This window comes from Bos grunniens, chromosome 11, assembly GCF_055505025.1.
Source record: "Bos grunniens cultivar Pamir isolate PY7600 chromosome 11, Bosgru_T2T1.0, whole genome shotgun sequence".
Lineage (NCBI taxonomy): Eukaryota > Metazoa > Chordata > Mammalia > Artiodactyla > Bovidae > Bos > Bos grunniens.
In genome coordinates this window covers 9,536,666-9,648,553 of record NC_141175.1, presented here as the reverse complement: position 1 = coordinate 9,648,553, position 111,888 = coordinate 9,536,666, and the positions used below count along the sequence as shown (strand labels likewise).

Genomic DNA, 111,888 nt, shown 5'->3' with positions numbered 1-111,888 from the left:
CAGACACGACTGAGCAATGACTGATGATTTTTCCAGTAGTCATGAATGGATGTGAGAGTTTGATCATTAAGAAAGCTGAGCGCCAAAGAACTGATGCTTTCAAAGTGTGATGTTGGAGAAGACTCTTGAGAGTCCCTTGGGCAGCAAGGAGACCAAACCAGTTAGTCCTAAAGGAAATCAATCCTGAGTATTCATTAGGACTGATGCTGAAGCTGAAGACCTAATACTGTGGCTGGCTACCTGATGTGAAGAGCGGACTCACTGGAAAAGACCCTGATGCTGGGACAGATTTGAGGGCAGGAGAAGGGGGGCAACAGGATGAGATGGCTCGATGGCATCACCGACTCAATGGACTTGACCTTGAGCCAACTCCGGGAGATAGTGAAGAACAGGGAAGCCTGGCGTCCTGCAGTCCATGGGATCCCAAAGAGTCAGGCAGGACTGAGCGACTAAACGGAGACCTGAAGCACTCTGCTACCTCCCAGTGGCCACAGGTGGGTTTGCAAGACTAAGGCAGGAAACCCTCTGCTACCCCCCAGTGGCTATTAGGGGTTTAGCACCTACTTAGCCTCTGGCATGGGCAGAACACATCAGCTAGAAGAGTCCACTAGCCCAGAAATGCAGGCAGCCTCTGGAAGCTGGAAAAAGCAATGAAAGAGACTCTCTGCCTAGAGTTTCCAGAAGGAACATAGCCCGGAAAATAACTTGATTTTATCCCAGGGAGATCCATCTCAGCCTTCTGATCTCCAAAGTTGTAAGCCTAAAAATCACACAAGCCTAAGGTTCAGTTCAGTTTACTTGCTCAGTAGTGTCTGGCTCTTTGCGACCCCATGGACTGGTCACATGGATCACAGCCTTGTCTAACTCAAAGAAACTATGAGCCATTGCGTGTAGGGCCATCCAAGATGGACGGGTCATGGAGGAGAGTTCTAACAAAACGGTCCACTGGAGAAGGGAACGGCAAACCACTTCAGTATTCTTAAGAATGACATCAACACTAGGAAAAGCCAAAAAGATATGACACTGAAAGCCTGAGGTAGAGAAGGGCTTATCTCAAAGAGATATGTGGGTGTCAGTTGTCTCATGGAGTGAATCCCAGTAAGTTCATAGAAGACCCCACAAAGTTAGTATTGGGAAAGACACTACCACCGGTGATTAAGAGGGACAGAGACAAAACGGAAAGAGGTTCAGGACCCCCAAACTCATTTCTGCTGCCCAAGTAATACATTCTTATCTCCTTAACGTCAAAAAAATGTCTCTAAAACTAAATTGACCATTACAAAATTGCTTGATTAGTGAAGATCAACAGGCTTGTGGGAAATTTTCATCAATACTCTGAGGAAGCCCACTTTGAAATATCCCCTTTGGCAGCACAGAAGCCTCCAAGGGCCTATTCAGGAAACTCCTCCCTCCATAATTCTGGTCGAACTCTATTAAGTGTGCTCCTGCCCCTGAAATTACTGAAAGACGTTCCCTCCTGCTGATGGATACTTTGAGTGTTCCAAGCCAACCTGTGACTGCCCTGTTCACACTGAGGGGGCCCTCACTTCCTTTAATCCCCCGCCCCCAAACTCTACGTAGGGCTCACGAAGAAGTGAAGGTGGCTGGGGTTGGGCCCTGAGCTGAAGGACTAGCGAGAGGACCTCGCTGAGCCGCAGTCCTGGGCACTTCAAATCATTGAGGAGAAACCAGGCGCTCAGCGACGAAGCGAATCAGCGCCTGCGCTAAAAACACCGCTCCCGGAGCCTTAGCGGCCAAGTTGCTGCTTCCTTATCCAAGAAGACCGAATCATTCGATTCGGTGGCTGGACCTCTGCATGGCACGTACAACAAAGCGTGACGGGAAACACATTCTGGGAGCAGGAACAGCCGGAAGCCTAGCTAGGAAATACGGTCCACGAAGGTGTGTGGGTCACAGCCTTGTACCTAGAGCGAGAAAAAGCCATCGGTTTGCAACAGGGCGCAGCGATTTCTGGGAGTTGGAGTCCCGTGCGCAAGGAGGTATGTGCGCATGTCCGGAAGTGACGCTTTTAAGGCGCGTCCCTCTTTGGCCCAGAGGCGGGTCTGCGACCGCATTTTCTGAGCTCCAAGCAGTAGCCGTGGCCTGGAGCCTTTTCACGTAGAGGGCAGCGGGCTTTTTCAAGCGGAGTTCCGCTAGAGCCCGAGTCGGCGGTTGCGTCACGGGCTCCCCAGCCGAGGCCTGGCTGTGGCTGTGGAGACAATGAAAGACCCGCCGGACAGGACGGACCCGGCTCAGCCCCGCAGTCTCAGATCCGGCCGTTGAGGGGAGAGGCCTGAGAGAAGAGCCCAAAGCGGGGCTGGGCCCGCAGTGAAGCGACGCCGACCCTCAGAGAACTGCTGGGAGGTGGTGGCGCGAGTTGGGACCCAGATGCTGGAGGAAGGAGGTGAGAAGGAGTGTTGGAGCGGTTCGTGGCTTCCAGCCTGCGCGCCAATACTGCTGTGTGACCCGGTTCCGAACTCAGCTGTTATCCTTTCCACAAGTAATTGGGGACGGTCCTTTTTTGAATAATTATGGGGTCAAAAAAATTTGAAGAGCTCAGTCCTGAATCCTCTCTTTGAGTATTCTGTTCCTGACTCTGATTTGTGGACGTACCTATGGCATTAAAAAGTAGAAGTGGGCCCTGGAAAGGAAAATGGGGGACGTGCTCAGGGCCTCCTCTATTGCTTCTGATCTTCCAGCCCTCTTGAAGCAACCAGGGATACTCAGAATGGGAGCCTGTTGTCTTCCCGTCATACTGAGGGTGGGTTCAACCCAGTTGGATTGTGAAATCTTGGCGAATCCTGGGAATTTAGAATCAGAAGGATAGGATTCCTGTTTAAGCTGGGGGGTACCAGCCAGGTCTCTTGACCTGTGTTTCTTCATTGAGGGAAAGGTAAAATGACGTTAACTACCTCGTTCACCTCTAAGAACTGTAAGCATCAAATCAAATGATGCTTTTGAAAGCACCTTGAGTGCTTTACAGAACAAATGTGTATGTAATAGTAACCACGGAGCACTGCCGTCCTCCGCTAGACCGAGAATTGGTCTGTCACTCACCGAGTGCAGTTTCGCATCCAGCATTTCATGTTGTCTTCCCTCAGAGACCCGGGAACACAAGCAGGATGGTTATCGTCCTCCCATGGTACCAGAGGTGAAAATAAGTACAATGGATAGGTACAGCTCAGTAAAGTGAAGTCTGTACTAAGACCAGTGTTCAGACTTGTTTACTTTTTTTAGAGTGGTTTCTGAGGACTACACTAAGACTCTTTTTTTTTTTTTAATTGAGATTATAATTTTCATGCTATAATATTCAATTTGAAAGTATACAGTTCAGTGGCTTTTATTATGCGTACAAAGTTCGGCAACCATCGCCACTATTTAATGCCAGAACATTTTCATCATCTCAAAAAGAAACTGGCACTACTCCACAGTCTCCTTTCCCCCTAGTCCCTGGCCAACTAGTCATCGTTCCGTCCCTATGAGTTTGTCTGTTCTGGACATTTCATGGAAGTAGAATCATACAGTACATGTGTCTGGGTTCTTTCATGTAGTATGTTTCAAGATTCATCATGTTGTAACATGAAGAAATGTACTTCCTTTTTATGGCCAAAAATATTCCATCACATGGATTATACCATGTTTTTGTTATCTGTGCCTCAGGTGATGGACATCTGAGTGGTTTCCAGTTTGTGCTATTATGAATAATGTTATAAACATGCATGCAAACCTTTTCTTTTGGACAGTTTTCATTTTGCTAGTGTTTATATAGGAAGCGACAGTTAGAACTGGACATGGAACACAGACTGGTTCCAAGTAGGAAAAGGAGTACATCAAGGCTGTATATTGTCACCCTGCTTATTTAACTTATATGCAGAGTACATCATGAGAAACGCTGGGCTGGGAGAAGCATAAGCTGGAATCAAGATTGCTGGGAGAAATCTCAATAACCTCAGATATGCAGATGACACCACCCTTATGGCAGAAAGTGAAGAGGAACTAAAAAGCCTCTTGATGAAAGTGAGAGAGGAGAGTGAAAAAGTTGGCTTAAAGCTCAACATTCAGAAAACGAAGATCATGGCATCTGGTCCCATCACTGCATGGGAAATAGATGGGAAACAGTGGAAACAGTGTCAGACTTTATTTTGGGGGGCTCCAAATCACTGCAGATGGTGATTGCAGCCATGAAATTAAAAGACGCCTACTCCTTGGAAGGAAAGTTATGACCAACCTAGATAGCATATTCAAAAGCAGAGACATTACTTTGCCAACAAAGGTCCATCTAGTCAAGGCTATGGTTTTTCCAGTGGTCATGTATGGATGTGAGAGTTGGACTCTGAAGAAAGCTGAGTGCCGAACAATTGATGCTTTTGAACTGTGGTGTTGGAGAAGACTCTTGAGAGTCCCTTGGACTGCAAGGAGATCCAACCTAAAGGAGATCAGTCCTGGGCGTTCTTAGGAGGGACTGATGCTAAAGCTGAAACTCCAATACTTTGACCACCTCATGCGAAGAACTGACTCATTGGAAAAGACTCTGATGCTGGGAGGGATTGGGGGCAGGAGGAGAAACAGATGACAGAGGATGAGATGGCTGGATGGCATCACCAACTCAATGGACATGTGTTTGGGTGAACTCCGGGAGTTGGTGATCGACAGGGATGCCTGCAATTCATGGAGTCGCAAAGAGTCGGACACAACTGAGCAACTGAAGTGAACTGAACTGCGGGTTTATGCCTAAAGGAGGAATTACTGTGTAGCTATGGTAACTCTGTTTAACTTTCTGAGGAACTAAAAAGCCTGTTGATGAAAGTGAAAGTGGAGAGTGAAAAAGTTGGCTTAAAGCTCAACATTCAGAAAACTAAGATCATTTCCAGTGGCAGTGTATGCGAATTTCAGTTTCTGTACGTCCTCACCAGGCTTTCCTGGCGGCTCAGTGGTAAAGAATCCCCTGCCAATGCCAGAGACACGGATTTGAGCCTTAGTTCAGAAGATCCCCTGGAGAAGAAAATAGCAACCCACTGCTGGGAAATCCCACAGACAGAGGAGCCTGGCAGGCTACAGTCTCAGAGTTAGACACAACTTAGTGACTGAGCACATAGGCATTCACACATCCTCATCAGTACTTTATTTTAATACGTCTTTTTTATTTTAGCCATCTTAGTGGATGTGAAGTGGTATCTTACAGTGGTTTGATATGTATTTCTCCAGTGACTAAAGATGTTGAGCATCTTTTCATATACTTACTAGCTTTTTGTATCTTATTTAAATATCTACTCAAATCCATTGCTCATTTTTAAGTTGGGTTATTTGTCCTTCTTTGTTGAGTTTTTAATATAGAGAATTCTGTATGTATTTTGGATATTAGACCCTTAGAAGTTGTATGATTTGCAGGTCTTTTCACTTTGATAGTGTCCTTTAAAGCACAAAGTTTTTGATTTTTATGAACTCCCACTCAGTTTTTTTCCCTTGTACTTTTGATATCATGCCTAATAAACCTATTGCCTAATCAGAGGTTATGAAGATTTATATTTTCTTTTAAAAGTTTTAGCTTTTACATTTAAGTCTGATCCATTTGGGATTCATTTTTATGGATGGTGTGAGGTAGGAGTCCAGCTTCATTCTTTTGCTTGTAGATATCCAGGTGTCCCCCCTCTATTTTGTTGAAGAGAAATTTAATTTCTTCACTCTTGTTGAAAATAAGTTGTCCATAAATGTATGGATTTATTTCTGGACTCTCAGTTCTTCTTCACTGATCTGTCTATCCATTACCAGTACCACCCTACTTTAATTACTGTTGCTTTGTGGAAAGTTTTGATATCGTGAATATGAGTCTTCCACCTTTTCTTCTTTTTCCAGATTGATTGTTCTATGTCCCATGCATTTCCATATGAATTTTAGGAGCACCTCCTAAATTTTTATTGAACAAAACAGCTGGGATTTTGATAGGACTGCCTTGACTCCAAATTAATTTAGTGAATTTTGCAATCTCAGGATTATTGTTTTTCAGTCCATGAACATGGAATGGCTTTTCATTTATTTAGATCTTCTGTAGTTTCTTTTAAAAATATTTTATTTTATTTTATTTTATTTTTTTTAAGTTTTTGCTTTCCATTGTCTTCCCAGGTGCCCAGATCCACAGCTGCTTGAACAGAGTTGACATTCAATCAATAGATATTTTGTGTTGAATTCCTTCATCCATTCAATACTTAATTTTTTTTTCAATACTTAATTTTTGACCAGCTTCCAGGCACTGAATTAAGCACCAAAGATAAAAATTTGCCTTGCCTCCAAGAACTCAAGTTCAGTGAGGAAAAAAGATCAAACCCTTGAGTGATTTCAATATAATGTGATATGTACCATGAAAAGTCATACACAGGCTTCAACTTCAGCCTGGGTGGGAGTGGAGAGTGAGAAAAGGCAGATAAAGGCAGTTGAGAAAGGGTTCCAAGAAGAGGTACCTACTGTGTTGAGTCCTAAGAGCCAACAAGGTGGCAGTTTCCCAGTGAGTGATGAGGAAGACAGGCAACAGCATGTACACTGGCCCCAGGGCCATGACCTTTAATTGCAAAAGACCTCTAACTTTAGGAGTTCAGTGAGTCTCCAGACTGTGTAAGAACGTGGAAGGAGCTGGGACATGAAGAGATTTGGAATGCCAAGGAACCACTGATGGTCTTTATACTTGGAAGCACAACTGCACCTCTAAAGCTATTGTTGAAAGATTGTTGTTGAATCACGCGAAGACACCGGGATTCTTGGCCCCCGGAGGAGAAGAATTCAATCCGGGGCCAGAGACGAGGCTTGATCGCTCAGAGCTTTTGTGTAATCAAAGTTTTATTAAAGTATAAAGGAGATAGAGAAAGCTTCTGACATAGGCATCAGAAGGGGGCAGAAAGAGTACCCTTAAAAATATTGTATAGTTTTCACAACTGACAGAGGATTAATTTCCAAAATATACAAGCAGCTAATATAACTCAATACCAGAAAAACAAACAACCCAATCAAAAAGTGGGAAAAAGACCTAAACAGAGATTTCTCCAAAGAAGACATACAAATGGCTAACAAACACATGAAAAGATGCTCAACATCGCTCATTATTAGAGAAATGAAAATCAAACCTACAACGAGATATCACCTCACACCGGTCAGAATGGCTATCACCAAAGTCTACAAATAATAAATGCTGGAAATTGTGGGGGGGAAAGGGAACCCTCTTGCACTGTTTGTGGGAATGTAAATTGATACAGCCACTATGGAAGACGGTATGGAGATTCCTTAAAAAATTAGGAATAAAACCACCATATGACCCAGCAATCCCACTCCTAGGTGTACACCCTGAGGGAAAAAAAATGGAAAAAAAACACATATATCCCATTGTTCATTGCCACACGGTTTACAGTAGCTAGAACATGGAAGCAACCTAGATGTCCATCGACAGATGAATGGATAAAGAAGTTGTGTTACTTATACACAGTGGAATATTACTCAGCTATAATAAGGAATGCATTTGAGTTGGTTCTAATGAGATGGATGAACCTCGAACCTATTATACAGAATGAAGTACGTCAGAAAGAGAAAGATAAACATTGTATTCTAAATGCATATTTACGGAATCTAGAAAAATTATACTGAAGAATATATTTACAGAGCAACAGTGGAGAAAGACATAGAGAATAGACCTATGGCATGGGGAGAGGGGGAGATATATGGAGAGAGAGTAACATAAAACTTACATGACCATCTTTAAAATAGCTATTTTTAAAAATACTTTGCTGTGTGGCTTAGGAAACTCATATAGGGGCTGTGTATCAACCTAGAGGGGTGGGATGGGAGGGAGACGAAGGGAAGTTCAAAAGGGAGGGGATATATGTATGCTTATGGCTGATTCTTTTGCGGTTTGACAGAAAACAACAAAATTCTGTAAAGCGGTTATCCTTCAATAAATAATTTTAAAAAATTATTTAAAGAATCAGACAAAAGATTTAAAAAAAAATTTGGTAGTTTTCAGTGTAATGTCTTGCACTTATATTCAGTTTATTCCTAGGTGTTTTGTTCTTTTAATGCTCTTTTAAGTTTCATTTCTAGATTGTTTATTGCTAGTTATAGAAATATAGTTGGAGAACTATTTATTCAATTCTTTGCCCATTTTTAATTGAGTCGTCTGTTTATTGTTTGTTCACATTGTATCCTGCAAGCTTGCTGAACTTGTTTAGCTCCGCTAGTTTTTCCTGTTGATTCTTAGGATTTTCTGTGTACAAAATCATGCTATTCACAAATAGAGTTTAAGTTTTCCTTTACAATCTGGATGCCTTTGATTTGTTTGTTTGTTTGCTTGATTTTGCCTAAGTGCTCTGGCTAGAAATTCCAGTGTAACACTGACTAGAACTGACAAGAGGTGACATCTTTGTCTTGTTCCTGATCTTAGAGGAAAAGCATCAGTCTTTAGCTCTGGGCTTTTTGGAAATGGCTCTTATCAAGTTGAAGTCCCCTTCTGTTCCTGGTTTATTGGAGGTGTTTTATAGCAAAAGGTATCAGATTCTCTTAAATAGCCTCTTGGCGTTTACTGAGGTGATCGTATGGGATCCCCTCCTCCCACCTTTGTATTAATATAGTATATTATAGATTGCTTTTCCTGTGCTGAAGCAACCTTGCATTCCTGGGGTGAATCCCACCTGGTCACTACCTCTTCTTTTGATTAAGCAAATGTCTTTAATTTGCAGAGCCACTTTCTCCAAAGAACTTAATTGATAATAGTTGTAAGCTGTATATTTACACTCCAGGCATTGTGTCAGCTGCTCTGTCTGCGTTTGCATCTTCACAGGAACTTTACAAGGGATCACATAGCGAAGTTGCTGGGAAGTGGTGGATCTGGAATGCTTGCGAGTCTTTACGCTTTAATGCCTCTCTGTGTCTGAGTGGATTGATGGAACTTCTGAGCTGGAAAAGGAAATGCGAAAATTTATACCCCATTGCAGTTCTGCAAATTCAGCCCCACTGAGCCCTGGGACCTATAATATCATCTGAACACGCTCTTCAGAGTGAGAATGTGAGGCTTTCTAGTTTGGTGAGCTGTGAACTTTTTTGCCTCATTGGTTTCTTTCTCTTCCTCCAGAACCACCTTCTCCAGACCCTGCCCTTCTTCAAGAGGAAGACACAGAGGAGGAAGGAATGGCAGCTGGTCTCCTCACAGCAGGGCCCCAAGTAAGTTGGAAATTTACTCCAAGAAGCAATCTTTAAAAAAAAAACAAAACTAAGGGCGCTTTTGGTTTTTGATTACAAAAGGCACTCATGTTCTTTGTAGAAACCCTGGAAAATGTAGACAACATACTACCCACCCCCCAAGTCACCCTCACTCCTACAAAGAAATAACACTTAACATTTTGATTTGTGTCCTTTTAGATACTTTTGTTGTTGTTGTTTTCCCAGAGACGATTTGTCCTGCTTATTAATATTTCCCCCATTTCGTTAAGAGTATTTTACAGAATTATTTCCAATAAACTCCATTTCATAGTCCTTCTGTGAAGGTAAGAACTATCTTCTCCCTTTCTTTTTCTTGACTAGGAATTGGTCTGTCTGCATTTTTAGAAAGTCTGCTCTTGGATTTCCTCATCAATTCCAATCTTTATTAAAAAAAAATTTTAGTAGTTTTATTTTTTTGCTTCTGCTTTCCTTAGATTTATTTTAAAAGTAATATTTTTAACTCTTGAGTTGAATCCATAATTTATTTTCTTCCTTTTTTGTTCAGATATATTGAATGTTTTTGGCTGTAATCTTAATTTTTTTAGATGTGCCAAAATTGTGGCTTTGGTTTCTTGTCTGCACATGTGGCTGGTCTGTGCCCCATGGAGGATAAAGTTTGTGTCCCTTCTCCACACAAAACATGCAGGTATAGTGTAATTGCAGGATGTAGGACTTTACAACTCTATAAGCTCAACCTTATTAACTTACTCATTTATTCCATACCTTTATTTTTTGGTTTATTTTGTATTAACTCTGTCAGCAACTGAGCTATTTAACATCTCTCACGGCTGTCATATTTTAAATTTCTCCTTGTATTTCCTACAGTTTTTCCCTTATGAATTATGTATTTGTTATTTGGTTCATAAGCCTTATATCTTCATAGTGGATTTTACTCTCTTGATTTCTATAAAAAGACCCCCCCATGTTTTTAAATATTTCATTATTTTTAAAAATGACCCTCCGTCCCATTTAAAGCATTTCTCAGTGTGAAGATGTATTGGAAGGACAGGTAAAATTAGAAATCAGGAGATTAGTTAAGATTTGGGAAATGCTACTGGCTTAAAACAAGGCAGTGGTAGGGGGGTGGACAGAAATGTGTGAATTCTCATGCTATTGGGGAGGAAGAATGAACATGCAGTTGACTTGTGGGGAACTGCAGGGAACGGGGAGATAACATCCAGGTGTCTGACATGGCCAGCAAGGTACGTGAAGGTACCATTTCCTAAGCTGATAATAGATAAAGATGTCCTTGCCTCCATGCCTGTGCTCACGCTGCCTCCCCTGCCTTAGATGGCCTTTTCTTTCTCCATCTGAGGAACCTGCTCCTTCAAGTCCAACTTGGTGGTCGCCTTCTCTCTCTGTGCTCTTCCCTGAGTGTCCTACCCCTGCCCTCCAACTAGGACTCCTCTTCCATTACCCTAGTAACTAGAATATCCTCTCTTTCACACATTGTTACAGGTGGTTGCAAACATGCCTGGCTCTCCTGCTTACTGTAAGATGTCTGAGTTCATGGGAATATTTATTAAATGTTCCACAAACATTCATCATTCACGTTCTTTGCTGATTTGCAGCTGATTCCTTGCCACATAAAGTCACACATTCTAATTTTGTTTTCTCTATGTTGGTACTTTTAATTCCCGAGCACCTGTTAGTTTCTGCCCAATTACTGCTCATAATATACATATACTTCTTTCTATTTCTATATAAAGTCTACAAGAATAATACACATTGAAGACAGAGAGACTGTTATTTATTTTCAGGCATCAGTGTCCAGTATAGCATTAAGCATATAGGAAGTGATCAGTGGCGCTTTTCTGGAACTACCCCAAGTCCTTTCAGAGACCTTTAATAGGTTCACTAACCACCACACCCAGAGCCGCCAGCCTCCCTCCCTCCTCACATTCTAAGGGCTCTGGGCAAGAAGGACACTGTGCTTGTTCTTTCAGGGATCCACACCTTTCAGCAATGTGACTGTAGATTTTACCCAGGGGGGATGGAGGCAGTTGGCCCCTGCTCCGAGGGACAGGTTCGAGGAAGGGATGCCAGAAAATTCCAGAAACCTGGTCCTACTGGGTAAGGAAACCATTCAAAATTCAGAATTTGTTCAGTTCTGAAAATCTGTGGTACTTCCCAGTCTTGAGTGAGCCTGGGTGGCTCTGATGCACCAGAGGGACAGTGTTTTTTCCTCCCCGTTCACTAATGAAAGGTCTCTGCATTCTGGGTTGCGAAAGAGGCAGTTTCATTTTGTTCCCCCTCGAGGCTGTACCTCCACATTTTCTTCCTTCCCAGGAGGGGTCCTCCATAGTCAGTAAGTTCCCACTTTCCTAAGTAACTTGTTTTATGGGCTTGCTTAGCTCTCTGACTTGACCCCTCCTTGAGGCTATTTCTTTATCTCTTTTCTGAAATGCTGTACCAAGACCAGCACCATCATGTGTCTTATTTACTGCTGTGTCCCCTAGTGCCCAGCACCAAGTCAGTGCTTAGTATATTTATTGAGTGAATGAAATGAATGGCCTGTTTCATCTCCCCCAGTTCTGGGTAGCTCTTTATACTTAGGGCAGATCTCTAAAGTCCACTTCTTTTCCCCTTTAAATAGGACTTCCAGTGTCCCAACCTGGTATGAACTCCCAGTTGGAACAAAGGGAAGGTTCATGGATGCTCGAGAGAGACGGCCTAAGGAACGCCTGTCCAGGTGAGTGAGCAAGGCAGAGTCTCAGGAGCAAAAGCCCCTTTGAAAAAATTTGAAAATTTTAACAACGGGGGAGGTAAGTATTGCTATCTCACTTTTGTAGATGAGGAAAATAAAGCTGAGAGAGGCTGACTCACTGCTTCAGAGCCTCCCAGCTAGAAAGTGGCCAGGCTGGGTTTGAAGCAACACCAATCAGACTCCAAGGCCTGTGTTCCATACCATCGCCTCAGTCTCCCCAAGCTGGGAGGTATTTGGAAGCACAGGTATTGCTGGCCCCCAGGAAATGAGAGTCATCTTCGCTGGCCCAGCACATTCCCTGCTTCAGATTCACCTCACTGAGGATCTCAGGTGCCCACCTTTACCCATCCTTCAGCTGTGACACCTGCTGCTGCTCCCCTGTCTGACTGACTCTTTATTGAATTCTGCACCCCATCTTCACAGCCATGCTGGAATTTTCTAAAGAGCTGACACTAAGAAACTCAGGAAAAACAAAAGCACAGGAAACCATGGTTTCTATGTATGTTTATGTCTTACTGCTCATCTAAGGCTGCTCACTCCACCCTCACCTTCATATTTCAGCCCTTGCAGGTGAATGACCTCCGGCAGGGCAGCTACTTTTGATATTTTGAAACTTAAAGCATCAGAGGTACAAATGAACTTAACAGCTTTAAGGTGACAAAATTTAAAATTTTTCTAAAAATTCAGCCTAATGCTTTTATATCTGATTATGGTTGCTGTAAGTCAATGAAAACAAAACAAAGCCTCTGGCTTATTTTCCACAGGGTTTATCTGCACTCTCTTCTTCCCATTTTAGCCTCTCTCTAAGCAGCCTGTCACATGTCACCTCAGTCCTTGTAACTGCAGGCACCATTCACACTTGCTGAAATACTTCCCTTCACAGGGAGCCTGACTCCCCTGCTGCTTCCTTCCCCCTCGCCACACGCCTTCCCAGCTCACCATCCTTTTTAGGCAGGACCTTTTCTCCTGAGTCCTGAGACCCTGTATAGAACTTCAGAGATGGAATGCAGGGTTTTACGGCAGTAACTGCATTTTCCTGGGAAAGGGCTTCTTCAGTCTCAGAGGGGTTCTGAAGAAGATTCAGATCACCAAGTTACGAGAAACAAAAGTTGGGGAAAGGTGTTACCATGAAAAATCTGTGCCTTAAGGTATTAGAGTAGAGTACTAGTGTGGAAGCAACTTTGGATATGGACCCATGAAAGATACTCCAGGAGCTGGCTTGCTGCATATCAAGTACATGGATTCAGAGTAAATCACTAAATTGTGGTCATCTGTTTCTATATCTCAAAAATGTGGATAACAAAACCTGTCTTACTTGACACACTAATACATATGAAAAAGCTGTTGACAGTGTAGGACTGTATTAATTCTGTGATAAGTGAAGTGATCGGAGGAGTTTTAAATCCGGCTGTTAGAGTAACTAAAACACTGCCCCTGGGGGTGTTCCACCTCTGCTCTGAGGCCCCACAGAGCACCTGGGCATCGCCGAGCCTCATAGGCGGGTTCAGGGTTCCCTGTTATTCCATCCCAGCCTTCCACAGTAACAGACAGACCCAGGGCTTGGATGTGCCTTTGCCTCACTCCTTGGTCCATGCCTGTGGTTGTTTTATTAATAGCAATTGGAGGTGCAACAGAGGAGAAGATTGAGTCCCTGCCTATATACTAGCGAGGAACATAAATAAAATGAGTAAACAAAGTAACTGGTAGAATGTTGAATAGTGGTGAGTACTGTAAGAATGGGAATACTAGTGAAGGCTATTCTAGATTAGATGAATAGGAAAGACCACTTTGAGGAGGTGACATTGGAGCTGAGATCTGAAGGAAGAGAATGAGCCAGCTGTTTGAGTTTCTGGATAAGGAACATCCTGGGCCACACTGTGTGTTGAAGCTTTGAGTGGAAATGAGTTTTAACTTGTGTTAGGATCAGCAGACCCTAGGACTCAGTAAACAAAAGAGAGTGCTGGGCAGAGCAGCAGATCATATAAGACTCAGAGGCCATGGAAAACGTTCAGGTTTTATCCAAGGAGGAAGATAGGAAGCCACTGAAGGTGTTGAGCACAAAAAGGATAATGTTGGATTTGTGTTTGAGAAGATAACCTGTGGAGACTAGGCTTTCAGGGTTAAAGACCAGAAGCAGGGAGATCAGTTAGGATATAACAATAAGAGGATGGTGGTGGGTCAGGACAAAGATTCAGGGCATACTTGGTGTTACAGCCAACAGGACTCACTAGGGATTGGATATGAGAGACAAGGCATTAACGGTGACTCTGGTCTGAGCAGTTGGGTGAATGGAAAGGCTGACTAAGTCGCTGACTAAGTCACTGACTAGAAAGGGAAAATCACCACTTCTATCTTTGGGTATATTTGGTTTGATATATTATTAGACTGTCTTATACAGGAGCCAGCACTCAGGGAAGAGGTGAGCTGAGGCAAGACAGTTCATGAACATCACATGGTCTTTTTTATTTGGTCCCTGTGGCCGGGCATGCCATATCTTAGTTCCCCAACCAGGGATCGAACCTGTGCCCCCTGCAATGGAAACACAGAGTTCTAACCTGTTAGTCCTAACCTAACCTTAATTGCTCCTTTCTCCTACTGTTTCTTTTATTACCACTTTTCTTCTTTCCATCTTTCACTCAGATAAGACAGTCAGTTTTTGAGAGCTGTCAGAGTCATCTAAGGCCTAATACCAAGTGACATAGAGATACCCTCAACCCGAAACAGGGACTTCTGTGCTCTTGGTAGACTGGGCTTCAAATGCACATGCAACTTACAGGGAAAACTGCTTAATGGGAAACATATTTACAAGACAGAGGTTCAAGATAATAACAAGCAGTCATAGAATACTTGCTGTTTCTCAGGTGTGTTCTGGGTCATTTGTGTTTTAGCTTATTTAGTTCTCATAATTCTGTAAGAGAGCTACATTCACAGATAATAAATCCAGGGTATAGTAATTTGCCCAAAGTCGTATCAATAGTAGGAGGTAGGGCCAAGATTTGAACCCAGGCAGCCTGGGTCGAGGTTCTCTATAGAAATTCAAATACAGGGCACCTGAAACTAACCTGTTTTCTTAAATAAGGTAGAAACAGGAAGAACCATTTCAGGAAAATTGACCCTTGAGAAAAGAAGCTCCATTGCCCTCCCTAAAACTCCACTCCCCTTAGCTATAAGCTCCTATGGAGACAGACAGAGATGTCTGGGACCAGAGGGTTCAATTAGTTTTAACGCTTGCCAAATATTATACGTTAACTCACACTTTAAAGTTTTCTCTTAAAATGAATGTGGTCCCAAAGAACCCAAAGACAACACAGCTTACCTTCACATTATATAGTTTGCCAGGGTTTTTTCAATAAATACCTTTCTACAAAAGGAATTGCAGTGCATGGATTACACACATGACTTAACTGCTAAATAGTGGCTCTTGATTGGCTATACTATAGTCATTCCTTGTTATTAAACATTTAGGTATTTGCTTTTCATTTGACAAATAATGCAGTGTTGAGAACAAATGATGTCAGTGCAGCTCTGTGTGATTTCTCATTCGTTCCTCAGGATAGGTTCTTACAAGTGGATTGCTGTCCAGAAAGCTCGTCCCTGTTTATGCAGCCACACAGTATGTGACATCCCACCTGCTACACCCTTACCAGCACTCTAGGATTAACCATTTTTTTTGAAATCTTGCTGATTTGATAAGGTGAAAACATTCATCCTGCTGGCATCAGTCATAAGCTTTTTAAAGTGAATTATCAAAACCTGGTAAAGTAGGTTGCCCAAAACCATACTGAGAATTGTGAGAGTAAGAAGATAGCTCAGGACAACCCCAGGACTTGGCAAAAGCACAGGAGAGGTGTGCGTCTGGGGCAGGCTCAGGATCCACTGCTGTTGTTTAGGAAAGGGAGCAGAGGGTGCTCATGTCTCTGAAAAGTTTTCTGGTCACACAGTTTAGAACAGAAGCATCCTGGGGCTTCCCTGCTGACTTACATGGTAGAGAATCTGCCTGGAAAACAGGCAGCCCAAGTTCAATCCCTGGGTCGGGAAGATGCCTTGGAGAATGAATGGCAACCCACTCCAGTATTCTTGGCTGGAGAATCCCATGGACAGAGGAGCCTGGCGGGCTACAGTCCATGGGGTCACAAAGAGTCGGACTGAGCAACTAACACTTACATACACATCCTGGGTGAAGGGAGTGAAGCATGGAACCAGTCCGCAAACAGGCTTAGCCCAGCTCCTTCAGCCTTCATATTGCAGTATCTTCTACTGCCAAAAGAATTTTTAAAATTACTTTTCTAAATTTTCTTCAGATTGGAAGATTATATCTGAATCACCACCTGAGCAAGACATTTCTGAAGAATCATTCCAAGATCCAAGTGTAGAGATGCCTTCTGGGGTATCAGAGCACAGAAACAGTGAACTGGGGAAGAGCCTCAATATGAGACCAGTCCTTTCTCCACAACAGAGAGTTCCTACAGAAGTGAGATCCCATAAATGTGACACACACGCAGAGAGCTTTGGGAATAATGCAGGTACAGTTAAACCTCACAGAGTGAAGCCGTACACGTGTAACGAATGTGGCAAGGCCTTCAGTTATTGTTCTTCCCTTTCTCAGCATCAGAAGAGCCATACTGGGGAGAAGCCGTATGAGTGCAATGAATGCGGGAAGGCCTTCAGCCAGAGTTCATCTCTTATTCAGCACCAGAGGATTCACACCGGAGAGAAACCTTATAAATGCAGTGAATGTGGGAGAGCCTTCAGCCAGAACGCAAACCTCACAAAACACCAGCGAACTCATACTGGAGAAAAGCCCTACAAATGTACCGAGTGTGAGAAAGCCTTCAGTGACTGTTCAGCCCTTGTTCAGCACCAAAGAATCCACACTGGAGAGAAGCCTTATGAGTGTAGCGACTGTGGGAAGGCATTCCGCCACAGTGCAAATCTTACCAACCACCAGCGGACTCACACAGGGGAGAAGCCCTACCAGTGCAGAGAATGTGGGAAGGCCTTCAGCTACTGTGCGGCGTTTATTCAGCACCAGAGAATCCATACGGGGGAGAAACCCTACAAATGTAACGCTTGTGGGAAGGCCTTCAGCCAGAGTGCAAACCTCACAAACCACCAGAGGACTCACACTGGAGAGAAACCCTACAAGTGTAGTGAGTGCGGGAAAGCATTCAGCCAAAGTACAAACCTTATAATCCACCAAAAGACTCACACTGGAGAGAAACCTTATAAATGTAATGACTGCGGGAAATTCTTCAGTGAGAGCTCCGCCCTTATTCGGCATCATATAATTCACACAGGAGAAAAGCCCTACGAGTGCAATGAGTGTGGGAAGGCATTTAACCAGAGCTCATCCCTTAGTCAGCATCAGCGAATTCACACTGGTGTGAAACCCTATGAATGTAGAGAGTGTGGGAAGGCCTTCAGGTGTAGTTCAGCTTTCATTAGACATCAGAGACTCCATGCTGGAGAGTAACTGGGAACATAACGGAAGTGGATGGGGACCTGACCGGTAATTCGAAGGCATCTGGGGACATCTGATGTAGAGGCTTAGCCCAGAGCCACATGCAAAAGCACCTTGTAATAGTCACTGTTTTATACCTTGCATGTGGTGCTCCTTTATCAACACTTGGTAAGCACAGACTGCCCAGCTCCAATTACACTGTTTCAAGATTTACCTTTAACTTAGAAACCTTGGTTTATACAGCATGAGTGAAGGACTTGGTTTGTACTTAAAAGGCCAGGTATCTTGCAATGGTCTGTCGTAGTCATCTCTGCTTGAATGAACCAAGAACAGTGGCTGGGAATAAGTACTCCCTGTAACAGGGCCACTAAGGTATCAGTGGGGGAGTGGAGTCATGTGAGGATGAGGATCCCAGGGCCAATTGTTGCTAGAATGGGGATGGAAGACTCCCTGATGCACACAGCCTGCACTTCCTGAGCTGTTCAAGGGAACTGACAAGTGTTTAGTTACTACTGTCAAAGCCAGGTTGAGGGTGCACCTTCAGCAAGGTGCCTACCTTTAAATGGAGTCCCTGTGGGAGGGACAGCTTCCCTGGTGGCTCAGCTGGTAAAGAAGCTCCCTACAATGCAGGTTCCATCCCTGGGTTGGGAAGATTCCCCTGAAGGAACGGCTACCCAGGACACAAAATAAAAGTTATCTTCTTCCACCTGGAGATAAACCTAAGGCTATTAACTGTAATATATATTGTAATATGTATAGTTAACAATAGTCATTTACTGACTTTCACTTTAGAGGGATGGCTAACAAGACGGGCCATCTGATGGCAGCCATGCTGTCCTGGGTCATTTTTCTTTTTCCCGCCTTCCTGACAGCCCAGTTATCTTGGATCAAGCTCTTGAGCCTGTTGGCCCGCTTCCTTCTCCTTTGTGCCAGCAGTGTAGATCCTAGCTGCTATAAATGGCTTCCCTGGTGTTCTTGATAGGGATGCTTGATTCCTTAGTGGTCTACTAAGATGGTTATCACCCAAGGCCTCCAGCTTTGATTCCTTGGTAACTTTGCCCCATGTCTTGGAACCTTTCCTCACTTCAGAGATCTCAGTCCTTTCCAGTAAAGGAAGTTTTCCACAACTGCTTGGAAACCTAAGCTTCCCTGGTGGCTCAGACAGTTAAGTATCTGCCTGCAATGCGGGAGACCCAGCTTCAAACCCTGGGTCAGGAAGATCCCCTGGGGAAGGAAATGGCAACCCACTCCAGTATTCTTATATGGGGAAATCCTATGGACAGAGGAGCCTGGCAGGCCACATATAGTACATGGGGCTGCAAAGAATCTGAGTGCACACACAAAACACAAAAATGGGAGAGGAAAGCGAACAGAAATGAAGATCGTAGGGCTGCCATTCCTAACCCCTTTTAGTTAAGTACCCAGAAAGAAGCCCCTTCCAGGTTGCTATTTCAAACTTTTGTCTCAGAACTTAGTGTTTGATGTTCATTTGTTGCATATCAAATCAAGTGAGGAGCTCTAGATAGAAAATCAAAGAGAACTAAGGGAAAGACAAAGGAGAGGCTTGAGAAAAAAGTCTGTTACTAGTTTAAAGTAAACCCTGAGGGTTTAAACCAGGAACTGCTAACTACATTAGTAGACTTAAACCTCACTTTTACATCAACTTGAGACCAATCAAGGACCATAAACATCAGGTTCTTTGGTTGTCCCATCAGTAATTCTGAGCCCCAGCTGTGTGCTGGGATGAACAGCAAAGCCTTGGGCCTGCAACCCACCAACTAAGTAAACTGGTTTGGGAAGAGCTCCTTCTACACATATTTTCTGTTATGTTCAACTCCCAAGTTTTCTTTCTGCCCAACAGTATTTTCTTGAGGACAGAATTCTGTTGTCAACAGGCTGCTGCTTCATCTGTCATGTTGGCCCCAGTGACCACAAAGGCTAGGCTCCCCCCCAAGGAAGAAGCTACATCAGAAAGTCCACTGGTTGTCAAATGATCCTTTATTTTCCTTTTTCCTTTGCAGTTCTTAACTCTGTGGGGAAAAAAAAGAAACCTCTCAATAACAGGACAAAAAACTTTATCCCCACTATTGAGCATTTCTAGAACTTTCTACAGTATCTCAAAGGATACATTAGCTCCACCCCTAGTCTTCACCTTAATTTTAACCATATCAGTGCAGAAGTAACTTACAGCGGGGCACTCCACTGCGCCACTGTTGATATCATCAATGATGTCATGAGGGTGGCGGCCATCAACATTGCAGCCCACAGACTGGGCGGTCCCCAGGATCTCTTTAATGGTTCCTGTCATTAAGAAAAGGTGGAATCAGAGGGGAAATCAGTCCCTCGCTATTCTCAGATACCAGAGGGGATAAAGGTGAGGAGAGGAACAAGGAATAACTATTTTATGGATTACAGGAATAATTATTACTGCTCCCCTAATCCAAAACTCAGCACTCAGTATTATTTAAAAACTCCAAGTGCAAAACTGGCCACAGATCCCATGATACTCAGACTCAAACCAAAAGACACTCCAATTCTAGGTCTTACAGAGTAAAAAAATCCCCTTCTAATTGGGAAAAAGCCACCAAACGAATACATCTCAAGTTACAACTAAAGTGGCCCCAAACTGTTCTGCTCTTACCAGAAAGTTCTCTAGCTAGAGACCGATGCCGCATCTGCCGGGCAATGTTGACGATCTCATCAAAAGTAATGTTTCCACTGTGCTTAACTGCAGAAAAGAAAAAAGACCAAAAGCTTTGTTACCACCTGAGGCCAGGGCAGACCACAGTCCATCTTCCCTCATCCATTTCTAGCCTGTTCCCATGCTTTCGGCACAGAGTCATCCACATGAAGAACAACCCTGTTTCCTAAGCTGGGGTTATTTTTAGCTCACCACTGGATTGCACCAGCCAACAGAAAACTGGTCAGGTGCAGTGGCGGGTGGCTAGACACAAAATCAAGTTTTGCTAACCTTACATGGAAGGGACTGTTTTGAAGAGAAAAAAGTGACTGAGGTTGGTTAAAGCTGTCCATATGTCATCCAGCTAGGAAGCTGCCCTTCCCCAATTATTGGTTATCTGTTTCTTCACCCTGTTTGACAGTTCCCTCCTGTAAATTCTGAGGGGATCTGTTCCATGCCAGTAACTGGGGAGAGCCACAGGGCACTTGGTGGCAGTGCCTGGCTCTGTAACAGCTTAACATCGAACACCTGTGCCATCCCTGTTTCCTTAAAGGGAGCAAGCACAGCTGTCTATTACATTGGACACACCACCACCCACAAATTACCGGGGGGAAAAACCACTCACTGTTTTTCTGCTTCTTTCTGTCCCTTGGTGGTTCCTTGAGGGCTTTGATGATCAGGGCAGAAGCAGAAGGTACCACCTCAATCTGCAGAAGAGATTCTCCATGTGAATAAGCCCTATGCCACCCTCTAACAAGAAAGAACCAGTAATACAAGCACTTTCGCTCTCAGGAACCATGGGCCAGACACTTTACCAAATGTACATTCAAGCTAATTTTCACAACCAGAAACACAGCCTACCCTACCCCAGAAAATGCTGATTTGCTCAGTGTCTCAAAAGTGAGAAGAGTTAATATTTAAACCATGCTCTTAAAACAGCCCTCCCCACAAATAAAACTGCTTTTAGCACCTGCCTCCCAGGTATCCCCACCTTTGCCTTCCCTCAAACCAAGTACCTGGGCTTGTCTGTTCTGAATGGTCAGTTTCACTGTAATCCTCAGACCCTTCCAATCACCAGTTGCCTTGGCGATGTCATCACCGACCTTTTTTGGAGACTATAGAAATAAAAGGTATATAATCACACTGTGCCCTAACCAAAACTGATCTGAAAAATCTACCCAGTCCCTCTCACTTGGCGGCACACGAGAAGGCTTTCTGAAACACGTTTAACTGTGCCTACCTAATCAAGGTATCACCATAATTAAACTGGAAAAATGAGGTTTAGTTTATCCAAGGCTGCAACCTTGAGGTTTAAGGCCACAATGGGGCCAGGTCCCTTACCTACCCTTTCCTAAAGATCTATGTGGTATCTTTTACATTGGATCACCAAGGGATCTTTAAAGATACCATGTTCCTGGTGTCTTACCAATCCTAGTCAACCTATGAGGATGCGGTCTGGGCATCTGCACTTTATAATTCCCTGAAGAGGAGAATTATATAAAGGAGGTTAAGCAATGAAAAATTGAAGCTTTTGAACTGTGGTGTTGGAGAAGACTCTTGAGAGTCCCTTGGGATTGCAAGGAGATCCAACCAGCCCATCCTAGGACTGATGCTGAAGCTGAAACCCCAATCCTCTGGCCACCTGATGCAAAGAACTGACTCATTTGAAAAGACCCTGATTCTGGGAATGACTGAAGGCAGGAGGAGAAGGGGATGACAGAGGATGAGATGGGTGGATGGCATCACCGACTCAATGGACATGTTTGAGTAAGCTCCGGGAGTTGGTGATGGACAGAGAGGCCTGGTGTACTGCAGTCCATGGGGTCGCAAAGTCGGACATGACTGAGCAACTGACTAGAGATGTGTCCAGTGAGCGCTAGCTGAGCTAAGGGACAAGGCGGCCACTGCTTAAGCAAAACCATGATGGGATAACTTTTCTGACAGAAGACCACTGCCCAAGAAATAAAGACCTAATTATATTCAAGAAAAAAGGAGACGAATTAAGTCCAACCCTACGTGTTAGTCACTCAGTCATGTCCGACTCTCTGCAACCCCATAGACTGTAGTTCACCTGGGATTTTCCAGGCAAGAATACTGGAGTGGGTTGCCATTTCCTTCTCCAGGACAGTAGGTAAAGCCAAGAGTATGAATCAGTAGATTGAAAGCAGAATTAATACTAGCAACTGTAAAGCGGCTGCACACAATGCAGGAGACCGGGGTTCAATCCCTGGGTCGGGAAGATCCTCTGGAGAAAGAAATGGCAACCCACTCCAGTATTCTTGCCTGGAAAGTTCCACGAACAGAGAAGCCTGGTAGGCTACAGTCCATGGGGTCACAGAGAGTTGGACACAACTGAGCGACTTCACTTCACTGTAACGTTCACAAAGGTCTTCATTTCATACCCCATTCAATCCTCCAGCAGCCATATGCCTATTTCCCTAAGAAACAGACCAACTTATCACTCTTGACTTCAAAAACCTCCTCTATCCCATCCCTCATGTACCCTCAGAGCAGCAACTAAGACACACTGGAAAACTACAGGTTCAAAGTATCAGATTCCACCTTTATATACAACCTTTCTGCGGCAGCTGGTGCCAGTTCAGTGGCTTGGAGGCCTAGTAAAGGATGGCAATCTGTCCCTGTCAACGGCACCTCAGAGGCAACCCTAACCCTAACCCCCGAAGATGACTTACCAGACCCAGAGGGCCGATCTTGGGGGCCAGGGCAGACGTGGCACCGACTTCCCCACCGGTGCACCTCAGGTACACTGGAAGAAAGAATGAATTAGTGCCTCCGCAGAAGGGGCTCCCAAATCACAGCTCTCCCTCCGCAGTCCTCTTGGCGGAAAAATGCCAAGAGCCTCAGCGGGAAGCAAGGCACGACACCCCTCCCGCCAAGGCGAGAACCGCTCCAAGCACCACGTGGGACGGCGGCCTTGGGTTCGGCCACCACTGCCGAAGCCCACACCGCATCGGTTTGGGGGCAGCCCCGCCGCCGGCCAACCCAGTTTAGGGAGAAGCGCCCGGAGACAAACCTTACCCTAAGGCGTGCGGGCTGCGAAGCCGCCACAGATCGTCCGGTCCTCCCTCCCCATCTATACGTGGGGAAGCCGAGGCCCAGAAAGAACAAGAGACTCGACCACGACCGCACAGCGCCCTGAACGCAGCACCAGAGGGCAGGCCCCTAGGAGGCAGCGGCCTTGAGGCCCGACGTGGGAAAGGCCATAGCGGCGGGGGCCGCGGGCCGGACGGAATACGGGGAGGGATGCCGCATCCCGAAGCCCCGGCCACATCTAAAGCACGCACCGACTTTTATCTCGTTGGGGTCGAACTTAGGCGGCATGGTGGAGGCGGCTGGTGTCGGATGAACCCGGATTCGGGACGACCGAAGAAAGTTGCACCTCTGCCTCCCCCGAGCCGAAAGCCGAAAGACCGGAAGGTGGGACTTTTGCGCCGGATATAGACCCAAAAGCGCGACTGTCGCGAGAACTGCCGTCTCCGCCCAACCTTCCACCGACGCCCTTGCTGCCATATTGCTTGTGGGCAGGCACCTGAGCGGCTGGAGAACCCGGCACTGCGGTGAGCTGTGGCTAGGGGGTCTGAAGAGGGGTTCGGGGCAGTTGTCCCTGAGAAGGCAGACAACAGAGGACTGCTCCCGAGATCCTAGGTCCCGCTGTTCCCCATTCTCCCTTATCCTGAGGGTCACCCCATAGTCCCAGTCACCCAAACCCAGAGCCCCGCCCCTCTCCTAAGGGTCCGCATCGCATTCCGAGACCTCTCGGCCACAGCGATCTCGGACCACCTTCTAATTCCTTCGTGATGTATGCATTTTAGCTATTAGAACAATTTTGTTAAGAGTCTAAATACGGTCCAACTCTTAACTCTTTTAAGATTCTGCGGTCTTCGGTCTCAGACTTCGTCATCCTGGTCTGCATGACTTTCTGAGATTCTGAATTTCGATCCCCAGTTCCTTCGTTTGGAGGAGACCAGACTCTGCTCAGCAGGGGATGTGCAGTGCCCGGTGGCCTGCCACCCCACGTCCATGACCAAGCCCTGCGAGTGATCGGCCTGCCTTCAGGTCCACCCGAGGGAACAACCATCAGGGACCTATTTATCTGCACAGCAAGGTTGGGCACTGCCCACTCCAGGCTGGGGAGGACGGGTGTGGCTCTTCCCATGTAGGCTGGACGTCAGGGAGGGGATGGATGAGAAATGGACATCAGGGAGCAGATAGGGAAGAGCTGGTCTTCTAGGAGGGATGGAAGAGAGGTGGCCATTGGGGAGGAAGTGAAGGAAGGTTAGTCATTGGAGAGCAGAAGGATAAGAGCTGGTCGTTAAGGAGAGATGGGGGAGGGCTGGTTTTAAATTATTCCCCATCCCTGCAGACAGGTGGGGCGACAAGAGGGGCCTGAGCCAGCCCTGCAGGCTAGGCCAGATCCCCAGACAGCCCACGCCTCTGTTGGCAGAGACCTGTGATCTCTGCCACTCCCCTGAGGAGGAGGTATATGTCGTCTTCAACTGCATCTCCACCCGGGTCCCTTTCTGCCTGGCTCTTTCTACTGTCCTAGGCCCTGAATAAATGTTTGTTAGATGTGTGGTGGTATGTGATTACCACTGTGCCAGGTACTGTGTTATGGGCTTTACAAATATGGAAATCACTGGCTCCAAATAGAACCAGGTGTTGGGAACATTATATTACTCACACTTTACAGATGAGGAAACTGAGGCTCAGAGAGGTAAACCAAGCAGACATGGCTGGTGGGTGGCCGGGCTGGGATTCAAAAACAGTTAAACAAACAAAATCATCCCAGAGTCCATGCTGTTAGCCATAAGCTTCTGTGTATGAGTGCATCCTGACCCACTGATGTTCCATATCAAGTGCTGACATTTTCTGATACCGGGCAGGCAGTGAGCTCAGGACCGTGTGTACTCAGTGTGTGCTAAGTTACTGAAGCACCAAGGAGTTGGGCAAACTCCATGGGATCAGGACTTGAAAGAGCAGAGGTTCCAGACTGGTTTGGACTACAGTCCAGCTGTATAACCAGATAGCTGAACTTGATGAGCATCACTTTTGTTACTATAAAGAGGGCTTTGGTGAGAATCAAATGGGATCATAATAACTGGGAGAGTGGCAAATTACCTGAGAATTGCTTTTGAATTTTTATGTATTGATAATTCAGAAACCTCTTTGGTTACAATGTAGTTGAGTTCCCCAGGATCAAGGACAGAGCTGGCTAAAGCCATGCAGCATCTGGTGGTTTGCTGATGCCACTCTGATAGTGTTTCAGGGGTTAGAAGTGATTCATTAGCCAAGGCTCTCAGAGTCCTCAAAGAGCCTCCTTGAAGAGGACCTGAGGAAATGTCTCCAGATCAACCCCTTTGTCTAACCTGGAGGAGAGATGGGGGCCCTGAACGGGAATGGGTATGTCAGGGGCTCACAGTGGGTCAGGGGCAAATGTGGGCTCAAAGCCAGGTCACCTGGCTTGCTGTTGTGCTTTTCTACATCCTGCTGCTGCTTGTTTAGTCAACAAAGAACAAATGGTATTGAGCACCTACTGTGCCAGGCTCGGGGCACGGATGGTCAAGATGGACATGGCCCTGCCCTCAAGGAGCATATAATCCGGCAGATGAGCTCTGTGCTCTTGTTACTGTGCTCTGTCCAGGGTGTTGGGGGGCGGTGACAGATGCCCCAGGCCCTCACCCCTTTCCTCCGCCCTAGTGTGGTGAAGATCGCTCTAGAAAAAAGGAAGGATGCCACTCTTCTTCCGGAAGCGGAAACCCAGCGATGAGGCTCGGAAACGCCTGGAGTACCAGATGTGTCTGGTGAGGGAAATGGGTTTCCTCCCAGTCTATGCCCATCTCCACCTCCGCCCCAGGCAGCAGGGCTCCATGCTGCACTTCCCCTCTGCAGACTGACCACACTTGGTGTGACTTGTTCACACTCTTCCCTGCTGAACCTCAAGCCCAGTTAAATCCAGGATCGTTGGTGCACCTTCAGAATGGACTAGCTGAACCAGGAGGGTGTCTGCGATTCTTTGAAGCCATTAATCCTATGTTTCTTTGCCTGATTTGTGCACCCTGGAAGGATGTTTTGCTCGAACCCTTTTCTTTTTCTTTCTTCTTCTTTTTTAAACTATTTATTTATTTGCCTGCACTGCGTCTCAGCTGCGGCACACTGGCTCTTTTAGTTGTGGCATGTGGGGTTTGGTTCCCTGACCAGGGATTGAACCCCGGCCCCCTGAATTGGGAGTGCAGAGTCTTAACCACTGGACTACCAGTAAAGTCCTGGAAACTGCCCCCCACCGGCTTTTTTTTTAATTCTTTTTATCCCTAGGCAAAAGAAGCTGGAGCAGATGACATTCTTGACATCTCTAAATGTGAACTCTCCGAGGTAAAGTGGGGTGGTTGGTGTTCTGCTTGTGAAGTTTGATCTGCTCTCTTTCTGGCTCTGCTGTCCCTGGGAAACGATAGATGTGGAGTGAGACTTTTAAGAGGCAGAAGCTCTAGTCAAGAGATGTTTCCTTAGCTTTTGTTCTTGTGAAAGAAAACTGAGATGATCTTTTGGCCTCAGCATGGTCTTCAAGAGTCACAGAGTCCAGAAAATGCACCCACAGATTCCTGAGGCCTTGGGAGAGCCTGGGATTCTCTGTAGGACATCAGAAATCTGTCTTTTGCCCCTCGGAGTTCATGATGGGGATGGGGTGGGTAGTTAGGAAAGTCACCCGACAGCTGATTGGAGGGGGTGACCACCCGGTGCGGCTTCCTCCCAGCCTTCCCAGGGCTTAGACTTACTTACTTCCTGTCCCTTCTTCCTGCCACTCAACAGGTTAAACACTGGCAGGAGGGGAGGCACTGATTCTTCTTTATCTTATTTTAGATTCCATTTGGGGCTTTTGCAACATGTAAAGTTCTGCAGAAGAAGGTGAGACGGATCTACGTTTTCAGAAAATTATTCATGGCATGTTTGCTTGTTTGAAATCAGGCGGGGATCCTGGCGTAGACATCCCTCTTCTCTTTGAATGGTACACTTTCCACCTGCAGCAGGTGTCCTCACAGGGGAGCAGGCCCTGGCATCAGGCAGCTCTGGCTGGGCCCCTCCTGAATTGGGCAACTTCCTTACACTCTTACATCTCAGTTTCTCCATCTGTGAAAGGAAGACATCCGTCGTTCTCCACTCGCAGAGCTATTATGAGAATTAAATGAGTGACAGGGAGGTAGAGATAAAGATGTAAATGGCCTGAGTAGAGTGCCTGCCACATAGTGGACACTGAATAACCACATTGTTATTAATAGTAAAAATCACACTCATTTCATTTTGGTCAATTAGGGAAGGTTAAGAGTGGAATGAATGATTTTTCAGAAAGGCATTGCAGCCTTGAATGCAGGTAGGTAACAGTATTCTAAATGAAGCGTCTAAGAGCAGGTAGGTAAAATGTGTTCTATGCCAACAGGAGTGGCTTGACATTGGAAGTATCCATGCAGGTGTCAACGCCTAACAAAAATAGTAGCATGTGACTCTGATTGAGCGTCTGACCATGTCCCAGCCCTGGGCTGAGTGCTTACTGTCTGTTAGCTTGTTAGCAGCCCTCAGAGGCAGGAGTTTATCATTCTCTGTTTTCCACAAGGGGCTTCCCTGGTAGCTCAGTGCTAGAGAATCCACCTGCTGGTGCAGAGTTCGATCCCTGGGTCAAGAAGGTCCCCTGGAGAAGGAAATGGCAACCCACTCCAATATTTTTTCCTGGAGAATCCTGTGGACAGAAGAGCCTAGTGGGCTACAATCCATGGGGTCACAAAGAGTCAGACACGACTGAGAGACTAGACAACATCAACAACATTTTCCACAAGATGCTGCTGAAGCTGAGGGACGTTAAGGTCGGGACAGCTGCAAGGGGATCCCTTCTCAGGATGGAAGGAAGAATTAGACCTCTGAGGTCCCTTTCAGTCTTGAGATTCCAGAGTTTAAGGTCATCTGGTTTTCCCGTGTTTGGAAACGTCGCTTGTGATGTCCACAGGAGAGAGCACTGGGCCAGGCTGACTGCTGGTGTCCAGTGTGTGCCAGCTGCCCCGCCTCCAGCCCCCCTCCCTGCAGCTCTCCTTCAGCCTAACATGCCGAAACTCTTTCCCACGCAGGTGTTGATCGTCCACACAAATGTGCTCACCTCCCTGCTCCCTAAATCCTGCAGCCTCCTGAGTCTCGCCACCATCAAGGTACCGGGGCCCTGCTCCCAGGGGGCAGCCAGCACGCCCCTCCAGTCACGTCTCGGCTGTCAGAGTTTATGCCAGATGTGCCTCACGTCATCGGGACTCTGGGCATGATCAGCATGGTCTGGGCTTGTGTGCGGTGAGGTTGCAGAGAGAACCAGCTGCAAGCCCTGCCCTCAGGGAGCTTACCCGCTAGGTGGAAAGGCAAACCATAAACTCATAGCAAGCGAACTGGCAGAGAACAGGGAGACCGATGGGCCCAGACAAGAAGCAAGAGGAGGCACGCCAGGCACCGTGTGGCCAGTGCGTGGAGGCGCGGTGAGCTGAGTGACTCCCTCCCAACAGCTTCCCCAGGACAGAGGCTGGGATGTGGTCACAGTGGACGGGAGGCAGGACCCCCGGGCTGTTCCCCATAAACTTGAGCTGTGACCGAGGCTATGCACGTGGCAGTGTAGAGACTGGCAATGGAGGCATCAAAGTGATTTTTATTGCTAATGCTGGTGTGTAGGCACTAGGGGTAGTTCTTACTTCTCTTTATTGTTCTGGTCCAACATGCTTTATTTTTATAAGCAGAAGAAAGATAACATTAAAAAGCTTTCATATTCATGTATATTTATATTTCATATATATATATTATATATATATATCCTACTCCATTTTGCTCATTTTCATTGTTAAAATATTAGCAAATACAGTTAAGCATAAGGAAAAACATAATTTCACACTCTATCAATATTTTGATATTGATTGAGATTGATTTTGATTGAGAACTGCTATCAACATTTTATTGCATATTTGGTAGTCTTTTACTATGCAAATATATATCTAGACTATGAGGAATTTTCAACATGAATATGTACGCATACTGGATAAATAAGAATTAAATGGTATAATACTTAAAAAAAAAAAAAGATGGAGTGGTCCTTTAGTTGGGAAGGAAGGGGTTGGTACTCTTGGTTTGAACACCAGAGGCACGGAGGCACCCCTACCACACCCTGTCTCCCTGGAGCCTGAAATCACGGGGGCTTTCTCAGTCAGGGACTTCAGGTGTTCCACTTGTTTCCCTTCTGCAGGTTCTGGATCTTCATGATAACCAGCTGACAGCCCTTCCCGATGACATAGGGCAGCTGACGGCCCTGCAGGTACGGCTGCAGGAGACACAACCCACCTCTGACCCCCTAAGTAAGAAACTGCAGCCGCACAGACCCAGAATGTTCTGGTCATGCTCCAGCCAGGGCTTAGGTGCCCCTGGCTTCTCCACCTTTACTACTGAGATGCCCAGGGGTGGCGTCAGCCTTGCAGTCTGGGCTGTGGGCATCTCTCCACCGAATTTTTGGCATGTGCGTTGGGATTGCATCATTAGCTTCCACAACTTTACAGAAAAAGAGCACCCAGCGAGTCCACCATTTCCAAGTGATGAATTCAGCTCTCTGGCTCAGTGTCTCACTTCCGCTTCTTGTCAGTGGCAGCCCCTGCATTTATCGAGCGCCCGCTGCATGCCAGCACCAAGCTAAGCATTTCACTTGCATCGTCAACCAATTGCTCACAGCCCCTCTTTGAACACATGTCAGCATCATCCCCAGTTCACCGAGAAGGACAGACTGTCCATTTTTACACATGAATTTTTGTATAATTGGTGCATTCACAGTTCTGTAACTTTTGGATACCTGATAAGAATAACTTACAGCCATCCTTTGGTTCATCGAATGTTCATCTGCCACGTTATTTTTAACGTGCGTGCCTTCCCATCGTATCGGTTTATTTTTAATGGTTACTTTATGTGTCATCCTGGCGGCCTCGCTCACCTCACGGTGCCACCCATCAGCCCAGGATTCAATCCCCGCTCCACCAGCTGCTGGCCCCTCAGCCTCAGGCAGGTCCCACTGCCTGTATGCAGCTCAGCTTCCTTCTGTTCACTCCAGGATAACAAGGCTTCATTACGTGCCCCCTCACCTGGATCCCCTTATTATCAGGTGTTTGTGGTCAGTATAAATGGTACAGCCTCAGCAAGAACCGGGTTCAAAGTCTAGCATTGCCTTTTGGACACAGGACCTCACCACTCCGAGCCTCAGCTTTCTCATCTCTCAGATGGGATCGTGACAACTGGTGTCTTCCTCACAGGGCTGTCAGGAGATAAAGATGTGGGTGTGGTGCCCGGATGATGGCTGGCCAGAAGAGGGGGAGGCATTATTGTCTGTGTGTGTGCCTTCTCATGGCATTCTCCCTCTCTCTTAGGTCTTGAACATGGAAAGGAATCAACTGACCTATCTCCCACGTTCCATTGGGAACCTGATCCAGCTCCAGACCCTCAATGTGAAAGGTAGGGGGCCAGGAAGCCCTGTCCACGTGACCCTCGGTCTGCTCTGAGCTGACCCGGCTAGAGTCCCCAGGGTGCTTGTCCTGGGACCCATTGAGCACAAGAGCAGCCAGCCCCCACGTGTCACTCAAACTGTTGGACCTCCTTTGTGGTCGGTGTATCTCCATGGTAACCAGAGACAGGGCGTCTGGAGGGTTCCTGCAGCTCCTCCCTGTCGGGGCCTTACAGGGAGGAGAGCAGACGGCATTGACAGCGAGGCCCCCAAGACTATCATTCGTGTTTAGAGCCATGGGCGATGGGTGATGGGAGTGTGGACTGACTGGGTGAGAGCTATTCTGAGTATCCCTTACCACCCAGTGAGGAGCGCTTCCACCCTCGGGGGTGCCACAAGTGTGTGAGAGAGGAAGGAGGTCTTATCCCCAATTTACAGATGAGGAAAACGAGGCTCAGAGAGCCATGACTTGCTCAAGACCAGCCAGTGCGGTAGTGACTGAGCTGAAATTCTAACACGTGCCTCCCTGTACCCCCAGCTCTCTTCTTTCTTCTTTTCCTCCAGTTCTTTCTGCACAGGATGCCATAATTCACCCATTTGTAACATATAATTAATGATGAACATAATAGCACCCAATTTACTGATCACTTACTGTGATAGGTACCTCATGTGATAGGCTCTGTGCTGAGCACCTTTTCACATGCATCATCTCTTTGAATCCCTCAGTATTCCTATAAGGCCAAATAGTGTGGGCACCTCCATTTCACTGATGTGGAAACTGGTCCACGGAGGTCAAATCAGTTTTCCAAAGTCACTCAGCTCATAAGTGGTGGAGCAGGGACTTGAACCTGGGTCATTGAAACTCCACCGCTCTTCCTCATGGAGCAGAGGTATACCCCAGGCTCAGAGGGAGGCACCCACCTCCGCCCAGTCCTGGCGGGTGTCAGGCCAGAAGCTGGTGAAGGGGCCATGAGGTGCTGAGCTGTGCCACTGGGACCCCTCCAGACAACAGGCTGAAGGAGCTGCCGGACACGCTGGGGGAGCTTCGGAGCCTGCGCACTCTGGACATCAGTGAGAACGAGATTCAGAGGCTGCCCCGGATGCTGGCACATGTCCGAACCCTGGAGGTAGGTGGGCCGTGCTCTCGCCTGGGGGCCTGCCTGGCCTGCCCGCCGCTCCCCTCCCACATTCCTGGAGGCCTGCCCTGGTCACAGGATACAGGGGTCAAGGAGATCTCAGGGGCTCACAGAGAGAACAGTGTGAATGACTGTAATTAGGTGACTTGCTGTCATAATGGAGGCAGCAAAGCATATTCCTAGTAGAGTGAAAAGCTCATGCTGAATCCTGATGGGTTCATTAACACTGTGAAAGACATGGTGTTTGAGCCAGATCTTGAAAGAGGAGAAAGCTTTGGAGAAGTCGACAGGGCTCATGGGAGCATTCTAGGTGGAGGAACAGTTCGGGAAAAGGCAGGAGATGGGAAAGCCCAGGACGTGTTCAGGGAGGAGCAGGGGAGCCAATGTGGTTGGAAGGCACTGTGTCTGGAGGGCGCTGGCAGGGAGGGAGCAGCCTCAGCTCAGAGCTGCAGAAACCGTGATTGTCAGAGCTGGGGGCGGAGAGCAAGGCGGTCACCTGGGGCACTGTGTTGTCTCCCGGGGGTGTCCTAACGAAGCGCCTCAGGCTGGGGCCTTAAGATCAAGGTCTTGGTGGGGTTGGTTCTTCTCAGGCCTCTCTCTCCTTGGCTTCTGGACGGCCGTCTTCTCCCTGTGTCCTCCCATCCTCCTGCCTTGGAATGGGTCTGAGTCCTGATTGCCTCATCTTTTAAGGACACCAGTTCATGCTGGACTAGGGCCCAGACTGGTGACTTTGTTTTGAACTTGATTACCTCTTTAAAGATCTTATGTCTTGATTGTGTTGAGCAGTGAAGTGAACGACAGATATAGAGGGGTCTCCTTGTGTCTGCAGACCCTGAGCCTCGACGCGTTGTCCATGGTCTACCCCCCGCAGGAGGTGTGCGGTGCTGGCACTGAGGCCATTCAGCAGTTCCTCTGCAAAGGTAAAGCCAGGCAGCCCACCTCCTTCGCTGAGCGAGCACAAACCATGGCCCCTGGGCTGCTCTGTGCCAGTGAGGCAGCTGAGGGTCCCTGCCTGCCCAGAGCTCTGCAGATCTGGCAGGAGGAGCAGGGAAAGATGATTGTCACGTGAGGAAGTATGATGGCTCAGATGGTAAAGAATCCGCCTGCAATGTGGGAGCCCTGGGTTGGATCCCTAGGTTGGGAAGATCCCCTGGAGGAGGGCATGGCAACCCACTCCAGTATTCTTGCCTGGAGAACCCCATGGACAAAGGAGCCTGGCGGGCTACAGTCCATGGGGTCACAAAGACTCAGACACGACTGAGCAATAAGCACAGCACAGCACAGCAGGTATAAATGTGTCTGTAAAATTTTTGGTTTTGCTGTCTTAAAAACATTTTAAAAAACCCACAGAAGATGTTGCACCAGGCGATTCTATGCCCTACCTTTTTCACTTAAGAATAGGTCCCGGGCCTTTCCTGTCCCATGATGTGTGGCTCTGTCTGTTGTAAACTGCTGTAGAGTATTCCCAGTGGAACCACTGGGAGTTATTTCCCATTTGCCCCTGGAACGAACGCTTTAACCCACACTTCTCTGGCACGTTGGGAGCATCCCCTGGAGGGAAGCAGGGTTGGTAGGTGGACAGGGACAGGCGCTCCGTATTGCCTCTGAAGAGGCTCCATCGGTTTAAGTTCCATGAGGAGCATCTGAGGACTCTTCTTCCCCACAGCCTCGCTAACAATTGGTTGAGATCTTTAAAAGTCTTCTAACCTGATGGATTATTAAAAAGAAAAGACATTACTTTGCCAACAAAGGTCCATCTAGTCATAGCTATGGTTTTTCCAGTGGTCATGTATGGATGTGAGAGTTGGACTATAAAGAAAGCTGAGCACTGAAGAACTGATGCTTTTGAATTGTGGTGTTGGAGAAGACTCTTCAGAGTCCCTTGGACTGCAAGGAGATCCAACCAGTCCATCCTAAAGGAAATCAGTCCTGAATATTCACTGGAAGGACTGATGCTGAAGCTGAAGCTCCAATACTTTGGCCACCTCATGTGAAGAACTGACTCATTGGAAAAGACCCTGATGCTGGGAAAGATTGAAGGCGGGAGGAGAAGGGGATGACAGAGGATGAGATGGTTGGATGGCATCACTGACTCAATGGATGTGAGTTTGAACAAGCTCCAGGAGTTGGTGATGGACAGGAAATCTTGACATGCTGCAGTCCATGGGGTCGCAAAGAGTTGGACACGACTGAGCGATTGAACTGAGCTGACCTGAACCTGATGGGTAAACAAGAGGAGGAGGGTGACAGAGGATGAGACGGTTGGATGGCATCACTGACTCAGTGGACATGAGTTTGAGCAAGCTCCGGGAAATGGTGAAGGACAGGGAAGCCTGGTGTGCTGTAGTCCATGGGGTGACAAAGAGTTCGACACGACTTAGTGACTGAATGACAACATTATTATTTTAATGTCATTTCCTTGAATATTAGAATACTTTTTCACATGTTTACTGTCCACTTTTAGTATTTCTTGTGAATTGCCTATTTATATCCTTTGGTAGGGGAAAAAGGATGACATTGACTACATTAACATCTAACCTTTACCTCAAAAGGATACTATCATCAGAGTTAAAAAGACAGGCTCCCTAGGTGGTGCTAATGGTAAAGAATCTGCCTGCCAATGCAGGAGATGCAAGAGACCCTGGTTTGATCCTTGGCTTGAGAAGATCCCCCAGAGTAGTAAATGGCAACCCCCTCCAGTATTCTTGCCTGGGAACATTCCATGGACAGAGGAGTCTGGCAGGCCTCAGTCCATGGCATTGCAAAGAGTCAGACATGACTGAGCATGCACTGCTAAGTCACTTCAGTCGTGTCCGACCCTGTGCGACACATAGACCACAGCCCACCAGGCTCCCCCATCCCTGGGATTCTCAAGGCAAGAACACTGGAGTGGGTTGCCATTTCCTTCTCCAATGCATGAAAGTGAAAAGTGAAAAGGAAGTCACTCAGTCATGTCCAACTCTTCGAGACCCCATGGACTGCAGCCCACCAGGCTCCTCCATCCGTGGGATTTTCCAGGCAAGAGTACTGGAGTGGGGTGCCATTGCCTTCTCCAGAGCATGCACACACAACAAAATAAAAAAGTTAAAAAATAAGCTACCACCTGGAAGAAGATAGCTGCAACATATGTTATAGACCCAAGGTTATTAACTATCATATGTAAAGAGCACTTATAAATCAGCAAGAATAAGGCCAAATGGTGAAAGTGTATGAATCCTTTCAAATGTACGGGAGGCAGCTACCCAGGAAATTGTGCATAGAGCTGGGTCTTGAACCCAGGCTTCTCTACAAAGCTCAGGCATTTTTCATCTCCTCATTCTCACGTGGATGGTAAAGAGGCAGGGGGCGGGAAGATTTATTCGCTCAGCTGACGCTTATTGAGTGCTTGCCACATTTACGGCCCGGGCGTTAGGCCTGTGAGCAGTGCAGGAGAGCCAGCATCACAGGGGGGCGGTGGACTGCTCCGGGTTGCAAGGCGGTCTCCTTCCCTCCTGGTCAGCCTGTGTCCGTCTCTCGCAGAGTCGGGGCTGGAGTACTATCCCCCTTCTCAGTACCTGCTGCCAGTCCTGGAGCAGGATGGGGCTGAGAACTCCCTGGACAGCCCCGACGGGCCCACCGACAGACTCTGCAGGGAGGAGGAGGAGTGGCAGGTAAGGCGCACCGCCTGCTGGCCTGTGGGGTGGGCGGCGGGGAGGGCGAGGGTCAGGGTGTGTGCACAAGGGCTCTGCGCACGCAGGGGCGTTCAGAGCTTTGGCCCCCAGATTTCTCCATCAAACTAGAATTTACCTCCCTTCAAATGGACACGCGGGGGGTTCTCTGGTGGTCTTGTTGTTTAGTCACTAAGTCATGTCCAGCTCTTTACAACTCCGTGGACTGTAGCCCACCAGGCTCCTCTGCCCATGGGGTTTTTCAGGCAAGAATACTAGAGTGGGTTGCCATTTCCTTCTCCAAGCGATCTTCTTGACCCAAGGATCAAACCCTTGTCTCCTGCTTTGGCAGGCAGATTCTTTCTTTGGTGGCCTCGTGGGTAGGATTTCTGGCCTTCAGTACCAAGACCCAGGTTCCATCCCTGGTTGGGAGCTGAGATCCCAGAAGCTGAGTGACTCAGCCAAGCAGATACGTGTAGAAGTTTTCACAAGGCCTCCTAGGCGGCCTCACTGCACCAACTCACCAGCACCAGCTTCATCCCACTCCTCTCTGTCCCTGAATGTCTGGGGTGTTTGAATAGGGGGTTCCCTCTGCTGGATTCTCTGCGCCCGTTTGCTCCAGTCTCATCCTTCAGTTCCCAGCTGAAACATCACATTTTCTGAGAAGCTTTCCACAACACAGCAGCCTAGGTCAGATCTATGGAAGTTCTTAGAGCGCCCTGTGCATTCCTGGGAGAACCTGTGTTGCTGAACTTGGGTTCAGCTGCTCATGGCTCAAGAATCCAACGCTGAAAGACAAGTGTTGGCTGAAAGGAAGGATAGCTTTACTGGGGAAGCTAGTTATCCTGTGGAGAAGCTGGATGCACGTCCCCAGGAACCAACTTCCCACTGTGGGTCAGGGGGCAAAGGGTTTTTAAAGGGGGGGTTTCAGGGGTGTGGAGGCAGAGGAGGGGGCTGTGTGCGGAGCATCATCTTGAAGTTGGTCGTCCAGCTGCTTGATCAGCACCATCCTGATCGTTTTGGGTACAGTTTATCTGTAACTCCAGAGTCGGTTTGTTCCCATTTCTTTGAGGCCAGTTCTGGGAATTGTGTGAGATGGAGCGGTTTATGTCATGGCTGCAGTCTGGTCATCATGTAGCTCATTTCTTCCACCTGGTGGGGGTTTCAGTATCTGCAAAACAGCTGAGTAATACGACTCAGAACATTATCTGTAGCCTTTGAGGAGGAACTAAAGGTTCTTGCCTTTGTTTAATGGCTAAACAATTATTTTGTCTTGCTTGACTATTTTGCTTCTGTGTTTTCTCATTTCTCTTAAGTTACTTCTTTGGCTAAAATCTCTACAGACAAGAGGCAGGTGGAGGACATTGTGAAGGGGGAGGGGATCTGTCCTGGGAAGGCCCCACAGGGCCCTGCTCCATTACAACCACAGCTCTAATTACATGAAGAATTAAGAAAGGATTTGCTTCCTGTCTCCCTGCTTGATGGAGCTTGAGGAGAGTGGACCCCTGGGTCCCTGGGGGAGACCTAGAGTAGGTCAGGGCTGCAGGAAGCAGCTCAGCAAGGGTTGTCCATAGTAACCAGAGTGCCTCTGACGGTGAGGCCAGACAGAAACCACCTCTGCGCCCCACCCCCTACCCGTATGCTCCTCCACGGGAGCCCACAAATTGAGGCTGGGAGCGGGCACCAACTGTAGCCAGCTAGGCTTCACATCTGATTGTGGTGATGGTCACATGACTGTATGCAGTTGTCAAAACTCAGACCTGTACACTTCTTTAAAAAGATAAATTTTACAGTATATAAATTATACCTTCATTAAAAAATATGTTTATATATGGAAACACATACAAACGTATATCTTTTTTCTAAAGGCACAAACTGTAGGTAGGTAGATGCATGGACTTAGGTCTGATAATGATATTTACATGGGAGCAGGGCTAGGGAGGGTGGGAGGGAACAAGGATTAGGCCTGGGAGTAGTCAATGGATACTTTTATATGCCTTGCTTAGTTTTTTACAAGGAGAATATAGTCAGGTATTATCTATATAACTAAAGATAAGCTTAAATTTTACTTCTACCTTAGCATAGGGAAAATCTTATTTCTTTATAGAATGCTGCTTTTATAGCTCCAACACTTGATCCTGATCTCAGAACCAAATAACTAAATAGAAAGGCTGGTTTAAAAAAAAAAAGTGTGTGTGCGCGCATGCGTGCGCTGATGTTGGACTACAAAAGTAATTCATGCTCCTTGTTATAAATCTAAACAATACAGAAATATATGGAGTGAGCATCTCCCCTCCCACCCTGCAGTCCCAGCGCCTGGAGGCAGTCGCCGTGAACTGATGAATGGCTCTCCTTCGTGGCTTTTGTCTCAGCCCCTCCAGAGCTGGGAGTTGAGTTTTGGTGGTGGTGCTTTTACAAGGGAGGAATCGCACTGTACAGACAGTGAAATTTGGCAGACACCCTTCTGTAGCTGCACCCACGTTTGCCCCGTCGTTCGACAGCTGTGTAATAATCCACTATGTGGATGAACCGTGACTTAGCAATCGCATGCTGATGGGCATTGGAGTTATTTCCAGTGTTTTCACTCTTTTGAACAATTCTGCAGGAACTTGCACACACACCTTGGTGCATTTGTAGTTGTTTTGGGGGCTGGAGCTGGTAGCTTGCTGTGCTGTGCAGACGTACAAGGGGTCAGACACCCATTTCTTGGTCTCTTTTTTGAAACACCCGTGCCTTCTCTGTGCTGCATCCCCAGAACTTAAGACTTGAAGCTCTTTAAGCCAAGCCCCGCGATTCTCAACCCTGGTGTCCGTCAGAACCATCCAGAACCCTTTATCAAACAGCCAGCCCCTTCATCCCCCACCCCCTACCCAGCCCTCCAAGGCAGTCCCTCTGGATGGACCTGCAAATCTGAGGGCTGTCAGGCTGCCTGGGAATTCTGGGCCAGTGAGAACCCCTGCTGCCCACCTTCTCTTAACCACTATTTTTTTTTTTTTTTGCCTCCCAGAATAGGTTCTCAGACTATGAGAAGAGGAAGGTAAGAGAATGTCTTTTGTCCTCTGTCACTTTTCTTCTCATTAAACATCTCAACTGTTACATTTGAGGAGACGAGCTCTTCCAGCCTCTAAGTCAGGGGGTGAAGTAACAGTTGCCCCCATGTATATCACCTCCCCATGGTCTCACCCAGCCTTGGTGGGTGGGAGGATGTCCCCACTTTACAGATGAGAAGATTGAGGCTCGGAGAGATTGAGCCCATCCCCTGCAGCTCTCACGTCCTAACCCCCCAGAGCCTGTGCCAGCATCACCAGGGTCTCCGTTCTTGCAGGAACAGAAGATGCTGGAGAAACTTGAGTTCGAACGGCGCCTGGAGCTCGGGCAGCGAGAGCACGCCCAGCTCCTCCAGCAGAGCAACAGCCAGAAAGATGAGATCCTTCAGACGGTCAAGGAGGTTCGTGAGCGGCTAAGTGGGGTCAGGCCTGTCTGCTTCCTCTGCCAGGGGCCTCCTGACTCAGGCTGACTCCTGACTCCGGTCCCTCTGATGTGGGAAGGCAGTGGGGTGACCTCTCTTAGGCCCACCCTCCAGGACACAGGGCTGGGGAGGAGTCATCCATACAGATCACCTAGTCCAGGCTCTTCCCGTGCGTGGACACCCTGAAGCCTAGCAAGGGGAGGACTTGGTCCAAAGTCAACACAGAGCTGGCAAGACAGAGGAAACCTGGTCTCCTCGTCTCAGGCCTGGGCCCCTGGCTGCTCTGCGGTACCTGAAAGGGTCCCAGCAGACCCCAGACCTCTGCTTGTCCTGCCGCAGGAGCAGTCCCGGCTGGAGCAGGGCCTGAGCGAGCACCAGCGCTTCCTGGATGCAGAGCGTCGGCGGCTGCAGGAGCAGCTGAAGCAGACAGAGCAGAACATCTCCAACCGGATCCAGAAGCTCCTGCAGGAGAACCACAGGTCAGGCTCCCATCTCTCCGGTCCCCAGACCCAGAGACCTCCCTTAACATGATGCCCACGTGGGGCTCAATCTCTCCCTCACCGTCTCTGATTCTACCCAAGGTCTTGGTGCTGCATTTGGCACTGACTTTAAGAGAGTCTGGTTTCCCTGATGACTCAGCGGGTAAAGAATCCACCTGCAATGCAGGAGACATGGGAGACGTGGTTTGTTCCCTGGGTTGGGAAGATCCCCTGGAGGAGGAAATGGTAATCTACTCCAGTAGTCTTGCCTGGAGAATCCCATAGTCAGTGGAGCCTGATGGGCTACAGTCCATGGGTTGCAAAAAGTTGGACAAGACTGAGCAACTAACACACTTGAAAGAATCCGATCCAGGGATGACCAGGTTTGCCTCTTGGGGCTGCTACTGATTGGATCTTTGCCTCCCAAGCTTCCCATCTGTAAAGTGAGTGGGTTTAACAAGTTAAAATCACGTCCTGCTCTAATATTTTGGCTTTCCAGTCACATGTCACTCTGAGGTCAGCCATTCGCCTTACAGTGAGATTTGCCTTAATAGATCCTGTCCAAGGCCAGAGCCACAGGGATCAAGCTCCAATGGGAAAAAGCAGGTTGGATAGAGGTCTCAAGAAGCCTGAGAAAGTTTAGCTGGGGGTCTCTTGGGGAAAGATTCCAGAAACAGGCTCTGCCACACCCCCTGCTGCTCCAGCCTTCTGTCCACTGTCCTCCAAGTCCTTCTCCTCCCTCGCCTGCGGTTGAGTGCCAGAGGGAGCCGGGTGGCCTGCCATGCGCAGCGTGCCCACCCCCAGGGGCACCCAGGAAACTGCCCTCTGTTGGCTGCTTCTTACATGTGAAGTACTCTATGTCTGTTTTCTTGTTCACACTTTACCAATACTCCATGAAGCTTTAAAAAAATTATTCTTCCCATTTCACAGATGAGGAGCTGGGATTTGGAGTGGTTGAGGAATTGGCCTGAGAACACAGCCCTAAGTGGCCAGTTCCTAAGCCGCCCTCAGCAGTTCTGTTGGAAACGGACCCAACAATGACTGCCGGCTGTTCATGGTTTCCTTCACAGGCAGAAGAAAAGTTCCGAGATTCTGAAGTCTCTGGAAAACGAAAGGTCAGTGTTTTGCTCTAGCACATTCTCGATGACTGCCTGCCTTCCTGTGGGTGAGCAGACCTGGGGAGAGAAGGTCTTGTGATTCTTGAGGACTATGTCAGAAATATTTCCTAGAGTTTTGAGGAGATTCAGGCTTCCCTGGTGGCCCAGATGGTAAAGAATCTGCCTGTAATGCAGGAGACCCACAAGTTCGATCCCTGGGTCAGGAAGATCCCCTAGAGAGGGAACTGGCAACTTCCTTCAGTATTCTTGCCTGGAGACTCCCATGAGCAGAGGAGCCTGAGGGGCTACAGTCCATAGGGTCACAAAGAGTCCGCGCAGCTGGCGACTAACACTTTCACTTTATCATGAGGAGATTCACCCCCTTACAGAGTTTTGAATTAAAAAGAATCGCTGCCTTCAAGTTTGTTAAAACATACCATCCTGAGAAAAGTTCAGACATGAATAAGAATGTATGTATATTAATGTCCAATTGTATTTCTAGTGTAAATAGTTAGAAAAGAAATTTCTGGAAAGAAAAAATTTGTGTACATGAATTATGTACAGAGGAGTAATCTGTAAGCATTAAACGTCTTATAGAAGAATATTCCTTGTTAAGGAAAGCACTATATTGCTAGGTGGAAAAGCGGTACCTACAGTGTATCATTTCTTAAAGACAACCTACTTGTATCTCTGCTCAGAAAGTAGAAGGACCCACCCCGAATGTTTACACTGAACCTCTGAGTGGTGGGAATTGGAGGTGATGAACTTTGTTTCATTCCCTTTGTGTTAAGGTGCCCACTTTAGTCATTAGAAAAGGTGATAGGTGGGGTGGCCTCGCCCCCCACTCGCTGGGGTGTTCGTGTGAGTCCCTCCTGGTCCTCAGGGACCCCAGAGTGTCAGTGCGGACCTGGCTGCTGCGCTTGGGGAGCCCCTCCCATGGGCCCAGCCTTCCTGGCTCCTGGCTGCCTGGGCAGGCCTCCTGCACGGGGGCTCGCGTGGGGTTGCGGCCCCACCAACCTGCCCGCTTCGGCTGGGGGCTGTGGCAGCTGGGGGTGGTCAAGGCCGAGCTGAGCTGTGGCTGGCTGCATCGACTATTCAGCACACTGAGCCGGTGCCCTCTGGGCTGGGCCTGGGCTCCAGGGATGCAACAGGGCTGGTCTTCCCTTGAGCAGCCTGTGGCCTGGGCTGAGTGCTCAGGTGATTCGTGTTGCTTCTGATGAAGTCAGACCCTGCAAGAAATGTAAAGAAGGTTGTCCGCCTCCCAACCACAGCGCCAGTTTGGTGTGTGTGGCGGGGAGGTGGGGAATAGTGTACACACAGGCAACGTGCACACACACACGTGCAATTACTTTTATTATTTTCACTTCACTGACGTATTTCCATGCCAGAAACCTCATTATCTGTAATAACTATAGCTTTATAATTATATCGTAATTTATCGTAATTAGCCCTCTGAACATTCAAGTGGCTGCCAGTGTTTTCTAACTACAAACAATATGACAGTAAACGTCTTCTAGATATACCCTTAGGCACTTGGGTGAACGTTTTAGAAGGAGGTGTTGGAGGAACACTTAGCTGGGTATTGCCAGACTGCCTTCCAAAGCACATTTGACTGTTGACGTCCTCAGCAGTATATGAAGTACCCATTTCTCCACCTTCATTGCCATTGCCAGCGGTTATCTAGTTTTCTTAAGCTCAACCAACCCAACACGTGAAAAGAAAGTTTTACTCTTTTCGTCACTAATGGTATTAAGAATCTTTCCATGTGTTACTTTTTTTTTTTAAGGTCACTTATTTAAGTATCAGTGAATTGGCTGTTTGCATCCTTGGCCTGTTTTTCTAAGGGAATGTTCATCTTTTTATGCCACAAGCTCTTAACTGTAAAAGTTAACAGGGCCCTAGGGGAGGTGCATAATGCCACGGGCATATCAGAGGGCGCATCCAGCTTGGTACATAAGGGAGGACTTCTTGAAGGAGGTGGTGGTCATCTGGTGAGATTTCCTATTGGAAATGTTATATTTGCTCAGCACGTGGATCGCTTCCTTTCTAGAATAAGAATGGAACAGTTGATGTCCATCACGCAGGAGGAGACGGAGAACCTGCGGCGCCGCGAGATTGCCTGTGAGTCCTGGGGTAGGGCGGGGTCCTGGGAGCAGAGGGGACAGCCATCCCATCCCCCTGTTGGTCACATTTAGGGGGTGCTGGGGAGTTGCCCCTCAAGACGGTCCATCAAATCCTGTCGTGGAGCATGGGCTCTGGGGTCAGGTTAGACTTGGATTAAAAAATCCTAGCTCAGGCACATAGCCATATGACCTAAGGGACATTACTGATCCCTGACTTTCCCGAGCCTCAGTTTTCATATCTGTAAAATGGGGAAGAAGGTAATAATCTGCCTCGTCAGGTCATTACGAGGGTCCGATAAGATCGTGTTGGCGCAGAGCGAGCATTTCATAAACGATGGCTGTCAGGGCTGCTCGCCTTGAGAGCTGCGGCGGCCCCTCTCGTGGTCCTAGGAGCTCGCCTTCCTGCTGCTCCCCGAGGGGTCCCAGGGTGCTTCACTGTCCACACAAGCGAGGGCAGTGGGTGCCACGCCATTCTTCAGAGCCTGAGCGATAAGATGGGATGTCTGTGCACTCTCAGCCCAGGTTCATCACGTGCCCGGCGGTGGACCGGCACGTCCCGTACACCGTCTCATCCCACTCCTGCCCCGTGAGGTGTCATATTGTTAATTTCCCAATTTGAAGGTCACTGTCGTCCACCAGTTATAGAGAAGCATTGTGTTTGTATTGCCAGATGGATGTTTATCAAATAGCTGATTGGAAATAGGCTTAGTGTTAGGGGGCTTTTGTTTTCACCTTTTCAAACTTCCCTATTACTTAGCTTAAAAAAAAAAAAAGCGTGTATTGTTTTTATAACTGAAAAAGGTCAACAAAAGTAATGAAAAGGCAGTAACCTAGAGTGGTGGAGGGCATGTGGTGTCAGGCTGTCCCGTGTGCTGCCAGAGGGAGTATGAATTGGCTGGATCTTTCTGGAGGGCAGAAAGGGTAACTCGTGTGTATATTATTCATGACCTTAAACCTGTGCACTTCTAAGAGTTATTCTAGGAAATGATCAAATAGTGAGATGTGCCCAAAGATGTCTGAGCAGGGAGATTTGTAGAAGTACCATTTGATAATCACAAGAAGACTTTGGATGCAATGAAACGGAGGATTATCTTAAAACTTCGGTCATCCACGGGCTTCCCTTGTGGCTCAGCTGGTAAAGAATCCACCTGCAATGCGGGAGACCTGGGTTCGATCCCTAGGTTCGGAATGATCCCCTGGAGAAAGGAAAGGCTACACACTCCAGCATTCTGGCCTGGAGAATTCCAGGGACTGTATAGTCCATGGGGTCACAAAAATGTTGGACACGACTCAGCAACTTTCACTTTCACTTTTCGGTCATCCATGCACCATAGCGCTCCGTAGCTATTAACACAGCTGTGTTGATATAGGGATGCATTCATGAAAGGTGAGAAAGGAGGTGTATTTAATGTGATAAGCATTTTAATTTTCTTGTGTTATGGTGAAATATACAAAGCATAAAACTTCCCATTGTAACCACTTGTAAATGAATAGTTCTGTGGCATTCATAGCTCTGGTGGCGCATTATTCACCATCACCACCATCAGAACCTTTTCATCATCCCAAGGTGAAACTGTACGCCTACTAAATAGGGACTCCCCATCCCGCCCTTCCCCAGACCCCGTAGAATCACCACTCCACTTTCAGTCTGCTTTCTGTCTCTCTGAATTTGGCTGCTCTCGGCCATGTGCAAGTGGAATCATACAGCATGTGTCTTTTCGTGATTAGTTTCTTTCACATAACGTCCTCAGAGTTCATCCATGTCGTAGCTTATGTCAGAATTTCCTTCATTTTTAAGACTGAAACATTACAATGTATGGATAGAGCACATTAAAAAAAATGATATTTATGGCCGTGCTGGGTCTTCGTTGCTGCAAGGGTGTCCTTCTAGCTGTGGCAAGCGAGGGCTGCTCTCGGGTAGCGGCGCACGGGCTTCTCACTGCGGTGGCCTCTCGTTGCCGAGCACGGGCTCTAGGTGTTGCGGGCTCGGTAACCGTGGCACACGGGCGTAGTTGCTGATGACGTGTGGCGTCCTCCTGGACCAGAGATCGAACCCGTGTCCCCTGCGTTGGCAGGAGCATTCTTTCCACTGGCCCGCCGGGGAAGTCCCTGGACCGCGTTTTGCTTTTTCATTCATCCATCAATGGGCGCTTGGGCTGTGTCTACCTTTTTTCGCCTGTTGTGATCAATGTTGCTATGAACATGGGTATACAAATATTCAGGTCCCTGCTTTTAATTCTTTCATTAAAATTTTTTTAAATCCATTAATATACATTAAAAATTGACCAGAAGATATATCAATATTTCTGGGTGACAAGACTGTAGAAGACTGTGTGTGTTCAGTCTCTTACAACTCATCAGCCTTTTAAGCTGAAATTACTTCTATAATTAAAAAAAAAGATTTTTTTTCCAAGGGTGACTGTCAGGTGGGTGACCAGCTGACCCCATAGGCCACCAGGAGCGGCCGCTCAGCCCTGCCCCTCCCTGCGCCCCCCACCCCCAACGTGTTTCTTCAGCCGCCATGCAGCAGATGCTGACTGAAAGCTGTAAGAGCCGGCTCATCCAGATGGCCTACGAGTCTCAGAGGCAGAACTTGGTCCAGCAGGCCTGTTCCAGGTAAGATAAAGAAGGGGCTTCCCTAATGAGGAAGTTGGGGGAGCTGGTTCAGAGCTGTGGAGTGAGCGTTGGCAGGAATCCCCTGCCATGCGTGGGCCACCCCACCCCGGGCCAGGTCCTCAGCAGTAAGTGACTGCTGGTCTTTGTGGCTTTTCTCGCTGGACCCTCAGGAAGCACCACCAGCCAGTGGCAGAGCTTGCGGTTTGACCCAGGCAGTGCACTCTTAACTGTGCGACTCAGTCTCCCAGGTCACAGGTCAGGAGCGGGGTGCACTCGAGGCTATGGTGAGCGGGTTGTCTCACGCTGACAGCCACTCTGGGCCTGGCCCTCCAAGTTCACCCCAGCACCGTGTTTGTGTCTGGAGGAGCCGCAGTGCCCAGCAGGTGAGCAGAGTGCCTTCGAGGCTCAGGAGCCCCAGACAGGGACAGGCCAGCATCTCTGACCGCTCTTATGTCTCTCCTCCCACTGGGCACCTGGAGCGTGCCAGCCTTCCCCGCGTTCCTGCAGAGGCAGGGGTTCTCCTGCCTTCTAGGTGATGTGACTTTGCTTTTAGGAGCACTGTCTGTTTTCCCCGAGTGTTTGGGCACTCGGGGCAGACAGATGTGGATTCATATCCCGCTTCTATTTCTTAACTGTGATGTCTTGGGCAAGTTATTTTCCCTCTCTCAGCCTTGATTTTCTTATCACTAAAATGGGGATAAATGACAGTATCTCTTTCTAGAGTTACTGGAGGACTTGATGGACCTTGGTGATCATAATGTCGGCACATGAGGGTGCAATAGATAGCAGCTGTCGTCATGACACAAACTCGAAACCAAGACTGTCCCTACATAATGGACATACTAAAGTGGCAGGCTTTGGGTTTTGTGCCATTAGAGTTGTTCTAGGGGGATGAGAGCAGGTCCACGGCCAGGCTGAGAAACACGGGGGTGGAGGGTGAGATGTTAGTGCTGGGAAGGACAGCTTTCTCTCAGCTTGCGGGGTTAACCTGAGAGGTCGTGAGCTCCCCGTTGGTGGAGGGTGGGTGGGCAGAGCCAGGCCACCACTTCAGGGGGGTGTCGCAGAGAGGATTCCCAGAGATCACCTCCCCAGCTCCAGAGACAAAGACTCTGCCACCGCCCTGCCAGGGCCGTGGGATTCAGACAAAACTCCCATGTCCACCCAGCCCAGGACATGGCCCCCAGTGGGTGCTCCATAAGCCTTGTTGAGTGAATAAATGGTTTATCTCCATCTCCTCCAAGGTGCCTGGCACACAGTATGTGCTCAGGAAATGTTCAGAGGGTGAGTGAATTTGCTGTCTTTCTGGCAGCATGGCTGACATGGATGAGCGGTTCCAGCAGATTCTGTCATGGCAACAGATGGATCAGAACAAAGCCATCAGCCAGATCCTGCAGGAGGTGAGCCCTTGCCCAGGGCATGGGGCGGGGGCACAGGAAGGGCGCAGGGAGCCGAGAGCTGGGCGGCTCAACTCCACGTGGAGGCGCTGTTCTGAAGAGCGTAAGAACCAAGATGCTCAGAGAGTAGAAATGCACAGACCGTCAGGATGAGGGGCAGGGAGAGGGCTCTCTGGGTGGTGGTTTCCGCTCACTGAAGTCAGGAGAGGTGTCCTTCCCGGGCACCCCCTCCCCGTGCTGTATGGGGCTCCGTCCTGAGGATCTGGTGGCAGTGCCCACCCCCACCCCCCCTGCAGAGTCGGAACGAGCCCCTGACTTATCCCTTCCAGTCCCGCCGCCCTGTATCTGCTCTCCCTTGGGCTTAGTGGGCGCACAGCAGGTGCTACTGTGTGGACCAGCCCAGGAAGGACCCCTCCTGACTTCCTCCCTCCTCTGTCCAAATTGTTCAGCCCCAGGTTTTCCCATGGACCCTGTCAGGGTTCCCCCACCCTCTCATCTCCTCTCCTTTCTCCCTCTGTGACGTCATCCTCCCATCACGGGCCCATCACTCCCTTTCCTTCCTTCCCAACTCTGATCTCTCTCTCCTTCCCCCCACGATGCTGTGGACTTAGTCCTTGCAAGATTGTCTGAGGAAAAGGCTGTATTTCTCAGAGAGGATGTCAGGCCTTGGGGTTAAGATGAGGCTCTGAGCTGGACAGACTTGCGTGCTAGTGCCAGCCAGTTCACTTTCCCAAACCTCACTTTCCTCATCTGTGAAATGGGGCAGTGAAGGCGCCTCCCCCGACCCCCATCATCGGTCGTTCCACATGCACCACGGGGAGAGCCACGAGCACATGGCCGACAGGTAGTAAGTGCTTAATAAGTATTATTTTAAAAAACATTAAGCAAGTGAGCTGAAAAGTTGTTGTCTAAGAAGGAAAAGGCGTAGGTTAGGGTATCTTTGAGGCAGGTTGTATTTGGGCCCCCTGAGCGGCCATGCTGTCTGTCACAGAGCGCCATGCAGAAGGCAGCCTTCGAGGCTCTCCAGGTGAAGAAGGACCTGATGCATCGGCAGATCCGGAAGCAGGTGAGCGCGGCCCTGCCCCCCAGGCCCGCCCTGTGGGCATTCAGAGGCCGCAGTTAAGGTCTGAGTCCTGGCTCCTCCAGGCCAGGCCGGCAGGAGGTCTCCCCAGCACGGGGCGTCACCTACTCGGGGTGTCTGGAGGTGCCTGAGACAGCACTGTGGGTGCTGGCTGGTGGGACCTGTGCCCACCACTTGTCACGATGCCCAGAGCTGAGGGAGGGAGGCCCTGACCGCTGGGCAGCCCCACGCTGACCAACCCCAGGCAGGACCTCTCAGCCGGCTCGAACCGCAGTCTCCTGTGGCCCGGATGGAGGAGCTGGGACAGGTGACGCCCCACCTGGGTGGGCGGAGCCCTGAGGAGGGGACGTGCTCTCGCGTGGCCTCCGCTGCTGACCCCCGGGTGACCTTGGGTGAGCCGTTGCCCAGCGGGGCTGTGTCTGGCTCACTACTCTTCCCTGGGCAGGTGGCAGGGTGGCTGGAGACAAGCGAGCTTTCAGGCTACAGGACGCACATCACGTCGTATTCAGCACACTTTCAATTTCACATTTTGCATGGTTTTTTTTTCTTCTTCTTCTTTTTCTTTTCTTTTTTGGCCAAAACCAACTTACCTTTTTATTTCTCCTTTAATTTCAACCCTACATTGCCGGACATGAATCTCATTCCTCTGACCAGGGGTTGGTGGGGTCATAAGGGCAAAGGTCACAGGTCAAAGGCACAGAGTAGAGAAGTCACTGGCTGGGGGGGTCTGACCCCCAGGACTAAAAGCCCCCACTCACACCCTGGAGGTATGTGATGATCCCCTAGATGTTCTCACTATGGGTGGTTCTGACTCACCAAGCCAACTGTTCCTCTGGAGACCACAAGCAGGGACAACCTCAAGGAAAAGGCACACTCATTTACCCGCTGTGTGTCCTTGGGCAAGTTACTTAATATCTCTGAGCCTCGGTTTCCTTGTCTGTGAAATGGAGGTAGTAATACCTCCAACAGCAAGGAGAAGCGATGGCAAAGACGCGTAAAATGTGCCCAGCACAGTCCTAGCGTGTGCCGTCTCTATAAATGTCGCCAACTATATTACTGTCTGGAGAAGGCAATGGCACCCCACTCCACTACTCTTGCCTGGAAAATCCATGGATGGAGGAGCCTGGTAGGCTGTAGTCCATGGGGTCGCTAAGAGTCAGACACGACTGAGCGACTTCACTTTCACTTTTTACTTTCATGCATTGAAGAAGGAAATGGCAACCCACTCCAGTATTCTTGCCTGGAGAATCCCAGGGACAGAGGAGCCTAATGGGCTGCTGTCTATGGGGTCACACAGAGTCGGACACGACTGAAGCGACTTAGCAGCAGCAGCAGCATATTACTGTTACTGTAATCCAGTTCCTTCCGTTCCCCTCCGCTCGCCTCTGTGTACAGCTGTCTAGAGGAAGCAAGAGAATTGGACTGGCAAGAGGCTCTGAGAATTCCGTGTCTGTTCTTCACTCTGGCCCGCACCTTGAAGGAAGCCCCTTCGTCCCACACACCCTGATGGGCACCCTCTCTGGGCCGGCCCTGTGCCTGGCTTTTGATCAGCAGTTCTGGCTGGGATAAGCACTCAGGCCCGTGAGATAATGAATTCTGTTTAAAGCCCCGCTGATAAGGTTTACCAGGTTCTCAGTCCCCTTTATTCCAGAGCCTCCCCCGCCCCCCCAGAAAGGATTCTTAGGTCCGCTTGGCCATCCAGGAGCAGCAGTGCAGGACTGAACCGTGTTAACGTGAATTAAAAACCCCTGTCTCATCTTCTGTTTAGATTAAGTTAATAGAAACTGAGTTATTGCAGTTGACACAGCTGGAGTTAAAGAGGAAATCCCTGGACACAGAGGCACTGCAGGTACGTTTAGGGCTCCCTGGCCTGCCCTGTCCCCCCACTACACCCCCACTGACGAGACCTCCCGCTGGTGCCCCACCCCTCTCAGCTGCCCTCCCGCAGACAAGGCGGTGATGCCTCGACCCCAGAAGGCTCGTGTGGGCCCAGCGCAGGCCCAGGTTAGGGGTGGGTCAGCCTGTTGCTAGGCAGGAAGGTCAGAGGAAGGAGGGTTTCATTGCCAAGGCTCACCAGGCTGCATCTCCATCTCCGTGTTGTCTATGTTTTGGAGCTGGGTCGCTACTGAACTCCCTACCTCTCTCAAGCCATGCTTCTGGGCCACTGGTTCTCACAGCTAACACCCCCGAGGGGACAGCATTCTTGGTGTCCCCAGGATGTCTGGAGGAGAGGGCCCATGTCACTCCCTGCAGGCAGCTCCTCTGATCTCTGGCCCTTACTGTGTGCCCTGGGCCGGGAGGGGAAGAGGGGCAGAGGGGCGGCCCTTTCCCTGTTCTGTGTCTCAATCTCTCTACACGTTCACAAGAGGGGCTGGGTCCATGGTGTGAGAGGGCATGTGCCCCATGCCCGGCTTTTGAGCAGAGCCTTCTGTCTGTCCCTGTCCCTGTGTCTGTCCTCAGCAGACACGTTTTTGTTTATCCCATGGACTTCTTAATGCGGAAGAGAGCTAGGGTCTGGAGTCCTGCTCACAGGTCTGCCACTGTGTGACCTTAGGTAGGTTGCTTCCCCTCCCCAGGCCTCCAGGCTGCCCCTGCATAAAATAGAAGGAGTCTTCTAGACCCAGCCTGTGTCATGGGGCCATCAAAGATCAGTGGGACAGACCTCAGCCATGCAGAGGTTAGGGGCTCTCAACCCCCAACATAACCACTGTGCTTGGTGGGTTCCTATCTCCTGCCTGTTGGAGCTGTGGGGCTCCCATTTTTGGGGTCTCCATGCGATTTTCCAAGAGGAAGAGAGGAGTGGAGCGCGGACACAGACGGGCTCTCTGGAGTGTGCCCGTTCCTCCATGCTGGCTGGCGTGGGCCCCTCACCCCTCTTGCCCTTTGCTTCTGCCCAGGCGCTCTGTAGTCAGTCAGCCCGAAGTTGAGGTCCCTGCCGCTTGTCATTTCCTTTGTTTGGTGTTTTGCATCACTGCACTGTCATTGGTCACTAGATCCCATGCCCGGCCTTACCCGCCGGGGAAGGGAGGTACAGGCTGGGAGAAGGGCACCTCCACTCTCTCCCCCTGTCCTCAGCCGGAGATCAGGGACAGAGCCTTGATGGGAGTCAGGCCCACCGTGGCCCCCAACTGAGAACCAGTTGAGGGGGTGTCCTGCCGCCGCGCTGTGGGGACCTCGGGGGCCGGGGTGCCGTGAGCTCCCAGCACTGGCCATGGTCTTGTGTCGCAGGAGATGATCTCAGAGCAGCGCTGGGCCCTGAGCTCGCTGCTCCAGCAGCTGCTCAAGGAGAAGACGCAGCGAGAAGAGGAGCTCCGGGAGATCCTGGTACGTGTGTGGCGTCCACGTCGTGCGCGGGGTTGCTTTCTCTCTGTACTCGCGCTGTTCTTAGACCCACGTCATGCGCCGGGTTCCTTTCCCTCCAAGCCCACTGTTAGAAATGTTTCGTTATCCTAGACATCCCCTGAGCTCCACTGTGGGCCGGGCCCTGTGCCAGGCACAGACAACAGCCAGGCCAGTCTCTTCCTGAGCCCCGCACGAGCCCAGGGGGTACGTTTGTGCCATTTGGTACAGACCACGTTAACATGTGCTGTGCACGGCCAGCCTTGTCGTGGCCAGGCTCCCGCCCACAAGGGACCTTGGGGACTCGCTGTCCACCACAGCAGAACGTGACCATCAGGGTCACAGGCTCCCAAAGAGAGGTGTGTCCACAGTCCAGAGAGGGCCAGGCCAGAAAAGGAGAGTCACTTAGCTAGGTCCAAGAGGGGCCGCCCAGGGAGCTAGGGGATGCCCGGGTTGCAGTCCCACGGCCCAGCATGCAGCCGCGGTCCTGGCTGGGCGGCTTGGTGGCTCAGCACAGGCTCCAAGCTGGGTCTGAACCTGGCTCTGACTCGGGACGGCCCTTGGCTCTTGGGTCGGCTGCTAATCACTCTGCTAGTCGCTCAGTCTCCTCACCTGTGACGTCGAGACTGCTTCACAGAGTTGTGAGAACTGAGTAAAAGGGCATCTCCCAGCGCACAGCAGACTGGCACCGAGTGCCCTGCTGCTGGTGTCACGAGTTTACTCCTCCGTCCCCAGCACCTAGAATAGTGCCCGGCCCAGAGCAACACTTGCGTTGTTTGTTGAGTGACGGGGTGGAGGAATCCGTGTGAATAGCTAACTTCCTTGCGCACCTGTCTCTGTGCCCAGGTCCTGTGTGGACACACCTCTCTCCTGTTCTCAATGCTCCGGCTTTGTGGGTGAAGGTGGGCGAAGTGCCCTCTGAAAGCTGAGTTACCCTAGCATCCCAGTTCTCCCCCTGCTGGCACCCAGAGTACGCGCCGAGCCTCCGGGGGGAGACGGCTGCCTACGGCTTTGTTTTTGCCACAGGGAGATGGGAAGGTGTCTCCCCTCCAAGTCATGACGCCCGGGGCGGCGGGGGGCAGGGGCGCCAGGTGTCAGCCGCCCAGGTTCCTGCAGATGAAACAGTGAGACTTAGTGGAGGGGGATGTTCTTGGTAAAACACCAAGTCCGTCCATATGCCGTTCACAGCCACCCGTGCCATCAGCGTTTCTATTCACTGACTCGTAACTAACAGTGTCTGCTTCCTTCTTGGCAGACGGAGTTAGAAGCCCAAAGCGAAACCAAGCAGGAGAATTACTGGCTGATTCAGTATCAGCGGCTCTTGAACCAGAAACCCTTGTCCTTGAAGCTGCAGGTGAGAGTTGCGGGCACGCCCACCCCGCGGGAGCCCTGGGCCCCCGCAGCGCCAGCTCGCTGATCTGTCTGGTGGAATTCCCTTCCCATCTCTGGGGACCGGTGCACCAGGGCCTGTGCTCGGCCTGGGCGGGCACAGAAATGGGGGGCGGGCATTGGTTCTGGTGGCGGGAAGACAGTTCCTGCCGGGTGGAGCCCGCTGTGCACTCACCTCGATGCGCACTTACGTTGCTGGCTTTGTCAGGTTTACTGCGTGGCGGTGAACTAACTGCGTCATGCCTCTGTCTCTCTGCCCTTACTTAGCCGTCTTGGTAGGAAGAGTCCCAAGAATACATTTTACCTCTTGCGTTACGTGTATCTGAACTCTTCGTGTGCTGTTGTAAGTCACAGCCTCGTGGTTTTTCCCCGTCCGTGGTACACTGGGCTTCCCCGACGGGTGTGTCTTGCAGGAAGAAGGCTTGGAGCGCCCGCTGGTGGCCCTCCTGGTGGAGCTGTCGGCCGAGCACTACCTGCCTATCTTCGCCCACCACCGCCTCTCACTAGCCATGCTGAGCCGGATGGGCCCTGCGGACTTGGCCAAGGTGGACCGCGGCGGCCCCCCGAGGGAGGTTAGGGAGGCGGGCAGGGCCCTGACCCGATGGCCAAGGGGGGACTTGCCCTTCACGCAGTTCTCGGCAAGGCTTGCCGTCTGGAGATGTCTTGGGGCCGCCTTGCTCCCAGCGGGCCAGGACACCTGCCCTGTCTTCCCCCAGTCACCTGGCTGCAAAAGCCAGAGCTGCAGGTGCTGCGGACCCCAGATTGTCCCCTCCGCCAGCCCCTTTCAGGTGGGATCTTCACATCATAGGCTGGGCAGGTCCTTGCAGGTCATCTGGACCGTCCTTTCCCCACATCCTGGGTTGACAGTTGTATCGGCAGCACTGCCTGCGCCTGGTACAACCTGTGTGAATTCATTTACTCTTCAGAAGAGACAAATGCTGACTCTGGGGATACTTAACAGTGCTTGACACTGTTAAGCATGTTTTACATATAATCGTGTTTTAGATAAACATCTAAGCGTGTTTTACATATACATTCATCGAATCCTCATAATAACCTGGGCTTCCCAGGTAGCACAGTGATAAAGAATCTGCCTGCCAGTGCAGGAGACACAAGAATGTGGGTTCAATCCCTGGGTCAGGAAGATCCCTTGGAGAAGGAAATGGCAACCCACTTCAGCATTCTTGCCTGGAGAATCCATGGACGGAGGAGCCCAGCCGGCTGCGGTCCATGGACTCAGAGTCGGACACGACTGAGCACACACACGATAACCTGGGCAGGCAGATACAGTCATGGTCATTTTTCAGGTGAAGACACGGAGACACAGCAAGGTAGCAGTTTGCCTGAGGTCACATGGCGGAGCCATGTCCAGCCCAGGCGGCTGGTCTGGTGCGGGGGCCGTGCTGTCGCCACTCTGCTGAACTGCCTGGTCCCTTGACAGAGGCAGACACAGACCCCGGGGCTCAGAAGGACCATGTGGGCCGTGTTGCCCACGTTCAGGAGCACTTGCTCTGGAGGCTGAGGGACTGAGCGTCTCGTGCGGCTACTTTGCAGCTGTTCGGCCTCGGTGTGAACCACCTGACTGTGTGAACCGACAGCCCACCGTTGTAGGCCCAGCCCCTGCACTTGCTGGACAAGGGCTGCCAGTGCTGGGTTCCCTCTCCTTCAGCCGCACTGATGGCCTGGCTGTCAGCCTCCACGTGTCTAGTCGAAGGTGCCAGAAGTCAGGGAGGAGGCGGTCCTGGCGGCTCTGTGCTGCGCCGCAGGCCCCCTGCCCAGCCGTGCCCAGGCCCTGACCCGCCCCCTCGGTCCTCGCAGGTGGGCGTCTCGGAGGCCGGCCTGCAGCACGAGATCCTGCGCAGAGCCCAGGAGCTGCTGGACGCGGCCAGAGCCCAGCCAGGTACCGACGCCCCGCCTCTCCCAGCAGAGCCGTACGCAGGGGCGTGGCTGGAGCATCACCTGTTTCCCTTTCAGGACGAGTCCCAAGGGCCACTTCCAACCCTTGCCAGTCCTTAAGCTTCCCTCCTAAACGAGCCATTTATAAATGGGAAAAATAGGCCCCAAAATGGAAAACGTGAGCTTTTCCTCCGGTGGTGGAGGGACCCTCCTGGCTTCCCTAAACCCACCCTACTGACATCAGGAACCACATACTCAGGGTCCCTGGTGTAGCGGGAGAAACCCGCTGGACCCAGTGCCCAGCACTGCCCCCAGGGCAGGTGTGTGTGTGGACTGAGAGGCAGGGAGGGGCTGTGGCTGAGTGGGGGCAGGAGGGGTTGTGGGCGGGGTTGGGGCGTGGGGAGGAGTCGGGGTCCCCCCTGCTGAGCAGGACAGAGGTCGGGCCTCCTTGGTGCAGCCCCACAAGGCGGGCACCCCTGCTGCCCTCCTTTGAGGGATGAAGAAACTGAGGCCAAGAGAGGGTAACCCTAATCCCGAGGGCTTCTCCTGACCATGGCCGCCCTCCGAGGAGGGGCCGGGGCAGGACAGCGCCTTCTTAGCTCAGGGGCAGCAGATCCTCAGGCATCTTCCTGACAGTTCTCCAAATCCCAGGACTCAACATATGTTCCATGAAATAGAGACACGCCCCTCCCCCCACGCCTACGTGGTGGTTTGGGGGGCACCATGAGGCCCTTAGAAGGTCTAGGGTGGTTGTGACAGGCTTAATTATAAGAAATACTACTTGTAATTTAAACCACAGACTAAGTGAACAACATGTGCCGTGAGGGGAGGGGGCTCGGGGATGAAGAGCCTCGGGGGTCACTGGGGCACGTGGTGTGATGAGAGATGGATTCTCATTCCTGCTTTGGGCACCTGGGCCCCGGCAGAGCATGCTGGCTTAGGGCAGAGCAGCGGGTGTGCGGGGGCTCTCCAGGGCAGGGGGAGCAGCCTCGAGTCCTTTCCCTGCTCCTCTGGGCCCCTGCACCTGGGCCCCTGGTGGAGAATCTGTGCTCAAGGTCAGGCGCCCCCCAGAGCCCCTCACCCAGGGTTCCTGGCCCGGCGGCCCCACCCCAGGTGGCCTTGTGGCCTTAGGCAAGCGGCTTTCCCTCCCTGACTTCTCATCTCTGACAGTGATGAGCCCTGTTTGCAGGGTGGCCCAGAGGGGTTCAGGGTGAGTTAGGGGTAGGGGGCCCCAATTGCCCGGGGTCCTGGCCCTCCCACTGTATAGATGAGGAATGAGGCTCAGCAAAGAGAAACAAGAGGGTGTGTGGGAGCTCCCCCCACCTCTGTCTACGTAAGGCAGGCTGGGCCGGGGAGGGACGGGGTCAGATGGTCAGGACCCTGGCTCAGCCTCTCTCTGTCCCCACAGAGCTGCTGAAGCCACCTGAGGGCGGGGTCCTGCCCACAGCCCCCGAGGAGCTGCCTGAGGCAGTGAGACCCTCAGCTCCCCCCGCAGAGCTGCTGGAGGTGCAGACCTCAGAGTGTGTGGTGTGCCTGGAACGGGAGGTAAGTCTAGGGGTGATGGGCCCAACCTCCGGGGCCACCATCCCCGCCCCCTACCCGCCTGCCCAGCACCTGCCGCCCTCTCAGGCATGGGTGATTCATTCTGCCGAGAGTTTAGAAATATGTTGTGTTCATTAGAAATTTTCGAAAATACAGGGAATTAAAATGACCCATGATCCCAGGACCCACAACATGAGCAACGCTGACAGCATTTGCTGGGCCTTTTTTTTGTTTTTTACAGAAGAGTTTTTTAAATTCATGCAGGGTAATTTCCCAAGTCATTGAATATCAACAAAATTTCCTCTGGAGAGGTTTTTTTCAAAACTCCTAGTTTTAACAACAAAATTAACAGCCGTTATAAAAAATTAACGTAGTATATAAAATAAACCCCTGTTCTCTCCACCACATGATCCTACTTAGAAAAGGCCACATGTTAACAGTTTGGTTACCCCGTGGTCTTTGCTGGCCCCGGGGAATGCCATGATATGGGGGTGGGGGAGGACTTGGTTATGAATTTAACCAAACCTCTCCTGCTCTGGGCCCCAGAAATGGCTTCCTGTCTCTCCTAAAAAGTGGAAATGCTGAGGCAAAGCATGGAAACGTCCGCGGCTTGTGATCCATAATGTTGGGGTCATTTTGAGGCAAAGTGCATAAAAATCCCTAAATTGGGAGCAACCTGCATATCCTGTAACAGCAGGGCTGGTGAGACAGGCCATGGACCACCCTCCCCCCAACCCCGAACGGCTGCTACAGAGGGCCGGGGCATGGACGTGTCCAGGGAGGGTGGTGGCATCCTGTGGTGGACGGGGAATGGAGTCTGACGACTCTGTGGTCACATCTTCAGGGGGAAGGACAAGGGGCCGGGGCACCAGCCGGGGTGGGGCCCTGACGTCCCCGCTCTCCCCCAACCCCCAGGCCCAGATGATCTTCCTCGACTGCGGCCACGTCTGCTGCTGCCAGCCGTGCTCCCAGCCCCTGCGCACCTGCCCGCTGTGCCGCCAGGACATCACCCAGCGCCTCCGCATCTATCACAGCAGCTGAGCGCCGGCCTCTGCCGCCCTTGGGCCCAGGGCTGTGCTCCCTCCTGTTCCCCACGGGCTGGTCCGGCCCTGCACCGTGCCGTGCCCCCGTCCTGGGCCAGGCTGAGACAGGAGCGTTCCTGCCCAAGTACTGAGCGGTTTAAATCCTGTAGAGGGGGTGGGGGGACCCCTCGCGGCAGGACCACAGGGTCTGGGGTGGGAGCAGCGGCAGCCACACCTCCGTCTGAGCCAGCACCGAGGGTTCCAGCTGCCTACAGTGGTCACAGCCCCTCCTGGAGCCTTGGTGTCTTCCTCAGGGGAACCCGGGCAGTGCCGTCCCACTCAGCAGGGGTGGTGGGAGCCCTGGCCCAGGGCAGGGGTGGCCACCGCGGCCTGTCCTGGGATCGACTGGCCAGAAGGTGTTCAGCGCGGGCCTGGTGCCCCAAGCAATGTCAGCCCCTCCTGGCCTCCCTCCCTGCTGCCCCCTCCCCCGCTGAGCTCTGGGCCCCTCTGCTCCGCAGACCTGCACCTCCTCTCCCCATGCAGCTCAGGAGAAGACCCTGAGCTTCAAAGACCTGAAGCAGGAACCTCAATAAACCCATCTCCAGCCTGCTCCTCCTGAGTCGTCACTGGGCCCTGGTGGAGCCCAGGGAGGGGGGAAGTGGCAGTGAGGTGTGTGAAGTTACCCACACCTCCCTTTTGCAGGTGGAGAGACCGGGCTCAGGAGACAGGCTCAGAAAGTCCTCGGAGCAGATGGGGCCATGTGGGCCACCTTGTGTGCTGTGTAACCATTATCCCAGACCAGGGGCCCCGGGGCCCTGCAACTGGGACAGAAGCATCTTGACTCCAAACCCGTGCATTTGTGCAGGTCGCTCACTGCACAAGTCCAGAGGGAGCCGTGTTCCTCGTGCTTGCGGCAAAACTTGTTCGTGCGTTTTGTGGCAGATCGTTTTGAGCCGAGGGCAGCTTTCTCTCTGGGCTAGAGACAGGCCTGCTGGGGCGCCTGGGCTCTGCCTCCAGGTAACTCGGACCCTGCCCAGCCTTCCAGACCCTACATCCCCACTTGTTCAGTGAGGGACAGTAGGGGGCCCTGACCCAGGCCGGTGGCCACCAGGGGGCACTGCGGGCTCATCCTGGGCCCCGTGTGAAAGCCGGTGGGACGCAGGGCCAGGCCCTCTCCCTCCCTGCCTCACTGAGCCGGTCAGTCCTGTGGCTGAAACAGGTGACAGCCCCTTGTGGACCGAGTCCTGCTTTCCAGGTTCCCCACACACACACCCCGTCCTGAGCTCCACTCAGCTAAGGGGGGAGATGGCGGCCTGAGATGGGCAGGGCCACGTTGTGGAGCAGGGCATTTGGCGGATCTCCTTGAACCCTCACGAGGCCCCCTTTTATAGGTGAGCAGTCTGAGGCTGGGTTTGGTGACTTGCCAAAGTCAACAGCAAAAAACCCTGCTGAGCCTCGGTTTTCTCATCTCCACCCTTGTTGACGGAACTTCGGCCACTGGCCACCGTCCCCCAAGGTGCCCACCCAGCAGGGGCAGCCTGTCCCCACCAGCTGGCGGGGGGGAGGTGTCCCCATGACCCAGAACCTCCGCCCAGGCTCCCCGCCCCTCTGGGCCTGTTTACACACTGGTGTGATGATGGTGCCTGTCCCCCGGAGGTTACCTCGTCCCGCAGGTAACGCGCACAGCCCACGGTAAGTACTCAGGAGTGCTCGCCTTGTGAGCAGGAGTCTTAAGCACTGGCATCACTGTTTGGATCCAGTGTGAGCCCGCCCACCATGGCCATAAAGCAGCTGCCCTCCCCATTGCCTGAGGCTGCCAGAGGCCCACCCTGCACAGACCCCCAGCAGAGGAAGCTGAGCTGCCATCAGGCTAGTCACCTACCTGCTGTGCCCCTCCTCACTGAGCCTCAGTTTTCTCCTCTGGAAAATGGGTTCATAGGAGAACTCTGGTCACGTGTACCTGTAAGCAACGAGCCCCGAAAGTCAAGGCGCACAGGCCCGTCTCCAGCCCAGGTTTCCCACCCAGCCAGCATCACACATGGGCCACTGGCTTTAAATAAAGCACTTTATTGATTAGTAGAAGCTTAAACAGTTTGCATAATATTTTCAATACAATATCTGGGAAGGATGATTGGAAAGTCCCAAGAGAAGGCACCAGAGGAGAGCGTCTTCAGACGGAATGTATTGGTGGAAGAGGTTAGTTTGGCGTTGAGAGTGGGGCTGCGGGGGACTCGAAGGGGGTCCCTGAGCACCAGCCAGCGCCGCACGTCCTGTGGGTCCCAGGCCCTGGCCCAGGAAGCAGATCCAGGGGATGGGAGATGCAGGGCTGGGGGCGGCGGTGAGGACCCTGAAGGAGTAGGTTTCTGCCCTGCCGGCCCTCCCTTCAAAGCAGCAGAAGAGAGGGCCAGGGAAAACCAGGTAGCCCCAGCCCCTGGGGATGACCTCGACTTAACGCTCGCCCTCAGGAACAAGGAGCTGAAGAGGGGGAACAGCAGGGCCATGTGAACAGTCCTGGAGTTGTCAGGGTGGGGTGCGTTAGAGCCCCAGCCTGCCCCAAATGCTCCTGGGGTCCTGGGCGCCACGGCCCCTCCCCCGGCCCCTCCCGAGCCCCACCGATTCCCTCGGGGGACAGCGTGTACCTTGGAAGCAGCCCACGGAGAAGACAGCGTCCACACCCGCCCAGCCCTGCCACTGAGCAGTGTCCCCACCCCCAGCCCAGCCGGACAGAGGGACTCCTAGAGACCAGACCCCAGCAAGTGGAGGTGAGCAGAGCCTCAGCTTCCAGCAACCCCCTAAGTGCACCCCACCTACCCTGCCAGCAGTAGCTCTGCAGAGGTCACCCCCTCCTTCCCTCAGACACATCCTCGCCCCAGACCAGCACGTTCCAGGCCTTTCCTATTCCCACCCCACCTCGAGAGGCAGCCCTCCCCCAGCAACCCCCCAGCACCCCCCAGCCTCAAGACTCCCTCCTTGCATGTCCCTTCACCTGGGGTGCGAGAGCCAGGCCAGAGTCCACTCCAAAACTGGCCTCAGGGGCCCAGAGACAGGCCTCGGCACTCGGGCCTCCTGGTTCTAACAGGGCCCCTCAGGGACGGGAGAAGCCAGGCAGTGGATGCGGCTCTCGCCACCCTCCTTCCGTGGATGGCAAGGCCCACCAGGGGAACAGGCCACAGAGGCAGGCAGGCAGGGAGGGCGGACTCAGGGAGCCAGGGCCGCCGAGTGCTCCCAGCCCCCATCCACTGTGCCCGGTCCCTCTCCCACCAGGAGCAGGAAAGCCACGATCATCCCATAGAAGAGAAAACAGAGCAACCAAGTGTGACCAAACCCATAAAGTGACTCAAGTGGGCCCATCCCCGTCCAGCCCCCTCGGTGCCACGCCAGCCCTGGCCCCGCCCCGCCCCGCCCGGAAGGCACAGATCCCGTGCTCCCCACCCAGAGCGGAGCCAGGGCCCCGGAGGGAGTGGCCCATGTGCTGTGTCCAACAGAGGCTCCGGGGGCGACCGGCCTAGAACTCGGTCTGCACCCCTGCACTGTCCTCGGTGGTGGTGTGGATGGGGGGGCGGCTGCCCGGGCTGGACACCTGCTCGCCGGTCTCCTGGTCGCTGGGCTTGGGAGGCTCGAGGCCCACGAGCTTTTCGGACGGGAGCTGCCGAAGGGGTGAGGCGGGCGGCGAAGTGGCCTCGGGGGCCAGCCCGGGCTGGGGGCTCTCCTGCACGGGGGCCCCGTTGAGCAGGGGGCCAGCCAGCGGGGGGCTCTCGGCCTGCAGATCCCTGGTCAGCAGACCGCGGAGCTCGGTGACGCTGTCCGGGGACGAGGGTGATGGCGGCTCAGGGGCAGCCTCGAAGGGCAGCCCCGCGTCTTCGTCCTGGACCACGGACACCACCTGTTTGGCACGCCGGCGCTTTTCCGAGAGGGGGGCTGCTTCCTGGGCGCCGGGGTCCCCGCCGCCGGCGCCACTGTCCCCATACTCCTCGCCCCAGTCGATGGGCGCGCCCTCGGCCAGCAGGTGCAGGTTGGGGTCGCTGTTGTGCATGACCACGCTGTCCCGGTACAGGTTGTGTTTCCTCTGCACGGCGGCCTCCTTCACGGCTGCGGGACAGAAGTGGGTGACGGGACACTGAGCGGGGGGCTGACGGCCACCAGCATACCCCGCTCCGTGTGACCCACGTCACGATCCCTCGGCCTGAGTGGGCACTGCGACCGGACCAGGCTTCTCCGAGGCCTCAGTGTGGGAAGCAGGGGATGGGACCCTAACCCCCATCACTCCCCTGACACTCCCTAAAGTGCCAAGGACCCTCAACGTAACTAAGGCGTGGGGACAGATGCTGCCCCGGCCCATACCACGAACAGTGGGCCCACCGCAGCCCACGGCCTAAGTCTCCCCTTTGTAGCTTAGCTGACCCCACCAGGAAGCCTCTGGGCGCCCAGCTCCGCCACCCTCCAGCAGCGAGAGTCCTAACAGGGACCACACAGCAGGGCAGCCCCACCCAGCTCTGCAGCCGCCCGCCCCAGGGTCCGGTGGCACTGACCCTGGAGGATGTCCTTCATGACCGTCTGCAGCACCACCTCCTCATACGTGTTCTCCACCAGGATGAACCTGGCAAAGTCCTCGAAGATCAGCTCCTGGAACCGGGACAGCTCCTGCCGGCCGGGGCGGGCGTGGGGCAGAGAAAGGGCAGTCAGGGCTGCGGGTCAGGCTCTGGGTGGGGGGCGGGAGGCAGGTGGGTGTGGAGGGCTGCTCACCGACTTGCAGGTGGGCGCCAGCTTCTTGAGCAGGAATGGGATGGTGATCTGCAGCAGCGCCTCCCGGAAGAAGCGCTTCCGCACAGTGCTGCTGTCGTAGTCGTATTTCTGCCAGGAAAGAGGGGCCGGGGCGTGGGGAGCTCCGGGTCAGGGGGCTCCATCAGCACCCCCGTCTCACCCAGGCCCCTGTCTCCCTCCCGGAGTAGAGGGACAGGGCCTGGCCGAGCAGCTCACCTTCAGCACCCGCTCCAGGATGCGCTGGATGGACTTGCACAGCTCCTCCTTGGTGGGCCCCTTCCCCAGCTCCTGGTGCAGGAGGGTCTCGAAGGTGTACACGGCATTGTCCATTTGCTGGAGGTGGAGCGTACCACAGGGCATGTGAAGGTGTGCCCCCCTGGGGAGGAGGGGTGCCCCCCCTGGGAGGAAGGGATGTCCAGGCACTCAGACACCCCTTCACTAGCTCACTCCTATGCTGAACGTCTAGAGTGCTGGCTCACAGCCAGGCACCAGCACCAGCCCTCCTTGCCCCAGGGGAACAGAGGGTCTGGGCCCTGTGGGAAGGAGTTTAGGGAATTGGGAGGGCTTCCTGGAGGAAGGGGTCTCTGAGACCCAAGAGGTGAGTCTGACTTAGCCAGGTAGACAGAGGGACAGGCATCCAAACAGATCCGAGAGCATGGCCAAGAGATCGGAGCAGGAGAGAACATGCAGGATTGCGGGGAGAGCCAGGGTGCTAGCAAGCCCTGTGCCCACCTCACGCATGTGGATCTGGGCTCGCTGCTTGAACACAGACATGCTGGACACATCAAAACGCTGCTGCAGCCCGTCGAGCCGCAGTGGCTCCATCTTCTCGTAGCAGCTGTGCATCTTGAGGGGGTGGTACGCCAGCTGGGACAGCTTCTCCATGTACTGCAGGGAAGCATGGACACACGACGGACCTGAGCTGGGGCCGCCGGAGGGGCCGGGCAGCCCCCGCAGCCCCTGGGCCCTCTGAGTACAAGCCCCGGGGCTGGCACTGGCACCAGGGAAGGCCATCCGGGGGTGGTGATCACCAGGGAAAGCGCTGGAGGACCTGGGACAGGAAAGACGAGGATCTGCAGGCAGGAGAGGGGTATGGCAGCACAGCGTGTGGAGACAGGCTGGCCTGAGTGCTGGGCAGCCCTGGGCAAATCGCTCACCATCTCTGAGCCTTGGTTTCCTCAGCCTCCAAATCTGGAGATGGGTTTTCATGATCTCCAGGGTCCTTAGTCTATGGTTCTCAAAGTCTATGATTATTATTGTCAGTGGAACTCCTCAGTTTAGGGTGGAGAAGAGGCTAAGATCACAGGGCCAATTCTATCTGCCAGACCTGACGACTATGTGGGGCTCCAGGCAGTTGACTACCCCAACACGGGGTCTGTGGAAGGCCGTTCAACCCGAGAACCAGCTAACTCAGAAGTGAGAGGGGCCGGCTCCATCTGTGAGGGGCACAGAAATGGCACCTGTGGACGTGCCCGGCCCCACGCCTCCTGCAGATCCTCTGTTCACAGGTCATGCCCAGGAGGGAAAGGGCCTGCCCTCATCACAGTGAGGGCCTGATGGGGGCCAGACCAGACCCAAAACCAAGCCCAGGGCCCATCTCACCTCACCCAGCTTGTCGATGCCACCCTCGTTGATGACGTTCAGGTTCATGTCGGTGACTTCCTTGAAGAAGACATCCCGCACTTCTGTGAAGCCCTGGCTTGTGGGAACCATGAGGGCCTCCAGGATGGACGGGATGTAGGGCTGGACGTGGTTCCGGACACAAACCTCCGCCTTGGGGAGGATGGAGGCTGCGCCGAGGGAGCCGGTTAGCGGACGGCACTCCCAGGAGCAACCCCCACTGTCCCAGGTCCCTAGGCTAGAGGCAGGCGGCTGTGTCACTCTTTAGAGAAGACCACTGGTGACAACATGAGCAAAGGGAAGGGTTCTTGAGGAATGGTTAACAGTGGAGCACAGATAACAAGGCATCTTCAGGTCGGATCCTCAAATTCCTGAAACTATGATGTCCAGAGATGAAGAAAATGGCCATGTAAAGGTCTCAAGGTCAGCAGTTTCTCCATTTAGATGGAGGAAGAGAAAACCCACCCTTGGGGGCTGGAGCGGGATCTTGCTCCTTTGTTTTTAAAAAAAATGAAAAACGCTCCAGTGGATTCAAGGAGTCTCTGGGTTGTGCAAACCCTGAGCCCAAATTCTGCTCTGGCTCAGCCTAAACTGTGGACAGGGACAATCTCCAAGAGGTCCCACCAAGGCATTTTCACCCAAGGGTGCTCTGACGTCCCTCCTCCTCCCCTGTCCGGCTAATGCTGCTTGTTCCGCACAATAAATGTCAGCTCAGTGTCCTCGCCAGCTCACGCCGAGTACAACTGGTACAGAGTAACCCTCGGGGAACTAATGACCGCCACAACCATGGCCAGGGGGTGTGTGCTGGGCGCGGCAGTGAGCAAAAGGATCCCACCAGGCTCAGGACAGAAAGGAGGACCACCTGACCCGGGAAAGGACAGGCAGGCTCAACGTGGGCCACCTGAAGTCCAGGTGATGTTGCTAAAATGGCCCGTGATAAATCTCATTGCCCGAAGATGAACAGAAGGCCGGAACCTCCTAACATCACTTAGGTCACCAAGATCTGGGTCTACAGAGACAAAAGCCACCTGGGACTTCCCCAGTGATCCAGTGGTTAAGGCTTCCTGCAGTGGAAGCGCATGTTCGATCCCTGATCAGGGAATGCAGATCCCACTGGCTGTACATGAGGCCAAAGGAAAGAAATAACAGCCATCAAATGACTCACAGGGGTTGGAAGAACAAGGGTCAGATTTAATTCTGGCTTTTAAAAAATAATCAGTGAATCAAGTCATTGCTGTGACATGTACATGGATCCCTGAAAGAGGCAGGAGGGAGGCCTGACCCCCGAGGGTGGGTGGTCCCAGCCCGCCCGCCCACCCCGTGATGCCAACCAGAGCAGGTGGCCCGCCTACCTCGGATCTTGCTGGCCAGGTGCTCCTTGGAGGTGATGATCTGGTCCATGTCGGTGCGGATGACCGCCTCCATGGCCGGCCGGGCCAGCTGCAGTTTGGACAGCACCGCCTCAAAGCGTGCCTTGGCCTGTTCGTACACCATGCGGTACACGGCATCCGAGATCTGTGGGCAGGGCATCGGTGTCGGTGTCCAGCTGGGGGTGCCGGGCAGCCGTGGGCCCCCCACCCCCATTCCTGAGCCCAGACCACCCACCTGGATCCACTGCCGCTGTCGCTCCTGCGGTTTCCCCTTCAGCCGGGGGGCCAGCTCCGCCTTCAGCTCAGGGCCCAGCTCCTCCATCACCAGGTTACTCAAGATCTAGGACCGGGAGGCAGGGGCAGGGTTCGGAGCATGCCCAGCCCCTCTCCACGTTCCGGCAAACCCGGCCACTCAAGCCCCCCTCAAAGCTGCCCTTTGCTCCACGTCCCCACTGCCCTGTCTCCCAAGCATCCTTCCCAGAGGCCCGGATGGTCTGCTTGGCTGTCCTGCAGGATCCAGCAGGGGCCCCAGCTCAGGACCTCTGCACGTGCAGCCTCCCCATCTAGAATACTCCCCCAGCCCTGCTTGCTGGCACACGGAAGTCAAATGTGTTTCTCCTGCTAGACAGAGAGCTCCCTAGGGGCCAGGACTGTGCCCCTCTTATTCTCAGTGGCACCCAGCCCCTAGGCCAGGGTTGGTGCTTGGGTAACAAACTGAACAAAAATAACCACCTGTGTAGCCCACCTCAGCCTCCACCCGTCCGAACCTAAGCTGGTCATCTGGGTCCAAACTGCAGCCAGTGCCCTGGGGCCCGCCGGCGTGCTCAGTCCACCCTCTGGGCCCCGGGTGGACTTCCACAGCCTCCCCGGCCTCACCTGAACCTCGTTCCCACACAGCATCTCCCAGGTGCCGTACAGCTCCTTGGACTGGCGGTACATGCGGATGGCATCCGTGAATGCAGGGCCCTCCACCTTGGAGTCTTCGGGAATCCCTGCCCGGGGAGAGGGATGGAAGGAGGAGGTTGGCAGGATGGCCCCCGCCCCAGGCCCCCACTGCTCTTGCAGTAACAGCGACAGGAGAGGTTGCAGTGACAGTTAACAGCAGTGACAATCCGCCAGCAGCAGCAAGACAACCCTCCTTCGCACCCTCCTCATCTCCTTAAACCCTCCCACCAGTGCAACACGTGGGCAAAGTCGTTGCTTCTGCTTTCACAGATGAAGAAACAGGTTCCAAGGTCAGGCCACTACCAAGGGGCCAAGGCCAGTGAGTGGCAGAGCCAGGACCACTGGGGGAGCCCACCCTCCCCCCACCAGGAGAGGCCTCGAAACACAGCAGAGGGGGTACCAGAGGTGCCCAGAGACCCTTCCTCCATCAGGGGCCTGCACACTCCCCCCATAGAGGGCCAGATGGTAAATGCACGCAGCTTTGCAGGCTGGTGACCTCCGTCCCAGCCATTCCACCTGCTGCTGTAGCAGGAAAGTTAGCGCAGACAGGGTGTGAACGAACAGGCCAATAAAACTGGATTTACTCAGACAGGCGATGGGCCCAATTTGGCTCCCTGGCTGTTATTTGCCAAGCCTTGTGGAAGATCATCGAACCCTAAAGGGCCTCAGTGTTCCCTTCTGAACAGTGGGAACTATGACCAGCCTGACCGCTCACACCCATGGAGGGGCTGCAGGGACCACAGTGTGGACTGGGAAGGCCAGGGCCCGGCTGCAGGCCTGGTGGGCACTCCCTGCGCCAGAAACTGCAGCCCCGACTGGCTCCTGGGGCCCTGGGTCCGCTGTGCCCACCGCTGTGCACCCGGGAGGCTGGGAACACCGTTCCGCTGCCTTTGTTAGAGGAGGTGGCGGTGGGGGCCCAGAGGAGTTTGCCCACCTCCCCCGTGCTGACCAGGGGGTTGCTGAACAAGACGTGGACCTCCGCCTGGGTGCTGGGGAGGCAGGCTGCAGGAAGTTGCAACATCCGACTTTGGGAAGACGTGGTTAAACACCTCAGAGCCTGGCAGGAGGCGGCCCCCTGCCTGGCCTTGTGCCTCTGACCGCTGTGTCCCCAGAGCCAAACAGCAGCCGGGGCCTCTAAAATCCCAGCTCCCACTGTGATGACTATGGAATGAGTCACCCCCACAGAGAAAAAGCCCCTCTCTGGCGTGGAGAGGGCCTCTCCTCCCACCATCCGGGTGACCCAGGAATCACTGCCGTTCAGGGCTGGAGGGGGGGCTCAGCAGTGGACAAACTGGCCTGGAACCCAGCCTGGCAGTGGCAGCTCCCAGGACTGGGATGGGGCCATGAGCATTTCAGAACCTGCACCCAGGAGGGAGTGACGAGGGCAGAGCAGGAGGGTCCCACAGAGCCCTGGGGCGGGTGCTGCTCAGCTGGGCTGGGGGAGGAGGCAGGCTTAATTAAGGAGGGAGACACTGTCTCCCTGAGACCGGGTTTTGCCTAGAAAATCCAGCTGTGTGTTATACACGCAGCCTCTCTCATGCACGGGCACTTGCATTCTGCAGACAGCAAGCTGGGCGTGCTGGGCAGGGGCCGCTTTCCAGGTGGCAGGACGGGCTGGGCATCAGCAAGGAGGCGGGTGACATCCCAGGCTCTGGCCGGTCAGACGTGCAGCCTCAGACCCTCAGGACATCCCTACTCTGCATGCCGAGGGGCTGAGTCAAAAGTGAGGGTGGCCTCTCCTGAGCCCTCCCCCCAAGCCTGGCTGTTGGGGACTGACTCGTGTCCCGACAAAGTACTGCGCTGAAGTCCTGACCCCCAGCTGCTCGGAAAGGGGCCATGTCTGGATGCGGAAACTTAGGTGCATGCGTGTGCATGCTCAGTCACTTTAGTCGTGTCCGACTCTGCGTGACCCCCTGGTCTATAAACCCACCAGGCTCCTCTGCCCATGGGCTTCTACAAGCAAGAATACTGGAGTGGGTTGCCATTTCCTCCTCCAGGGGACCTTCCCGACCCAGGGATTGAACCTGCATCTCTTGCGTCTCCTGCATTGGCAGGAGGGTTCTTTACCACTAGCGCCCCCTGAGAAGCCCAGGACTTAGGTAATTAAGTTAAAAGGAGGGGATTAGGCCGGGCCTTGGTCCGATATGACTGGTGTCCTTATAAGAAGAAATCTGGACAAAGAAACAGGGCACACACAGAGCAGGGACTATGCGATGACCCCAGGAAGACGCTGGCTGCCTCCTAGTCAAGGAGACTCAGAAGAAAACACCCTGCTGACACCTGGATGTGGGGCTTCCAGCGTCCAGAACTGTGCAAAAGCTGACTTCTGCTGTTGAAGCCACCCAGGCTGTTACGGCAGCCCCCGTAGACTGAGGCCGAGACCCCACACGCATTCCCGCACGCAGCTCTCAGAGGGGCCGGTGGCTCACAAGGCCCAGGGAAGCAAAGTCACACAGTCACTAGAGGGTGGCCGCCCCAGGCTGGAACCCGGGCCCACTGGCTCCAGTGAGACCTGGAGGCTTCCCGCCCGCCCGTGGGGTCCTTGGGGTCAGGCTGAGAAAGGAAGCGGCACTCCTCAGTCCCGCAGAGGAGGCGGGGACAGCGGGCAGACAGGAAGAGGCCTTGACCTCGGCACCCCCGGCCCACCCTGAAGCCCAGCTCAGCGCCCCTGCTGCCCCCAGCTGCTCCAGGAATGCAGGATGTGAGGGGGACCCTGGACAAGCTGGCGTCCACCCAGCTTGGCCTCCTCCGGCCCTCCCCACCAACTTCCTGGCAGCCCCCGGAATGAGCAATTCCAGGCCCCACAAATTCCAGACCCAGCCTCCGAGGAAGCTGAGAACTTTCCCACAGTTCTGGGGCGGGGGAGGGGCGGGGGAGGCTCCTCTGAAACCGCCCCATCAGCTCCTGACACCGAGTTGCAGGACGCCCCTGCTCCCCACCCGGCCCCAGCAGCTCTCCCCCGGCCTCCCCGCCTGCCCACAGACCCGCTCAGCCTCCCAGCTGAGCACTCGCTATGTGCCAGGCACAGGGCCAAGAGCTCCCCCCAGGACCCGCCCATTGATTCCTCCCCATAATCTAGCAATCTAGTTGATCACAACCACCATTGTGCATGTGGGGAAATGAATGGCAGCTCTTCTTCCCGCTGGTCGGTCCCCACCCAGCTTGGCCTGGGGTCACCTGGCCAGGTCTGCCATTAGCCTTGGAAACTTGGAGACGGAGGGGCCTGGGCCAGGGACGAAGGGGAGGACGGGAGGAGAAAAGGTACCCCGGGCCAGGCGATCAGAGCCCAGATCACTCCGCCCAGTCCTAGCCCCTCAGCCCCCAGGGACCTGGAAACAGGAGGCCCTTTGTGGATGGCAGGGCTTGGCCTGACCAAAGACCTGGTTCCTGCCGCCCAGCAGATTCCAGCCAGGGCAGAGGCGGCCCTGGAGAGTGGAGAGGACAGAGGACAGGTGAGGTGAGCCAAGTCACCGCACGGCCCACCTCTAGGCGTGGGTGCCCATGGTCTGGCCTCCAAGTGGAGCTGTGCCCGAGGTGCGCCAGCAGCCAGGGAGGGTGGAGCAGAGATGGGTCGGGATGGGGGGTGGAGCGGTGGCCCAGTCACCAGGAGGGAAGTTCAGGGTCTGGGACATGGTTGTTCCTCCCTCGGGGGCAGAAAGCCCCTTGTCCCCCACACCCTCCCACCAAGAGACAATCAAGCCTTTCTGATCAAACTCCTCTGAGCCTCATGAGGCCCTCCAGACCTGACCCCAGTGCCCCGCCAGTCCCATTTCCGGGCACCCCCTCCCAAGTTCAGGGCCTCATGCGTCTTCTTCTGAAGCGCCCCCACGCCAGGCCTCCCTTCATGCTCGCTGTGATCTCTGTCTGGAACACACCTCCCTCTGTTCTAGAATTATGCATCCTTCAGGTCTCAGCTGAACCACTGCCTCCTCAAGGATGCTGCCTTCATCAGCCCCTCCTCCCATACAAGCTCAGCAAACCCCCAGTATATACACACCCTCCAAGCTCCCTGGGTGGCTTCCACCCAGCACCTAGCACAGTCCTGACTCATCACCCCCTGGTGTCCTCGTCTGTTTAACATCTGTCCCCCCTACCCCTAGGCTGCTGGCAGTGAGTGGGGAGGGACCAGGTCTTGCTTCCCTGTTGCACTCTCAGCACCCAGCCAGGCCTGGGTCTGGCTCAGAGAAACACTGAAAGGTTTGTTGAATGAGTAAGTGAGGCGGAAGAGACCTTGTAACTTTATAGACGAGAACGAGGCCCTGAGTGGGAAGTGAAGTTCCTACACTACCAGGCAGGTCAGTGATAAGAAAGAAATGACACCATAAAAAAATCTTTACCAAGAACTGTGAATCTTCCTAAACCCTCTCAGACACAGGAGAAAATACTGTCCCCATTTTACAGAGGCTCCAAGAGGCAAGTTGGTCTCCTAAGATCATGTTGCTGGAAAGTGGCAGAATCAGGGTTTTTATTCTGTGATTCAGGAGCTCAACAACCACATCCCTCGGAAACAATTTCCTATATTTTTTTCTCAGCATCACAGAACAGTCTTCATCAAGGGAGAGGGTTAAGGGCAGCATGACAATGGTTTCCAAAAACCAGAAGGAAAAGTGGTGGTTGGTGGTTCAGTAGCTAAGTCACGTCTGACTCTTTTTAACTCTATAGATTCTCGCCCTTCAGGCTCCTCTGTCCATGGGATTTTCTAGGCAAGAATACTGGAGTGGGTTGTCATTTCCTTCTCCAGGGGATCTTCCCCACCCAGGAATTGAACCTGGGTCTCCTGCATTGCAGGCAGATTCCTTACCAACCAAGCCACCAGGGAAGGTCAACTGAGCCACCAGGGACATTAAGGGCAAAAGGTCCGTCTAGTCAAGGCTATGGTTTTTCCAGTAGTCATGTATGGATGTGAGAGTTGGACTATAAAGAAAGCTGAGCACCGAAGAATTGATGCTTTTGAACTGTGGTGTTGGAGAAGACTCTTGAGAGTTCCTTGAACTGCAAGGAGATCCAACCAGTCCATTCTAAAGGAAATCAGTCCTGAGTGTTCACTGGAAGGACTGATGCTGAAGCTGAAACTCCAGTACTTTGGCCACCTGATGTGAAGAGCTGACTCACTGGAAAAGACCCTGATGCTGGGAAAGACTGAAGGCGGGCGGAGAGGGGGATGACAGGATGAGATGGTTGGATGGCATCACTGACTCAATGGACATAAGTTTGAGTAAACTCCAGGAGTTGGTGATGGACAGGAGGCCTGGCGTGCTGCAGTCCATGGGGTCGCAAAGAGTCGGACACGACTGAGCGACTGAACTGAACTGACCTGACCGTGGTTTCTAAAACCCCAGAAGGAAAAGGAAAACGGCTCATAAAGCAGGGGTGCCACACCACAGTCGGCCACTAGGTGTCACCACTCAGCAACGCACCCGGTAACCCCTCCCAGCTCCCGGGGCCCCAAGGGGCGGCTCACCATTGTTGCAGTGTCGGACACAGTCCTGCAGGACGGCCTGCCACTTGTCCTGCTCGGCTTCCGTCATCATGCAGAAGTAGTAGTGACGCGCCGAAGGATGCCAGAGGATGAGCGGGAACTGCGTGGGGCACTTGAGAATGGGGGCAGAGCCCGATTTCGGTGTGGTCCCTGTGGAGACAGCACCCACTAAGCGGCTGCCCTCTGTGGCTTCCCTTGGCCAGAGAACGGCCAGCAGCTGACCCCTCGCCCTGCCCCTCCGGGTCCAGAGAGGGCTGGAGTCCGTGGGGAGGCCGCTTCTCTCAGGCTCCACAGCTTGGCTAAGAGAAGGCCTGCCCCCACTGCCCCACCGGCAGCAATTCTTAGCATTGGTAATGCATCCACCTCCCTGGGGTCAAGTTCTAAACTCTATGCAGGAGGCACAAATAACACAGGGCTGGAGCCCTCAGGGTCAAGGGCCAAGCATTACTGTCTTGGGTTTCCCTTCAAATTTCAGCTGCAGAAGCCAAAGGGTGGCTTAAATGTCCAAAGTAGGAGGGAGGCGTGGGGGCAGGGGATACAGAATAAATAAAAGGGGTTTTTTTTCTCTCTGTTTTGTCTGCATGGATATTCGAGATCCACAGAGATAAGTGGTCCTGGGCTGTGACCTGGTCACTCCTGTTAATAACAGGACAATGGCAGTTCTTATTTGGGTCCTGGCTCTGGGTCCCTGTGCTAGGCTCACCACACACACAGCACCTCGTGGGGTCTCCACAACACCCCAAGGTCAGCCCTCCCAGTGCAGGGGCTGGAATCCAGGAAAACCAGACTCTAGCTGAGTCCTCGATCACCAAGTCCCACACAGGGGCATCTCACTACCCCTTGGTCTCCTTGGGATCAGCTAAGAGGTGGACGTGATCCCACAAAGCTTCTGGGTGTCTCTGATGGAGTGGGGTCACCTAGGATGGCTCCCCACAAATGCAGCGTTGACTTGGCAGCTTACAAAGTGGGGCACCTGGATCATCTTCTCCGGGAACCTCTCAGGGACCCAGGGAAGGGACAGGGTACAGAGTAAGCCCCCTGCACAGCTGTGATCACCAGGCTCAGGAAGTGGGGGCTGGGTGGGACTCACACTGGCGTGGCCCCAATTCCCTGGGTGACTTCAGGCAAATCCCTCTCAGGCGCCCCCCCCTTGGAGGTTCAGGTTGTGCTGGGCACTTGCCACAGCTCTAGCCCAGCTGCTCTTCCTGCAAACATGGAGTTCCAGAACCAGGGATGCCCCCCACACTCTATGGCCAAATCCCTGGGCACTTGGCCTGGGATGGATGGTCCCTTTACCTGGTAAAGAGTTGCCAACGAGTTCCAGGTACTGGTCCAAGGAGGTGAGGATTTTGTAGCCCGCACTGTTGATGACAGCTCGGGGTGGGATCTGCCGCTCATAAGCCTGAGGAGGGGGCAAGAGAGATGGTGGAGGCAGCTACAGGTATGGCCAAGCCCAAACCCCATGTCTCTACCCGGCCCCAGGGCCCCACTCAGTGTTCCCTGCCCAAGACAGGGAGGAGGAGGAGGAGGAGGAGGAGAGGAAGAGAAGAGAGAGATGGAGTTTGATCATTATTGTGACTAGAGGCAACATGGTGTCCTGAGCAGGACCCAGGCTCAGGGCTCAAATCCTAGCTTCACTAAGTACTACGTGTGTGATGTCAAGGATAACACCTCCTGTGCTTTAGTTTGGGCGTCCCTGGTGGCTCAGCGATAAAGAATCCACCTGCCAATGCAGGAGACACCGGTTCAATCCCTGGGTCAGGAAGATTCCCCTGGAGAAGGAAATGGCAACCCACTCCAGTATTCCTGCCTGGAGAATCCCATGGACAGAGGAGCCTGGTGGGCTATGCACCACTTAGCAACTAAGTAACAGCAACATGCTTTAGCTTCCTCATCTATAAAACCGGGGTGATAATAGTTCCTACCCCACAGGGCTCCCTAAGCACCCAGGGAGATAACTGGGTAACGTTTAGCACAGTGCCCGTCACAGCAAGGGTCAGTAAGCGACCTGATGTGATTATGGCTGGGTTCGCCAAAAAATTCATTTGGGGTTTTCCGTAACATCTTACAGGAAAAAAACCTGGGAAAACGTTTTGGCCAACCTAATGTTATCACCACTGCTACTGCCGCCTCTACAAGGAGCAGCTGTCACTAGCCTAGTGGTAGGCAACTATCATTACCTACCAGGTACTGTCCTATGGGCCCTGAATGCTTTATTTCACAGGATTCTCACAATCCAGAGGTGAGCACCATTACAAGCCCCAACATCACGTAACTGGTAAGGTAGCCAACCTAAGACGTGGACCTGGCCTGTCAGCCTCCAGAGCCCAGGGTTTTTGATTACCCTGAACTGCCCACTAACTTTCTAGGTCCTGAGCGCCACACAAGGCCCCTTGGGAGGAGAATATATTCATTGGAAGGACTGATGCTGAAGCTCCAATACTTTGGCCAGCTGATGCGAAGGGCCGACTCACTGGAAAAGACCCTGATGCTGGGAAAGATTGAAGATAGGAGAAGAGGGTGACAGAGGATGAGACGGTTGGATGGCACCATTGATTCAATGGACATGAACTTGGGCAAACTCCAGGAGATAGTAGAGGACAGGGAGGCCTGGCACGCTGCAGTCCATGGGGTCACAAAGAATTGGACACGACGGAGCGACTGAACAACTGCTTTCTTAGACCAGTGGGAACAAAAAATAGTTCTGATGTAGGTGCTCATACAGCAGGGCTGCCATGCTGCACCCTGCCACTAGGGGTCACCACTCAACATATTTCTTGAGAGCAGCTGAAACCTCCCAGGCAATGATTTTCAAAGTGGTCCCTGATGAGCAGCATCAAAGTCACATGAGAACTCGTCAGAAATGCATATTCTTGGCCCCACTGCAGACGTGAATCAAATTGAGGGTAGGCCCAGCAACATGGTGTGTGTTGTTGTTTTTTGGAATTTTTTTTAATATAATTTATTTGGAGGTTTATTTTTTAATGGAATTTATTTTTTAATTGAAGGATAATTGTTTACAGAATTTTGTTGTTTTCTGTCAAACATCAACATGAATCAGTCACAGGTAGCAACCTGTTTTTACACCAGCCTTCCAGGTGATTCTGTGCACTGAGAACTGCTGCCCTGAGGCATCGGTTGCTCCTGACTGCTTATGTTCAGTTCAGTTCAGTTCAGTCACAGTCATGTCCGACTCTTTGCGACCCCATGAAGTCCATCACCAACTCCTGGAGATCACTCAAACTCACGTCCATCGAGTCAGTGATGCCATCCAGCCATCTCATCCTCTGTCGTTCCCTTCTCCTCCTGCCCCCAATTCCTCCCAGCATCAGAGTCTTTTCCAATGATTCAACTCTTCACATGAGGTGGCCAAAGTATTACTCTACTGCAAGGAGATCAAACCAGTTAACCCTAAAGGGAATCAACCCTGAATATTCACTGGAAGGACTGATGCCGAAACGGAAGCTCCAATACTTTGGCCACCTGATGCGAAAAGCCCACTCACTGGAAAAACCCCGATGTTAGGAAAGACTGAAGGCAAGAGCAGAACGGGGTGGCAGATGATGAGATGGTTAGATAACATCACCGACTCAGTGGACATGAATTGGAGCAAACTCCAGGAGATAGTGGAGGACAGAGGAGCCTGGTGGCTGCAGTCCCATGAGGTCGCAAAGAGTCAGACACAACTGAACGACTGAACAACACTGATTTGCCTCAAAACAGAGTGCTCAAGCCTGTCCTTTGGCTGTTCTAGAGGAATGTGTGGCAGAAGAAGTTGGGTCTGTAGTTCAACCAGGTTGGTCTTCCCCGAGGGCCCAAGGCAAAGGACACTCATCCCCAGACTGGCGGTCCAGTGGTTAAGAATCTGCCTGCCAATGCAGGGGACACGGGTTCGATTCCTGGTCCAGGAAGATCCCACCTGCTGCTGGGCTACTAAGACCGAGCACCCTAGAGCCCGTGTTCTGCAACAAGAGAAACCGCTGTAACAAGAAGCCCCCGGACCACAGCTAGAGAGCAGGCCCCACTCGCCACAACTAAAAAAGCCCACACACAGCAACAAAGACCTAACGCAACCAAAATAAATAAATTTTTAAAAAAAGGACAGTCATCCCCCAGCTTCCCTGCTTCAGGCAGGGAGTTGCGAGCAGAGGCATCAGGAAGGAAAAAAGACAGGACCAGCACCCAGGAGTGCTCTGAGGCAGGGGAATGGCCAGTTTGCTGTGACTGTGGAAGCCCAAGGCAGGAAGGGGGCTGATGGGGGAGGAGGGCCCTGGAGGTGGAGAGACTGGGAGGGCCATGGGGATGAGCCGGTGCCAGTGATGGGCTGCTTCTTGGGGGAGAGGCAGAGTGAAAGGGGACCCCCAGCGAGCCGGGTGCCTGGATGGGTGAAATGCTACTCAGAGAGGGGGCCCCCAGCTTTAGGCAGGCAGGAAAGGGTGAAGGGAAGATGCTGAGGTTCGGCTTTGCATCTGGTGACAGCGAGACGGGCGCGGTGGCTGGCTGAGGGTGGACATATGGGGTCTCACGTTCAGGAGTCGGGGGGCGTGCAGCATTAACGGTCGCAGAGTAGGGGGCTGCGGGGATGTGGAAGAAGCGCTGGGCCGGCCCGGGGGGCGCCTCACCACTTTGTTCTCGTAGAGCACCAGCCCGTAGTTGTGCGGCACGAGGCTGAAGCGGTTCCTCCACTTCTTGTTGTCCTCCTGGTACTGGAAGAGGTTCCCCGAGAAGATGATGCGCTCCTCCAGGGGCACCTGTGGGCGGCGAGGGGCGGGGAGTGAGGCCGTCCGCCCTGACCTCACTCCTCACCGAGGCCTGCGCGGCGGCGCGGCGTCACACCCATTTGGCAGATGGGGAAAATGGGGCTGGGGAGCAGCGAAGGCCCCCACCCCACTCTAGGTCCAGCCAGAGGCACTGTGATGCCGGGACTAGAGCGCAGGCCAAGCACTGTGACGGGGGAGCCAGGCAGGACCCCGCCCCGTCCTGGCCCCAGCAGACATGGCGGCCTCCTCGGGATGGTCTCCGGAGCCCGAGGCAGGCTGCTTCCCCGTCCACTCCCCCTGCAGTGTGACTGTGCCACGGTCACTCCGGCTGGAGGGGACAGGCCCGCCGGCACCTGCTCTGGGCCTGTTTCCCCTCAGGGCAACACAAACTTGACGGAGGTGGTGCCATAGAGCCTCCCCAGCTCTGACAGGTGACAAGATGGTCTCCACAAACCCGGATGGGGGAGGAGGGGACTTCAGCCCAGAGTGTTCCCGTCTGACCAACACCCTGGCAGACTCGTGCCCAGCGTGGGCAGCAGAAACACTGAGACCTCCCTGCAAAGCCCTAGCTTTGACTCTACCACAGCCTCAGTGTGACTTCAGGCCTGCCCCATCACCTCTTTGAGCCTCAGTTTCCTCATCTGTAAAATGGGACAGTGACAGCCGCAACAACACGTGCAGGGATCATGCAGGCAGTTGGCACCGGGCAGGCAGTACAATGCACAGGAGCTGCCATGACCACTACTGGGGTTCTGTCTACATCAGTCTCCGGGCTCCTCAGACTGACATTTGGGTAGGGGGAAGGGAGAACAAACAGCCTGAGCACCGGGGAAGCTTCCGGAAAGGAGATAACAGGAGGCCAAGAGGGAACAGCCCTGCTCCTGGGTGGGAGGAGCGCAGGAGTCAAGGGTTCCTGTCTCTCAGAAGCCTCCGTCTGCTCTACAACAAATATGGGGCCTTCTGCAAAAGCAACATGTGTCCTGCGTAATAAAGGGAGAAGGTATAATTTGACTGGGGCCTAACCTCTCCTAGCTTCGGAGCTCTGCAGCTGCAGTCAGAGGTGAGCAGCCTCTCCCAAGGCATCCCCCACCCCCAGGCCTGTCTCCTCACCGGGCCTCTTCTCCCCAGCAACCTCCCTGCCACTCTTAAGGGGAAATGCCAAAACATTCCTGGAAAATGAGGGCCCATTGTACTCAAACAATAGGACCCCGAAGACTGCTTCCTACCCAGGGACAAAAATATTTACAGGAAAAGAAAATGGTTCCCCCCTCTCCACCAGGCACCCCCTCCCCACCACACCACCGACAGTGGGCTTTCCCCCGGGCTGCATGGTCTATATTTAGACTGGGGCCTACTCTCACTCCAGCTCCTGAGCTCCAGTCTCTGTGAGAGAGAAAGAAGGAGCACAAAGAGCTCTCCAGACACCCGGGCAGACTCTTGTTCCCCCGGGTCTGCAGCCTCCACTCTGGCTTAGAGCCGGAACTCACTCAGGCCTCCCCGGGTGAGTGGGGCTCGGCACCCTGCCCCCTAAAGTCCACCCTCAGATCCTGGACAGCCCGTAATGGCTGGTTGGTTGGTTTACAGATGTGGGTTTGGGTTTTATTTTTAAGACTTTCAAATGGCAGAGTCGTGTTTCCACTGGAAGGTCTGCAGGAAGTGGAACCCAGGAAACAGCCCAGGCCAAATATTTTGCACTCTGCAAAGCTCTCTGTTGCCACTGACGGGCATCTTCAGGGAACGGTGAGAGCACAGGCCCCCAGGCTCTGGCAGCCTACACCCTGGGAGCCTGGACAAGCAATTCTACCTCCCTGAGCCCCAGTGTCCACCTCTGGGAGGGGCGCCAGGTCATAATCACAGTCCCGCTGAGCCATGTCATGCCAGCTGATGAGCAGCGCCCACACAAAAGAACTGTTGTTTTTACCACTACTATTACTATATTAATTGTAGTATTATTTCTAACAATTTATGTGATGATGATAATGATTTCTATTGTTACCATGACTTAGCCTCATGATGGTCAGTTTTGTGAGTGGCAAATGGGACCCAAAATCCCTCCTCTTCTGAAACTGTGGCTGATTTCATATTAGTCTTCCTGCTGACACGTTGCATCTATTTTCTGACCATGAACACTCAACCTGATGAGTGTGAAAGGCGCTTCTCAGGCAGGGTAAATGCTGAATGCATCATGTGACCCCGCTCCTGTCTTGGGTTATTAGAATTCAGGCTGCCTGTGACATTTCCTTCCAAATAGGGGAGCAAGCAGCCCACGGGAAGCAGCTCTCTGAGGTGGGTCCAAAGCCCTCTCTGCTATCACATAGGTATACCCCTGCCAGACACCCAGGCCACAGCTGCCCTCTGTCACAGGTTGGCAGGTTGCCATGACATCAGGAGACCAGACAGACTTTCCTGGGCCCCAAATCAAAGTGATAGGTGATGCTCTGACACACAGCCCTGACATTCCCTCCACCCAGGCAGGCTAGGGGTCAAGGCAGAAAGAGGAATCAAGTCAGGAATCTGGAACCTGGCTTGAGTCCTGCCCTCCACCATCCCAAGCAAGCCATGGGCTCACCTCTGGGCCTCTGCACATGCCACCGCCTGGGTCTGATATTCCTTCTCCCATCAGGTCTTTAGCTGGGATGGCCCTTCTTCCAGGAAGCCCTCCCAGACTACCCAGACAAGGGCCCACTGCAGCACCCCCAGAAACAGCCAAGGCCTGGCTTCTCACCCCAAGTGCTCAGCCCCACCGGTGCCGCCTGTCCCCCACTTCCTCAGTGCCATTCCCACCCCGATGCCAGGGGTGACCACAGGATCCCCACCCTGGGAGGCTCTACTAGCCTCCTCTGGCCCATTCTGACCCCCCAGTGGGGAACAGGCAGCTTCCTGGACAAACCTTTACTGTGCAAACATAACCCTACCACTGATAAGAGGCTAATGACAAGGCCAGAAACGATGACACATCAGCCAAGCATCTGTCCAGCCCCAGGCACCTGGCCCACAGATCTTTAATCCTCGCGGCCACCTGGCACGGGAGGTGTGCCAATCCCCATTCACAGGTGAGTAAACTGAGGCCCCACGAGGTGAGCTCATTAGCTTGAGGGCACGTAGACTCTAAGAGGAGGAGCTGGGCGTGGACCAGGCCTGTCAAGATGACTCAGAGCCCCAGCCCGGCAGGAGGAGGGTCTGGCTCTGGGAGGAGGCACCCACGGGGGCATCGATGCCACAACCAGGTCACCTCGCTATTCAGAAGCCGGGGTGGGGCGCTCAAAGACCATCCAGCAACCGTGGGAAACAGAGGCCCAGAGAGGGAAGGATCCTTGCCCAGGCCCTCGGAGGCCGCCCCGCCTCTGCCCAGCGCCTCTCACCTTGCGCCAGAGCAGCTGGGCCTGCGGCAACCCAGTGCCCTCAATCTCATGTCGCATGCTGTTGAAGAGGGCCACGCCATACTGGTCTTCGTAGAATCGGAGGAACTCCGTCAGGATCTTCCCGGTCTTCTCTGAAAGGGAAGGATAAACGGGCTATGAGGTTGGCATGACTGCTTCCAAGCAGTGACCAGGGAGGGGCATCCGCCTTGCCCCAAATCCCAGCTCATAAAACCGTCCACACGGGCTCCGCACTCACATCTGCGTTGCATTTCTGGCCGGGGTGGGGCCTTTCCCACACACGGCCGGGTGAGCCTCTGGGCGGGAAAAGGGGCGATGACCGTGACGGTCAAACCAACAGAGACACAAGAAACCGACAGACAAGTGAAAAGATGCTCAGCCTCCCCAGCCAGCAAATGAACGCAAACGGGAAGATTTCCTTTTCCCCATCAGACCAGCTGGAATGCGGAGAATAGGCACTTTAACGGAGCTGGGGGAGTGGCAAGATAGGACTGCGTGTTTGGAGGAGGAGGGTAGTCGTGTGCACAGTTCTAAGTGTGCATGGGGGCCCTTGCTCCTGTAGGAATCCAGCCCACAGAATGCACCAGAAATTGCCAGAAACAAGCCAACTGTGCATGGGGGGGTGGGAATGATTCAATACCCAACAGTTCACTCAGGTCGGACAGAAGATGAAGGGGACCTGGGTACACGCAACAAAAGGAGGTGTCCGCGCTCTGCCACGTCAGGAGCTCTGCAGACTCCCACGTTGAACAGCATCGCATTTAAGATTATTCCTGTAGGTGCATGTGAGTTATTTACCCTTGGGGACCTCAAAGAAGAGGTCCAGGAGGCAGCACTCCAGGCTGCTAAGGGCGGCACATCTGAGTGTGGGAATGAGCAGCAGAGGGAGAGTTTCAGGTTCTGCGTTATTCATTTGTTTAGCATTTGAATTATTTTATGAGCATGACTCTTTTTGCAATTAAAAAAAAGATCAACATTCTAAAATGAACTCATCCACCGGATTAACTACCACTCTGCAGTCACTGGCTGTTGGCCTCTCTCTTCTGCTAAACCTGCTAAAGCAGGTTTTAAACAAAGAAGGGGATGTCCCAGGGGCAAGGGCAGGCCCAGCACTAGCTACCCAGGCCTCCCCATGGACAGATGAAGAAACTGAGGTCCACAGAGGGTCATGACCCACACCAAGGGGCCTCCTCCTTGGCAAGCCTTCCCTGTCCTAAGTAGCTGGACTTGGGTCTGTGCTGGCCTACTGTGCAGCTCCCCTCTGGGCCTCAGTTTCCCCCTGTACACTGGGAGAATCAACTCAATCATGGACAGGCCCTACCACCTCTAACAGTCTCGGACTCAAGGTTCCAAAGACCTGGTCCTTTCTCAAATGAAAAGGGGCTGACATGACGCCATCCTTCCCACCGCTGGTCCCTAGATAGCAAGAGTACCCAGGAGGACAGCGCTTCATTTAATCCTCTCAATAGCTCCATGGGGCTTCCCTGGTGGCTCATCAGTAAAGAATCTGCCTGCAATGCAGGAGTCACAGGAGACACAGGTTCAATCCCTGGGTCAGGAAGATCCCCTGGAGAAGGGCATGGCAATCCACTCCAGTATTCTTACCTGGAGAATCCCAGGGCCAGAGGAGCCTGGCAGGCCATAGTCCAAAGGGGTTGCAAAGAGTCAGACATGACTGAAGTGACTTAGCATGCGTACAATAGCTATATGGGGTATGGTTGGTGTCATCCGTGTTTACAGAGGAGAACACTGAGACTCAAAGAGGTTAAGTCACTGACACAAGGTCACACAGCTAGTGAGTGAGACCGCTGGAATGCAGTCCTGGAGCCCAGGCTGAGAGGAGGTGCCACTCCCCACACCAAGGGTCTGTGGCAGATCCACTCCCTCCACCCCTTCCAGAGGCAGCTCAGCCCATGGGTCCCTCTTCACAGGCCTGTGCTTCCCTTCCTGGAACAAGCTCATGTCTGTTCAGATTCTGTTTTCAGGGTAGTAAGGGGAGAACAAATGAGGAATTTGCTTTGAATGCCTATTTTTTAAAGACCATAAACAACCAGAACTCTCTCAAAGGCCGTGAGAATTGTTCTGAAAAACGATGAAGTGGGAGGGGGTGGTGGGGGAAGAGATGGGGCGATGAACTGGGGCCAAATAGAGAAAACAGGATCGCAGACAAAGGTCCATGAAGTCAGAGCTACGGTTTTTCCAGTAGTCATGTACAGATGTGAGAGTTGGACCATAAAGAAGGCTGAGCACCAAAAAATTGATGCTTTTGAAGTGTGGTGCTGGAGAAGACTCTTGAGAGTCCCTTGGACTGAAAGGAGATCAAACCAGTCAATCCTAAAGGAAATCAGTCCTGAATATTCATTGGAAGGACTGATGCTGAAGATGAAACTCCAATAATTTGGCCACCTGATGCAAAGAGCTGACTCATTAGAAAAGACCCTGATGCTGGGAAAGATTGAGGGCAGAAGGAGAAGGGGATGACAGAGGATGAGATGGTTGGATGGCATCATTGACTCAATGGACATGAGTTTGAGCAAACTCCGGGAGATGGTGAAGGACGACAGGGAAGCCTGGTGTGCTGCAGTCCAGGGCTCACAAAGACTTGGACATGACTGAGAGACTGAACAACAAAGGAAAGCAGACAATAATAATATTAATAAAACATGTCATCATCAGAGTCGCTCCCTTTTATTAAGTGTTAACCCCAGTCGATGGGGTAGGAAGGTTTATATGCATGACCCCAAAGAATCTTCACGAAAACCCTAGGGAGTTGGTGCTATGGTTTGTCCATTTTAGGGATCAGGAGGGTGGCAGACCCAGGACAGGAGAACCAGGTTCTCAGCCTCCAGCCCAGGCTTTGGTCCCAACCCTGCCTCAACAGACACCCAGTGGGCACTCTCCCAACAGGCAAGATGGGTAGGTTTGGCCCTTGGATCTCAAGGGTCCTCTAGCCACAGCTCCAGGATGCCTGCCTCGGCCCTGGTGCACCCAGCCTGATACAGCATCATATCCAGAGGGGCCAGGAACTGCTCTGACCCTTGGGGAGACACCCCTAGGAGGAAACTCCCATCCTGTGCCAGGAACTCAAACCCAGGTCTGCCTGACTCATAGCATGCTCCTAGCTGCCAAGTCAGCAAAGCCCAGACATCACATCCAGGCAGGGAGTGTCTGGGTGCAGAAGGTCCCAGGCTGGACTGGGGAGGACAGGAAAGGGAGGGCCCAGCCAGGAGAAGGCCCAGGAATCACCCTTTCAAGGGGCATCGAGGCCCATGTCGGGTGGGACTGTGGGTTGGAGAGGACGCCAAGAAGTGAAAAACAACGAGGTGACCCAGATGGGGCCAGAAGGCAAAGGTGAGGCCTGAAGCAGTGGAACTGAGAGGGGCAGAGTAGGGGGAAGAAGGAAATTCATCTCTCGTGCTGGGATGCAGACGAGTTATCCAAGTGAGGCTGTGGGACCAGAGTCCAGGAGGGGAGGGCACGAGCAGCAGGGGGAGAAGTCACCTGGCAGAGAACGGAGAGGGGAGAGGCGGAAATGTGGGGTGCCTCACTCAGAGGGAAGGAGAAGACGACCCCATGGGCCCTGGGCCCATCTCACCCAGCTGCGATGACAGATGTGCCTTGCCACTGGAACTCGAGGACCATACATACCTGGACCTGTTTTCAAATAAATTCTTTGCCATTTGAGATTCCAGAAGCAAACAGACTGGAGAACACGGGATCTCTCAGTGATTCAAATCTGCTCCCCAACTTGGGAGCCTAATGGATGGGGAGACAGAGGGAGGCTGGCCTCTAAGGACTGAGTACGAACCCCAGGAGGGGGGCGCCTGGCACAGGCAGCGGCTGAGCCAAGCAGTTACTGAGTGCCCACTTCTGGGCCACACCCTGGGGGGCTGTGGACCAGGCTGGGCGAGAGATCAGGGACTAGAAGGAGGGTCCCGACACAGCGCCAGGGAACTGGGGAGCTCAGCTGAGGTCTGGCAGCAGAAGAGGCGCTGGAAAGGGAAGATCGAGGGGGAAGAGGGCCGCGGGTGGCTTCTTGGTAACCCCTAAGCCCACTCCTGAGAGATGTGCTAAGACAACTTGGAGGAACCGCCACGTGCTGGTGCAGAGGATGAGGAGTTGGGGGGCGAGATGTCGGGGCTGGAAAGACCTCCGGGAGGAAGGTGGGGTAGGGGGTCCAGTCACCTCCAGGGACAAACAACTCCCAGGGAGGAGTCCTGAAAAGTGTCCCTAGCAGCCCCTCCGGCCAGATGCTGCTGAAAGAGGATGTAGGTGGGCATCCCGGCCTGGAGAAGGCTCCTCCGGCCTGCAAAGCTCCAGTAGGGGTAGGAGGGTCACAGCCTGGGCAGCCCTCTCCCTGTAAAAACCACTCAGCACCCCACTCTCTCTCCCTCCTTGCCCCCCTGCAGCGGTGAGCTCCCTGGAGTCACCAGAGGGGTTTTATGACTCAGTGTCCCTTCCTGGTGTCTGTGAGTGGTCCCTGAGACCTGAAGTGTCCCTCTCTCCTTCACGCCTGCCTGTACGAGTTCTTCCTGCTCTCCCCCCATGGCTTCTGGAGACACCACAGGCCAGGGATTCAGGGCCTCATCACCCCAAAGGGCTTCCCCAATTACTCAGTGATAAAGAATCTACCTGCCATGCAGGAGACCCGGCTTTGACCCCTGGGTTGGGAAGATCCCCTGGAGAAGGGAATGGCAACCCACTCCAGTATTCTTGCCTGGAGGATTCCATGAACAGAGGAGCCTGGCGGGCTACAGTCCATGGGGTCGCAAAAAGTCAGATACGACTAAGCGCCTGAGCACCAACACCCCGAAGGGGACTGTGAGCCAGAGAGGGTGAGGGGCTCACCTGAGGTCACACACCCAGACCAAAGCAGTTAGGGTTCTAGCCCACACCCTGCTGACCCCTCCTGATGCCAGGCTCTGACCACTGCCCACAGGGCATCCCTCCCCCGAGAGGGCGGGGTGGGAAGGGTTGCCCAGCAACCAGGTTGCTTCTGGGAGAGGCTGAAGAGGACAGAGTGCCGGCCTCACCCACCTTTGACACTTTCCCACACATCTCCTCCTTCCTTTCCTGCACTGACTCAGGCCTAGGTGCTGTCAGATAAAGAGATACGAGGGTAATGACAGAGCCCACCTTCCCACCTCAGGCCCCATGAGGCGGCCAGAATCCCAGTCCTGAAGACCCCGGTCCCGTAAGCTATCCAGCTCTCTCAGAGCCTCAAGTTGCCCATTTGTAAAATGAGCACACCCAGAATCCAATTCCAGACCTCCACAAACGTGACTGCTATAATCGTAATCAACCTTGAATATTCATTGGAAGAACTGATGCTAAAGCTTCAATACTTTGGCCACCTGATTCAAAGAGCCAACTCATGGAAAAGACCCTGATGCTGGGGAAGATTGAGGGCAGGAGGAGAAGGGGGTGACAGAGGATGAGATGGTTGGATGGCATTACCGACTCAATGGACGTGAGTTTGAGCAAGCTCCAGGAGATGGTGAAGGACAGGAGAGCCTGGCATGCTGCAGTCCATGGGGTCGCAAAGAGCCAGACATGACTAAGCGACCAAATAACCACAATCATGGTGCTCAGAGACTGCTTGGGAGTTTTTTTTTTTTTTTTTAATTATTTATTTTAATTGGAGGCTAATTACTTTACAATATTATAGTGGTTTTTGCCATACATTGACATGAATCAGCCATGGGTGTACATGTGTTCCCCATCCTGAAACCCCCTCCCAACTCCCTCCCCACCCTATCCCTCGGGGTCATCCCAGTGCACCAGCCTTGAGCACCCTGTCTCATGCATCGAACCTGGACTGGCGACTGTTTCAAATACGATAATATACATGTTTCAATGTTATTCTCTCAAATCATCCCACCCTCACCTTTGCTTGGAAGTTTTATTAGCAGGTATAGCTTTCATAGTTTGAAAAAATCCAATAATGACATTAAAAAAAAAAAAAAAAGGACCAGGAAGAGAATCACAAAATAATAAGGATCAGTAGCTCTTCAATAAACAAAAACCTGACAAAGGGAGGGCTCCCGAGGAAGAAGCAGCTGCACAGAGGTGAGGAGGTGAGGACACTGGCCTTGTGCAAGGCACATGTGGGAACCCGGGCTCCCACCTGACCCTGGGGGGACTCCTGGGGCACCGGGGCCAATCGCTGGGCCCTCCTGGGGCCCCCTCCCAGCACCTCCTGCCGAATAAGGAGGCAAGCTCTCCCCACTCAGACACAGGGCCCCATGCACACCCCCAAAGTCTTCAAATGGCCTGGAGGTGAATATAGGTAAATAAATCCTCCATTTACAAGGGAATAAACCAAGGCCCAGAAAGGTTAATGGTTTACGAAAGGTCATGCCACTCATCAGTTCACAAAAGCTCCTGAGCACCTTCCTGGGGTTGTCATGGAACCACCTGTGGGGGTCGTGATTTCTTTATGAGACCAGGAGGACAGCCCCTGAAGTCTGGGGCTCTGTGCCCAGCCACCACTGTGTTCTGCGACCCCAGGGAGCCACTGCCCACCCACGGCCTCTACCTCGAGGCAATGTCCACAGCGTGAAGGCAGTGGGCTCCGCTGGGATCTGAAGAGGCCACTGCCCAGCACGTCGGGGCCAGGGTGAAATACACACAACTCTCTCCCCCGACCTGGAGGCTGTTTTGGAGCCAAGCCTTGAAGCAAGTTGGTTGCATCCTTATCTCTGATTCTTAGCAGGACTGGAACCGTGGATTAATGGCTCTCGAAAGGCCATCTCACTCACAGTCAACAAACTGTGCACCTCTGGAACCATTGAGGGTGACCCGGGGGACCCTCCTTACCCTCTGGTCTTCCTGACTCGGACCCTCAGCACTAACTCCCAGAGGGGACCAGGGTGCCTCGCCATGCAGGACTTCGGCACGTTCAACCCCTCAGGTAATGCTGAGAGATCCTGTCACCTCCCCTTTATAGACAAGATAACTGAGGTGCAGGGAGACTTGGAGACCTTCTGAAAGACACTCAGCTTAGAAGGTGAAAGAGGTAGATTCTAAACCTAGTCTCACACCAAAGCCTGCACAAACCCCCACCTCGTAAAGCCTCTTCATTCCCAACACAATTTCCAAAGCCTGTCTTACACTTTCCTGCTGGGTCTCCACCTGCTCCCAGAGGTGGGCAAGGCAGGTTTTACAGTCCCATTCTACAGATAAGGAAACCAAGGTTCAGAAAGGCAAGGTGACTTTTCCAAGGTCACGCAGCTGGCGACAATCAGAGCCAAGAGTGGTCTGGGGGTCTCCAGCCCCTGTCTGGTGGAGCCGGCAGGGAACCTTCACTCCTACTGGGAACTCGCTTGTCCATCTGCTCTGGACCTCAACGTTCCTACTGGCAAAATGGGTGGGTGGGTTCCTATCAGCTCAGCTGATCTAAAATCTCAACGACAATCTAATCAGTGCTGTGCTGGCCCCAGAAGCTGACTGGGGTGCTGGTCTCAGCACCGTATCTGAGCTGCTGGTGAGTCAGCTCGGAGTGGGAGTTGACCACAGTCCCCTCAGGCTGGACGGGAGAACTGGGGTGAGGGGAGCAAGACTCAGCATCACCCCTCACTTGCCAACTCAGCACCATCTCCACTGGGCATGCAGCTCTGGGCTTAAACTCTGCTCCCAATATGCTGTGTGGCTTGGTCAAGGCACTTCCCTTCTCTGAGCCTTTGTTTCTCCCTCTGCAAACAGCACACCAGTATCTGCCTAGTCAGTTTATAAGATCATTGGGTTAAAGAGTGCTTCCCAGGTGGCTCAGCGGTAAAGAATCTGCCTGCCAATGCAGGAGATGCAGATTCAATCCATGGGTTGGGGAGATTCCCCTGGAGAAGGAAATGGCAACCCACTCCAGTATTCTTGTCGGGAGAATTTCATGGACAGAGGAGCCTAGCTGGCTACAGTCCATGGGGTCACAAAGAGTCGGATACAACTCAACACACACTCACGGGCTAACGAGCAGAATACACTTCATCTTGGCGAGGGGGAGGCGTGTCACTAACAGGGCCCCTTTTAAGCACCTCCTGTCCAAGCTTCCTCTAAGCCAGGGAGAGGCCCTTGAAACAGGGGCTGGGCAACCCTGGCCTGGCCCAACCTCAGGGCCAGCACCAGCAGCAGGCAAGGCAGCCGGAAGCATGTTAATCTCTGATTTTCCAAACTGACAACATTAAGGATCATGCTACTTCCTGCACTCAGATAGCGGGGGCTGGGCAAGAAGTCAGAGAGGCCCTGAGGTGGCCTGAAGTCCCCTGGAAACTCTGGGGGCCATTGTGCCCAGAAAGAAGGGGCTTGCTGAGCTGACGATGGGAGGAAAGGCTATAGGGGTCCGCAGAGAACAGGCCCAGAAAGGTGCACCCTGAGAGCCTCCATGCCAAGCTCAGGAGATGCTCTGCCTTCTCGTGGACCTCCCAAGCCCAGCACACGCCACACCTGTGTCATGTGGACCATCGCCCAGACCTTCAGCTCAGCCCTGGAAAGGTGGTGTCTGAACTGGAGGAATGTTTCCGATGAGGAGGCCCAGCCCCAGAGAACTGAGCCCTGCCCAGTCCCTCAACTGGGGAGCAGCAGCGGCCGATCTGGCCCAGGTCTGGGACCCGCCTCCACGCTGACAAGGTGCCGGGAGGAAGGGGACGATCACAAGCCAAGATCGCATCAGCCCTGGCCCAACCCTGGGGGCCTCACACTGGTCCCAGCCCTGGACTGTCCCGAGCTGAGGGCACCGTGCCAGACCTGACCCTGGCTCATCCGGTCCCTCCAGTGGGTTCGGGGGCCACACCTCACCCATGAGGCCAGCCGGGTTTCAGGGCTGAGAGATTTGCGGACTGAAACCAGCACCCTGCAGGGCGGAGCAGGCCCACAACCTGCCTGCCTGGTTCCCAGAGCACTGCGGGGGGCTGGAAGGGGTGGGGAGGCGGGCAGGCAGCCAGGGATACCAACCCCACCCAGAGCCAAAGGAACAGGAGAGGCGGAGTGGGGGCAGGGACCGAGCTTGCCTGCGTCAGAGTGCTCCAGAGTGCCTCCATCTCCATCACCTGGGAGAGCAGGACAAGCGAGAGGGCCAGAGCACTAGGGACACTCTCCAAAGGCCACACAGCAGGTCCCAGCAGAGCTGGGTCGGCATGCCAGCCCCCATGCTGGCCCAGGGCTTCTCTGCTCCATCACCCCATTATCATTATTAACACATAACCACAGCGGCCACGTGCTCGCAGCCCTGCTGCACCCAGGTTCGCACGAGTCATTTGATGTGTTGTCCTCATTCTATAGAGGAGAAAACTGAAACTCAGAGAGGTGAAGTGACTCCTCGGGGGACACACAGCTTGTCAGTTATATGGACCCAGAACAGCCTGAGTGTTAACAGGGAACCAAAGTTTGGGCGAATGCATCTCACCTCCACCTTGCAGACTGCCAGCCACTGGGGCTTCTCACCACACTGGCCGGGTGGGTGGCCACGGTCAGACAGGCTGACAAGGCTCCCACTCAGGGCCTGTAATCAGGGGCAAAGCCAGGAAGAGGGGGGTAATGACAGGCTCCATCGGCCAGCAGGGGAGGGGGTCTGGCAGCCCGCCCGTGAGAAAAGCCTGAAACAGTAGCTAGAATCCTGCAGAGCCAAAGGCAAGAAGAGAGCAGAACAACTGGGCACCCCCAAGGGGGACAGCTGAACCCCCTGAAGGGGACAGTGCCCAGGGAGGGCTAGGGGCCGATCCAGGGTCACCCCACTCCTGAGTGCTTGTGCCCCCCAGCACACGGCCATCAGGGTGGTGGGCTTCCTAACTGACTCGGGGCTGGTCAAGAGGCCAGAACAGCTCAACCCAGACTACACCACTAGTCACTGCCTACCCTCTCCCCAGCCCAGGCCCCCTCCCAGCTTATTCCTGCCACAGCCTCCAAATTTCCCCCACCTCCACTCCTGGCTCGCTCCCTGTCCTTCCCACACACAGGAGCCACAGGGATCTTTTTGTTAGAACTCTCACCCTGAACCTCCCCTGCTCAAACGCGTCCATGGCTCCCACTGCCTTGAAGACAAAGATCCAGCTCCTCAGTGCACCTGCAGACCCTGAACGCCCTTCCTCACCGTGGGGCTCCCCCAGGTCAGGGACACCCCTCCTCCTCACTCTCCAATGCCCCTTCCCCCCAGGAGGTCCCCAGGCTGGATGGGACCTCCACCCACTCCCGTAGCCTCCCTCATCTCCAGTGATCTCAAGGTGGGTAAGGCCTGTTCCCTCTGTGATGCCCCCAGACAGCACCCACCACATCTAGAACTGACCTGGCACAAAGGAGGAACGAACAAGGAGGAAACCCAGAGGGAGAGGCCAGGTGGGGAGCCGCCACCCCATTGAGCAATACAGCTCCCCACACACGCCCCAGAGATTTCTCACCGCAGAAAGGAATGCCCAATGCCCAACCCGGGAGCTGCAGCAGGGGTCCCAGGACTACGAGAAAGTGCCCAGCGCCCTCCTCCCCAAGGAAGGGGGCTGCCACCCTCGAAGCTTCCTCCCGACTGGCCTCAGGCGCCCCAAAGGGACCCTCTGCTGGGTACCCCTTCCCTGGGGCCAGTTATGAACAAGGAAAGGTATCTTCCCATAATCTGGCAGCCCATGGCCCACCACGGCCTGGGAATGACTGACCCCTGACCGTGCGCTGGCCCCATGCCTCACGTGGAGATGAAAACGGCCCTGGGAGGGAGGGTCCTCACCACCCCACCCCCACCCACCGTGTTCAGTGTGGGAAATGGAAGCGTGGGGGCAGTTAGGGAGCTCACCTGGCATCACACACCTGGTGAGGCATGATGCCAACTGGAGATGCCCAGCCCTGCAGGGGGACTTGTCACAGAGCCCTGGCCGAGCCCCGGGAGGTGGGGACATCTGTCACCCTCCCCTGCACAGGAAACAGAGGCTGTGAGACCTGCTGGTTTGTCCCAGGTCAGCCAGCTGTCAAGGGCTGGAGCCCAACTCCAAGCTAGGACCTGAACCCAGGCTCTCGGGCTGTGGCAACACATGGGAAACAGTCACACCAAGCCCTTCTTAAAGGATCTCACTGGACCTCGGAGACCAAAGTTCATCCATTGCTGAACTCTCAGCACCTGCCACAGGGCCTGGAAAACTGCCCCCAGCGAACACACCATGCCAGACTGGATCCAGGCTCTCAGTCCTGCCTCCCTCCCCAGTGCCTTGTGTTGTACCCTCTGCCTGAAGCTCCCTTGCCCCTCGTTAATACAGTTCAAACTCTTAGCCAGACATCGTTTCCTCCATCACAGGCTCTGCAGTTTCACATTTGCATGTAATTATAATAATAAGTGGGGCATGAGCTAATACATGCAACACTTAGCCCAGTGCCAGGCACAGAGGCAGCTGCCATATGTGTTAACAATTATCATCTACGTTATTTCCTTTAACCCTCACCTAGAGCTTCCCTGGTGGCTCAGACAGTAAAGATTCTGCCCGCAATGCAGGAGACTTGGGTTTCATCCCTGGGTCGGGAAGACCTCCTGGAGAAGGAAATGGCAATTCACTCTGGTATTCTTGCCTGGAGAATCCCATGGACAGAGGAGCCTGGCGGGCTACAGCACATGCAGTCGCAAAGAGTTGGACACGACTGAGCAACTAATACTTTCACTTTCAGAGTTAACTGTTAAACCCATTTATAGAGGAGGAAAGGGAGGCTCAGAGAGATGAAGTGATTTCCCCAGCATCACAGAGGTGTGAGCAAAACCAGGACACAAAGCCAAGCCAGGCTCTGCTCACCGCTCTACCCCAGTATCGAGAACTGTGCAGGCCATGGAGAAGGCGCTCAGGAGTCCTCAGTGACTCTCTCTGGCACATTCCCCACTCGCCCAGCAGCTCCCCAGGTCAGGCTGGCACCTTGGTCACGTCTGTAAGCCAGGTGCCCAGCACAGCACCATTGTTAGGAGAGGAGAGCGGGTTTCTCACAGAGGCAGGTGTGTTCCAGGGCCGAGCTTGAAGCAAGAAGCAAATCTGAGCTGCCAATGGCCTCTCTGGGCTTAGTTTTCTCATCTATAAACCCCGTGGATGGAGGAGCCCGGTGGGCTACAGTCCGTAGCCTCGCAGAGAGTCAGACACGATTTAACGACTGAACAACAACAAAACGGGCATAAGATGAGAGTCTTGCCCTCAGCTCACCTGGTGACCTGGGGTCCTCAGGAGACGACAGTTTCTGTTAACAGTCAAAGCGCAAGGTTCGTGGCTATGATCATAACCTTCAGCACCTACGAAAGTCCTGCAGGAGATATTGGGTTTTGCTGCTAACAAAGGGCCACATGAGCCTTATGAAGGTTCGTAGCTGTTATCATAACCTTCAGCACCTGTGAAAGCCCTGCCCTGGCGTGTTCCCTCGCTAACGGGCCAGGCACATACGCTGATCAGGCCACTGGACTTGGGAAGGGCTCTGTGAAATCCAAGTCCAAGCTCTCCACTGGGCAGATGAGAAAACTGAGGCTGCAGGAGCAGGGAAGAGGCAGCCAAGGCCCAGCTCCCCGTGAGGGCAGTGAGGGAGTCAAATCCAGGGGCTTCCGTGCCCAGCGAGGGAACCTGCCTCTGGTCTTGGGGGTCTCTGGCCTGGAAAGCTCTCCCAGAGCCCACCCTCTCCGCCTGGCCCTCAGGACCACCCCCCAGACAAATCCAGTCCCCTGGAAACTCCACCACCACAGCCCCTGCTTCTCCTGGGGGCTTTTTGCAAGTGTCATGACTGTATCACCACCCGCCACAGACAGAGACGCAACACCAGGCTTATATCTGGGCCAGGTGGGTGCTCGACAAACACGTGCCAAAGGAACAGCCCCTGGTGGGAGGTCACCCGGTTTCAGATGCCGAAACGGTGGCCCCAGAGGCCTGGGGAGGAGGCTAGCTGGGTCTCCCATTACGAAGGCAGCTTTGGGGCAAGGCAGCGGCGGGGGGCGGGCCAGGAGGAGCCGGCCAGGAGCGCTTACAAAGCTGCCTTTACAGCTCTTCTCACTTAGCAAATATTTAACCACGGCTCAGCGAGGCAGGTCTTCTGGTGGGAGAGTGTGTGTGCTGGGAGATCAGAGCTGGGAGCGGGGGAGGGGGCTGAAGTGAAGGCCCAGAGAAGTGCCCCCCACCCCAGAAAGGCAGAGCGCAGACCCGCCCACCGGGGACTGCCCTGACACCTCGAGGAGGAGGAGGCCACCTCAGTGGGAGGCAGAGGGAAACAAAAGCTCTCTCATCCCCTCCGGCCCCTCCCTCGCTGCCTGGCAGAGCCCCCAGTCGGCTGCGGGCACCACCCGACAGTTGGTGGCTTGTTCTGGGAGCCCAGACCCAGGAGTCCCTGCTCTCTGGGAACACAGACCCAAGCCGGGCGGGTGAAGAAGGGGTGCCCAGGGCCCCTGCAGCACCCTCCACCCAGGGCAGGACAGGGAGGGGGGCCCCCTTCCACTCCGGGGAGCATGTCTGGGATTGGGCTCCCCAGTCTGGTGTCCTGCACCAGACCTGCCACGGCCAAGGCCACATCCCAGGCCAACAGAGCCACTCAGGGAGGAAAGGAAGGTCAAAGGCCACCTGGAGGACCAACCTCCCACCCTGCCCACCTGGCTCCACGTCCCCCATCCTCCTGCCCCAGAGAGAGCCCTGGCTTGGGAGCCAGACAGACATGGGACAAGTCCTAGCCCAGTGGTCCAGGGCCTCGCCTGAGCCTCAGTATTCTCCTCTGTGGACTGGGGATAATTAGCTGTGGTCATCAGGCTGGGCACAGAGGCGGCTCATCTATGACGGTGATTTTGTAAACACTAACCTCCACCCGCCCAGTCCCTGTTCCTACTGGCTTCTCAGCAGCATCCCTCACCTCCATGCTCTTCTTTTCTTCCTCGCCATGCCCCCTGGAGCCTGAACCCTTATAAGCTGGGGCCTGCCCACTGGTCACGACTGCCCTGAGGCCATGGTGCCCCACGACACATGCCTGCTCTCAGCCCAAAGTGCAGAGTGCTGAGGCTGGACCAGGCACCCAGGGCCCTCTGCCACAGCACCCTCGCACTGGCAAGTGCCCACCACAGGTCCACTGTCCCCTTAGCGCCCAGACTGGAGTTAAGACCCTGAGGTGCCCAGGCAGAGCTCACTGCCCAAGTCCTTCCTCCACGACCAGCCTGGCAACCAGCATCGCCACCCAGCCCCTCCCTGCAGCCACCAAGCAGCAGTCCACATCCTCTGTCGACCAGCTCAGGGTCAACCTAAAGGGTGGCAGGGGGCAGAGCCGGGGGCAAAGCCAAGGACAGGTGAGGGTCTCGGGGTTCCATCGTGCTGGCTGAGAAAGGTTTCATGTCCTCATTCATTCATTCATTCAGCAACCACGGGGCACTGAGCATTCAGGAGTGAGTCAGACACACCCAGTCCCCATTGTCCAAAGGAGACAGACTGTCAACAAAACCTACAATGGGACACGGTAAGTCCCCAGCTGGGGGTAGCAGAAGAACCCAGAGGAGGGATGGCTAACCCAGCCTGCAGGATCAGGGAAGACTTCCAGGAGGAGGTGGCCCCCGAGACATGAAGGGGTGCTGGTGAGGCGAAGGAGGACGGCTGGGCAGGGAGATCGTGCCAAGCAGAAGACACAGGGAAAGCACAGATTTAGACATGCATTCAGCAAAACATTCATCTTTTCCACACACATCTGTGAGTACCCTCCTAGGTCAAGAAGGGCACTTTCACAGAAGAGCGTAGTGTCAAGGTTCTGGAATTCAGTCTTGGTTCCAATACTAACCTCACTGGCTCACTAGCTGTAGGACTTTGGACATGGGGCTTAATTCTCTCTGAATTGCAGTTTTCTGGGCTGTAAAGTGGGAGGAAGAATAGTACCCACCTGGTCGGGTTTTCATAAGGATCAGGGAAATGAGGGAAGCCCCAGAGCCTCAGCATACGGGGGCCGGTGCAGTCAATGATGACGCCTGAACGACCCACAGGAGGACTTGCACCCGCCGGAGCGAGGGTGGCCACCAGAGGGGTGGTCAGGCGCGCAGTGGGGTCTTTCACAAGCTCAGGGGTCCCACAGTGTGTCCACCTGTGCTACCAGCCGTTTTCTGCGATGTGTTTCACCCCATGAAATGGGGACCAGAAAAACAGAACCAAAATAGCAGCTACCTGGCCCCTCAGCAGGCCGCTCAGAGGAAGGTGACACACTTGGGGTCCGCTCGTTTGGGGCCCTGGGCCCTCAGAGGTTAACCACTCAGAAAGGGAAATTCCATCTATCTGCTTATCCATCACTCTGTCCCTCCCGCCTCCCTCTCTCTCTCTCTCTCTCTCTCTCTCTCTCTCTCTCTCTCTCTCTCACACACACACACACACACACACACACACGTGCCTGCAGGGCTGGATCCCTGGGTCCAGGGGGGAGGGGGTGGGGGCAGGAGGGAAATCAAAGGTGGGGAGAAAGAGGAAGTGCACGGAGAAACATCAATGAAGATTCAGAAAGCAAACCCCGACAAACCACAAGCCACCAGACCGTGGGGGACCACAGTGCGTCTGCTCCTCACCACGCGGTTTCTCGAGCTCCCTGTATCTCTGAGCCTCTGCTGCCCGCAGATGGACTCACAGGTGGACAAGGCTACGGGCGAGGCTAGCTGGGAAAGTGCTTTGAATGAATACGTCTCGTATTCATACCGCTCTCTCTGTTTTTCCCTTTGTGTCTTACTGAATTGACTAAGACGTCCAGCTCAATGCTAATGAAAATACCTCTATGATGTCAGCATCAAGTTTGCTCAGGCTTGTTCGGTATGTGACGAATGACACTGTAAAGGGCTGAGTACCAGGTAAGGACTGCTACAGGCAAGGAGGGAGAACTTAGCTCATCTCCCACAACAAAAGGGTTGGAAAATTCCCAGGGAAGAGCGATGCTATGGGAAGTCAGGCACAGCCATGCCCACGGAGCCTGTTCTGAGTGACCCACCACGGCAGACAGGATCCACAAGGGCCTTTCTATCTCGGGTGCCCAGGGGTGGGACAGGTGACCCTATTAGAGTAGGGAGCTCCCTGTCCCTGGAGGCATACAAGCAGGAGTCCGATGGCCAATTGGCAAGGAGGTTGTGGAGAAGATCCTGTTCCAGGAGGCAGGTTAGCAGTAAAAACAGATCTAGCTCTGCAACTGCCGGTGACCTTCCCAAACCTGTTTTTTTATCCATAAAATGGGGGTAAGAATAGCATGCACCTCACAGAGCTCTTGTGAGGACTACCTCAGAATGTGTTTCTAGCACTCTGCCTGACCGTTGGAAGAGCCCAATGAATGCCAGCTACCGTTCTAATAACAAGCAATCACTAGTAAGTGCCAGTTACTGTGGCCAAAGCCTAACGGAAAAAGGGCTAAACCCAGACACACATCCCACACATTTCATCAGCTGATGCCCTCTGACACCACCCTTTTCTCTAAGTCCAAGCCAAGCTGCTTCCCTAGCTGCCTCGGGACCCAGACCTCTCCCCTGCTCCACCTATCTACCATCCATCCATCCATCCTCCTATCCATCACTCTATCCCTCGCTTACACACACACACACACACACACACACACAGCTGCCTGCTGTGCTGGCTCCCTGGGTCCAGTGGGAAGTGGGGTGGGGGCCCGCAAAGGGAGACAAGCCCAGGGAAAGAGAGAGGAGGGAGAAGGAAGATGATCAACTCTGAAAATTAACTCATGAGCTTTGCTGCTGAGCCAGAAGGAAACCCAATCCTGGACTGGAATGCCAGCAACCCTCAGCATGGAGAGGTTTCATGCAGATGGAAATGGAAAGTTTATTCAAATAACAAGACTCCCATAGCCAGCAGAAGACACGGGCCCTGCCCCACCCTGGGGTCAGCAGCTGCAGGTCTCCTCGGGCGCCAGAGGACCCCACCTCATACGCCTCATTCCAGGTGCCAGTGTGCCCCCCCGCCTGTGGAAACTCTGCTTTTGGCCAACAGGCCCATGTTCTGTGTCTGCTTCTCCAGGGGTCCCTTGAAGATGAGTGGGGAGGGGGTGCCATCTCTCCCTGGGCCGTAATGATAGATTCTAAGCATGAGTTCCAGGCAGAGATGCAGGCTTTAGATCGCTGGGGTCTGAGTCTGGGCACCTGACTGCCGTCGGGTGACCCTGGCTCTCCAGCTCCTCATCTGCCCAGTGAAGGAGCTGGATTCCATCTCCCTGGACCCTCAAAGCATTCCTCCAACTGTCACTGTCCCTGACAGCCACAACCCTCATTCAGGGCAGAACCCCTTGAGTCAACAGCACAACTCAGTCTTGACAATTAACTGGTGTCTGTTACTCCCATGAGGACAGGGACCCTGTCTGTCTCATTCATGACTGATCCCCAGCACCAAGCAGGGCAACTGTGCACAGGAAATCTTGTCCCTGACTGTGAGCTGACACCAGAGCGCTCGACTCAGTCTCCCGGGCATCTTCAGGCACAGGGAGAGGTTGGGGTTTTCCAGAAAAGTCAGCTCAGGCCTGGGGACAGACCCTTCCCAGCCCCGGGAGGAGTGTTTGCCAGCGGCTCTCCCATCCCACTGGGATGCTTCCTACAAAGGTGAGGCTGCATCTGGAGCCAGCCGGGCCAGTCCAAGGTCACACATCAGCAGAGACCAGGTCACCACCCCGGCACGCAAACCGAGCTGTCACCTAAGCTCGGATCCTCAGTTTCCTCTTCTGGCAGATTCTGTCAAACGATACAGCACCTGCACAGGGCCTGGGAAACTGGAGCTGAGCAGGCTCCGCCCTTGAGCCTGGGCAGTGAGGGGGCCGGGGGTGGAAAGGGGGGGTATCTGCAGGACTGTCACCTGGGGCAGGCACATCACCCTGCTCCTGTGTCCCTCACAAGAACATCCCAGCCCTACAGAGGGACAGATGCCCCAGCACTTTGAAAAATGACCACCAAAATGCAGTGCCCGTGGAGGTGCTGCTGCCATGGCCAGCAGGAACCATGGCAATAATCACCAGTTTCTGGGAAATTCCGGTTCCCTCAAATGCTTGCACTCTCTCAGCTCTGGGTCTCTGAAGAGATAACCCTCTGCCTATGACTCTTCTGCCTTCATCCCCTGGGTCTAACATCCCCTCTCCTAACAAGCCTTCCCTGATCCTCCAAGTCTGGGTCACTTTTCCCTGGGGTCCCAGAGAGGCCTTTACCCCACCCCTAATCTTGGCTAGGGTTCCATACTGAGTCCTTCCTCCCAGAAAAGGGTCTCCGTGAGGATGAGAAGCTGCCTCCCCAGCTCGAGCACCCCAAGACCCGCACACGACCTGGCACTGAGAACAATGGTGGAATCGATGGATTAATCCCATGGAAATGATTAAGGCTGTCCAACAGAGCACTGTTTGCAACAGTGGAAAACAGAAACAACCCGTGTTCAGCAATAGGGGTTTGGCTGAGCAAGTTAAAAGGCAGGCTATTGGGTCCATAATGGAATGTTCTGGAGCCTTTCTACATGCTGCAGGGGGATAGCCTGGTGCAGAAAGACTGTGTGCTGGGGAATCAATCCACCACCACTAGCTTGAACCCCTCCCCGCTCCAACTCATCCATCCCTGGCCACAGGTATCTCCGGGCTAGACACAGAGTTAACACTTGCTACTGAAATGCAACCCACTCCAGTACTCTTGCCTGGAAAATCCCATGGACAGAGGAGCCTGGTAGGCTACAGTCCATGGAGTCGCAAAGAGTCGGACACGACTGAGCAACTTCACTTTAACATTCTTTCACTGTTCTTCCCCAGAGTAGCAGAAATAAAACCCTCTTGTTAAAGTCCAGCTAAGAAGTGTTGATGAGAAAGGGCTCCTTTCCCCCGATTCCCCTGCCAGGCTCTCAAGGATGCACCAGGAGGGCTCCTGCCCCCTCTCTCTAGCTACAGTCCGCCTGTTCCCCTCCACAGACGGGCACCTGTCTGTACCCCAACTCTGGTGGCCAAAATCCAGCCTGACCTTCAAGACCCAGCTTAACAACTCCCCACCCCTAGCACTTCCAGAACCTTCTCTACCCTCTCCCTTTCTCCAGGCCCACCTTGTGCTTTGCAACCACCCCGTGGAGGCTCTCATTAGGCCAAGATGGCTCTGATTCTGGAATTAAAAGACTAAAATTTTCCCCAAAAAAACAGCCAAATTTTCCCCCCAAATACAGGCTATTCTTTTTTATTTGATATATTAACCATGCAAAAGACAACAAGAGAGAAGGAAGAAAAAAATTAAATAATCCATTATCCTACCACCACCACCCCCAAATCTCTATTAACACGCTGATAAATTTCCTTTCATTTTTTTTCCTACACCTGCACAGACCTAGTATGCACTTGCAGACACCCGGCTCCTCTTTACTTTCAATGGCCACATGTTACACCATTGAACATTACCTACTGATAGACATTGTTTTGAGCTTCCTTGGTGGCTCAGACAGTAAAGAATCCGCCTGCAATGCAGAAGATCTGGTTTGATCCCTATGTTGGGAAAATCCCCTGCAGAAGGGAATGGCAACCCACTCCAATATTCTTGCCTGGAGACTCCCAGTGGACAGAGGAGCCCGGTGGGCTATATAGTCCATGGGGTTGCAAAGAGTAGGACATGACGGAGTGACGAACACTTTCACTTTCTTTCAGAGATTGTTTCCCTCCTTTTTTTTTTCTGTTGTAACCCAGCTATAATGTAACCATCTGGTTGTATTCAGGTAAATTCGGGGTGTGGACTGGCCAGGCAGATTCACCAGGGGCTTCTGCCTCCTTTCTGCCATCACTCCCACTGGTGGTGGGGGATGGTGAGGACCACCCACCCTGGGCAGCCCCTCCCCACCCAGCCTATAGAAGCACCCAATGCCGATGGTCATTGTTCTAAAACCCAGATGACCACCCAAGCCCTGGGTGGGGTCAGCGGCAGGACCCCAGCTTGTCACAGTACCCGTCCTGGAAGGGTCCATTTTTCTGACCAGGAACTGAGACACCAAAAGGGGAAGGGACTTGAGTCGTTTGAGGGACCCTGGGTGAGTCCCTGGGCCTCCGCCCCTCTGCCCTTGGGGCAGGCCCCCAGAAGCAGTTCCTCCCAAATTCTGCCACCATCTCAACAGGAAAACAGGAAAGCTGAGCTGGGCAGCCAGCGACAGTTATTGCCAAGAGAGCCCTCAGACAAGCACCTCCAGGGCCCACGCAGGCGAATTCTCTAAGACCATGGTCATCTCATCACGATGCACCCTCTGATAATTATTTAATTAATGACCGGCTGGTAAGCACTTATATGCTGCATCTCTCCGGCCGAGCCTTGAGCTCTAGGTGGGCAGGGCCCAGGCATGCTTGGTTTGGATACCAAGCATACAGTGGATCCTCAAGGGGTAAAGCTGTGCTCCAGTGCCAGCCACACAGTGAGTCAGCAGGGGCACCAGGACCCAAGGGTCGCGTCCCCCACCTGTCACACCAGGGCTCAGTCCTGGAGGCCCAGAGCACAGAGCGGTCAGGAGCTGGGGGAGGGTCAGCCCATCCTAGAGTGAGTCCCTGGGCCCTGCCTCTCCAGGCCTCACCCCTGGGGCTCAAGGACAAGAACAAAAGACTCAAAGCCAGTGTGAGTCAGATGGAGAGGAATACACGCCGGGAGGAAGGAAGCTGTGTGCACGGCCGCACGCGCTCCAGGCCTGCGGTCTCAGACACGAGGTAGAAGGCAAACCCTCCTTCCAGAGAGGCCGAGGGGAAGTCAGAACCAGCCAGGGCTCTGACCCTGCCCACGTCTGCCCCACCCTCCGACCCCACTCTCGGCACCCACCAGATCCTCCTTCCAAGTAACTTCAGGTCCAAATAACGTCTCGTGCTTTGAGATGGAAACCTTGCAGGACATTTACTCATTCACTCACTGCGAGGCAATTAATTTAAACTAACAAATGTCAATAATAGCTATTGATTATTGAGCGTTCACTATGCCCAGCACTGTGTTAAATATGCGTAAACATAACTGATCAATGCACATAATGCAAATTATCCTTTATATTATTAAATCATAGCTAATAAGTGAAGTGGTATTATCATTCCCATTTTACAGCTGGTGAAACCAAGGCATCAAGAGCTACAGTAACTGTTCTAGCAGCTGGTGGAGCCAGCTCTGTCCTGTGAGGCCACACTGACCACCTCGTGGTGCTCATGTCACCGGCAAGAACCCTGGGGAGGCGCCCAGAGGAGGCCCCAACGCAGCCATGAGAGTGGCCCCAGGGAACAGTGCTCCTGGCTGTGCGCTTAGTCTGTGGTCCTCCAGGGCCTCTACAGGTCTAGAACTTGGCCCAGTGGGCCCTCCAGAGACTTATCCATCTCCTTCACTGAACCACGGGGTAAGCTGAGGCCCAAGGCGGAGGCCATGCCCGCCAAACTCCCGTCCACAGCGCTGGACTCTCAGAAGCCACAGTGGGGGTACTCAGGAAGAGGGGAGGGGAGCAGAGGGGCTCTGCCCCCTCCCCATATGGGAAGTCTCCTGGGCCCCAACTCGGGGAGGCAGGGTGTCCAGGCCCGACCATAGCCCAGCCCCTCTGCCTGCGGGGGAGGCCCCCAGAAGCAGTTCCTCCCAAATTCTGCCACCATCTCAACAGGAAAACAGGAAAGCTGAGCTGGGCAGCCAGCGACAGCCTGACCAAGAGTGGAGGTTTGTCTCCCAGGAGGAGCAGGCCAGCCTGAGAAAGTCACCCTGCCTCCCCAAGAGGGGCCTCGCCTCCGGCCACAAAGACTCAGGCCAGGGAGAGAGAAAGGGCTCACTGTGTTCAGTCACTCAGCACAAATCACCCTGCGGCTCTCCCTCTCCTTGAGAGAGGGGTCACCCCCATTTTAGAGAGGGGGTAACTGAGGCCCAGAGAGGGAGAGTGTCCTGCTGAAAGCCGCACAGAGAGCTGACACTGCAGAGCGTGCCCTCGGCCGGAGCAGTGGTCGTCCCAGGGGGTCCGGCCTCTCCCCCTTCCTCTTCCTGGCAGCTTAAAATGTGGCAGAGGGGGTGGAGGGGAAGGGAGCTGGCTTTTTTTAATCCTCCACAACACCTCGCTGTCTGCGTGTGGACAGGCCTATCTGGGAGGCCGGCACAGGCCCGCTTCTCTCACGAAGGGCTTGTTTGTTTACTCTGTGTTCAAAATTATAACCTTCGTGGCCCCACCCAGGCCCGGCGCTCCTTCCTGACTCGTCCTTGCTGTCTGGGGCGTACAGGAATGGAATGGGCTGCGGGTTCCTGTCCTCTGAGACCCTGGGAATGTCTCTCTCCTCCTTCCGAGCCTCAGTTTACTCAGTTACAAAAACAGGAGGGAACTGGTAGGATGACCGCAAAGGAGCCTTCCTGGTTCGAGGGAGGAGGGACTGGGCCAGAGAAAGGAGAGCGGCCACGGCCCGTCGGCAAGCTCCGAACGCGGGCAAGTGGGGCGCTGTGGCCGCAGCAGCCCAGACCACAAGCAAACCGCAAGCACCCCTTCCACGCTAACCACGGCTCCGCAGCCCAGCGGAGCCCGGACTCCCCAAAGCTTCAGTCCAGTTTCTCTTTTCTCCCCTTTCCACCCGCACCTCCAGGGAACACTTCCAAAAACACAAACTAAAAAGCAAAAGCTAAAATGGAAACAGAAGTGCGGCTGTCAGCGCACTCCCCTCTAGAGGTCCCATCACTCCTGAATTCCCAGGCAGGCTAAGGACGCCACTCCTCCCCCAGGACTCAGCCAAAAGGGGGCTGCCATGTACCCAGTGGGTTCCACATGCCAGGAACAACTGCCTTCCAGAATCGTCGCAGGGATCACCTTCCCACTTTATGATGGGAAACCTGCCCAAGGCCACGGGGCTTTCTGGGGCAGAAGCCAGTTGCCTCCTTGTCAAGGCCGGACACGTTGCCTCTTGAGTTGGGCTGACCAAAGTTTAAAACCAATATGCACTTTGGAAACATAAAGACCCAGTGTCTTTGTAACACAAACCACACTGCCTTCAGCTTGATGGAAGCTTCTTGGATGGCATGAGGCCATGAGATCCGGGCTTGTGTCCCTGCTTCATCCCTTCTACCAGCACAGGGCAGTTCTCAAAGAAGGCACGTCCCTCCACAGCAAGATGGCATTATGCACTAAATAATTGCTAGGCACCTGCCTTCAACACAGCCCAAGGCCCACAGGCTCCCACGAGGTCAGAGCCAGGAAGCCACTAGAGACTGTGCTCGTGCCCGGTTGCACAGACTGGCAAAGGGGGGCCAGACAGGACTTGCCAAAGGTCACCTGGCACCAGCCCTCAGGCTCTCGCCTCCCAGCCTGCACCTGTAAATGGCTCCTGGCAGGTGGGAAGGATTAGAGGCGGGTTAAGCACAAGAGGGTGAGTAGCTTCTGGCCCAAGGGACTCCTGTTCTAGAAGATTCTGGCTTAACAAACTTGGATGGACACAAAACAGCTCCATTCGGCGTGGGGCATGGGAAGGAGGGACAGCAGCTGTGGCCGGCGTGGCCACAGATGTGTGGGTGTGGAAGTGGGGTTCACACTTTCTGAACCACAATTCATTCTTTTTTTTTTAATCTTTAAAAAAATATATATTTATGTACATCTATGCACCGGGTCTTAGTTACAGGACATGCGAGCGTCAGTCCTCATTGCAGAGGCATGTGGCCTCTTTAGTTATGGCACGTGGGGTCTCGTTCCCTGACCTGGGATCGAACCTGGACCCCCCTGTATTGCTAGTACGGAGTCTTAGTCACTGGAACTCCAGGGAAGTCCCCAAACCACAATTCACTCTTCCTCTGCTCCTCCTGGGTGCCCGGTTACCCACTGGAGTCCCTGGCCCTGCATGTGGACCCTGCCCCCCAGCACCCTGGCCCACGCCCTGCACTTTTGATTCCTGAGAGGAAGGACTCCCTCAGCCAACATCCTGTCACAGACGATACACAACAGGAAGGACTGGTGACAACGGGACATCATCCCATTGATGCCTCACAACAATCTAGCACGTCTAGGCTACTGCAGACCCACTCGACAGATAAGGAACCTGAGGTCCGGAGAAGGGATGCCATCTGCCAAGTGACAGGGCCACTGAGACCAGATCTCAAAGTCAGGTCCTCAGAATCCAGGCCCAGACCTCTTCCCACTCTGCCCCTGGAAGAAAAGGTCTCATACACAGAGTTGCTGACAAAGGGAGTGAGTCTCCCATCATCAGGGGAATGATAAGCGGGGTTGCAGGACCACTGATTACCTCAATAAAACCTATGTGCTAGTCGCTTCAGTCATGTCTGACTCTTTATGACGCTATGGACTATAGCCCGCCAGGCTCCTCTGTCCATGGGATTCTCCAGGCAAGAATACTGGAGTGGGTTGCCATGCCCTCCTCCAGGGGATCTTTCCGACCAAGCGATCAAACCCATCTACTGTGTCTTCTGCACTGTAGACAGATTCTTTACCGCTGAGCCACTGGGGAAGCCCAAAACAAATTGATGGGGTCCATCAATCCCACGGGACCAAGAACTGGCACCAGGTCTTCCCAACCTCACACATCACCATCACCAAGGCTTGTTGCCCCATCACCCCACTTACACATACACACAAAGTCAAATACACACACACATATAAACACACACACACACACACGTACCCTGACCGTACCCTATCCATACTGCTTCGGACCCTCTCATCACTGGGCTCTCCTCCTCCTCTCACCCACCCTCCTAGGCCTCCCCAGGACACTCAGGACAGGGTCCCCTCTTCTTTAAGGTCAGCCCCTGTGGCTCCCTTCTCTTCACCCCATCCCTCCTCACCCACTGGACCAGTCACCCCTCACACTTTCCCACTGAAGGTCTGCCCCCCTGAGGATACCCCTCACCCTGCAGAGGGGCGGGCAGCCAGCCAGGCAGTACCACATGGGCAGGGGCCACTGGAAGAGCTTGGGACACGGTATGCCACTGGTATCCAGCACAATGCCTGGCACACAGTAGGAGATCAATAACTATTGAGTGAATGAATAAAAGAATGACCAAGAGTGTCCAGGGCCAGAGCCCACTGCAGAACCTGTGGGGTCTCACAGATACACAGATGGGGACCCTCCCCTTCAACTTCTAACATCCAAACCCACCCAGCCCTGCCTTTAGGAGGCATCTCAAGACCACACAGAAAGGATATTCAGAGGCAGAGAATGCCCGTAAGTAGATCCTGGTCTTGGGGTCACAGATGGAGAGAAAAGGCACAGAGCGAGGCAGAGCCATTGGTCAGAGTCGGAAGAGCAATCAGTGAACAGAAACCCAGACCAAGCAAATAAATCTGGACACACGGCCAGGCGAGGGGTATGTTCCCATCTGTCTTTTGCCTGTTTATTCTCTGGGCCCTGCCCAACATCGGGCACAGCGCAGGCAACGATGTTGACTGACTCTGCTGCGTCAGCAGACTCACAGCCTGTGTCAGTCCTCCACCCCCAGGTGCCTACTGACCGCTGCAGCTGTCCAGGGCCAGAGTCTGGGGGCTCCTCAACCTGGGGTGTGCCAACTTCCTGGAGCACATGGCAAGGGCCTGGGGGCCGGAGGCTGCAGGACAGACCCGGCCCATGTCTGTCTGGGAAGTGTCAGTCATCAGAGCTACCACGTGCTGTGTTCTCATGGCTCACCAGCCCCGGGCTGTGCCGGGCAGGGGCTGTCACTCTTGATTCTACACCCTGAGAAACCCGCACTCTCAATCTCTTTTACAGAAGGGAGACAGGGAGGCTCAGAGAGGGTGGCCGACCTGCCATCGGGTGCCAAAGCTCGGGCTCGAACCCAAGCCGTCTGCCTGCGCAGCCTTGCCCAGGACTCCCTGTTTCTTTCTGTCTTACCATCCGCTGTGTCACCAGGTAGGTCCCTCCACCCAAGCACATCTACACTATACACTGAGATGGTTCCCGGGGTGGGGGTGGAACCAGGGGCCCTGGAGAGATGGGCACTTCCTGTTCTTCCAGTTTGAAAAATCTGTGTGATCAGAAAGATTGCAGCGTTTCCGTGACTCAGGCCCCAAGATCCGACCGGGAAGCGGGAGCATGGCTCTGCTCCACCCTCAAGGGTGTGAAACCTCCATCTTTGCTTCCAACGCTGCCCGGCACCGTCTTCAGAAAACCCTTCTTCCGCAGGCAGGGAAGTGGGTGGGGGCGGGGCAGGGGAAGGAAAAGCAGCTGAGGAATTTCTGCGACCGCAGAAGGATGCTGCGAGGAGGAGACCCGGGCTGGAGTGAGTCATGAGCTCGGTCTGTGGAGGAGGAGGAGGAGGGGGCGCCGGCTGGAGGGCAGGACTGGCCAAAGACTGACTTGAGTCGGGGCTGAGTAATGACCGGAGGGGGCCTCTGACACACGCCGCTCTTCCCACTCAGCTCCTCCCTTTCCAGCCCCCTTCTCCCCAGCGCCTGCCTCTCTCTGGGCCCTTTTCCATGCTGTCTCCCTGGCCACTGACTTTCTCTGTCCATGTGCTCCCAACCACGGCCAGTAAGATGCTGGGAAGGGAGGGGGAGGGTGTAGATTCAAAAAGACAAAGGAAGGCTTGGCACAGAATAAGTGCTCAGTTAAACAAGGACTAAGCGGACAGGTTAGGAGCGGCCCCTCCTTCCTCTATCTTCTCATCCTCTGGCAGGAGACAAATCAGTGGACTGCCCTCAAGAGAAGCAGCAGGACATATACAGTCGGTCACACCCAGATGCCATGGACATCAGTCCGTGTCCCCCCACCCCAGTTCACCGGCAGCCCCTTTGAGCCCACTCCCAAGAAAAGGTGCTTAGAGGCATCAGGGGGGCTCCCAGGAATGGACCTCCCTTGAAATGCCCAGGCTGGTGGGAGCAGGCTGTGGGCTGGGGGAGGGGAGGGCAAGTGGATGAGTCTCTCTTCAGCAGGGAAGCTGACCGGAGCAGGAAAGGAGACAAACATAGTGACTCAGTTTGCCCCTGAAAACCACCTATTTGGTCACAGGGGAGCCTGGCGATGTCCTGCCTTAGGGGAAAAGGCTAAGAAAATCGTCTGCACAGATGGCCTTGGGCGGAACAAGATGGAGTTTTGGAGAATGCTTCCAGGGAGGTTCTGATGACCAGGGAGAGATGTTTATTATACATCATTTAGTGCAAGGAGCAAGGCACGAATTGAGTCACGGTCTCAGCAGTGTGTAACAATAAGCACAGAAGGGAAATACCACTAAAGAATGAATTCTTGCAGGATGGTGGTGACTGATCCTCCTAGTTTTGTCTCTAAACCTCATTCCTCAGGCAGCGGGGAGGGAGGCCCACGGCCCAGTTTGGGTCCAGAAAGGCTCTTTGGCAGAGTGTGTGGGAAGGATGGAGGGGTGAGGTGGGAGGCAGCTCTGAGCAGGCGAGGCGGGAGCTTGGGCCCCAGTGGTGGGAAAGGAACAGAGTGGAGGCTGGGGAGAAGGGGGAGGGCAGGGTCAACGCCAACAAAAGCACATTATGTAAGACGACACAAGAGCAGGGCAGAATCTCCCCAGACGCCTCACCTCCAGGGGCTGACCCAGACCTAAGCTAAGGGCAGCAGCTGAGGCAGAGGGAGGGGTTAGGGGGTGGGAGGTGGCACACTGCTTCCGGCCGGCCTGGTGGTCTCCCTCAAAGCCCAGGGCAGCATCAGGATGCCACACACCTGGACAGGCGCAGCCTCCACCACTAAACTCCTGGGAGGCACAACCACGGCCCAAGGAGGAGAGGCAGGCTTTTAAAATCAGTTCAGAAAACAAACAAACAAAAGATATTCATGACTTTGTTCAATAAATTAAAAAGATACCCCTTTTCTCATATCTGATGGTCCAAAAGGGTGATAATCCTTGGGACTGAAGTACCACGTGCTGTCAGGAGAGAGCCTTTTCAGAGGCTCTGCGTCAATCCATCAAAACGTGACCCAGGGGCTTCCGTTTTGAGACCGCTCTGATAGGGGAACCTGGCTCAGGATGCATGCAAGGCAGTTTGGGCAGCACCATGGTTACTAGCAAAACACTGGCAACAACCTCATGTTGGTTGACAGGGGTCTGGGTAAGCAAACCGCGCCGTGCACAAAAGGAAACCCACCATCAGGAGGAGGAGGCAGGCTCGTGTTCTGACGTGGAAAGATGCTCACAATATACTGAGGTGGGGAGAAAAGTCAAACCACAGAAATATACCCTGGGACCTCTTTTTGTAAACAGAGCTAAATGTGTATGTACATAACCATGGGCGTTTGGGGACCTGGACACACCAATCTGGAGGGGTTTCTTCTGGGGAGAGGGATTGAACGTGGAGGAGCTCTCAGTTTTTTTCACTTCTCCACTCCCAAATTGTCTGTGTGTGCCTTACTTTTGCAATCACACAACACGAACAGTGGTTGCCTAGAATTGGGAAGGATTGGAGGAGAAGCGAGGTGGGTGGGGTGGCGACTCACAGGTAGAGAGTTTTTTTCATGGGTGACCTAAGGTTCTGAATTGATCATGGGGATGGTTGCCTGACTCTGAATATACAAAACCATTGACTGGTCCACTTTCAGTGGGCAAACTGGCTGGCAGGTGAATTGCGTTTCAATAAAGCTGCTATTTAATAAAAGAATTAGCAACGGGAAAGGTGAGGCTGGCAGAAGGGAAGCAGGCAGGCACTGGCAAACTTCGGCAGGAGCCCTCTCAGGTGATAAACCTCAGGGCACTGTGTGGATGTAGGCAGTGGCGGGGAGATAGTTCCTTGACCACCACAATTTCATCCTGGTCAACAGAATTTCCAGAGCAACGAGTCCTTTAAGGCCATCCTTGAGGCAGAAGCCGCCTCCCATCCCCCACTATTCCATGCCAGGCAGGGCCAGGTTTCCTGCCATGAATGCAGCACCTAACCCCCTACTTGTATACCTTGAGCAACAGTGAGCTCACTCCCTCACCTGTCCCATCTTGGTCTATGTGGCTCAGACCATATGCAAAGAACCCCTCTTATAGCGCTGACAGGAGCCACCAGCAAGCCCACACTTGTCCTGGCCTCTGCACCAGGTAGAAGCTATGAACTGGCCTAACCCCCCATCTCTTCACGTCCTAGTTCCTTCCTTGTCATATGGGTCCATCACTCACTGCCGTCCGGAGCCCCTCCAGAGAACCCATGTCCATCTCACACATATGCCAATGCAGAAGGCAATCCAGGTTCCCAAAACCCAGGTGGACTCTTACATCCAGGAAACCAGCATCAATCTTGACCCCAGACCCTGGACAGACCCTGGACAAGCCCTTAACCACAGCTTTAACTGCTCCCTTTAAACTCAAACACTGGACCCCTTTCAGGAACAGAGAATAAAGAACCATCTCAATAACAAAGGCAGATGTTTGCTAAGCACTTACTGTGTCCCAAGCACTGGGCTAAGTTTCAGACCTGCATGATGTCATTATTCCCATTTTACAGATAAGAAAATTGAGATTTAGGCACCTGAGCTGGAGATTTAGGAGACCCTGAGCTGCCTCAAGTCTGAGGTGTGTGGGAAGCATTGCAGGTGTTTCAGAGGAGAAGGGGGCAGCAGACGATGAGATGGTTGGATGGCATCACCGACTCAATGGACATGGGTTTGAGCAAACTCCAGGAGACAGTGAAGGACAGGGAAGCCTGCAGTCCATGGGATAGCAAAGAGTCAAATGCGACTTAGCAACTGAACAACAAGGCCCTCACACCCAGATGCGACTTTGGCCCTCAGGGAGCACACTGGTTCGGTCACAGCAGGAAACTGAGACCCCGAGACAGTAAGAGCAAGTGGCTGCCTGAGGTTACACAGGCCTCCTGGCTCCCTGGCCAGGGTTCTTCCTCCGTGCAAACTCCCCATCCTGCCACCAGCCACATGGTGCCGCCGGTGTGAGAACAAGCCCCTGCTTGCCAGGAGCTTTGAGATTCCAGGATGAAAGGTGCCATGACAGCAAAAAAAAAAAAAACCCGGCACCATGGGCAGGAGCGCGCCTGACCCCTGCCAGGACTTGCAGGCTGGCACTCACCTGCTCGGGGTGCGCAAGGAGCCCCGGGAGCCACCGGCCAAGCCACAGAACCTGAACAGGAACGGAGCCTCGGAAATCAGAGCACAGCTGACTTCTTTACAGGGCAGCCCTGGGCCGGAGGGGGAGGGCTCTGGAATTTTAATTGTCCTGCAGGAAAATGCCCCGCTGCCCTGGCTGCTCCGTGGGAGGGGCAAGGAGGATGCGACAATCTCCCCAGAGATTTCCCAGGCAGCCCCCTCCCGTGGGAGGGGGGCTGGAGGCTTGCTGGCTGCCTCCCCTCCCACCTGGTACTGCAGGAGCCCCCTCAGGTGAGCCTGGACCAGGAATTTGAGGCATCTGAAGAGGGCTATTAACAGCACTGAAGTTTTGAGAAGAAAGAGGCCAGCAGGCTCTGAGTGGGCCCAGCCCTCTTCCACCCAGCCTGGTATCCACAAAGCAAACCCAAGCCTGCCCAGGAGAGGACACTTCACCTTTTGTGGCCTCCGTCTCCTCCCCTTCAAGGTGGCAGTTCTCAGCCCAGGAGGCAGGAAGGGGGTAGAGCCAGAGCTGGGTGTGGGGTGAGGGAGGGAAACGCCCCCCCTCAAGAAGGCGCAGCACATCCCACCCAGGCAGGGGTGAGAGGGCCCCAAGAGGAGGTCGTGAATGGATGGACTGTTACAGAGCCCCAGGAGGCTGCCACCAACAGGGAGGGGACAGGAAGACTCCGCCCCAGCCTTCCTCCTCCCAGAGTCCAGGCCTGTCCTACAAACAAGTGTTCCAGGACTTAACCCCCTGCTGGTCTGATGCTGGAGAGGGTCTGACTCACTTCTACATCACCCTCACCGTTGGGCCAGCCCCAGGCCTGGCACAAAAGGGGATCTCCGGCCGTGGGCCCAGGACCCCAGTCACAGGACAAATCTTTGTGTCCAGCCAAGGAGGGGAACACAGCATTGGGAGACCCCTGGTTCCTGTTCTCCAGAGGTCTGAGTGGGCAGAACACAGCTGCTGAAACTCTACAGGGTGGCAGGACACATCCTAAGTGTAGGCAGACACAGTGTGCTAGGTCTACCGGACAGAGAAAGGCAAGTTCAGCCAAGAGCAACAGGCTCCTTTCTCATAGACTGCCCCCCAACATCGTACGTGGACCAGCATCCCACACAGTGGGGTCTCCCCTATGTCAGAGCTGTGTTAAGTAAGCCATGTGAATTAGCTCACTTAAATCGATTAATAAGCAAGAAAGTATTCACCCCATTTCGAAGAGAGGGAAACTAAGGGGCCAGGACGTTAAGAGACTTGTCCAAGAGATCCCAGATGGGAAACAGACGCTGGGATTCCCCCCTGGCAGCCTCCCCCAGAACTGAGTTTCCCAGGCAGCTTGAGGATCTTACCCTGTCTCTCCATTCCTGGGGTTTAGGGAAGGAGGAGCGCAGGACCCTACAGCACTCCCTGTGCTTTCCCAGGGAGGAAGAGGGCAGCTGCCCCTCAGAGAAGCGGCCACTGTGCAGGGCTGGGAGCAGACGCGGTTGAAGGAGGGGGCTGAGGAGACTGGGCTCCGGCCTTAACCAGCCCCCTAAACAAGCTGCCCGCGGAAGCACCCAGCTGTGCCGGAGGCCAGGGACAGGGGTTCTGACCCATCCCTCCTGTGCACCCCATCTCTCCTAGGCCCACTCCCCAGGCTCAGGCTCAGACCCTGATGGGCCAATCCCTTGGAAGCCTGGGCCACGTGTACTGGGTCTGGAGCCAGAGCAAGCCGGGGCCTGGGACAGTCAGGGAAGGTCAGGACACGCTGGCCGAGTGGGCCCGGACCGCTTCCGGGCAGAGATACCCAAGGTGAAGCGGGGAGGCTGCAGCCCTCTTCCACAGCTCAGACTGCGGGACTGTGTCCGGGAATCCAGAGACCCGGCGGCTCCCAGGGGTGGGTGGAAGTTCGAGTCCCCTCGGGAGGGGGAAGGGCGGGCTCAGAAGGAGCCAGGAAGGGGCACCCAGACGTAGGAGAAACAATCTTGGACAACAGGTCTTGGCCCTGGGCCACTCCCGCCCTGCCCGGGGCCTGACTCTCCGCAGACCCCAGCAGGCAGGCCGGGATGGGGGCGTGGCCGGGGCTCCCCGCCGGACCCCCGGAGCAAGCTGCGCGGCGCCGGACTCACCTGCGATGTGCTGACGCCGGGCGTCGTCCAGGTGCGTGGACAGCACGTCCCCCATGATGAGGAGGAGCCGCGCGGCCCGATCCGGCCGCCGCCTGCCGCTGCCTGCGCTGCTCAAACAGGCGCCGCTGGCGCCATGGAGCCGGCCCGCCCAGCTCCCGCCGCCCCTGGCTGCGGCCTCTGCCCGGCTAGCGCTCCGGCTCCAGTAGCGTCGGTCCACTAGCTGGCCGCCTCCGCCTCGCGCCCCAGCCCGCGGCCCCGCCCCGCCCAGCCCCGCCAGGCCACGCCCCCCAGACTCGAGCCTCGCCCCCTCCGCGGTGGCTGGCGAGCGGGCGGGGCAGGGGCCCGGGGATGCAAGGACCGCCTGCAAGACAGAAACAAAGAGGAGGTCGGAGAAAGCGAGGCCGATGGGGGAGACGAGGAGCCGGGCGCACCGGACCGTGACCGAAACGAAGAAAGGGATGGCGCTGGTGGGGGGACGTCTGAAAGGACGGGGGTGCCTGCGGGGTTCCAGCCTGGGTGTCAACGCCCCCCACCTTCCCCGACCCCCTCGGGAAGAGAGCCACACCAGAAGGACGTGGGGGACCGGTAGGCGACGCCCAAGAGCACTCCTCCCGCCCCTGCTCCCCTGCCCCCAGCCCCGCCCGCGGCTGCCAGCTCTCAGGAAGTTCCTTGGCCTTGATCCGACCTGCCCCAGAAGGTGTACCCGCCCGTCTTGCACAACAGTGCAAGGAAAAGGGAGGTAGCAAGGAGAGCTCCGACTCAAAG

At 53.4% G+C, this 111,888-nt stretch overlaps 4 protein-coding genes and 1 non-coding gene across 33 annotated transcripts; 2 read left to right on the top strand and 3 right to left on the bottom strand.

The window, feature by feature from the left end:
* The first annotated feature begins 2,038 nt into the window (after nt 1–2,038).
* On the top strand, nt 2,039–18,120 carry ZNF79 (zinc finger protein 79). 6 transcript variants are annotated; one of them, XM_086325091.1, is made up of 7 exons: nt 2,039–2,404; nt 9,107–9,195; nt 9,780–9,880; nt 11,181–11,307; nt 11,831–11,926; nt 16,243–16,464; nt 16,548–18,120. In XM_086325091.1, the coding sequence occupies exons 6-7, from the start codon at nt 16,459–16,461 to the stop codon at nt 17,412–17,414; spliced, it is 873 nt and encodes a 290-aa protein (XP_086181217.1). In that variant the 5' UTR covers nt 2,039–2,404; nt 9,107–9,195; nt 9,780–9,880; nt 11,181–11,307; nt 11,831–11,926; nt 16,243–16,458; the 3' UTR covers nt 17,415–18,120. The 6 variants fall into 6 exon arrangements, with proteins under 6 accessions (XP_086181217.1, XP_086181216.1, XP_086181214.1 ...); XM_086325090.1 differs by lacking the exon at nt 9,780–9,880; XM_086325088.1 differs by having other exon boundaries at nt 16,243–18,120.
* A 1,262-nt stretch (nt 18,121–19,382) lies between these two features.
* RPL12 (ribosomal protein L12) lies at nt 19,383–23,512 on the bottom strand. Its single transcript, XM_086325098.1, is given in 8 exon segments — nt 19,383–19,432; nt 19,591–19,677; nt 19,680–19,703; nt 20,044–20,130; nt 20,708–20,789; nt 21,099–21,197; nt 22,776–22,849; nt 23,388–23,512. Coding segments are annotated over 7 exon segments (429 nt in total). The 5' UTR covers nt 23,425–23,512; the 3' UTR covers nt 19,383–19,432; nt 19,591–19,651.
* On the bottom strand, nt 20,215–20,343 carry LOC147362508 (small nucleolar RNA SNORA65). The gene has a single exon (XR_015137500.1). It is a non-coding gene; the product is annotated as a small nucleolar RNA SNORA65 (small nucleolar RNA).
* Nucleotides 23,513–23,611: 99 nt separating the features above from the next.
* LRSAM1 (leucine rich repeat and sterile alpha motif containing 1) lies at nt 23,612–57,432 on the top strand. Of its 23 annotated transcripts, none has more exons than XR_015136316.1 (26): nt 23,612–23,660; nt 24,049–24,208; nt 25,801–25,904; nt 26,416–26,472; nt 26,959–27,003; nt 28,212–28,289; nt 29,357–29,425; nt 30,519–30,603; nt 31,598–31,719; nt 32,558–32,648; nt 35,248–35,378; nt 38,383–38,412; nt 38,701–38,823; nt 39,184–39,323; nt 40,394–40,438; nt 42,471–42,541; nt 45,060–45,159; nt 46,401–46,556; nt 47,545–47,619; nt 49,403–49,483; nt 50,863–50,958; nt 52,229–52,327; nt 52,776–52,907; nt 54,181–54,262; nt 55,667–55,803; nt 56,716–57,432. XR_015136316.1 is itself a non-coding variant. In XM_086325080.1 (26 exons), exons 11-26 carry the CDS (start codon nt 35,305–35,307, stop codon nt 56,839–56,841), a joined length of 1,494 nt encoding a protein of 497 aa, XP_086181206.1. In that variant the 5' UTR covers nt 23,612–23,660; nt 24,049–24,208; nt 25,801–25,904; nt 26,416–26,472; nt 26,959–27,003; nt 28,212–28,289; nt 29,357–29,425; nt 30,519–30,603; nt 31,598–31,719; nt 32,558–32,648; nt 35,248–35,304; the 3' UTR covers nt 56,842–57,432. The 23 variants fall into 23 exon arrangements, 22 of the variants coding, with proteins under 22 accessions (XP_086181206.1, XP_086181189.1, XP_086181194.1 ...); XM_086325080.1 differs by having other exon boundaries at nt 38,388–38,412; nt 46,469–46,556; XM_086325063.1 differs by having other exon boundaries at nt 46,469–46,556.
* Nucleotides 57,433–58,873: 1,441 nt separating this feature from the next.
* On the bottom strand, nt 58,874–111,360 carry NIBAN2 (niban apoptosis regulator 2). Of its 2 annotated transcripts, none has more exons than XM_086325061.1 (14): nt 111,124–111,360; nt 79,120–79,250; nt 75,620–75,748; nt 72,294–72,399; nt 70,980–71,147; nt 65,450–65,565; nt 64,809–64,913; nt 64,556–64,718; nt 63,186–63,373; nt 62,316–62,471; nt 61,800–61,916; nt 61,566–61,673; nt 61,352–61,463; nt 58,874–60,911 (listed from the first exon to the last, which is right to left on the bottom strand). In XM_086325061.1, exons 1-14 carry the CDS (start codon nt 111,176–111,178, stop codon nt 60,328–60,330), a joined length of 2,238 nt encoding a protein of 745 aa, XP_086181187.1. In that variant the 5' UTR covers nt 111,179–111,360; the 3' UTR covers nt 58,874–60,327. The 2 variants fall into 2 exon arrangements, with proteins under 2 accessions (XP_086181187.1, XP_086181188.1); XM_086325062.1 differs by lacking the exon at nt 111,124–111,360 and adding an exon at nt 91,284–91,869.
* Between the last annotated feature and the right edge of the window lie 528 nt (nt 111,361–111,888).

Bases quoted from the DNA above. Each gene is read 5' to 3' on its own strand.
- ZNF79 (XM_086325087.1), top strand. The intron at 11,308-11,830 runs GTAAGGAAACCA...CCCTTTAAATAG, and splicing joins CAGAAACCTGGTCCTACTGG to GACTTCCAGTGTCCCAACCT. The intron at 11,927-16,242 runs GTGAGTGAGCAA...AATTTTCTTCAG, and splicing joins CCTAAGGAACGCCTGTCCAG to ATTGGAAGATTATATCTGAA.
- LRSAM1 (XM_086325063.1), top strand. From the start codon at position 25,833: ATGCCACTCTTCTTCCGGAAGCGGAAACCCAGCGATGAGGCTCGGAAA. The intron at 28,290-29,356 runs GTACCGGGGCCC...TCCCTTCTGCAG, and splicing joins TGAGTCTCGCCACCATCAAG to GTTCTGGATCTTCATGATAA. The intron at 54,263-55,666 runs GTACCGACGCCC...CTGTCCCCACAG, and splicing joins CGCGGCCAGAGCCCAGCCAG to AGCTGCTGAAGCCACCTGAG.
- NIBAN2 (XM_086325061.1), bottom strand. From the start codon at position 111,178: ATGGGGGACGTGCTGTCCACGCACCTGGACGACGCCCGGCGTCAGCAC. The intron at 72,400-75,619 runs GTGAGGCGCCCC...CCCCCTCCTCAG, and splicing joins TGCTCTACGAGAACAAAGTG to GCTTATGAGCGGCAGATCCC. The intron at 71,148-72,293 runs GTAAAGGGACCA...CTGTCTCCACAG, and splicing joins CGTTGGCAACTCTTTACCAG to GGACCACACCGAAATCGGGC.